This window comes from Vulpes lagopus, chromosome 3 (genome assembly GCF_018345385.1).
Source record: "Vulpes lagopus strain Blue_001 chromosome 3, ASM1834538v1, whole genome shotgun sequence".
Lineage (NCBI taxonomy): Eukaryota > Metazoa > Chordata > Mammalia > Carnivora > Canidae > Vulpes > Vulpes lagopus.
The window spans coordinates 74,279,935-74,424,113 of record NC_054826.1 but is presented as its reverse complement, the minus strand read 5'-3'; the positions used below and the strand labels follow the sequence as shown (position 1 = coordinate 74,424,113).

At 37.3% G+C, this 144,179-nt stretch overlaps 1 protein-coding gene across 2 annotated transcripts; it reads right to left on the bottom strand.

The window, feature by feature from the left end:
- Positions 1-55,415: 55,415 nt before the first annotated feature.
- RTKN2 (rhotekin 2) lies at positions 55,416-142,309 on the bottom strand. Of its 2 annotated transcripts, XR_005986966.1 has the most exons (13): positions 141,615-142,309; positions 134,722-134,918; positions 121,207-121,265; positions 115,423-115,476; positions 113,983-114,100; positions 111,394-111,576; positions 101,682-101,776; positions 90,258-90,364; positions 89,219-89,350; positions 71,046-71,211; positions 67,047-67,154; positions 63,589-65,762; positions 55,416-55,552 (listed from the first exon to the last, which is right to left on the bottom strand). XR_005986966.1 is itself a non-coding variant. In XM_041750265.1 (12 exons), the coding sequence occupies exons 1-12, from the start codon at positions 141,672-141,674 to the stop codon at positions 65,227-65,229; spliced, it is 1,815 nt and encodes a 604-aa protein (XP_041606199.1). In that variant the 5' UTR covers positions 141,675-142,309; the 3' UTR covers positions 62,732-65,226. The 2 variants fall into 2 exon arrangements, 1 of the variants encoding a protein (XP_041606199.1); XM_041750265.1 differs by lacking the exon at positions 55,416-55,552 and having other exon boundaries at positions 62,732-65,762.
- Between the last annotated feature and the right edge of the window lie 1,870 nt (positions 142,310-144,179).

The window sequence follows — 144,179 nt, the reverse complement described above, 5'->3', positions numbered from 1 at the left end:
TAAGGTAGGCACATACCTCAAACAATATACAACAATACACAGATTAATTTCACAGAAGGAAACATGTTCTCATGTTGTTTTATAATCCAGGAGTGGGGAAAGTCATTCAAACTGTGATTCAAAATTCAGAAACTATAAAAGATGATTTCCTGTCTATGTAAAAATTAAATTTCTATACACAAAATATAAATTCAAAATGCAAACTTTATGTTGGTAATAAATATTGGATTCATAAAAAATCAGGAAGAAAATGGGCAAATGACAGTAAAATGTACAGATCTTAAGTGTACAGTTCAGTGAACATTGATAAATGTGTGCAGCCATGTGAGCATGACCAAAAACAAAATATAGTACATCTCTATTTTGGCAGAGAGTTTTCTCATGACACTTCCCAGTCAACTGACCTACTCTGACCCAGTAGCAATCACTATTCTGATTCCTACCATCAGATTGGTTTTATTTGTTTTTAGCACTCTTAAGATTTGAGAACACAAAGATATTTACCATCACGCCACTGCTTTCATTTAACATAATACTATAGGTCCTTTGCACCGTGGTATGATAGGGAAAGGAAATGAAAGGTATAAACTTCAGAAAGAGAAATAAAATTGAAATTTTCGTAACAATATGATTGCTTATCCAGAAAATCCAAGAATATTTACAGATAAATTATTATAATGAATGAAGGGGCCCAGCACATTTGACAGATATAACATTAAAACACCCAAGTTCATAATATTTTTATCTACCAGCAACAATGGAAATGACACTTGAAGAAAATTCTCCTTTAGAGTAGCAATAAAAGCAAATGTTAACTAAGAATAAATCTAACAAAACAACTTGGAAAGCAATTTGGCAAAATCTAGTCAAGTTGTAGATGTGCTTACTCTAAATTCAGTAAGAACACTTCTGGATGGATCCGGAAAACCCTCACTCTTGTACTAAAAGGAGTAAGGAGGGGGATATTGTTGCAGCACGAAGGAACCCAGAGAAGCAAAACAACATAAAGATCCAGCAACAAAGAGTGGATAAGTGAGCATATGGATTAGTATACAGTGGTGACAACGAATATTTTGAATGTCTATGTACCCATGTAAAGAAGTACATGGTACTTGATGCTGAGTGGAAAGAAACTGCAAAAAACTTCACACAGTATGATAAGAATTAAAAACATAAACTAATAGGGTAATACTGCTTGTAACTATAGTTCATAAATATATAAAGACATAAGCAGCAAAGCATCAACATCAGGTTATTTATAGGAGGGAGGAAGCAGAATCTGATGGAGGAGGAAGAGGCCGTTTGCAGCCTATAAAATGTACTTCTTTTGAAATCCGGGGCAAAATGACAAAAGGTTAATATTCACTGAATTTGAGTGGAAACAAAGTAGTGATGTATTAGGACATATTTTGTGTATTTGAAATTATTCCTACTTTACGAAGTAAACTAACTGACACATAACACGGCAGGCAGAGTAAAGACACGTGGATTTGCGGGTTTGCGGCCTCCAAGCCTCAGTAACTCATCTGTAAACGGGGGAGTGGAGAGGTGGGGGTTGAGGGGGGTGGTGTCAACAGCCCCTGCCTGGCCTCCTGTCAGTGCCGCTGTCACGGGCTGAAAACCTTTCCTAAGCCGCAAGGTCCTGTGTGGCTAGCGTCCTCGTGGCTGCTGCTGAGTGGCGCTGTGACACTGGCGACGCTGTCGCCGCTCCTGCGAGATTACCAAGTCCTTCCCGGGCATCAGCCCCTTGCTACAAGCCTCAGATGTTTTTAGCCAACGTGCCCTGGGAACAACCTGGAGACACAAGTAGATGCAGGCACAGAAAGGCTAAGGGCACGCCACAGGGCTCCTGGGGAAGCGGGTGGAAGATGCAAGCTTTGGTCCAGGCCCATCTCATTCCAGCCTCAGCTGGGATCACTGGCTGGCTACCTCTCAGCCCAGGCCTGTCAGTGTTCACACAAACATACCTCCCAACACACTCGTGTGTGATGGAGACTCCTGCCTACTTCTTCTCTTCCTACCCCCTCAACTGACCTTCTGGGCAAGGTGGGATTTTTTTTCCCCGGTTGCCTAACATAGAGGGTGAGGCCGGGCATCTCCTCAGCAGGGCTCGGATCCCCCATAAAGGCACATCATTCTATCCCTCAGCTCTGCCCTGCAGGGATCCTCAGCCCGGGGCCTCAACTGCATGCACCCCTGGCCTCAGATCCAGGTGGGGCTGGCCCTCAGTTACTCCACTGGTGCCCGTGGACTGAACAAGAGCACCCTTCTGCTTTTCTTCTGAAGCAACACTTTGCAGATTTCAAGAACAGAATGGGAATGATTTCCAGCTTAGGCTTCTACTCCCTGTGTGGGTGGGACACTGCTGTGTGTGGAATAGCAGGCAGGCCTACCCAGGGAGGGAGGATCAGAATAGGGTAGGTGTGGGTGTCCAAGCTCTCTCCTGAGAAACTGAGACTGCAAAGTAATGGGACCAGTTTGCACGACCCAGGAGGATTCATTTACAATTTCTCCTCCTCCACTGTGTGTGTGTAACCAGGTACTATGTTTAAGTGCTCTCACATATGTAATTTTCTCATAACAATCTTTCAGGGATATGTGATTACACCTTCTTTACAGCGGTGGACACTAAAGCTCAGAGAGGTTAAACAACTTGCCAAAGGTCATCTAGAGCATTTCTGACAAGGCTATAGTTCAAGCCCAGACCTTCTGGTTCTAAGAGCATGTCTTAGACCATCATCTCTTCTATCATAGAGGCTCTAAGAGGGCAGATGTTTTGCTGTATAGTAGAAAAACATCCTCCTAGAGGCTGTGAGCATTCTCCCTCACTTTTAACATAATGTCTGATTCCCAAAAGATGGATGCTCCACCCATGTGCTTAAACCAAGTCATATTCAGGAAGTAAGTCAAGCTTCCAAGAATTTGGGAAGTTCTAGAAGGGAACCGAGGATCAATGGTCTTCACCAGGTTGAGCATCTTCTTAAGCAAGTAGCTTAGATCTGGGGATTCAATGTCGGTGGATGAAAAATGGACTTTTTTGCACGCTCTGATTTAAAGAACTTGGGAGGCTAATGCCTGTTGCTCATTTGTTGCAGTGCAAACAAGGCACTGAGTTCTTCATACACATAATTTCATTTTTTCATCGAAATTCCTTCTAGGGCAGCCCCAGTGGCTCAGTGGTTTAGCACCACTTGTAGCCTGGGGTGTGATCCTGGAGACCCGGGATCGAGTCCCACGTTGGGCTCCCTGCATGGAGCCTGCTTCTCCCTCTGCCTGTGTCTCTTTCTCTCTCTCTCTCTCTCTCTTTCTCTCTCTCTCTCTCTCCCTTTCTATGAATAAATAAATAAAATCTTTAAAAAAAAAAAAAGAAATTCCTTCTAGATGAGAAAACCAGGACTCAGAAAGAGTAAGTGACTGGCCCCTAACTACCCAACTAGAGTGAGCACTGTGATCGTGAACACAGGACGAATGGCTCATGTCGGAGGGCCCAGCCTCTTGCCCTGAGCGGACCCAGCAGGAATTCACCTCTCAAGATTTGCACCTTTGCCATCAGGCTCTCGATGGGGGTGAACGTGAGGCTCACATCTGGGCACTTGGGCTCTCCATCTGTGCCTGGCCTTTCAGTGACTGCCGTCTTCCAGCTTCTCCAGGTCTATCAGCCAAACTTGGAGAAGCACATCTCTGGGAGGTTCATTTATGTGTTTATTGTGTATTCTTGCTCTACCGCCACACACACAGCCTGTGGCATGTTTGTAGCAGGCCGTTTCCTCTGCCGGCCCGTGGTCCAGCCAGACATCACCAACCCTTCACCACAGCCTGCACTTCTGTGTCCTGCTCACACGGATGACGTGAAGGAGCCCACAGAAAAGCCACAGAAAAGCATGAATGATAAAGCTCCTCCACTCACCTCCAACTAAGATCCATAGAATAACTTTACTGGGAAGCTAAATCATTCTTAATCCTTTAAGTTCAAGATGGAGAGTTTAAATCTCTCGCAGCTCACAAAGGCAAGGAAAAACCATGGCCATCTCCGGGGTCCTAATTTATTCCATTAAAAAAGCAACATGATTTTTATCATGAAAATGGCATAGATATGTTCTGTAATTGAAGGCCAAATTCCTTGGAGTTTTAAGAATAAAACCAAAAACATCAAAAATAGCAAATTTGGGGCACCTGGGTGGCTCAGCAATTGAGCATCTGCCTTTGGCTCAAGTCTTGATCCCGGGGCCCTAAGATCGAGTCCCACATCAGGCTCCCCATGGAGTGTCTGCTTCTCCCTCTGCCTCTGTCTCTGCCCCTCTCTGTGTGTCTCTCATGATTAAATCAATAAAATCTTAAAAAAAAAACAAATTTGCAGCAGGCTGCTTTAGGCTGCGATCTGGCAAATGCTCATTGGGTGGCTCCCATGTGCCGGGCATAGTGAAGAATTCCCAATCATAGCTCTGAGGAAGGCAGCACGTCTCTGTTTTTTCTAGAGCTTGACATTTAGCAAGGAAAACAGATATGGAAGCACTGCTCCTACATGTGTTGAGTATTACGAGAGATAACAAAGAGCTGTGAGAGCACAGAGCAAGGGGAATGGTGACTGCAACGAGGATTCAGGGAAGGCTTCTTGGAGGAAGTGACTTTTAAGCAGAGATCTGGAAAGTGATGAATAGAGAAATAAGGCACATGAAATCTCACAGACAAGAGAGCATGGGGTGTTCTAGGAACTGAGAAAGAGCAGAGGGGTGGGTGGTTGAGTGGGAGTGCAAGGCTTTTGGGGTACTTGAACAGGGAAGTACAAAGGCACTGACTTCATGCACCCCAACCCTAGCACATCCTCCCATAGAATAGGGACATCAAATATTAGTCACATAAGTGATTTGACAAATATTACCCCGATGGGGATAATTTACATTCTAAGAGAGAATGCCATGCACAGGAAAACCTGAGAAAACCACTGGAAAACAACATGAAACAATGAGAGAATTCAGAGATGAGTTGCAAAGTAGATATATAAAACCAATAGCGTTTCCTAAACCATACTTGTTAGAAATTGTGGTAAAAGAAAAGGTCTCATTTAAAATAGCAACCATAAAGTGACATGAATGTAACATATAATTTGCAAGGCTTTTATTTTAAAACACTTTAGCCATCTATCAACAGACCCAAAGATGGCTTAAGACATCAAAAGACAAAGTATTTGTCTCTGATGGGAAGATACCAATTCTTCCTACATTCATTTATAAATATAATGAAATCTCAATTAAAAGAACAATTTAACTTGAAAAAATGATATTAAAATTTTTTTATGAAACAAATGTTTAAGATTAATCAGAAAACTTCTTAAAAATAAAACACAACAAGAACCAGCCCAGGCTGATGCCAAAATCATTTTAAAGTTGTAATAATGAAAACAGTGCATTATGAGACAAAAATAGATCAATGAATAAGAATGAAGTGTCCATAAATGAAACCAAATTCATATGGAAACTTGATGTTTGAAATGGTAACACTTCAAAATAGTGAGGAGAAGGTGATTAGTCAATAAATGGTATTGGAGGAACAGACTAATTGGAAAGAAAAATAAAGCTGGTCTCTGCCTCATTTATTACATTAATATCAATTCCAGATGGATCAAAGATCCAAATGTAAAAAAGAAACTATAAAAATTCTGGAAGAATAAATGACTGAATTCATACACCAGGAATTAGAAAGTCCTTGCTAAGTAGGGCTCAAAACCCAGAGCCATAAAGGAAAAAAGACTGATAAGTTTGACAGTATGCACACTGGAATTTGGGGGATAAAAATACACCACAAATGGAGAGAAAAGACAAATCACAAGTTGGGAAAATATGTAACTCATGTGACAGGAAAAGGGCTCATTTCTTTCATTTTTAAAAAGCTTATGCAAATAAAATAGAGAAATGACAAACAACAGTCATTAGCAGTTACCAAAAAGTGAAATCAAAAGTCATCATCAGTCAATATGAAAATACACCCAACATTACTCATAAGACATGCAAATGAAAGAGCAACAAGAGACTTTTTGGAACTCAGACTGTGAGAGAGTAAAGTGAGGAGGCACATTCTGAGAAGACTGGAGAGGCCAGCTCCAGTAGAGGCTGGGCCGCCGCGTGGGGGGTTGTGGCTGTGGTGGGTTGCTGGAAGGAAACTTGGCAAGATCGATCTGGTTTTAAAGGTACTCCCATTGACCATATCTGGGTCCTCCCCACATTCCCATGTTCAGTCCTCCCCGCCTCATGTGATGGTATTAGGAGGTGGGGACTTTGGCGGCGATGAGGTCATGAGCATGGAGCCCTGTGAATGAGATCAGTGCCCTTATAGAAGAGACCCCAGAAATTTCCTTCAGCCCTCCCGCCAGAGGATACAGAGCAAAGATAGTCTTCTTTGAGCCAGGAAGGGGTTCTCACCAGAGGCTGAATCTGTTGGCACCTTAACTTTGGACTTCCCAGCTTCCAGAACTGTAAGAAATAAATTTCCATAACTTATAAGCATACGGATATGTGTTGTTTAATTCAGCAACTATCCTGCTAGGAGTTTGCCTATATAAACAAACCTAGAGATGTTGGTCAAGAAATATGTATATGAAATATATTCCTATTACTTAACTACCTCTTGGGGAGAGAAAGACTTGCCAAATGGTTATGAAAATAGAACAAAGTGAAAGAAAAAAGTATGTGCAGGTGTATTCACTGAGATATTGTTTGTAACAACTGATTGAAAAGCTAAAGTATGGGACCCCCATGTGATGGGTTCTCATGCAGCCATGAAGATGAAATGGTTTTGTGCACAGATACAGAAAAAAGACAGTTATAGGACCATGGGTGCAGCATCATTCTTCTTATGTTATCCCATAACATAAGTCCTGGGATAGAGTCCAGCATCAGGCTCCTCACAGGGAGCCTGCTTCTCCCTCTGCCTGTGTCTCTGCCTCTCTTGCGCTCTCTCTGTGTCTCTCATGAATAAAGAAATAAAATATTTTTTTAAAAAAAAGAATGTCATCCTTATTTGTGCAAGCATGTCCTTTCTACAGATGACAAAACCTGATACAGCGTCTACTCATGCCTTGGCTTTCCCTCCACTGGGTTGGGCAGACCAAGACAGCTCACACCCATTCTACCTTCCTCTGGGTCCTGCATGCCTCAGTGGCCCAAATAGGCAGCTGGCTTCACCTGGATTCCAGGCCCTCAGGACTGTGTCCCATGACCTTGGCTGGGTCTTCTCCCCAGCATCACACATTTCTGAGGCTCTTCTTCTCCTGTGCCCTTCCAATCAGTCTCTGCTGAGACCAGTTTTGTGTGGGGAATCACGGGGGGTACAGGAGATGGTAAAACTTAGCCTCTTCACTGAAAGAACTGCCAGATGCTTCTGAAGAATGTCAGAAAACAACTAAGCAGCAAAAGCAGGTATTTAAAGAGGGACTTTCAGCCAGGATTTTGAGATGGAGCAGATGTGTTGTTTGACCCCATCTCCAGCTAATCTTCTCTTCGTCCGTACTGCAAGGATCAGCCCCATGACGTGGTTCTGGCAAAGAGATATAAACAGAAATTTTGGAATGAAAAAAAAAGAAAAGACTTGTGAAAAAGGCAGACCCAGTCAACATATTCTTTTGGCCTTTTCCCCTCTTCCCCTTTTTCTTTCTTTGGGGATGTGGCCACGAGGCTGGAGGTGAAGTAGCCATCTTACAAAAAGAGAATGGAGTCTCCACTGGCATTGTTGGACCACTGCACTAGACCTGATTCCTGGCCTCCTTAATCTGTTCTTTGGGAAAAATAAACTTTCCATTTGTTGAGGCTGCTCCTAATTGAGTATTCTGTTATTTGCAGTTAAATCCAATATTCACTGATATACCTGGCAGTAAGAGGAAGTCGGTCTGATACAGTGGAATGTGAATTGGTCTCGGGACTGAAGGATTTGGCTTCAAATTCTAGTATTGTGGTTTAGTTGGATAAATTATTCCTTAGGTTTTCTGGGCCTCTGTCTCAATACTATAACATGGGGCTAATACAGCTACTCAGACAGAAATTTGAAGTCTCCACAGAAAGGGGGGAAAAGCCACTGCATACAAGAGATCCCAGCTCAGTAAATAGCTGAGAAAACTTTTGTTGGGAATTTGGAAAGATATGTAGGAGGTGAGGCTTACCCAGAATACAGGTAGAGCAAAATCAGGTGGAATGTAATCCAGAAGTAGATCAAGGAAAGCCTCAACTTTGGACTCAGCGGTGGTGAGCGCTGGTGGCTCAGCGGTTTAGCACCACCTTCAACCCAGGGCCTGATCCTGGGGACCTGGGATCGAGTCCCACGCCAGGCTCCCTGCATGGAGCCTGCTTCTCCCTCTGCTTGTGTTTCCGCCTCTTTCTTTCTCTTTCTATGTCTCTCATGAATAAATAAATAAAATCTAAAAAAAAAAATGTGAACAGAAAGGTGCAGTGGGCCAATCCTCTTGCCCCTTGAAATGGACCTGGAATCTAGTATCCCATCAAAATCTTTGGGCAAATGGAATTGATGGGACCCAGGAAAGCACTTCCTTCCTTTCTCTCTCTCCTTCAAGGTCAAAACTACTTCAAAACCACGTAGAGAAGACATGATTTGTTCTGATACACAATGAAAAGATGATGGGGCTAGTTTGTCAATCTTCTAATCTATTAAACCCACGTAGAATATTTCTGCCTTCTTCTGTTTCCTTCCAGTGGGGCAAAGCACTACGGTGTGGTCACTGTGTTTCAGAGTCAGGAGGCATCTGTCCCACCCTGCGTGCATCCTTGGATCTTCTAACCATTCTGAGCTATAGTGTCCTCATCTATAGAACAGGGATGTGGGACAAGGGGGAAAGATAGGGGAGGAGTCGTTTGGAGAAGCTCTTGGGTTCATTCTCCTATTTATGGTTTCTTGTGGTCCCTGGGGCATCTGAGGGTTCATTCCATCACTCATTGATTCCATAAATACCTGTTGAGCATCTTCTCTGTACAGGGCATGGGCATTAACCACTAGAAATATCATGGTGGATGAAATACACAACATCCTTTATTCTGATGAAGGGGCAGACAATAAATGAAGAAATTTATCCCTTCAGAAAGGGATAAGAGCTGTGAACAAAATATCACTTGGAATGGACCAGAGCATACTGGGGGTGATGAGGCTAGTTGAAGAGGTGGGTCTGGAAAAGCCTCTCTGAAGTATGAGCCTGTGCTTAGCCCCAGTGAGGAGCTGGCCACACACTGGCTCTGTGACTGGGAATGCACACTTGGCCTCACTGTGAGCATGTTTCCAAGATGGTATGCCTCGAGTCTGTGAGCGCATCCTAACAGGCCCAGACTGTAGTCTTCATGGCCCTTCATCCATCAAGGTGAGTGTAGGCCAGCCTAGTGTTATCCAAAGGAGAGGCTAGGGAGGCCAATGGCTGTGCAAGCCAATTCGGGAAGGCAGAAAATTCTGCACTTCCATTTTATCTATTATTTATCAGATCGTTTTTATTTTTTTTTTCAGGAGGGATATTCTTTGTAATGAATATGGTATATACTGTGATAATAATAGCAAACAATTAATAGTGTTTAGACATTGTTAGTGCAAGATATAAAATGTATTTGGACATTGTTCAAGGTGTTCACATGCTAACTCATGGAATCTTCACAACGACTCCATAAGAAACATGCTGATATTATCTCTATTGTACAGATGAACAAACAGAGGCTCAGTGAGTTAAGTGACTTTTCCAGCTCAGGACTGTCAGAGCAGGACTTGGAGCCAAGCAGGCTGGTACCACGGTCAGTTCTCTTAACCATTTCACTGCGCATAAAATATGTGTAAAATTTGTGTATTTGTTTCTAAGCATATTTATTTATGGTTTTACTGTTCAAGTTTTGAAATTTTTAGAAATCTTCTGTCGGAAGATTAGACACCAGGGGCACCTGGATAGTTCAATCAGTTCAGCATCTGCCTTCGGCTCAGGTTATGATCTCAGAGTCTTGGGATCAAGCCCTGTGTTGCGCTCCCTGCTCAGTAGGGATTCTGCTTCTCTCTCTCCTTCTGCTCCCCCCCCCCCACCATTCTCTCTCTCTCTCTCCCTCTTTCTCTTAAATAAATAAATAAATTCTTAAGGAAAAAAAAAAAGAAGTTTAGACACCATAACATTGGCTGTGAAATCAAGGAGAACTGGGCCTAAATCTCTGTTAATGAAAAATATTATTCATGACACTTGTTAAAGATGGTAAAGCAGACTTTATTCAAGAGGGCTACTACACTAGGGCTTAGCAATAGAGGAGACATCAGGCTCAACAACAAAGACAAGCGAAGATTTATAGCCAACAAGAAGAGTGGGGGAGAATTACTAAGAGGGAACACGAGGTAAGGAGAATTCTGGCTGAACCAACTGTGATGGGATTTTTGCTGAAATAGGCCAGAGTGGGGGATCAAAATTTTGTGGGTTTTTTGGTTTTGTTTTGCTTTGCTTTTCCATTTAATTATTGTTCCATCATGATAAGTGTACTCCTTAGTACCCATCCACTATTTCCCCCATTCCTGCTCACCTCCCCTCTAGTAAGCATCAATGTGTTCTCTATAGTTAGGGGTCTGTTTCTTGGTTTGTCTTTCTCCTTCTCTTTTTTTCCTTTGCTCCTTTGTTTCTCTTTTCTTAAAATTTATTTGAGAGAGAGAGAGAGGGAGAGTGCATGCAAGCAGAGGCAAAGAGAGAGGGAGAGAGAGAACCTTTAGCAGACTCCCCACTGAGTGTGGAGCCCAATGCAGTACTCAGTCCCACAACCCTGAGATCATAACCTGAGCTGAAATCAAGAGCGGGACACTTAACCAACTGAGAAACCCAGGTGCCCTGTTTTGTTTCTTAAATTCCACGTATGAGTGAGATCATGTGCTATTTGTCTTTTTCTGACTGACTTCCTTTGCTTAGCATTATACTGTCTAGCTCCATCTGTGTTGTTGCAAATGGCAAGACTCCATTCTTTTTCATGGCTGAGTAATATTCCATTACATATATATACCACCTCTTCTTACCTGTTCATCTATTGATGGACATTTGGGCTGCTTCCATAGTTTGCTATCGTAAATAATGTTGCAATAACCACAAGGGCACAGGTATCTCTTTGAACTCGTGTTTTTGTATTTTTGATCAGATGGCAAGGGTGGAGGCATTTACTAAGCTGATCCAGCAGGATTTTGCTAAAACTGGACTAAATGGGACAAGGACAGAGCCCAAGAATGAAGCCTCGTCAGAAAGAGGCCCCAGAGGAGCCCAAGTCACATTGGTTAAAGCACATCTGGTAAAAGGAAAAGTTTGGTAAAAGCCTCTCCAGCAGTAAGGGAAAACCCTCAAGCACAAAGAGGCAGATGTTGGTAGTTGGAAAGACCCGAGGAGATACAGACAGGCTTTGTATCTATTAATCAGAACTCACTACAGACACTGATGGGTCATGGGTTCTGAAATAAAAGGACCCGAATTAAAGGTTCAGCTTTATCACTTGGGATGAGCCCCTCTACTTTCCAAACCTCATTTCCTCATATGCAAAATGTGGGAGGGAGACAATAAAAACACACATCTCACAGGATTGTTGTGAGGATAAAATAAAATGATATATATGAATGTTTCTTGCTATAGGCAACATGGTTAATAGGCTCTTCAGTTTTATTTCATTTAAAAATATGTGGATGACAATAATACACTGAATAAAGATAACACTTGTGAAGTTGGAATGGAGTCATGTTCATCTTTGTTCACTTAGCTCTTGAACAATGATCAGCAATGTTCAGAATGAACCCAGGCGGGGGCCTGCTGGATTTTCTTTAAATACTCAGTTTTGTTCATCTACCTTTGAACATAGAAATTATTATGGCAGAAACTACTAACTGCTTACCAATATTTGATGCCTCTTCTACCTGGGCTCACAGATTAGGTTACCAAGCCTCCTTGCCCTAGGGAGAGGCCATGTGACTGAGTACCAGTCAATGTCATAAAATGTGTTCCATTGTTAGTCTTGGTCCATAAGACCTGCCACAGGTCCCCCAGTTTTGTGTTCTTTCCCCCTTCTGGTTGAAATGGAGAAACTTGCCAAGGTGCCTTTGGAAGCCACACGTGAAAGACAGCACAACCTCTATTCAAATGGGTCTCTGGATATCCCACCAATATAATCTCCCTTCCATTACTGTTACATGAGCAAAAATGCTTGGTACTTCTATTAAATTCAAACCACTATAGATTTTTGGATTTAGTTGTTGTAGTGGCTACCACAATCTTAACAATTAAACCCATAATATATTAAAAAGATTTCCACCAAGTACGTTTTGGCTTAAATCTGGATTAATAAATTTTCATTAAGTATAGCTGGCTTTTTTCAAATATTCTGATTAACTGTGGCTGTGTTGGAGGGAGCTATGACCACACAGGGCAGTGTGGAATGTAATCAGTGTGCTGTGAAGTTAACTCCCAACTGATGGCCTTTCCAAAGCAGTCTTCCACCTGGAAAAGTCATCCTATCCTAGGCTAGCCCCAGGAAGAGAGCAGAGAATCATGTGCCCATCATAGCAAACATTCTCTGAGATTCTTCATCTTCAGGTATCTCTTAGATAAGGGCAGGTAAGGGGTATTAGATACATTTTTCATGAAAGACCATTTGAAGGTAAGACAAGCAATTTCTTCTTCCTTCCGGATCTAATGAAAGATCTACTATGGAAAGCAGCTGAGACTCTGAACTTTTTATGTTTTGCTTTAGTTTTTTTTTTAAAGACAATATCACCTCTTTTCCAGTTATTTATTGCTGAATAACAAACTACCCCCGAATTAATGTCATTAACAGCCATTTTATTCTGCTCACAAACTCTTTGGAATTCGGACAGGGCAGTGGAAACAGCTGTTTCTGTTCCAAGATGTTTGGGACCTCAGGTATGAAAGACTGCATGTCTGGGAGTTGGAATTTTCTCCAGGTGGAGGCTTCTTCATTCATATGCATGGTGCTTAGGCTGAGATGAATCAGTAGTGGGGCTCAGCTGAAGCTGTTGACTGGAGAGCCTGCACATGGCCTCTTTATGTGAGGACTTTGTCCTTCTCACAACATGGTAGTCTCAGGGTAGTTGGATTTGATAACTGGCAGGTTGGGGATTTACAAGTGAGTATTCCAGAGACCCAGGATGACGGTGGAAGTCTTTTTATGAACCCACATTGGAAGTCACATAGGGTCATTTCCACTATACTCGTTAGCCAAAGTGATCCAAAGCCCACCCACATTCAAGGAGAAAGGGCATAGATACCACCTCTTGATATGATATGGTTAAAGAATTTGCATCTATGTTTTAAACATGTCACCATCTCTAATCCTACCACCCAAATATAACTGCCACTAATATTTCAGTTTCCTTGTTACTAGTTTTTAAAAATCCCCAACTGTTTAAAATAAAATTGGGAGAGAAGTATTAATACTGTTAAAATATTCTTACTATCCAAAGTAATCTAAAGATTCTATGCAATCCTTATCAAAACTCTAGTGGCATTTTTCACAGAAATAGAACAAACAATACTAAAATTTGCATGGAATCACAAAAGACCCCAAACAGCCAAAGCAATCTTGGGAAGGAATAGAGCTTCCTTACACTCTCTGATTTCAAACCATACTACAAAGCTATTAGTAAAAAAGGAGTATGGTATTTGGCATAAAAACAGACACATAGATCAGTGAAACAGAATAGAAAGCCCAGAAATAAACCTACTCACATATGGTCAGTTAATTTTTGACAAAGAAGTGGGATGCCTGGGTGGCTCAGTGGTTGAGTGTCTGCCTTTGACTCAGGGTGTGATTCCAGGGCCTGGGATCGAGTCCCATATCAGGCTCCTGCAGAGAACCTGCTTCTCCCTCTGCCTATGTCTCTGCCTCTCTCTCTCTCTCTCTCTCTCTCTCTCTCTCTCTCTGTATCTCTCATGAATAAATAAATAAAATTTAAGAAATTTTTTGACATAGGAGTTAAAGGGAAAAGACAATATCTTCAATAAATGGTTTCTGAGAAACTGGACAGGCATATGAAAAAGAATGAAACTCAACCACAATTTTACACCATACAAAATTAACTCAAAGTGGGTTAAAGATTTAAATGTAAGACCTGAAACCATCAGACTCCTAGAAGAAAACATAGGTAGGTGGTAAACTCTTTGGCATCTGTCTTGATGATGGTTTGGGGGGGTTATTTTTTTACTTAAATTCCACAAGTCAACATATAGTACCTCATTACTATCAGATGTAGTGTTCAACAATTTACCAGTGGCATATAACACTCAGTGCTCATCACATCACATGCCCTCCTTAAGGCTCATCACCCAGTTACCCCATCGCCCCACTCACTTCCCCTCCAGTAACCCTTAGTTTGTTTCCCAGAATTAAGAGTCTCTTATGGTTTGTATCCCTCTATTATTTCTTTCTATTCAGTTTTCCCTTCCTTCCCCTATGATCCTCTGCACTATTTGTTATATTCCACATACGAGCAAAATCATATAATTTTCTTTCTCCAATTGACTAATTTCACTCAGCCTAATACCCTCCAGTTCCATCCAGTCGATGTAAATGGTAAGTATTCATCCATTCTGATGGCTAAGTAACATTCCATTTTATATGTGTATATATATGTGTATATATATATATATATATCCATTGTGTATATATAGTGTGTATATATATGTGTGTGTATATACATATATATGTATATGTGTGTGTGTATATATATACACACACACACATATATATACACACACACACACACACACATCTATATCCATTTGATTATTGGTTTTTTAATTTGAATCCAAAAGCAAAAATACACAAGTGGGACTATATCAAACTGAAAAGCTTCTGTACAGCAAAGGAAATCATCAACAAAATAAAAAGGCAAACTATAGCCTACTGAAAGGGAGAAAATGCTTGTGATACATACATCCAATAACAGGTTAATATCCAAAATATATAAAGAAATCATATAACTCAATAGCAAAAAACAATCCAGTTAAAAAATGGACAAAAGATCTGAAAAGACATTTTTTCCAAAGAAGGTATACAGATGGCCAACAGACATCTAGGTATACTGATGGCCATCAGACTTCATCTGATGAAGTCCCACACAGGGTTCAATCCCCAAACCCCGAGATCATGACCTGAGCCAAAACCAAGAGTCGGATGCTTAATGAACTGAGCCACCCAGGTGCCCCTCATTTTGACCTTTATTCATGTAATATCCTTAGTGTTTCTCCATGTCATGAAAAATTCTTTGAAAATCTTTTTTTTAAAGACCTTTTTTTAAAAAATAATGTTTTGTAGCAAGGGTGTTTCTTAGTTTACTTAATGCTTCATTCGTCGTTTGCCATTTAACTTTATAACTAGCATGAACAGCTCTAGTTAGACCTTTAATACATCTAATTTTTCTTCTTTGTTAAAATTGAGGTATAATTTACAATACACTTAACAAAACATAAGTGTACAGATTGATGAATTTTTACATGTCTGTGCACTTGAAATACAATGCAAATTAAGATATAAGAACATTTCTGTCACCCGAAATTTCCCTTGAAGTCCTTTGCCAGTTGTCTCTCCACTCCTGGAGGTAATCACTATTCTGACTTTTACTGTCATGGATTAGTTTTGCTTGTTGTTGAGTTTCAGACAAGAAATCAAAGGGTATATACTAATGTGTATCTTACTTCTTGCATCCACATAATTTTTTAATATTCATCCATGTTGTTGCATGTATCCATAGTTGTCGTTTTCTTACTGCTAAGATGTTTCATTGTGTGAATATACCACACGGGATATATTCATTCTCCTGTCGATGGAGAGGAGATGGTGATTTCTCGCTTTGGTCTATGATGGGTAAAAGTGCTACATTCTTGTATATGACTGTTTGTGGATAAATTTACCCAGTTTTTTTAGGTATATATCTAAGAGCAGAATTTCTAGGTCATAGAGCAGGTGTATATTTAGTAATTACTACTGAGTTGTTTTATAAAATGTTTAAATTAGTTTATATTCCCATAAGCAATGTATACAAGTTACAGTTGCTCCATATCCTCAACAACACCGGGTATTTCCAGTTTGTACAATTTTAGTCATTCTAATGGGTACATTCTACTATTTTACTGTGGTTTTAGTTTTCATTTCCCTGATGAATAATACTGCTCAGTACTTTATCATATACTAATTAGTCATTTAGATATCCTCTTCTGTGAATTGCTTCTTAAAGTCTTTTGCGAAGTTTTAATTGTGAATTTTTGGTCTTTCAAATATTTGTTTGCAGGAGGTTTTAGTATATTCTGGATTCAAATCCTTACTTATGATGAAGTCCTTTGTAAACAGAAGTTCTTAATTAAATCAATTCCAACCTATTAACTTTTTTATAATTAGTGCTTTTGGTCCAGTTTAAAAATCTTTATCTATCCTAAGATCATTAACATGAACACACATAACACATACTTTTTGTTCTAGAAAATTTCAACTTTAGGTCTATATCTACCTTGCGTTAATTTTTACACATGGGGTGAATAATGATTGTCCTTTTTCTTTTTGTACAGAGAGGGGTTTCAGAAACATTTATTGAAAAAGCTGACTATTCTCCACTGAATTACTGAATTGAAAAAGGATGTTTTCCGTAAATCATACGACTGTATACAGAGTAGATCTATTTATGGCCTCTCTACTCTGTTCTAACAATTCATTTGTCTATGCTTATGCCACTATCACATTATCTTAATTACTGTAACTCATAGTGATATTCCAGGAAGTGAAGGGAATTAGAGATTTGAGTTCAGTCATGTGACCAATGACTGGATCTTTCATGCCTACATAATAAAACACTGATAAAAACTGGATACTGAGGCTTGAGTGAGTCCCAGTTGGTCATTATACATTGATGTGTTAGGTGGGTGATGTATCCTAAGGACAAAGAACCTTCATGTCTGGGACCCTCCCAGACCTCACCTCATCCTATGTGCCTTTTCATTTGACTGGTCCTGATTTGTATTATTCACAATAAAACTGTAATAAAAAAAAAAAAAAGTAAAGCACATAGCTGAGTGTTGTGTCATTCTGACAAGTTATCTAACCTAGGGGGTAAATGGAAACCCTCAAATGTGCCAGTCGTTTAGAAGTGTACTTAGTCTGGGAACCCTGTGCCTTACAGCTAGAGTCTAAATGAGGGGAGTTTTGCAGAGAACTGAGGCCTTCATCTGTAAGGTCTGCACTAACTCTGGGTAGTCAACAGCCCAGCTGCATAGCAGGCACAAGCACAGTAAGGATTGTTGTATCTTTTTAGAGAATTGGCCCCCTTCCCATTGTGCAATTCCCCTCTTATCCTTGGTAACTTTCCTTATTCTGAAATTGACTTTGCCTGAAATATAGCTACTACAGGTTTCTTTTGATTCATGTTAGCATACTCTATATTTATCTGTTGCTTAACTTTTCATCGATCTGTGTGTGTGGGTTACCTGCTGACAACATTTTGTTGGGTCTTGTTTTCCTTGGCTGTTGTTAAATCCTCTATGAGAATCTCTTTTAATTGCTGTATGTAGATCACTAACATTTATACTGATTATCCGAATGGATTAATATCTACTGTATTTGTAACTCTTTTCTATTCACTGCCCTCCTCTTTATTTATTTATCTTCCACTCTTTTTTCACTTTCTCTGGTTTTAATTGAACATTTTATATGATTCCATTTTCTCTCCTATCTTGACGTATCAATTATACTTCTTTATAACTATTTCTTTATAGTGGTTTCCCTAGTTAGCAATATACATTTTCAGGGAAAACAAGCCCACTTTCAAATAACACCATATTGCTTCGCTTCGTGGGTAGTGTAAGTACCTAGAAAACAGTACATCCCCAATTCTGTTCTCCTGTATCTTTTAATATCATGGCCATTTATTTCAGCTATCCATAAGATATAAATATCCAAAACACTGTTGCTATGGTTTTGAAGACACTGGTATCTGTTAGATCAATTAAGAAGAAAAAAACAGGAGCACCTGGGTGGGTCAGTTGGTTAAATATCTGCCTTCAGCTCGGATCATAATTCCAATGTTCAAGCCCTACATTGGGGTCCTTGCTTCTTGGGAAACCTGCTTCTCCCTCTCTCTCTGCCTGTCACTCTCCCTGATTGTGCTCTCTTGCTCTCTGTCAAATAAATAAATAAAATATTTTTTAAAAAAGAATTAAATAAGTAGGGGCACCCAGGTGCCAGTCAGTTGAGTATCTGACTCTTGGTTTCAGCTCAGGTCATGATCTCAGGGTTCTGAGACTGAGCCCCAAGTCAGGTTCCATGCTCAGTGTGGAGTCTGCTCAAGATTCTCTCTCCCTTCCCCTCTCCCACTTTGCTCTCTTTCTCTAAAATAAATAAATAAATAACATCTTGAAAAAGAAGAAGAAGAAAAAATATTTTATTTTACCTTCATTTTTTCCTTTTCTCATGCTCTTCTTTTCTTTATGTGGGTCTGATTTTCTGACACATATTATTTTCCATCCCTCTGAAGAACTTTTAACATTTCCTGCAAGGCAACAAATTTCCTTAATTTTTGTCTGAAAAAGTCTTTATTTGTTCTTCACCTTTAAAGAAGAGTTTCACTGGTGGGTAATTATCATTTCTAGGTTGGTGGGGTTTTTTTGTTGTTGTTTTATTTTTCAACAGTTAAAATATTTCACTCCAATCTCTTCTTACTTGTATCGTATCTGAAGAGTAGTCTGATGTAATTCTTATCATTATTCCTCTGTTGATAAGTTGCTTTTCCTTCTCTGGCTTCTTTCAAGATTTTCTCTCAATCTTTGACTTTCTTCAGTTTAAATGTGATATAATTGGTGTAGCTTTTTCTGGCATTTTTCCTGCTTGGTGTTCTCTGAGCTTTCTGTATCTGTAGTTTGGTGTCTGTCATTAATTTGGAAACTTCTCAGCTAGTATTACTATTCAAAAAGTTCTTCTGTCCTTTTCTCCCTTTTTTTCCCCTTCTAATATTCCCATTATATGCATGTTATACCTTTTGTAAAAGCTCCATAGTTTTTATATTTGGTTCCTTTTTTTTTCTCCTTACATTTCAGTTTTTGAAGTTTTTTATTAACATATCTTCAAATCCCCTGATTCTTTCCTTAGCTGTATCTCATCTGCTCATAAGCCCACCAAAGGCATTCTTCCTTTATTTTGGAGTTTTTGATCCCCAGCATTTCCTTTTCCTTCTTAGAGCTTTGATATCTCTGTTTATATTGCCCATATGTTTTTGCATGTTGCCCACTTTCCCACTAAAGCCCTTAACATATTAATCATAATGATTTTAATTCCAAAATCTCTGGTGTGTCTGAGTCTGATTCTGGCACTTATTTTATTTCTTCTGACTATGAGGGGTGTTTTTCTTTTGCCTTTTAGCTCACCTTGTCATTTCTTGTTGAAAACCAGACATGATGTACTGGGTAAGAAGAGCTCAATTAGATTGGCCTTTTTGTGTGAAGTTCTATGTTTATCTGACTGGGAGTGAGGTGGTGTTATTGTTCGCTGGAGCTGTGGTGTCAGGAAATAAAATGCCTTCTAGTTTCCTTGTTTTTCTCTCCCTTGTTGTTTGGGTTTTCCTAGACACTTTAAAAGGGGTCTGAGGCCAGCAGTTTTGCAGCTGCAATCCTCTGTTACAGTACTAGAGCTGTATTGATGTGGTAATAAGGTGGAGGGGGAGGGGAATTTTCTGTCGTCCTATAATTAGACTTTAGGTTTTTAGTGAGCCTGAGTTGGGTATTTTCCCTTTCCCCAGGGTGGTTAGGCTTCAGTAAAACCACAGTAGAGGAGACACTGTATGTTAGTTTTCTCTTGAAGGCAGGTCTTATGGAGGGGAGAGTGAACTCTGGCTGTAGTTCAGAATGGCTATTTTGCCCTTCCCCCTGCTGGAAGCATGAGGGCACTTTTCTTCCATCTTCACATTGAGAACCTTGGGAGAACGCAGGGAGACAAAACTCACAAATGTAGGGAGTCCTCCCTAAAGTTGGACCCTCTCAGAGTTTTAGACTTTCATGCTTCTCCACACTGAATCCTCAGCAACTTGCTAGTTATAGTTTAGAATATTCCTATCAATACTGGCTGCAGTAAAGTGTTTCTGCTCCATGTAAGCTGTGCTTCTCTGCAACCACCTGTCTGTCTAATTTCTGAGGCAGCAGTTTCCCCTGTGACCACAAGTCTTTGTTAGATCTAAGAAGAGATGCTGATTTTCAGTGGATTCAGCTTTTTTTCTTGTGAAGACACAAGTGAAAATTCCAAGCACTTTACTTGTTGGACTAGAAACCTAAGTTCACCAGGTCTGTTTTTGAAAACTAAATTAACATATTGAGCCACCAAATGTCCATAGTGGCAGAAAGTAGTACGTCTTTATGTTGGAAACTCCTGGCTGTATTGTCCAAGAATACGAGCATTTAGTTTATTTAGTTAGTTGGGAGCTTTCTGATATTTCACAGAGAGGAACTGTAAAATCAACCAGTCCACTAACAAATGTCCCTTTTTATCCCATCTCACTGCAATGACTATGTTAGACTGCCACCGTTGAAAAGATGTGGCTCTCCCAGCCCAATGATGCCCACTGCTCCCGTAATGTTACCTGCAGCAGAGACTATAGTAGATGTTTGAGGGTGACCTTTGCATCTCAATGTTATGCATGTATATGTATGCTCTACTTTTGGACTCCCGAAGTTATAATGTCCTCCCTCACACATTCAGTGAATGTCCCCTAGTGAACCTATGATGCCAGGGTAGATCATTTAATAGGGGCATTTACAAACCTATACTACCTTGTCTTCAAGGTGAATTTCTTCCAGCTTGAGCTTTCCTATAAGTAGGCCTCATTCAGATCCAATAAACTGAGACCCCATCTCAGTGTATCAGATCTTCAAAAGGGAAGAGTTCAGGTCTAGGTCCATTTGATTCACCTACTCACTCTCCAGAGACTGGTTCCATGCTCCAAGATGTAGAGAGAGAGATAGAGTGTGGGCACCTGAGGATCTTCAGAGGACAACCCTGAGGGTAGGAGTGTGTGGCTTGCCTTTGCTTGAAGCTAGAAGTGTCTGGAAATTTCTATCTAACATCATCCCCCAACTGCCATTCACTAGAGTCCTACTGTGTGCTCCACCAGGAGCAGACAGGAGCCTTAGGCTGGAGGTGAAATGAAATGGAAAAGTTTTCTCTGAGGGATCATGGTGAAGCTACTTCATATTCTTACTTCGTTTCCTTCCTTTCCTTGTCCTTCTTCCTCCAACCTTACTCATTTCCTTTGGAAACACTTCCCTAATAACCACTTCCTCAGGGCTCTCAGCTCAGAGTCTGCCCCTGGAGAACTCAACTTAGGACACCATCCAAAGAGCTAAAGAGCTCAAGATGGTGAGTGCCTTCTGACTCACATTTTCACAGCCAAAAGGGCTCTTCCCTCAACTGACCCCAAGAAGATCTACCTCTTCCAAGTGAAGTGGCTGACACCATTTAAGTGGCGGCTGCTCATACAAATAAAGGAACTTTTCTATTCCTGCCCAACCAAATTCTTTGCCATTGGTTGTTTCCAATCTTTTTACTTTATATTTTTCTTGTGACTATCCCTTGGAGGCCTGTCTAAATATCAGGGTCCATAGTAGCCAAATAATTCCTCTGATTGATCACTGTATTCAAACAAGTTTGCTTGAATATTTACTCTGCAATCAGTGTAGACTTTCTGACTCCTCCTTTTCCAGGCTTTTTCTTTCCCTGTGACTTCATTTAGGCAGAGGCCACCCACATCTCTCTTCACTTGCCCAGTCAAAACCTATTCATGAGAAATGATTAGTGGCTGGGATGCCCAGGCTATTATTATTATCTTCGTAAGGGATGGGGAGGGGAGACTCAGAGTACTTAAAGTACACTCTTTCCTTGCACTCTAAACAGCTTTGGGTGTTATTCAAGATATTTCAGGGGTCAGACAATAAGTGGAGAAGAAACTTGGAAGGTGGGGCCCATGAAGGCCTACATGATGTGGTAGACAGGCATCGGGTTCAGGAGAAGACAGACTTCGTTCAAATTCTGGCTCTGCGCTTGCCAGCTGTGTGACCTTAAGAAAGTCACTTAACCTCCTTTTAGCTCCATTTCCCTGGATCGAAAATGAGGATAATAATACCAGTCCCGAGAGCTGTTATAAAGCATAGATCAAACTTGTACAATGGCTGGTACAACGTAAACACTGGGGGAATACTGATCCCTCCACTCCCTCTGTGATGCAAATTTCAGCAAATGATGTTGGGTTTATTTGAGTCATTGTTCTGCTTCCCTGGTTCAGAAACTGACCCCCAGTTAATTCTCCAAATTAATGTTCGAGAACATCAAAATTAGAAGGTACTTTTCCATCGCCTTGTTCAACCCATCCATTTCGCAGAGGATGAAACTGAGACCTGCAGGCTCTGGGAGCCTTATTTAAAAGCCTACTATTTCTTCTCTGTTGCTCTTTGCCCTACACCTTGTTAATTATCACCTTTTTGAAGTCTGGTTTACAAATCCCAGCTAATGTTTAGTTGTTTGCATCTCCAGTATTATTTTGTGAGGTGTTGCCACATGGGGTTATTTTAGGTCTTTGGCAGTGGTCTTCCAAAAGGGCAATGCAGCAGATTGCTCACAGCTCTGGTGTCAGGCTGGTACATGGCCACTACCAGGGGCCTAGATACTACACTCCCAAAAGAGGGCTGTTCTCTCTGGACACAGCTGTCCCCTGGTGGAAAGGCATTCTTCCCTGGCTTCCAGAGGGGAAAGTCTTCAGAGGGTGGAACAGTTCAGTCGGGCTCCTGGCCTTTCATAGGTGGCTTTGCCAAGACAGCTGTGCTCTAGAGGCAGGAGGGGGCAACCCTTCCTCTGTCCCAACCCCAGGGTCTGTGGGAGATCCAGGGCTTCAGAGGATTATCTTTAGGGCCAGAGGCCTCAAGCAGCCCCCAGAACTGTATCGCCAGCCAGTTTGCCCTTTCCCACAGAGAAGCCCACACAGTGCCTTCATGAGCAGGAAGTTAGGAAGGCAGCCTAATCAGAACACAGTCAGGAGGGCCCAGCAGCTTCCAGAAGTGCTATCCTTATAGTGCAGGATGCAGTAAGTTCTACCAGAGGGACCAGGGCAGCCATGACTGAAACATCCTTGGAGCTTGGTCAGACCACAGAACCTCCCAATACCACTTTCATTCCCTGCCCCTGCTTCTGGGACAACTTCTGGAGATTCCAAATTCTGCATGTTGTTAGATGGGTAAGCAGACACATCTGAAGCTGGCTGTGTGGGGGTCATGGGGGATGGTGGGTGGCGGGCAGAGAACAAGTCTGTGCAGGCTCCCAAGATGATACTGATGAACTGCCCCCACCCCCCGGGGTTGCCAGATTTAACAAATAAAAAACACAGGGCACCCAGTGAAATGTGACTTTCAGACAAACGCAAGGAACGCCTTGTAGCATTCCTATGTACTATGTGATGCTGGGTTCGTACTTATACTAGAAAGACGCATTTGTCTGAAATTCAAATCTAACTGGGCATCATGTGTTTGGCAACTCTCCCACCCTTTCCACCCTCAAACAGCAAAGTGACATTTTCAAATACCATTTTTAAAAAGCATACATTCACTGTTAAAAGTGTAGAGAAATATGAAAAATAAAATTAAAACCAGTCATCATTTTACCACCCAGATTTGTTAACCAATGCTAACATGTTAATATTTTGGTCTATTCCATATGTACATCTGTATGTGTGGTTTATTGTCAGGCATGTATTTGTAAAATTGGGATTATACCAAACATCCAAGTATTCGGTTTTTATTATGCTTTTCCCCTATAACATTACATGTATGTGTGTGTGTGTGTGTGTGTGTGTGTGTGTGTGTGTGCGGACATATAAAACACTTTATTTGAAATATCATTACATATATATTTGCTACTCTGTATTTTCCTGTCATTAAATAATGTCCATTAGCAGGTCTTTTAATGGCTGAAAAATGCTCATGCTAATTCCCAGCATACAGGAGAGTGAGAGGAACAGAGCTTCTCAGACCCCCCTCTGCTTGCAGACAGCAGTTAGCCATCAGATGTTGATATGGAAGATCCTGAACCATGCCAGCCCCATAGGAGGGATTCCAGAAAGGCTTAATGATCAAGCGAATAAATAAATAAATGAAGCCCTTTAGGCCCTGGGAGCACCCTAGTCCAAACACTATACCCACATTGCCAGATACAGGTTCCCTCTGACCAGACAAGGAGGTCCTCAGGACTTCAGTCAGTGATTGACAAGTCAGAGCTCAGCATTGTGGCCTCTGGCGTTGAGCCTTGGCAAAGTCCTGATTCTTCTTTAAAAATTTTAAAGTTGGTAGCCATTTAGTGGTCCCACTGCAGGTACTGCGGGTACAGACATGAACGGGATAGAGAATAACATTCATGTGAAATTGGATTAGTGTGTGTGGTAGTGGTAGGGAGACAGACAATAAAAGGGTGGTAAATAGATAAACATAATAATTTCATAGAGTGATGAATGAGAATGAAAACCATTATAGCCACACAGCGTACTGCTCATGCTAACACAATTAAACTCTTTGGCACTCAGCATTAACATGACTGCAATACTCTGGAAAATTCCAGCCCCAAAAGATGAAGTTGCAAACAATGTGACTATTTGTATTAGGAACTTGCTGAAAACCCATTTATCTGAGCAGCAGACTCTTCACTTGTCCTCATCACGGTAGTCATCCCCTTCTCTGAACAACCCAGCTGGGAAGGATATTCTTCAAGGTCCCCTCCAAGGCCCACACCTCGCTGTGGTAATCAGTCCTAGACTATTATATCACACACTTTGCACAGCTCCAATCAGGGCTCCACATTGAAAGATCCATCTTAAACTAGACCCTCCAAATCCTATCAATATTCCACCCTTGACCTCTCCCTTCTAAAGAGCTTCTATGATTCCATCAAAGTGATAGTATCTCTTACTGCACTAAGCAATAAACTTGGCTTTGTGCAATCAGCAGGCTATTTCAGTAGTCTGTGTAGGAACCAGCCGTCAACGTGAATGGTCCGAAGGAAAAGAAAGCAGGGCCATTCAGTCCATAGTGATGGAGGTGAGGCTGGCAGTGGTGGTACTTTCACAGGGAGAAAAGCCTCTCAAAATGGTTAACATTTGAGTCGAGGCTTGAAAGAAGGAAAGGATCTGGCCTTGTCATGTCCTGGGGGTAAACCTAAGCACCAGGAATAGTAAAAGGGGGAAAGTTGACAGCAGAGCAAAGGAGATGAAAAGGTGGGGGTTGGGGGGAGATAGATGGATGCCAGATGAGGAAGCTTATTACAGGCCAATGTAAGGAATTTGGAATTTATGCTAAATGTGATTTTAAAAACTGGAGGATTTAGGCAGGAAAGCTACTTTCCTGCATCCATCCGTCTGGTCAATGAACATGACCTGAGATCCTGCTCTTGCCTGGCATTCTTGGGTAGGAGTGGTGCTAGAGAGTTAACATTCTAGAGGAAAGACAGATACAAATAGTCAGCATTCAGAAAAACAATCCCCACACATTGGAGGAAGTATGAGAAGGAAACAATGACCCATAAGTCACAGAACCAGAGACGGTGGCCCGTCCTTGGCATTGCTTCTGGCTCCCACATCCCCAGGGTCCCACAAGTGTGGCCTGCCTGGTGGTGGCTTCCAGCCCCCAGGGTACATGGAAACCAAGCCTTGGGCTCCCCAGGGGCAGCAGGGTGGGTTACTTTTATCTATGCGCCTAAGGAACAAGCATCATACCTGGCACCTAGTAGGTGCTCAATAAATGTCGGAATTGATAGTCTGCTTCTTAGGGATTTCAGAAACTGCTTTGAAATTCACACAGAACTACATATATTATTAAAATATGAAAAAATAAAAATAATTTATTTTAATAATAAATCAGAGAAAGAAAATGCGAAGGTAAGAGAAAGAAGATAAAATTAGGGTTAAAGTGAATGGTTAAAACCCCTAATGAGTAGTTTTGGATAGAACTACTAGCAGCCAGTGACAAGAGTGCAAAGTTCAGCAGCTAGATTCACAGAAACACAATTAAGAACAATAACAAGAAGCCAGGGACTTAGGAAGGGCCCAGCTCTTTCTAGCACTGAGTCAAAGAAATTTTTTTTATAGTCTTCATAAAGAGATTTTCTGTGAGATAGTATATAACAACGCCCTTAAGACAACACAGTTGTGATTTTCAAATAGCTGTTTCTTGAAGCACCCCCGGGGAGCATTATCTGGGCATCATCTGAACAAAATCCCACCAAGGAGACCGGGCCAGGGAGGAATTCTGATCTGCCATTTGTTGGTGACGACAGTGTAGAACAGTAGAGGGACTGGGGGAGGCTGGGGAGCCATGGAAGGTCAAGCTGGCTGGGACGCCGTCACGCTGGAGTCTGGTGGAGCCCGGCACGTGCAAACACCCTGCATACTTTTGGAAGGAACTAACTCAGAAGGTGGGGAACACTGTCCCTTCACACCCTTTGTGGAGCAAGCTTCTGCCCCCCTAGAACAAAATGAGGGGGAGGGAAACCTCCAGAGATGAGGGATTTGTAATGAGGGGAGAATCTTCATGAAGTGCGATAGTAAACACCTCATATTTCAACTCTGTGAAGAAAGCATCTCCTGGCAAACAAGCTCACAAAAATGTGCGCAGTTTGTGGTGGGGTCGTCCAGGGCCTGCTGGCGGCTCCACTGGGGTCCCCCATTTCCTGGGCCGTAAAAACATGCTCCTGACTGATGGCTGACATATGAGGTGACAGCCTAGGAAATGGTTTCCTCTGGCTGCGTTTGTGTGCCCCAATTTACAGTTCTCCTGGTAGTAGCAAGGGTGGATGTCTCCACTGCTGTCACCTGAAGTATAGAATCCCAATTGCTTCTTCTTGGGGGAGAACACTTGGTTTGGAAAAGGAAAAAAGCCATGGGGAAATAAAAACAGAAACTGTCTGTTTAAAAGAGACTTAACTGTCTCTTTTAAATGTTGTCATTTTTGAAAGATTATAAATACAGCTTAAATTCATTGGATTTTCCACCCAGACCTGGACGTGCCGACATAACCAGTGCTATGTTCTGATGATATCAAGCACTTGAGGAGAGAGAGCTTTTATCTTTTTTCAAGTGTATATTGTCTTGCTGGATCCTGACATGGCTTGTAGATGGGAAAATGGAGGCTCGGTGCAGGTTAAGTGACTTCTCCAAGGCCACACAAGGCGGATTCTAAATCCTGTCTCTGACCTCCTGGGTGAGGGCTCTTTCCGTGAGATGATGTTACTAGGGCCCATGGCTCTGTGCTTGACTCTAGTAGTAGGAGCCCAATAAACATTCATTTCCCCAACTCTTACTGCTCTCTTCTCTACTTTTCTTTTAAAGAGATGCTCTTAGATTGAGGGCTAAGAGTGCAGCTCCTTCCATACTCTTACCTACGATTTCCACTTGGCCCATGGATCTGCTTTTCTGTGAGTCCCAAGTGGAAGTGTCAAAACACATGAGCCTCATGAAATGCCTCAGAAGCCAAAGAAGGCTGTAGAAGGTTGTTGAGCCCCAAATCTACAAAGTTGGCATGAGAATCCCCTCCAAGCCTTCTGACCCAGCCCTGTCTCTGTCTCTCTTTTTCATACAGCAGGACAAGGATTTTGTGAAATGCTTATATCTGAACTATCAATGCCACGGGCTGCACATTCTGGGGAGGAACACGAGGCAAGAAGGACACCCATAAATTCTTAGACAATAAGGTCAAGAAAATAAATTATTTGGGTGACAATAAGGGGCTGGTGGAATTTATCAGCATGATTACTGTGCTGGATTTGTACTGTGTTCAGCTTAGATTGGAAAGTCAGCAACCATGCACTGTTTGATATACTCTGTGATCAGGCTCCTTCCATTAGGCATATAATTTAATAATTGTTTCAGGCTTAGGAATACATTCTAACTTCATATTATGTATGTATTTGTTTTAAGTGATATTGTAGTGCAGGGAAGGAGGGGCCAGAGGGTGAGGCTAGGGCAAAGACACAGTGCCAACAAATGCAGACCCTAAAGAGATTATCCTCTAGGCAAACATCTCTTAAAGGTCTACCTGTTGAATAAACAGACCTAGCTCAGGGAGGGTTTCCTGGTGATACAAAGGACCATAGAAGAAATAAATTTATAGCGATTTTTTAGTAGCAGAAGGAGGACACAGATACCTGCAGTAGACTCAGGGTGAATAGGAAATTGATCAGTGCTCCAAGCACAGGAAAGGAGACTAAGGTCCTTTCAAAAGATCTCAGCATCAAGGGTTGGAACAAAGATTTCGTCTTCTAGGAAACAGAACACTTTAGTAACCAGATTGGGCCATTCCTTGACATTTGTCTATTTGCAGACTCTGATCCCCAAGTCAACTTCTAGCCAGCAAATTCTCCAAATATGATTACCTCCAGTATATGAGCTCATTTCTCTGCACTTACTCCCAAATGGTCGACATCGATTTGCGACATTAATGAAGTAAGTACCCAACTATCTCGTTCATGAGCTATTACCTCGGTATTGATTGTAGACTTAATTGACAATTACTTGAATGGGCTGGGCTATACTGAGCTTTTATTAATTTTCCATGGTGATGCTCATTACTAAACTTCATTGCAATCATGTAACAACGTACACTCCCCACTGTGGCTACTGAACTGGAAAGTTCCACTGGCCATTTCCCAAACCTCTTTATCCTGGAAAATAAAGAATTGGGTATTGTTAAATTTGATATCAGGATTCTAGACCTCGATTCTGTGGGAAGAGAATTGGCTGTGAAAATAAATAGAATTTGCTACATTATTTTTCCTTCGCTGTTGTTTCAGAGAACATGTGGTACCCACAGACTTTATTCTACCCCGCACTGCCTAGAGAAACAGTGAACTCCATGCTGCTGTAAAATTATATCCGTTCTTTCTCCCCCCCTTTTTTTTTTTTTTGTTGTTTTATTAGGGGTGGGGTAGAGGCAGAGAGGTGGAAGAGATTTTGTGGTTTTAGGAAGGAAGGGTATGGGTTTCTAGGAGTGGTAAATTGCAAACGGGTATATTGATGAGGGAAATTAATGGTAGACAAGGGTTATTTAATAAGGTTTATTTATTCAGGCCCATCTCTGTGTCCTCTCTATCCCGCATCCTGGCTGGTATGGGAGAAGGAAGCAGAACACTGTCACCAAGGAAAATTTATGCTCTGGTCTTAGAGAAAACTTAACAGAGATGAGTTTACTTTGAGTATAATCATCTTTGCTTTGTGTGAAAGGCTATGTAGTATAATGGAAAATGCTCTTCACTAGGAATCAAAATTCTTGTGGCTTAATGCCTCTGAACCTCATTATAAAATGAGAGGTTTGGCCTGTATAACCCCTGAGATGCTTTCTGTGCTCTTAAATGCCACAATTTTGGTCTTGAGACATTGAGTTGCATGAAGATAGAATAATGGAAAGAGCACTGCGCTGCAAGGCCAGAGTATTGCTTTGGGTTGTCGTTTCCCCAGCCAGCTGTGTGATCTCAGAGAAGTCACTTCACCTTCCTGGGTCCACCTTCCTCTGCTATACCATGAGGTGCTACTGAGCCTGGTAGCCTGTACGATCCCTTCGTTTCAGATTCTTCAGTTCAACAAAGTAAGCAACAGCTCCTGCTGTGATTACTTCTACACGCGGACTTGGTGAGACTATAGTACCCAGTTAGTTAGTTGTGTTGCTGTGAAGATTGTTTTGTTCATGTGCTTGACATCCACACTCAGGTGACTTGAAGTAAAGCAGATTATGCTCGATCATACGTGCAGGCCTTGTCCAGTCCACTGGAAGTTCTTAAGAGCAAAAACGGAGGTGTCCCAGAGAAGAAAAAGTTCTGCCTCAGGACTGCAGCTTGAACTCCTGCCTGAGTTTCCATCTTTCCAGACTGTCCTGTGGATTTCAGACTTGCCAGCCCCTACAGTCAGATGAGCCAATTTCTTAAAATAAATCTCTTAATATACACACACATAAATACACATTTATCTTATCGGTTCTGTTTCTCTGGGGAACCCTGGCTGATGCAGCACTCCAGGTGAGAAGATAAATTTGAGGCTATCAGAGGAAGATGCACTGATCTTTCTTCTATTTGCTGTGGTAGGAGGAAAGAAATATAGAGCATGGGTTACCTCAGGGGCTTAGATTCAGCCTACAAACATTTTTCCGTGGGCCTACATGGTTTATTTCTTTTGAATTAGTTAACAACATTTAAACATAAGGAGATATCACTTAAAGTGTGACTTTCTCTTTAAATAATTGGAGATCAAGCAATCTGGGGCCTGTATTCCTGCATGGGAGCAGTCAGCTTGTACTAAATCCTCAAAGTGGGTTACTTGTCACCCTGGGGGATACACAAAGGTTTTCCAAGAAGTATCAATTTCCAGACACCCAACTTCCATATGTTCTCATTTCTAAGGCTGATCTGTTCGGCAACCTGCTTGCCTTCTGAGCCCTCACATGTGTCCTTTCTCTCTCTCAGGTCCCCTTTAAGATCACCTTTCTCCCACCTCACAAATTGCAGTAGACACGGAAATGTAAATGGCAAAGAACTTGCTACAAAGAACTTGCTGCCCATGGTGGATTGAAAGGTGACCCTCAACAGATATGTCCATCTGGAACCTCAGAAAACATGGGATAAAGGTTTTTGTAGATATAATTAAGGTGGGGATCTTGAGAGAAGATCTTCCTGGGTTACAGGAGATAGTCAATCCAATGGCAAATGTCCTTATAAGGAAGCTGAAAGCAGAAAACAGCCATGGAGACACAGAGGGGGAGGCCATGTCAAGACAGGAGCAGAGAGCAGAGTGATGCGTATAAGCCAAGGGGCGCCAGGAGCTAGCAGGATCAGCAAGACAGACATGGGACAAATTCTACCCCAGAACCTCCCAAAGGCCCCAACCTCTCCAACACCTTGATTTCGGACTTCTGGACGAAATAAATTTCTGTTACTTTAAGCCACCAAGTTTGCAGTATTTTGGTTATGGTGGGCCTAGAAAACCAGTATACTCTGTGCGGAGCTCTTTCAGGGTTGGCTTCAGCTGCAGGAGGCCACCCTGACTGAAGTCACACCCTTCCCTGGACAGCCCCCTATCTGGCAATGGAGCATGTGGGGTACCTGTCTCCAAGACAGCTCTAACGGGTAGTGTTCATTTCAGAGCTGCCTGCTGAGAAGCCTTCACCAGTTTCCTCTCATCCAGGCTTGCTCCCACTTCCTTCTGTGCACTTGTGATCCCAAGAAAACACCTCGCTTCCCACACTCTGTCTCAGCAACTGCTTCCAGAGAACTCAACCTGCTATGCAAAAGAAATGCACACCTTTGACCCATCTCAGGTCTTACTACCGTGCATTGCTACAGGGTATTACAACCCTCTGGGGAACAACTGACAATTTGCAGTATTGATGTTGATGTTGCCATAACAAAAAAAAAAAAAAAAAAAGATTCTATTCCCATTTACTTACTTAATAAACCATTTTTCTCAGCATTTATATTTATGAACTTCAAACACAGGAACAGATTTGGTGCAGAACCCTACCTCATTCTAGATAATATTCATGCATGCATACATGAACTAACTGGAAGAAATAAAATCCCATCTATCTCGTGTAGGTATGCAGTTTAAGTAAAATTTTATGATTAATAATTATTCACAAAACTTACAAGTATATTTAGGTTATTTAAATAAATTTTTCCAGAAGAAAAATATTTTAAGACCTATGGCCTTATGGTCACAGGAAATTAACTTTTAATTTGTATTTTTATTTATGTTGCAGAAAAGTATGGAAGTGTGATGAATAAAACACTTTAAATCAAACATTATAGGTGAATAAAATTTTGTGGGGAAAGAGTAATTAAAATATGAGTTCAGGGAGAAAAAGGAAGTAAAATTTCTCTTCGTCAAATAAGAACTTGTTTGTGTATTCTTTTTATGGTTGATGGTGTTTATCAAATTGCTATGGGGTCTAAATTCTATTAGAGTGATGTAAATGACTTTAAAGTGTTACCATTTACAGTACACTACTGCTTTTTAAGAAATAGCGATTAAGCATATGATTAAAATTTTAGATGTTGGGCAGCCCGGGTGGTGGCTCAGCGGTTTAGCGCCGCCTTCAGCCCAGGACCTGATCCTGGAGTCCTGGGATCAAGTTCCACGTCGGGCTCCCTGCATGGAGCCTGCTTCTCCCTCTGCCTGTGTCTCTCATGAATAAATAAATAAAATCTTTAAAAAAATTTTTAGATGTTAACCTCATAATCTGGTAAGGGGTATATGGTTTTCCAAAAATCTGGGAAATGTTCATTACTACCACTGATTTGCTCTGCCTGCTGGCACCTGTGGCATTTTGGTCAATGATTCCTGCCTTAGCAAAACAGCAGAGCAACTCTATGCTAAAGCCTGTGTTAATCCCCAAGTGAAGTTTTTGGGAGCATTATTCACTCTGCCACCCCCACCCCCACCCCTTGCTGAATCTCTGATGAACCAAAGACATATCTGCCTTTGGGAGATATGTCTCCCAAAGAGGAAGGTGCTGAATGAAATACAGAGGACGGTTAGCTTTTTTTAATTCTTGCAAAAACTCTTTAAAGGCAGGGGCCACAGAGGAGAATGCTCTGATGGGCAACAGAGACTGATTTGCAAATTCCCCCAAAGAAATTTAAGACAAGCAGCTCTTTCCACACTCTGTTCCCATACCCCTCACATCTGAGCTTTCTTTCTTTCCCTTCTCTACATTAGATTCCATTCCAGGCAGAGGAGAATGAGACATATGAGGAAAATGTATTCACTTTGCACCATTGCCATTCTTTCCAAAATAATAACTACGACTATAATAAAGACTGCCATTTATTGAGTGCTTACTATGTGTCAGGCAGAAAAATGAATTATCTTAATAGCTGACATCAGATTCACTGCAGGAAGGGAATTGTCTTTTGAAAATCTCTTCATCAGTACTCTTAGGAACCAATTATAAAAGCCATCCAGAGGATGCATAGGCAAGCAAGAAAATTTGGGGAAGAAGTTATGACAAATAATAATAGCCAACACATTTATAAATGCTAACTATATGCAAGATAGTGCTCAAAATATTTTATATGTAGAAATTCATGAAATCTAAGGCACCTGGGTGGCTCAGCCAGTTAAGTACCCCACTCTTGATTTTGGCTCTGGTCATGATCTCAGGGTCCTAAGATTGAGACCTGGGGCTCTGTGCTGCATGGAGCCTGCTTAAAATTCTCTCTGTCCTCCCCTCCCTACACCCCTCCCCTCCACCACTTGTGCATGTGTGCACATGCGTGCTCTCTCTTTTAAAAAGGGGGGGGGGAGGAAAATTCATGAAATCCTCATAATCATCCTGTTATTATCCTCATTTCCGAAATGGGGAAACTGAGGCCAGAGATTAAGCAACTTGTCTCAGTACTAGTAAACAATAAAGTGTCAACTGGCTCCAGGGTTTGTGCTCTTATCTATATGCTGTATCTATGCTCTTAACCACTGTACTATGCTCTATCAGAACTTTTTTTTTTTTTTTACAAAACAATAGCAATTAAGCCAAAATAGGACCATCTCATCATAGAATAAGGAAATAGAATAAAGATAAGAAACAGACCCACATGTAGAAAATTAACATGTGATAATCAGGCATATCAAATCAATAGCAAAAATAAAAATGAATTTCTAATTCACACCTAAATCAAATTATATTTCAGATGGATCAAATGTATAGAAAAGTGAATCTACTTAAAAAACTTAAGTTCTAGGAGAAAATATTGGAATATTTATATAATGTTGGCATTTCCTTATAGGCATATGAAGCACAGTATCTATTTTTAAAAAGATTTGTACCCTTAGCTAAATATACGGTAAAAACTTCTATATGGAAAACAATACACTGTAAGTTGGAAGAAAAACAATACTCTGAGAAAATATTGCAAATATATGATAAACAAAGAGACAAACCAAAATATATAAAGAGCTTTTATAAATCAACAAGGAAAAAAAAAACCCAAACTGCACATAAGGATGAGAAAAGAAAAAAATACAAACACGAATTCACAGAAAAATAAATGCAAATATCCAGTAAGCCTATAAATAGATGCACAATCATATAAAAAAAACCAGAGATGTACTAAAGTTTTAAAAAGAGATATCATTTTAAAGAAAAAATTAGCAAATATTAAAATGTTTGAAAATACAGCAGATGGAAAACTCTAAGATCCTATCGGCATATTGACAGTAGTGTAAATGGCAAGCCTTTTGGAGAGAATATTGGCAGTAGCTATTTCAACAGAAAATGCATATTCCCTTTGTTCTAGTAATTATAGAGGATAATTATCAGGTCTCCAATGTTCAAAAATATAGAATGAATCCACATTTCCCTCCTGGGTCAAATTTCTGCAACTCAGCCTGGTTTGTGAGGCCCTCCATAATCTGCCTATCCTGTACACCAACCTGTCACCCCAAGCGTGACAGATACCAAATCATGTCACCTCCCCTATGCTGCTTCTTCTCGAAAGATCCTCCTTTTTTGCTCCCATTTCTCCCAATCTGTCTCAAGGCCAAGCTTGAAGCTCCATCTCCTTCATTAAGTCAGATCCTTAGCACAGACTCTGATATGTTTTCATTACAGTGAGGTTGGAATTTTCTGGAACACAAGAAACACTTTGGGCTTCTCATGTAAAGGCAATATAGTTTACAGGGTTTTAAGATAAGACAGACCTGGGTTCGACCTTGATCTGCCATTTTCTGCCCATGTTTCAAGTTATTTCACTTGTGTGTACCAGCCCATAATACATGCTAAATCGTTATTCTAATGATTACAGTTGCTTACCTTCTCTCTGCAGCATACTTGCTCCACCCCATCAATGCCAAACTAGAATCAAACCCATGGAAAGTAGTCAGAAAGCTCTTCTTGAAAGTTGATTAGCTAATTGTCGTGTGTTCCATCAAATACATTCTAAGTGATATTTTGTGTGTGTGCATGTGTGTATGTGCTTTCATTCATTCATTCATTCATTCACTCATTCAATTATCTAAGAAGAACTCCTCTTAGTTTGCTTTTAAGTGAGCTAGTAATTAGTCTCAGTTTAGAGCTAGCCAAGACTCAATCTTGACCTGGTTGCTAGGAAACTCTGTCTTTGGAGCAGAAGTTAAGAATCAATTTCCCCATGCTTTAAAGAACTTGTATTTAAGTAAATGACTTTCTCAGAAATATTGATTCATTCCAAAAGCATTTAAATAATATAGAAAACAAGATTTTTATGTGAAAGCTGCATCTTGACAGCAAAGTAGACATGAGCTTAAGAAAAACATATTTATACATATAATCTACATCTTGTTCAGAGAGAAAATAGACTTTAATGTAGTAATAGGACTATTTATGTGATGAACTCTCATGGGCTGTTGCATAAATAATGATTCCTGAACTATATTAATGTTTCCATGTGAAAAGTGCCTTTGCAAACTTTCATAAAATTTTAGTTTTGTGATTACATCAAAGGCTGAATTTATATTAACAAATGAAGTCTTGTGAAGACACGAAAACATTTTCTAATGGAAATATCATAATTAGAAGCACATTTTCTCAATAGATGTGTTTTGAAGATGCTTGTGCCTCCTCATGGCCTCAATGTCTTGCAAAGGATTCTCTTGGTCAGCAACTGGCTTCTCAAGCAATTCTCGGACCTCAGCAAGCCCTGCTCTAGGGAGGGATGCCAGCCAGCCTGTGAAATATTTCTGCAAGAACTTTTGGCTGCCTTAACTGCCTAAAGCAAATGTTTGTTTGCTGCAGTACGTGAATCAAATGCTTTTGTGTGAAAACACTTACTAGAGAAACAAATGTTTGTTTTGGTAATCGACATTTGGACTGTTGGAACATTACCACTTAAGATATTGGTTTGAGAAATATACATTTAATTTGGAAAGCACCAGTTAGGATCAGGCATGTGACACAAATCTAGGCTGTAAGGAAATGAGGTTGAAATTGGACCCCAATATTTCACTTCCTCTTGTCAGATCTGACTAGGAAAATGGTGCCTTGTTTGACATGTTGCTGTATAATGTTACTGAGCAACAGCATAAAAGAAAAAAGTGATTTACTTCCTTCTAGAAGTGTATGACTTATAAATTATCAAAGATAGCAGCAAGAGTGTATTTATCTAGTATTAATATTTAAATGCCATCTTCCTATTGAATGTACCACATGCTCCATATTAATCTTTTAGATTAGACTTAGTACAAATTGATGTTTCCTAAATTGAAGATTTCTCCTTACAGTTCACTTTTGATTATCCATGCTAACTGGCAGGAGGAAAGGTACAGATACTCCAAAACAGCAGGTGATACAGAAATCAGCTTTGGCTTCAGAGAGCATTAAATTTTTTAGTAGCAGAAAGAAACTAATTACATTTTAAGGGAGAGAGATGTTCAGAAGGGAGTTTGATGGCAAGAGGATGATTTTTATTTTAAACACATTTGGTCACAAAAAATCCATAAATAGAAAGTCAAACGATAGGATACTGAGCTCTAGTTTAAGTACTAGAGCAAAACAATTTTTAATTAAATATTTTATTTCCTGTATATTTTAAAGCATATTTTTAGTTCTGACAAATGCCAGGATTATATGTAAATGTATTTGATTTTTTCCCCACTATGTTTGAGTTCTTCTCTTTTGTGAAAGTAAACTGCAGGACCTAGGTTCATCTGAAAATTTATGAGCTGAAACCTATAATCAAATCACTATGTACTTAATAATAAAATAAAATTATAGCCCACATTCTTTGCTGCTGGCCTTAGTCCTATTTGGTCTTTAGCTGAAAAATAAAATCATACTTTTAAGTAGAAAAGGAAGCCAGAATAGCCAAATAGAAGGATTACTCACTAGAACATCGAGAAACATGACTTTGTATCCTGAATCTACCCATTGCCGTTCCCATTTGTAAATTTCATTCTACTGTTGAGAAAGATAAGTGATATAATTCATGTATATTTGAAGTACTTTGAGCTCCCTAGAACTTAATAATTCAAAGTATTACAGTAAATTCCCATTTATTCTGAATCCAAACTATCAGAAAGCTGAAATAATGAGAATTTTTTTGTGCAATTTATAAAATGGTAATGTCCCTGGAGCATTAAAAGATTCTAAATTCTTCTGAACAGTCACAGAAAGATTAAATTTTTGTTCAGCATAATTTTGTGGTAAGATGTTTGATAGAGCTCTAATTCTTTGAAGATAGTAATTAATCCATGTGTAGCCTATGGTAATTCTTCTTAACTTCAATATAGAAATAGTATCTTTGCATTTCCAGGAAACATTGGCTTTGTATTTCTAGCCTAATCATGCTCTAAAATGTAGAGCACATCATAAACTTAACAAAGTTTGATAACGGATCACAGATGTCCTACTTTATTAACTATAAATGATTCATGTGATTTCAAGTAAGAGACACCCACCCACTCAAGCTAGCTAAAGGAAAAGATATTCTTTATTACTCTGATAGTGGGCTTTTCCATGGAACCCACAAACAACCCCTTGGTTCACTGTGCTCAAACCAAGTATTGGAAGTCTGTGGGAAACCCTGGGAATTTATTTTTTCCTCTCTGCCTCTCAACTCTACTCTCTTTGTTTATCTGTTTCATTCTCTTCTTAGTCTGCAAACCAATACTTGCTCTGTTACTTCCACTAGATGGAAAGTTGGGTCCAATATGGTAACAGAGATTATGTAGTATGGGACCAGGCATTGGAGAGACATCAGCACTTTTTAGGCCCCACTTGAATTGTAAGAGAATAAGATAGGTATTCACTCAGTGCTCCACTTCCCTTTCTGTCCCCTAGTACACTGATGGGGAAGGAGCATAGCCTAGGCAAATAATAAAACCCCATGGACAGAGGAAGGGGCAATTATCAGAGACGCAGGCTCAGTGTAAGCTGGGAGGTATCACTACCAATCTTATCTGAATAATTTTAAGTATCAAGAAACTGTCACATTCATGGTGACAGATACAAGTTTTCTAAAATTCTAATTTTCACTTGAAAGCTTAAATTTTAGCATTGGCAAAAATTACTGTCAATTGCATGACTGTGGTGACAGGCTGACTTCATTCATTTTTTGAGAAAATGTCTGCCAAATAACCAAGTCTAAATAACCATAATTTGTCTGTCAGTTATTCTTTTAAGTAAAAATGTTCCATTTAAGAGAAAGAGAGAGACAGAGAGAGAGAGAGGCTAGTGGGGCTTACAACTCAAGCAGTCATACTCTTGAAGGTAACCATCATGCTTAGGGACACAGTGCTTTATACATACTTATTTCATCAGATAGAATATTAAAAAATACATGTAATCAAGGGTCAATATTTAATAAACGTAATAATTTTTAACTGCTCTATCAAGGGCATTAAACAAAACTGTCTTCTTTTTCCCTCTACATGGCAGTTAAAAATATCATGACTACTAGCTGGTGTTCTTGACAAGATGCCAGTTTTATCCATTATTTCTTCTTTACCATCAGTGCAAACGTCAATATAGTGAAGAAGGCAATTTATCTTTTTAGTGTTATTGTAAAAATTGTTTTGCTTTCTCATATTGCTGAAAAGGTCTCAGATATACCCCATTACCTCCAATAGCCAGGGATCTGTGGATCACACTTAACCAGTGTTATACACCAATCTGCTAAATATACATTCATATTAGCTGAAATCATTGAGCAAGGAACTCTTATTCTTTTGGCATAGTATTTTCTTGGGACAAGAAAATGTACATCCATATTACATGGGACAATACCACATTTAAAAATTATAAACAAATTATAACTTTTTAGTATTTAGTTTTCAGGAGAACTTAAAAGACTGATAAAGTTGGTAAAGAACCCCAGAAGTGATGGAATTCAACCTAACATCCAGTGGAAGAATATTTAAAACATTTAATACGATGATTTTGGTTTGATGGGTTATTTTCCAGGAACTGAGAAGGTCATGCATGGAGCCACGTGACATGACAATTTCCCAAATCATATAAAATTAAAAATTCAAGGCAGTACTGTAAGTCCTAGTCACAGCAATCAGACAAGAAAAAGGAATAAAAGGCATTAAAATTGGTAAGGAAGAAATCAAACTTTCACTATTTGCAGATGACATGATATTTCGTATAGAAAACCCCAAAGACTTCACCAAAATACTACTAGAACTAACAAATGAATTAAGTTTGCATGATACAAAATCAATGTATAGAAATCCATTGCACTTCCATACACTAATAATGAAACAGTAGAGAGATTTAAAAACCTTCCCATTTACAATTGTACCAAAAACAATAAAATAATTAAGAATAAATTTGACCAAAGAAGTGAAAGATATGTACTCTGAAAACTATAAAACATTGATGAAAGAAATTGAAGACGACAAAAACAAATGGGAAAAGTACTCCATGTTCATAGGGTGGATGAATAAATGTTGTAAAAATGTCTATAAAGTGTCTATACTACCCAAAGCAATCTATAGATTTTTTTTAAAGATAAAGTGTCTACATAGATCAATGGAACGGAATAGAGAACCCAGAAGTGGACCCTGAACTTTATGGTCAACTAATATTCGATAAAGGAGGAAAGACTATCCATTGGAAGAAAGACAGTCTCTTCAATAAATGGTGGGAAAATTGGACATCCACATGCAGAAGAATGAAACTAGACCACTCTCTTGCACCATACACAAAGATAAACTCAAAATGGATGAAAGATCTAAATGTGAGACAAGATTCCATCAAAATCCTAGAGGAGAACACAGGCAACACCCTTTTTGAACTTGGCCACAGTAACTTCTTGCAAGACACATCCACGAAGGCAAAAGAAACAAAAGCAAAAATGAACTATTGGGACTTCATCAAGATAAGAAGCTTTTGCACAGCAAAGGATACAGTCAACAAAACTAAAAGACAACCTACAGAATGGGAGAAGATATTTGCAAATGACGTATCAGATAAAGGGCTAGTTTCCAAGATCTATAAAGAACTTCTTAAACTCGACACCAAACAAACAAACAATCCAATCATGAAATGGGCAAAAGACATGAAGAGAAATCTCACAGAGGAAGACATGGACATGGCCAACATGCACATGAGAAAATGCTCTGCATCACTTGCCATCAAGGAAATACAAATCAAAACCACAATGAGATACCACCTCACACCAGTGAGAATGGGGAAAATTAACAAGGCAGGAAACCACAAATGTTGGAGAGGATGCGGAGAAAAGGGAACCCTCTTACACTGTTGGTGGGAATGTGAACTGGTGCAGCCACTCTGGAAAACTGTGTGGAGGTTCCTCAAAGAGTTAAAAATAGACCTGCCCTACGACCCACCAATTGCACTGTTGGGGATTTACCCCAAAGATACAGATGCAATGAAACGCCGGGACACCTGCACCCCAATGTTTATAGAAGCCATGTCCACAATAGCCAAACTGTGGAAGGAGCCTCGCTGTCCATCGAAAGATGAATGGATAAAGAAGCTGTGGTCTGTGTATACAATGGAATATTGCTCAGCCATTAGAAACGACAAATACCCACCATTTGCTCCAACGTGGATGGAACTGGAGGGTATTATGCTGAGTGAAGTAAGTCAGTCGGAGAAGGACAAACATTATATGTTCTCATTCATTTGAGGAATATAAATAATAGTGAAAGGGAATATAAGGGAAGGGAGAAGAAATGTGTGGGAAATATCAGAAAGGGAGACAGAACATAAAGACTCCTAACTCTGGGAAACGAACTAGGGGTGGTGGAAGGAGGAGGGCTGGGGGTGGGGGTGAATGGGTGACGGGCACTGAGGGGGGCACTTGACGGGATGAGCACTGGGTGTTATTCTGTATATGGTAAATTGAACACCAATAAAAAATAAATTTATTAAAAAAAGAAAGATAAAGTGTCTATACTACCCAAAGCAATCTATAGATTTTTTTTAAAGATTCTATTTATTTATTTATTTGAGAGAGAGAGAGAGAGAGAGAGAGCGAGCACATGCAAGCCGAGGGGAGGAACAGAGGGAGAGAAAAAGGCAGAGAATCTAGCAGACTCTATGTGCATATGAAGCTTGATGCAGGCCTTGATCTAATGACCCTGAGGTCATGACCAGAGCTGAAATCAAGAGTCGGACATTTAATGCACTAAGCCACAAGATGCCCTGTGATCTACAGATTTAATGCAATCCCTATCAAAATACCAACAGCATTTTTCAAAGAACTGGAACAAACGATCCTAAAATCTTATGGAACCACCAAACAAACAAACAAACAAACAAACAAAAACACAAATAGCCAAAGCAATTGAAAAAGAAAAATAAAGCTGGAGGTATCACAATTCTAGATTTCAAGTTATACTACAAAGCTGTAGTAACCAAAGCAGTATGGTACTGGCACAAAATAGACACACAGATCAAGGGAACAGAATAGAAAGCCCAGAAATAAACCCATGAGTATATATATGGTCAATTAATCTTTGACAAAGAAGCAAGAATATGCAATGGGAAAAGACAGTCTCTTCAACAAATAGTGCTGGGAAAACTGGATAGCTGGATGCAAAAAAATGAAACTGGACCATTCTCTTACATCATACACAAAAATAAACCCAAAATGGATTAAGGATCTAAGTGTAACACCTAGAACAGAACACAGGCAATAATTTCTCTAACATCAGCCATACAAACATTTTTCTAGCTATGTCTCCTGAGGCAAAGGAAACAAAGCAAAAATAAACTATTGGGACTACATCAAAATCAAAAGCTTCTGCACAGGGAAGCAAACAATCAGCAAAACTAAAAGATAATCTACTGAATGTGAGAAGATATTTGCAAAAATGACATATATGATAAAAGTAGTATCTAAAATATATAAAGAACTTCTGCAATTTACTACCCCCCAAAAACAAATAATTCAATTTATTTTTTTAATATTTTATTGATTTATTCATGAGAGACACACACAGAGGAAGCAGAGACACAGGCAGAGAGAGAAGCAAGCTCCATGCAGGGAGCCTGATGTCGGACTCAATCCCGGGACTCCAGGATCATGCCCTAGGTCGAAGGGAAGCATTCAACCACTGAGCCACCCAGGCATCCCCAAATAATTCAATTTAAAAAGGGGAGGAAACATGAACAGACATTTCACCAAAGAAGACATCAAGATGGCCAAGAGGTACAGGAAAAGATACTCAGGATCACTCATCATCAGGGAAATGCAAATCAAAACCACAATGAGCCATAACTTCACACCTGTCAGAATGGCTAAAATAAAAAACACAAAGAATAAATGTTGGTGAGGATATAGATAAAAAGGAACCCTTGTGCAGTGGGTGAACTCAGTGCAAACTATATGGAAGTTCCTCAAAAAATTAAAAATAGATCTACCATGTAATTCAGTAATCCCATATTGGGCATTTACTCAAAGTATACAAAGACATCAATTCAAAAGAATATATTTACCCCTACCTTTATTGCAGCATTATTTACAATAGCTAAATTATGGAAGGAGCCCAAGTGTCCATCATTAGATGAATGAGTAAAAAAAGATGTGGCATATATACAATGGAATGTAACTCAGCCATAAAAAAGAATGAAATCTTGCCATTTGCAACAACATGAATGGATCTAGAGAGTATAATGCTAAGCAAAATCAGTCAGTGAGGAGAAAGACAAGTACCATATAATTTTACTTATATGTGGAATTCAAGAAACAAAATAAATGAACAAAAGAGACAACCCAAAAATCAGACTTTTAACTATAAAGAACAAACAGATGGTTACCAAAGGGGAGGTGGAGGGGAGATGGTGAAACAGGTAAAGGGGATTAAGGGTACATTTATCTTGATGAGCACTGAGTAATATACAGAATTGTTTAACCAGTATATCATACACCAGAAACAAATATAATACTGTATGTTAACTATACTGGAATTAAAATAAAAATAGAAATAGTAAAAATAATTGTACAAATAATAAAATTCATTATAACAATTTAATTATAAAAAATATTTTAAAAATTCAAGGAGAAGCACGTAGGTGGCTCAGTCAGTTAAGCATCTGCCTTTGGCTTGGATCATAATTTCAGGGTCCTGGGACTGAGCCCCACATCTGGCTGCCTGCTCAGCAGGGAGTCTGCTTCTCCCTCTCTCTGCTGCTCCCCCCCACACCCTGCTTGTGCTTTCTCTCTCTCTCAAATAAATAAATAAATAAATAAATAAATAAATCTTTAAAAAATTCATGAGATTCATGAAAGACACAGAGAGAGAGAGGCAGAGACTCATGATTTAATGAGAGTTAAAATTAAATCTCATGATTTAATGCTTAAGCTACCATAAACAGGCTTGTTAGTTAAAATAATAACAATAAAAACAACACAAAATACAATTTAAAACAAAGCATTTACCATATTGATTTGAGATAACTAGTTTAAATTTACTAAGATTCAGAGATCTAGGGCTAGGGAAAGAGTGGTAACCTTAAGTTCAGGTAACCCTGAACTTCCTGGGACTGTTTTTAGTTTTGTTGCATTACATGAGTAAATGTATTTAAAGTGCTCAAGAATATGTAGCACATAGTAGATATTCAAAATGTTATTTCTGTAAAAGTTTTAAGAGATAGGCATTATATAGCAGAGAAATACCATTGCTTATCTAAAAGGATGGTCTTGGGCAGCCCGGGTGGCTCAGCGGTTTAGCGCCACCTTCAGTCCAGGGCCTGATCCTGGGGACCCGGGATTGAGTCCCAGGTCGGGCTCCCTGCATGGAGCCTGCTTCTCCCTCTGCCTGTGTCTCTGCCTCTCTCTCTGTGTCTCTCATGAATAAATAAAATCTTTAAAAGCAATAAAAATAAAAAATAAAAGGATGTTCTTTACTATGCAGCCTAGAAGAACCTCTAAAACGAGTTACAGCTCATAAGTCAAAAAAGAATAACAAAATGTAAAAATAATTGTTATTATAATACTCAGTTAATCTAAAATGGGCAAAAAATAAGGAAGGAAGGGGGAACAGTGAACTGATGGAACAAATAGAAAACAAACAGCAAGATGTCAGACTTAAACTTGATCATATCAATAACCACATTAAACACAAATTATCTAAATAGGGAGTCTAGTTAAAAAGCAGAGATTGTCAGACTGGATTAAAAAGCAAGACCTGAACTATATAATGTCTACAAGAAGCACATTTTAAATATAAGGAACAAATGGAGTTAAATGTACAAAGATGTTAAAGGCTAAAATGCTAACATTAAAAAAAAAAAAAAAAAAAAGCCAGAGCGGCTACATTAACATCAAATAAAGTAGATTTCAGAGCAAAATAGTGACAGGGAGAAAGAAGGTCTTTTCACAAAGATAAAAGAATCAGTTTATCAGAAGGATATGAAAATATTAAGCTTTTACGAATCTATTACAGAATTTCAAAATATATGAGTAAATATTGATAAAACTACAAGGACAAATAAATAAACCCACAACTACAGTTAGAGATTTCAATATCCATCTCTCACTAATTGATTAAACTGGTAAATAAAAGGAAGTAGATAACAGGTAGATAGACTTGAACAACACAATCAAGCAACTGGACTTAACTGACATGTATAGAACACTCTACCCAATGACAGAAGAACAGATGTTCTTCACAAGTGTACACATGTGAAACACTAATCAAGAGTGACAACATTCTGGGCCACAAATCAAATCTGAATACATTTACAAGTATTCAAACTATACAAAGTATGTTTCTTGACACAGTGGTATTAATTAGAAATCAATGCCAGAAAGATCTGTAAAAATCTCCAAATGTTTAGAGGTTAGATAACACTTTTCTAAATAACTTATGATCAGTGAAGGAATAAAACAGGAAATTTAAAAGTATTTTGAACTGAATGAAGTGAAAACACAGCATGTCAAAATTTGTAAGATGCTGAAAGGCAGGCTTAGAGGGGAATCCATGCACTACATGCCTATAATACAAAAGAAGAGCAGTCTCAAATTTTAATGAACTCAGTTCCCACCTAAGGAAACTAGAAAAGGAAGGGCATATGAAACTAAAGTAAGCAGAGGGAAAATAATAGAAAATTAAATGGAAATGAATGGTCTTGAAAACAAAACTCAACAAAGAAAACTAATAAAATAAAAGCTGTTTTTGAGATCATAAACTCAATAAATCTCTAGTCAGATTGATCAGGACAAAATAAGAGAAGAAACAAATAATCAACCTCAGGAATAAGTGAAGTGATACCACTAGAATCTGCAGATATTAAAAATAATAAAAGAATATTATAAACAACGTTATATCAACATTAACAACTTAGATTACATGAATAAATTTTTTGAAGGACGTAAATTATGAAACTCTCTCAAGAAGAAATGGATAAACTGAGTAGCCCTGTATCTATTAAAGGAATTAAATCTTTCAAAGGAAAAACAATCCAGGCCCAGATAGTTTTATTAGTAAATTTTATGAAACATGTAAGGAAGAAATAACACAAATTTTATACAAGTTCTTCCAGAAAACTGAAGAGAATGTTATACTTCCCAACTCATTGTTTGAGGCCTCAAATTAATCTAGAGATTAAATGGAATCTCAATCAAAATGCCAGCAGGGATTTTGTAGAAACTAGCAAGCTGATTCTAAAATTCATATGGAAATGCAAAGGATTTCAAATAATCAAAACAACTTGGAAAAAGAATAAAGCTGTAGGACGAACAATCTGATTTCAAGACTTACTACAATGCTGGAGTAATCAAGACAGTGTGTCATCAGTATAAAGACAGAACAATAGATCAATGGAACAAAATAGAGAGTGTCCAAGTCAAAATGACCTATGAATGCATGGGCAACTGATTCTCTACAAATGTGCAAAGGCAGATCAGTGGAGAGAGATTAGTCATTTCAATAAATGGTGCTGGAATAACTGAATATGCATATAGAAATAATGAACTTTGACTGATATGTCACACCACATACAAAATAAGCTGTAAATGGATCAGAGACCAAATGTGAAACCTAAAAGCTACTCAACTTTTAGAAGAAAACATTTGAGAAAACCTTACTGATCTTGGGTTAGGCAGACTTTATAGATATACCAAAAATATGAATAATGAAATAAAAAGCTGATAAATCAACTGCATCAACATTAAAATCACTGGTCAGAGAATGAGGAGACAAAGCACAGACTGGGAGAAAATAGTTGCAAACCAAATATCCAGAGTATATGAAGAACTTTCAGAACATAATAAGAAAACAATTCAGTTTTTTTTTTTTTTAACAATTCAGTTTTTTTTTTTTTTAACAATTCAGTTTTTTAAAGGAGCAAAAGACTTGAATAGATACATCACCAAAGAAGATGTACTGATGGCAAATGAGCACATGAAAAGAAGTTCAACATCTTTAATCATTAGGAAGATGGAAATTGAAACCTCAGTAAGATACTACTACCTACTCATTAAAATGATTAAAACTGAAAGTGCCATGCCATTTTACATGTACATTGGAATTGAACAATTAGGCAAAATGATGGTGGAGGTAGGAGCCAGGTTTCTCACTATTTGAGTAGGAAGTTAATACAATCAAGGGGAAGTGGCTACACTGATCTCTGTAGTAATGGTTTCGAGCTGGATACGTAAGTTAAACTCATGTTTAACTTACTATAAATACATGATTACAGGTAGAAATATTTATAGATATGGATACATTCATGTGTTCCCATTTTCTTGCTCTGTCAGCGGAGAGATCTAGAAGCAAGAATACTCAGTAACAATGAGTAAACGAAACCAGGGTTCTTTGAAGAAATGCCTGATTCTAAGACTAGGGCAGGAAATACACAGATGAGCCTGAAGAATTTTGTGGTATCAGAAAGTAAGAAAGCACTCAAACAAAAGCACAGTCATTGAGGGTATGGCAAAGAAACACAGGAGCCAAGTGAAAGAGCTCACATGGCTGAGGTAGAGTTTCTCAAGTCTCACCACGGTGAAGTTACTCTCTTTTTTTCCACCTCCCCATACTGTTCTCTCTGGAAAAAAGTCACTCTGTAGCCTCAGCCTAAGGAGTGGAGGGTTATGTTCCATCTCCTGGAGAAGAAAGTATCTACATAAATTATGTGTGTGTGTTTGTGTGTATAATTATATGAGTATGTATATGTATACACAGTATATAGAATATATATAGTATATATAAAAATATATATCACATAAACGTATATTGGAGTTCTGTTATTTATTCAATCATTTATTTACAGCAGTATAGATTCATGAATATTTATTTTATACTTTGTGTTATAATCTAATACTACTTTATTTTGTTGCTCCCATGGTTCCAGCTTTGGCTATTGGGGCACTTCTGTACTTTCTGGTACAGCAAAGTGTTCCAGACTTATCTTGTGCTGTCACTATCCCAGCAATAGTGTCAGCCATTTCTATGAGGAACTCCAGTTTCTTTTAGTGGAGAAGAGTATTTAGAACCAAGATCTGGGCACTAGGTATACTCAATGATACTGGTATGTCGTCATATCCAGGCCTTCGCAGTGGATAGAGCTATGATATAGATATACATATGTAATAAAAAGGAGTCATAAGACTTCCAATTCCAATCCAACAATACAGGGTATTTTTTACTCTTCTCAGACTTGTAACCCAACAGTAGAAACCTGGATCCCATTATTCTCAGTAAATGTATCATTTGCTCAAGCCTAGAATGCAGAGAAGATAGTTTCAAAATTGCTGGCCTGATACTGCAATGGAGTATAAGAATGTAGCACTTAAGGCTAATGAGTTTGGTATCTATGACAGAGGCCATAGAGGAAGGAAGTTAAGAGTTTCAATTTATCATGTCCGAAGTGTTGACTTTGGACAAGTTATGCCACCTATTCAAGCCTCAATTTCCTCATGTATTAAGTGAGAATAATGATGATACCTACCTCACTGGCTTGTTGCAAGGATTAAATGGGCCACGGCTATAATAACATTCAGTAAATAGAAGCTAAATGTTGTTTAAGACACATTCCGGAAACCCTCTTTAATATATTGTGTAGAGGGGATACAAGGAAAAAAAATAAGGGGAATCTTAAGAGCTCACTTGTGCCTAGACATTATTTGCTAGACCAACTACCGAGGGAACTGCTAGCAGAGGGATAAAACGGAGACTTGTTTTACCTTGCACAAGTTTCTGTGCTGTTTAAAATTCTTAAATGTGTCTGTGTTACTGTTATATTTATGAAAACAAACTTCATATTAAAAGTTTATCTGGTTTATTAAAAGATTGATAGCTCAAATAAAAATTTTGAAGAGAGTATCTATAAACCTGCTTTTCTTCAGATGCAATGCCGAGCTTCCTCTGTGCCCTGGCCCGCCTGGGTAGTTGGCCCTGCAGGCAGCACAGCAGCCACTAATTTCTCTTCTCACTGCCATAGTTAAGATTCCATATCCTATTCTTTCATAGCATTAGAAAGAAACACAGATGCACTAGTCATTTCTCTTATGTTGTCTCTCCCTTTCATTTATTTATTTGTTCACTCAACAGGTGTCTACTGAGTACCTACCTTGTTCCAAGCACTATCTATAGGCAGTGAGGATACAGCAAACAACAAAACCAATAACAATCCTCGTCCTCACAGAACTTAACATTCTAGTATGAGAATGTTTTGTATATCTACTGCTGCTTAATAAACTATCCCAAAACATGGCATCTTCAAACACAACTTCTTTCCTGAGCCAGGAATGCTTAGTCAAGCCTTGCTTGATAGCTCTGCTCCATATAGTGTTGGCTGGGTCATTCACTTGAGTCCATTCAGCTGACGGCTGTGATAAGCTAGGCTTTCAAAGTCAAGAAGGCTTTAGTTACATGTCTGGAGCCTTGGTACTTACCCAGATGTGGACTCTCATCATTTGGCTAGCTTGAAATTCCTTCGGGCTTGGTGGCCTCAGGGTAGTTGACCTTCCTACTTGTTTATTGGCTTCCAAGAGAATGTAGAAGCCCAGACCTGACTGAGGGGAAACAGACTCCATTTCCTGATGGGGGAGTGGCAATGTCATCTCAGAAAAGAGCATGTGGGATGGCAGCTAATGTAGTAGTCATCTTTGGAAGCAATCTACGTCCGAGAGATAGATAACGACGATAAATCAGTAAAAATGAATTGTAGGAGAGAACTAGAGCAGGGAAGGGTGTAGTAGGAGTTGCAATCAGGACTTACTGAGAAAGTTACATTCACATTAAAACTTGAAGGAAATAGACAAAACTGGAGGAAGAACATTCCAGGCAGAGGAAACAGCAAGTGCAAAGGCCCCAAGGCAGGAATATGCTTTGCATATTCAAAACAGCAAAAAGGTCAGTATGTCTGAAGTAGAGAGGGTGAGGGGTCTCAAGAGTGGTAGGAGATAAAATTAGAGAGGTAAGGGGTCAGCAGATCATTTAGAGTCTAATAGGTCATTGTAAGAAGTTTGGCTTTTACTCTGAATTTTTATTTTATTTTATTTATTCATGAGAGACACAAAGAGAGGCAGAGACATAGGCAGAGGGAGAAGCAGGCTCCATGCAGGGAGCCCGATGTGGGTGGGACTTGATCCCTCCACTTCAGGATCATGCCCTGGGCCAAAGGCAGATGCTCAACCCCTGAGCCACACAGGCATCTTTTTTACTCTAAATTAAATGGAGAGCCTTTGGGTGGTTTCTGAGTAGGGAAGAAGCATGCAGTGTATCTTAAATTGTCTTTTGACAGGATCCCTCTGTCTGCAGGACTGATCATAGATAACAGGAAGCTAAGCAGAAGTAGGGAGATCAGTTAGAAGACAACTGTAATAATTCAGACAAGAGATGATGATGGCTTGAACGAGGGTGGAAGCAATGGAGAGGTGATAAAAGCTTGGATTGTGGACATATTTTAAACATACATCCAACAAGATTTACTGATGAATTGGACATGGAGTAGGGAGGAACTAGAGAAGCCAAGGATGATCTCAAAGAGTTTTGACTCACACAACTGGGAGCATGGAGTTGGTACTCTCCAGGTGAACTGAGAAGATCAGGGTTGGGAGAGAAGAGTAGAAGGTCATGTTAAGTTTGGAATGGTTATAAAACTTCCAAGTGTAGCTATTTAATAGGAAGCGAAACATGTAATTGTGTGTATATGTGTGCGTACACATATACATACACACGCTTTTGGCTACATAGGAAATTTTTGGAAATACATACTAAAAGCCATTAACAGTGGTTATCTCTGAGTGATGGGAATCTCAAAAATGGCATTGGGATATAAAAGGAGAGACTACTACACGTCTTTTGTTTTTAAATTTAATACCCTTTTGTGCCATGTATTACATATATGTATGTATGTACTACTATGTGTATTACTTTTATAACTAGAAAATTACATAAAATTTGTGTGGTTGGTTTATGAATCAAGTCATCACAAATACATCTTATCAGAAAAGCCCATTTTGGACCAGGGTCTTGGCAATGTCCTTTCAAGCTCTGACAGATTTCTATGACTGGGAATTAACTGCTAATTCTTACGTTCACTTCCTCCTAAGGGCTCTGTGAAATTTGGAGTGTGTAAACAGCCTCTCTAACTCACTTGCCTCGTCTTGAAAACAGCACCAAGAGCTCTCAGCACTTACCTACCTCACAGGAAATTTGAGGTTGGATGAGATAAGGTGTTCAAATACTTTGAGTTACCACAAAGACAGGTGCTCATGTAGGCAGGATATCATGAGTCCTGGAATATTAAGACATAGTAAAAAGAAGCTGTTTCTGCCTTTTGATCATACAGGCATTTTGATACTCTTGAACTATTACTCTTCATTCAGGCTGCCATAAAATGAGTGTTTCTCCCCAAACAGTATTCATTTTAGCATTTTTGTTCATGCCTTCTGTCAAACATGATTTCCATAGCCTTTGATTCTTATCAAGATCTATTTGACTTTATTCTTCAAAGGATTTAATTCAAAGTTCACTCTATCAGTGGGTGGATTAGTTGAGTAACTGAAATATCCGTGTTGAATGCCATAAGAGTTTGTTAAATTATTTCTCTTCACAGGAGATACACTTAACCAAAGTCATGTACTAATGAACAATGAAGTGACGGTCTAAATAGTAGACATCATTAAAAGAAGTTACTGGTACACGGTGAATGAAAAATAATAAACAGTGACAGCTCTAACAAACGTTCATTCGATGTCTCTTAAGTATTCTTCTAAGGCTATTATCATGTGTCAGGTACTGTATTAGGTGCTGTGAATACAAGAAGAAAGCACATGTCTTTTCCCTCATGAAGCTTATATTCTTCCAGAGAAATGCCACATTCTGTTTTTTAAGTTTGGCATCCGTGTTTTAATGAAGTATTTGAGATGCGGTGTGAAGAGGAATTGGGAGGTTGCTGGCTGTATCTATTCCTGGAAATTATGCAGTTGATTACTATTATTTTGAAAAAATCACCTTTAGTCCCACAAAGGTAAGAAGAAACCCAGAAAATCACCACCAAGCAGAATCACAAAGTACAGTCAGTGGAAAAAGTTGCAAGTCTCATGAAAGATGAGCCGTCTTTATATGTAAGATCTTTCTTAGAACTAGAACTTATAAGAAGTCAAGCTGAATGTTCCAAAAACAATGTTAAGATAAAAAAAAAAAAAACAAGCAAAACCTATGTCAAATACAGGCTAGATATTCACAGACATTATGGACTGTTGGGAGTGGCTTCTGCCTCTGGAGCGTGGTTAAAGTAGATCGCCTTTGAGATTCCTTCCTAGCCTGAAGGAACCTAAGTGAGTACAATTGTGAAGTTATATTTTCTCTAAAGAAAGATTTCTCAACAACCAAATACACCCAAGATGCTAACATTCTATTTATATTTTTATAATTATTTAACAGTGATCTCAAACCAGAGATGGAGCTAAAGAAAACTAATAGGCCTTGTTAATTACTGAGGTGAGTTAAATAAAAGTATAGCTTTTACCAGATATTCTTTTGCCTTGAGTTCATTAGAAATCTTACCATTCATGAGCCAAATGTCTGTCAAATTTAATTGGTAAACCACTAATGGTCAACGGTCAGTCTGGGGTCTCCCCCCACCACCAGCATCCCCAACTCCCTGGATATCTTGCTAACGTCTTTCCCTTTGCTTGTGCCTCCCTGCTTTAATTAATTTTCCACCCACGGTTCTGATTTCAGTGCCAACTTCAGATGACTCTTGCTTCATCTTGTAATTTAGCTTGCCATTCCTTGCTTCTACAATTATTCTTAAAAAAGACCTCCATAGCAAAAATAAAAACTCACATTTTTGATTGGCAGCCTCTCTAAATTGACTGGCACTTAGGTGCATGTCATAAGCTAATAATTTAATAATTTAATTGCAACAGTTCATCTGGCTCTGATTCAAAAAATGATCCTGGCAAAGCCACTGGTGGTGAGACATCAAAGGAGGAGTTCCTTTAGGAACAGCCCAGGTTAACTGAACATCAGAATTCATGTTAATGCAGTTACACATAACCACTGGCTCCTTACCTTGCAGCCAGCCCAAGCTGGGTTGTCTTGTAAGTAGTATATCAGATGTTTTCTTGTGCTTTGAACAACATCAGGCATTGGAACAATAATAATAGCCTTAGCAGCTAACATTTATCGGACACATACTATTTCCTTGGAACTTTGCAGATAGCTTTATATGTAGTTCCTCACTGAATCCTTGCAATGACCCTCTGAAGAAGGTCTCGTTATTACTCTTTGACGAGGTCTGGAGTTTAGCAGACTTCTGCTGACAGGCCTAAGGCAGCCCTTGGAAATGTGCTTTTCACCAGGGCACTGGCAGAGACTGAGATGGGACTCACTGTGGGAGGGAACTGGGCCATCACACCTTCGTTTCTCTTCTCCTCCCCTGCCTCCCCTTCCAGGCGAGCTCATTCTCACCTCTTCTTGACACATAAGTGTGTATTTTGTCCTTGTTTTGTGTTTCACTTCAGGAAATAGTCTATAATTCAACTAAAGCTTCTACTTGATGCATTTACATACTGTGAAGTTCCGAAGAGAGTTCCCCTCTATCTATGTAAAGTTTTGCTAAAGAGGATGAGCTAAGTTAGAGATTTACTGGAAACAGGATTGACGGACGAAGGAACATCCTCTTGATTTGAAGGAGGCAAATATGGAGACTTCGTGACCAGAGAGGAAGATAGTACAGTGAACCTGTTGGCATTCTTGTGTTTCCTACCTGGAATGGGAGTTGGTGTGATAGGGAATGTGGCTATGAGTCCCATGAGAAAAGGACATATGCAGTTTAAGGAGAGATGTTTTCTCCTTAATTCCTGGTTCCTGAAATATGTTCAGGGCTCATAAGTGAGGACTTAAGCCCTTGGGAGACACTTGGGGGCCCTCTTCTCTGCACCTTTTAGAATTCAAAAACAGTAGTACAATACAACCCATTAAACCTAAAGCTTACATGTGTACTGGAATTAACATAGTTTCTTTTTATCTCTTCTTGAAAAATCTGGTTGATCTCTCTCTCTCTTTCTCTCTCTCTCTCTCTCTGTCGTGTGTGTGTGTGTGTGTGTGTGTGTATGCGTGTGCGTGTGTGTTGTTGGATTGAGATTTGCTTAGTTTTGTCTACTGAGTAATCCAGTACTAAGCAGTCCAAATGCAAGTTTCTAAAAGGCTCCAACTAATTGTGAAAAGGAAAAAGAGGAATTAGTCTAAAGCTCATCAGCTTCTAAATGGAATGTCTAGCAGCACCTCACTAAGACTTGAGGAATGCTTTAAACTAACGGTTTTCAAACTGCTGTGGGAAACTCCAAGGTCCTACAGAGCAGCTTCTGGGATAGGTAGGAAGCAGGATGGGGAGGCCATGAGCTCCTTACTCCTTTTTCACTCCAGAGTAGTTGCACTGTGATCTGTTTTATTATTAAAAGGCCCCCATAAGATTTTGTTTGAAAAGGGGGGGGTCCTACTGCTTAAACAAAATCATAGTATGTAGACTTGTCATTTTCATGCTATTACTGATCAGAAAAGTACTTGTGGGTTTTTCTGACACTGGAACTAAACCCCACGAATCAATCCTACTAATCTATAAATCCACGAGAGAGACAGAGACTAGCCCCTCATCTTCCCATGCCCAGGCAGCTGGCAGAGCCCTACATATGATGGGGACTAGTAAAGTGTTGGCATGTTGTGTTTTTCTAATTACATTTATAGTACAAGTTATCCACCACTTTCCAGGAAGTTCATGGTAGAAAATTAAACAGAATATTTTCACTGGTGTTGATAAGGCTTGTGGTCCCTTAGTCTAACACTTTCTGGGCTCTCCACTCTAAGCATTTTATTTTAGTAATTGACTTGGGTTGAAATCAATCTAAAGTGGAATCATACCTCCGAATTTTTACTGGGTTTCATTTCTTGGGATGCTTTGCTCAATGATATAGCAAAGATGTGGAAGTATACTGGGCACACTATTCTAATTTCCTGAAAAAACTCTGAATGACTCATTTGAGGATGATGTCAGGTTTGTTCTCATAATTGACTATTTAAAAAACACTTTTGGTATCACAAATTATGAAAAAAAAAAGTACAGTTGAATTTCCCACAGAGGGGAGTAGGAATCATGAACTCCATTCAAAGCACTTGGTGTGGATACAGATAAATGAGGTTTGCCTTGGGCCCCAGAATGTTTGCTCCCTGCAATCTGTTCACCACTCTGGGTCACTCTTCACAACCCTTCAGGCTTCTCCTTCCCTCTTGCCTACTGAAAAGAGATTTTGATAAACTCAGTCATGCTCAGATGTCACAGGTGGAAGCAATTTAATGTGTCACCTTCTCCTTGCAAAGAGGCTGGTGGGTAAGAACAATCAAGTCGGTGGTGTTACATTAGTGACCTGGATACATGTGAGAAGTTTTTTCTCATTCTTTCTCTCTCTCTTTTTTAAATCAAGCCAGGGGAGGCTTTATATTGACAAAGCATGACTCAAAACTAGCCCCTGCCATCCATGGACTTCGCATGTAATAGTGACATGTACAGGTTACTGTTTTTCTTCTTCTAGAGACATGGCAAGCGTGCTCCCCAATACCAACTATAGCCACTCCTGCCCTTACTGCTCTAACAGAGAGTAAGTCACATGTGATCTGGATGTACTAAGTCCACATTGTAGATTTCTTCAGAAACCAAATGAAAGGCAAACACTTCAGTTTGACATTCAAGGCAGTTCATCTAACTCCATTGCCTCATCCACATTATTTTTAATCCCCATTCGTGTGCACCATTCCAAGCCCTCGGCATACCCTATATTTTTAAGGCCATTTATTGCTACGGAAACAAATTACCCCCCCAAAGTGACTGTTTAAAACAGTAAGCATTTACTGTCTTACTCCCAGTTTTTGTGGGTCAGGAATTTAGGAAGTGCTTAGCTGGATGGTTCTGGCTTGGATTTTCTCAGGAGGCTGATAGGTCACACCTGGGATCTGGTCCTGAGGTGGCTCACTCAAAAGGCGGTCCTTGTTGCTGGGAGGAGGTCTCAGTTCTTCTTCATTTCTCTTCCAGGGCTGTTTGAGGCTAGCTGCTGGCTTCCTGCAAAGTAAGCGATCCAGGAGAGAGTGCTTAGGTACAAGCTGTCCTTATAATGACCTAGCGTCATGAGCTGCACAGCATCACTTCGCCCATAGTCTGTTAGTTAGGAATGAATCACTAAGTCCATATTCAAAGGGAGGGGAATGAGGCTTCACCTTTCTAGAGAAGTGTCAACTTGTAGATGTATTCTAAACCACCACACTACTCCTGTTCCACAGTTTGTTCTGTTCCCTTAGTTCAGAATGCCCTTCCCTGTATGTGCATGGCCCAAAACTACATGTCTTTATAGTTAACAGCATCCCTGGTCTCTTCTCAACAGATCTGAGTGGCACCCCAAGCCCCCAGGCATGGTGATAAAAACTGTCTCAAGATATTGTCAAATGTTCCATGGTGAAAACCATGGTTCCATGGTTTTCCACACTTGGTTTAGAACCATAGTTCTAGATGTGAAAAGTTGTGATTTATTTTTTGTAACCCCAATGTTAGACAGTATTAATGTATTAATAGGTTGATATAGTTACTACTTTAAAAGACTATTCTAACAATCTAGAATGTGACTTTATTCTTTCAACTTTATGTTGCTAAGGACCCGGACTCGGCCTGTCCAACCCTTCCTGGACAAACTGGTTCCAGTAGCCTTTCAATAAATTCCTCCACCTTTTTTTTTTTTTTCAAGGTCTAGCTCAAATACCAACTTCTTCCAGTTCCTATTTCCTTAGAAGGAATTTATCTTTTCTTCCCCTTCATATTTCTATTACGCTTTCCAGAGCTTAATAGTAGATTCAGGCTTACATATACCCAAAGCAGGTGCCTCCTGAATGCCTCCGGAGGCCAAGCATTGTGCCCAGAATAGTATATGCTGGATCTTATTGTGAAGGAAATGGATTTTTATCTGGGGCTTTAAAACAAAGGGATATACCAAGGGGCCACATCACTAGGGAAAAAGTTTGGAAGCTAGTCTGGCAAAACCTGCCCTTAATGTTTTTTTGTTTGTTTGTTTGTTTTGTTTTGTTTTTCTCTTTCACATTAGAGGGTGGGAGTACAATGAGGAAGTTGAACACTCACTGTGGATCATGAATGATGACGTTCGAATCCTGTCTCACTCACCATGAGACCATAGGCAAGTTACTCACTTGTTCTGTGCCTTAAATCGCTCATTTATAAAATGGACATTCTTATGATACTGCCCTGAGGGGTTAAAACAAGGCCGTCCACTGTGGAGCTGCGCTAGCTGAATTAGGAGAACCAGAGGCTCACTCTTTTGGCATCACTCTCTTGGTTGCTACCTCAAAGGGTATCAACTCAGGGGCCTAGGGCTCTCCACATTAGTATAAGACAAATACCAACAGCCTTTTCAGTGGCTTTACTTATAAGAAAGTTGAACAGTTGAGTAAACAGCTTGTCCAGGCAACATGGTTAGTTAGTGGTAAATCAAAGACTAGAATCCAATTCTCCCAACTCATAAACTGAATACTTTCTCCACTAACTGCCTACTCTATTGCTGATGTCAACTATTCCTACTTCAGTTTGTCTTATATTCTTGAACTGCCATTCAATGTCCTGCATGTGGTTCAACATATCCTACCCTTCCCCCACTGCCAATTATATTCCATGCCAATCTGTACCATGTTCTATGGATTCTTACCCTAAAAAATAGGCTCACTGCTTTATCTAATCCATTACTTTCCACAAGTTTCATGACTACACTCCCCCTTAAATTTGAACGCTATAAAATTAAACTCCTCTGAGAGTCTACTGGATAAACTGATTTCTATTTTACTTATTTCTCCTAGATTTGAAAAATCTCCCTATTATGATTTGCTCTTTGTCTGAAAATACCTACAGCGTATAATTTTGCATTGCTTAACTCTTTATAGTAATAAAATACTATACACTAGTATTAATAAAATAAAATACAGTAGGCATTTTGCACTTGTTGGAAAATTATTTTGTAAAGGTTCTCATACCCCTTTCTGATTTCTCACACTTAAAATTAGATGTTTGTGTTATACTGAATACTCTTTTATATTGCCTATTGTTGTTTTATGTATGATCTTTTCAACTAATTTCTCAAGTACCCTGGTGGTAGATAGGGATTGTTTTAAGTGTCTGTGTACAGATATATTAACGTTAGATACATAGAATGCAAATTCAAGCAGTAATTCACCTCAATATTCTCTAATATGATTGATCCTACAAACTCTTGTGTGAACTTCTCAAGAATAAGCATCGTTTTAATTTTGCAAACCTCAACGGTGCCTAAGATAGGGTTCTAATATAGGGGCAATAAGTATATGGACACATTTTTAGATATCTCTTAAGGTCCAATATTTTCACATGAAGTATGCATGTGGAGAATATATGTATGCATGTGGATATATTAGCTGTATCTCATTCCTTTCTTTATATATTTGTTACGATGTTGTATGTCACACTATAGAAGCAAAGTAAGAATTTATATCCCAGGCCCTGGGTTTTGTTTGTTATATGCATTATCTTATTTAATAATCACGGCTATCCTGTGAAGCAAATACTATTTTTACCTTGAAGATTAGAAAAACCCCAAACTCCCAAACTTTGATGATATTAAAAAAAAAGTCCCAAATCACCCAGTTAGGTCATGCAGTGCTAGAAGTTAATCCAGATCTAATTCCAGAATCCACACTCCTAACTACGATGTAGTGTGACCTTGGGCATGTCTTCTACATTTGCTTAGTGGGCTACTGAGTGAATCCATGTGCACTATACGTATTTATCCAATACTATTCCTCCATTAGCATTTCACTATGACAGGACTAAAAGGTCAATAATATTTTCCCTGTCCCTGAAAAGTCTAATTTGTGATAGCAGAATTCTAAAACGGTACCACAAGATGTCCTGCCCTAAGAATATATCATGCCCATGATAATGATTACATTATATGCAAAAGAGATAAGTAATTATCATGCATACATATATTCTCCACATGCATACTTCATGTTAGTAATTAAGGTTACTAATTAGTGGACCTTGGACTAATCAAAAGGGAAATTATCCTGGTGGGTTACATCTACTCACACAACTCCTTAAAAAGCAGTTTTCCTCAGCTGGTAGTGGTTGGAAAAGTCAGACAGATTTGAATCAGATAGATTCAACTCATCCATGGGGAGGACTTAATTCACCAGACTTAACGAAGTGTTGCTGGCATTGAAGATTGAGGTGACCACATGCAAAAACTGGAGAGTGATCTCCAGTTGCTGAGAGTGACCCCTGGTCAATCCACAAGTAGTAGGAACTGAATTCTGCCAATATCCGAATGAATAACAGGTAAGCCTTGAAGCAGATTTCCCCCCCAGAGGCTCCAAATTAGAGAGCCCAGGCTGGTGGACACCTTCATGTTGGTCTTGTGGGATCTCAAGCAGATAACCCACTGGAGCCCATCCAGAATTCTGATCTAAAGAAATGTGAGATAGTGAATGTTGTTTTAAGTCGGCAAGTTTATCATGATTTGTAATGCAGGGAACAAATTCACAAAACTCATATGTAAGGGAACACAAAACTATGAACAAGGGCTTAGGCTGTATAGGTGTAAGTAAAGCACAAAGAAAGGAGAGGTTAAAGAGGGTATGAATTCTTGAGGAATTTAAAGGTGTTACCATTCTGAAGAATGAATAAAATTTGCTGGCTGCGTGCTGAGAGAAGATTGCATGAAGAAGAGAGGGAGGAAGGATATTCTAGGCAGAATAGCATAAGAAAATGTCAAGCAAGCAAAAACTTGTTGAGGCAACGTCCAAATGCTTGAGAGAAACAAGAGGAATGTGCCTAGCAGGGCAGGGCAGGTTAGAAGCTTTCTGTCAGCTGTGAAGAGGTTTGGACTTTTACTCTGCCCAGCATTGGCAGCACTTAAAAATATCCTTTAAGACTAATGGAAAATATCTGGATTGAAGACTTGATGGAGTATATGTATGTATTTGTAATTTTATATTATGTATATATAAACACGTTATAATATTTGAGGCAAGTGAATGGATAACTCTTAACTTTTTTTCTCCTCTTTAATATAAAACTAAAATTGCCGTAACTAAGTAAATTAAGATATGTTTATTAAGATGGCTAAATTCAACAAAAATTTATCTACTCACAAAAACAGAAAAGTTTTTGAGTAAACAAACATAAAAATACAACACTCAGAAGAGTGCCCATTTTCAACAAAACCATCTATTTAAAAAACATTTTTTTGAGTATAGTTGACACACAATGTTAATTAGTTTCAGGTGTGTAAGAGCGATTCGACAAGTCTATGGGTTGCGCTATGCTCACAAGTATAGCCACTCTCTGTCCCCATACATTACTATGACAATATCACTGACTATATTCCCAGTGTTGGGCCTTTTATTCCCATGCCTTATTCATTCCATAACTTGAAGCCCATATCTCTCATTCCCCTTACCCATTTTGTCCATCCCCCCAAGCCCTGTCCCCACTGGCAACCATCAGTCTGTCTTCTGTATTTATAGGTCTGATTTTGCCTTTTGTTTAAAACATTATATTTTAATATCTCGAAACATATTTGTGACATGGCAATTATGTATATACAAGATCTTTTCAATCTCTCTGTTGTAGTCACATTAAGAGATTACCATATCTCTGAAAGCAAACTGCTGTGATTTAAAACACAATTTTCAGTGAGATTTGGAATGATTTTGCCTAGTTTTCTAATTATCAAACTTGCCAAGATTGGTATTTTTCCTATATTCAGATAAACAAAAATATTTATGTAATAAATCTCAGAGAAAGGGAAGCTTTTTTTAAAAAAAGAAATGTTAAATATTTATGGTCATGTTTCAGATTCAGGAATAAAATGTTGAAATAATATAATTGAGCCAGGATTGTTCATTTCTCTCCCCCCTCCCCTGAGGAGCTCCATGGGAATAAATTAAGCACTGAGGGAGGTACATTAGAATAGGGAGTCTCCTTGTGGCTAACAGTAACTGAGTATCCTAGGTCCCTAATTTATTATCAGAATAACTAAAGCTCTGGGCAAATTCTACATCAATAACCTAAAACTAAGGTTATTTTAGTGGATGTTTAAGAATATACTGTAAGAAGGTTTATACATAAACATTTTAATGATTGTTAGTTATAGCAAGGTTATTGAATATTAGTCTTAAAGTAATTAGCACCAGTTTTGGGTATGTCTTTCTCTGGTTAAGCTGATTTCACATTTGACTTTTATTAATCAAGCACAGAAAGAAGGTTGTACCTAAAGAAAAAGCTAGCGACTTCATGAATCAGTTCCTTTGCTGTAAAGAAATTTTAATCACATGAGCTTGACTTCCTTACCAATTTTTGATACTTTGAAAAATATAAATCCATAATAGAATACTTTTTTTTTCCAGAGAGAACACAAGCAGAGTTGGGGGAGGGACAGAGGGGGAAGGAGCCCCGCACAGAGCCCAACTTCGGGGGTGGGGGCTCTATCTCAGAACCTTGCAATCATAACCTGAGCCAAAATCAAGAGTTGGATGCTTAGCTGACTGAGCCACCCAGGTACCCCATGAATATGTTTTAATCCAGATGCTTGATTAAAAAATACAAATTTACAAAATTAAAATTTAATTAAATTTAAAAATTTAATTAAAAAATAAAAATTAGGGGATCCCTGGGTGGCTCAGTGGTTTAGCGCCTGTCTTTGGCCTAGGGCATGATCCTAGAATCCCGGGATCAAGTCCCACATCAGGTTCCCTGCACGGAGCCTGCCTCTCCCTCTGCCTGTGTCTCTACCTCCCTCTCTCTCTCTGTGTCTCTCATGAATAAATAAATAAATAAAATCTTTTTAAAAAAAAAGGCAGGGGGAGGGTAGCCCGGTGGCTCAGTGGTTTAGTGCTGCCTTCAGCCCAGGGCCTGACCAGGGCCTGATCCTGGAAACCCGGGATCAAGTCGCATGTCGGGCCCCCTGTGTGGGGCCTGTTTCTTCCTCTGCCTGTGTCTCTGCCTCTCTCTTTCTGTGTGTCTCTCATGAATAAATAAACAAAATCTTAAAAAAAAATAAAAAAATAAAAATTATAAAAAATGCCAATTATACAAGCATATCTTAAAAAATATCCCCTAGTGTATTTGCAAGTGAAATCTTGACTTAAAATTTCAAAGGTAGCAAACACCTTTTCTAGTGTTAACTAAAAATATGTGATCCAAAAGAAACTATTTTTTTCATGAACTATTATTTGCAGTGTAGTAGTTACATTAAACATGTAAACATTTAAAAATAGTGATGCCTTTGAAATGTCAGGGTGCAAAGAAAACTCCATCTACTTTATAGTTTAAGACTAACAGAACACTGTATAAATGGTCATCAGTTAAAATTTAATTCCTGTTCAATAATTCACTTTTTAAAAAGACAAGGGCTTTGGTAAATTCTGACCACAGGGACAGATATTTTTCCTGCCAAAGCACTCCTCTTCTTGTTCGCAGTACGGCATTCCATCTGTAGCTAGTACAGTCGTTCCTTATTCATGGTAACACAGGTGATTACATTCAAATGGCATTTAACGTAAATTGTGCCAAACTGCCCTATAATTTCATTTTGGACTGAATTAATTAACTTCTCAGTAGGTGTCTGAGGCACTGAACACAAGCCTAAGGAAATACTTGACTGCTTAACCTACCTTATATGAATCGTCTCTAACGCAAGGCAGCTCCCATTTTTAATAAACGGTACCAGAAAAATTTACTTGATAGGGTCTTAAAGGGTAAAGATAAGGCATTTATAATAAATGAAATTAGTTTTCCACATACATGCACACCCACTTATAAGAAGTCAGAGGGCAAGGCAGATTTAACCAAACTCACCAAGAGTTGGCATGCCTGATATTTTGAAAGACTGTTTACCTTAGGAAGCACCTAACAAAATGCCTTTTTTGTCCTTGGCAAGATGTTTAAATAAAAAGCTCACCACTTTGTTGCAAGTAAAAATAATACTATCTTAAATGCTGTTGTAATTTACGTCCCAGAGCTTGAAATGTAAATGCAATTTTCTGAGACATTATCTTCAGATCATCAGAATTATCATAATATAAAATATCTATTCTTTCTGTTTCTCTAATTATAATATTATTATCAAGATCTGACAGCTAACTCTTTGTTTTCAAGTTTATAGTCTTCATATATCAAGAAACAAATTAAAAGGACAAACAAGGAATGTGAAAAGGCAGCTCATAAAAAGCTGAAACGTCTTTTATTACATGACATATTTTTATCTGTCATAAACTTCCGGTTTAGGAAATGAGAAACCAAATACTTCTTTTGACGAACTCCTTGACAAAGTGTTTAAGTATTTTTAGATTTTTTTAACTGTGGAAGGAAGGAAGGAAGGAAGGGAGTAAGAAGGAGAGAAGGAAGGGAGGGAGCCCTGTAAGAAGGAGAGAAGGAAGGGAGGGAGCCCTGACTCTATATTATAACTCTTGGGGGAAGTGAACTAACATTTAATGAACACTACGTTAAAGGAAGTGAAGCTGAAGCCTTCAGCCTGATGCCAAAGGCTCTGTAGCATATAGTAAGATGGGTTCCAGAAACAGCCTGAATAACTATGGGGGGAGGTGGTCCTTGGTTCAGGCTTCGGATAAATATTTCTAGGAAGAAGGGCCTCAGCCTTGTTTCAAAGTGTCCCACTGAGGGCACAACTGCTAGGGAGTTTCTCTATGAATACATTCTCTTTCCAGTACACCTTAAATCTTTCTCGATATAATATGCATGAGGAAATGACAAGAATATAATTTGGAAGTTTTAACACTGGTTGTTATAAGGAAGGCTTCGACTAAAAAAAAAAAAAATGCTTAGATGCCAGTTTCAGAAACGATTTTGCCTGCAGCATCTTCCAGCTCAATAATTTAGTGGCATTGACAGTCACAAATGCTGTCAAAAACAGCAATGAGGTTTTAAAAAATAAACAAAAATTCAACAATAATATCCTGCAGATTTTTAATATGTCATTTACTGAATTAGCAACCACGACAGAATTGATGAGAGTCTCCTCGTTAGAAAAAACAAATTAATCCTACCTTTGCAGGTTTTCATACATGTGATTGTCTCTACGATCCTCTAAGGCAAGCACATGGGGCTTCCTTCTCATCAAAGACTATGTCTATCCTGGTGTCGCTGGTCACAAGAGACCTTTTGAATCATTACTCCCTCGAGTCACAATTCTTACTGGGAGTACCCGGCAAACACAAAAGTAACCTGGCAGTTACATCACTCTATATAAATGAAGAAAGACTGCTATCTAAAAATAATGAAAGGCTCCATTTAAATTAATGTTACTTTTTGTCAAGTGTTCATTTTACTTTGTAATAATGTAGTTCTGATACAAATAGAGTTCTCATGAGCTTTAAAAATATCTCTGGAGATTATACTCTGGGCAGTAATTTAATTCTTGTATTTTTATTTCTTGCAATGACATTTAGGGTTCAGTGTGATTTCAGATTTTTTTGTGCCATTGCTGACACCTTATGGATACTGTCTTATTTGGAAATTCTGATTTGATTTTTAAAACTACTCAGTTCTTGTTTACAAGAAGCATTATTATTTTTAAAATGCAGTTTTTGTTCCTTTAAGGTATTCATTGTCTTGTTATTTATTCCTCACTTGATTTCATAATCCTGTTTGGGTCACTATGATTAGTTGCTATGGAAATTACCTCCTATGGAAATGATTCCGATGTCATTGTTATAAGAATATGACTTTTAATGAATAATATCAATAGCAGACATCAACCCTTCCTAGAAAAAGGAAATTTAATTAAAATGTTTTAAAAGGATTAATTCTGAAAGTTATTATCATAGCCAACTTTTCAGATATTTTTGAATCAGCCATCTGCTTTTTAAATAAGTATTAAATGAATTTTAAGGTGTTAATCAGCTACTCACTTCCCCAAATTCCAATGTCACAATGGAAATTAGCTCCATGCATAGAAAAGTGGAAATAAAGAACATTTCATTTACCTTTTTTCTAAACTAATAAATGCTATGCTTCACTTATGAGAGTTAATGTCAACAGGATTTCAGGGCTCATCAAGGAAACAACTTTGAATAGCACATTATAAATTCCCTTTAAAGATGAAGAATTTAATATTCCAAAATTTATCCCAGGAATGTGAAAGGTCAGTGAGTTAACTAGTGAGTTAAACAATAGATGAGAGCCAGTGAACCATTAGATGAGAATTCCAGAATGCTAAGGAGAAATTTTCTTGGGTGGATTCTATAATTTGTGGTTTGAATAAAACTTTTGAAACATTCCATTAGTATTAAAATTTTCACAATGAGAATATGGCTCATATTTAACCCATTTTAAATTACTAGACAGTCTCTCCCCAAAGAAATTTTAATGCCTTCTTCTGCCTAGTGCTTGCTCACTGCTGGCACTAATTTAGGAATAAATTAACCCTTCCAACAATTAGGATATTGTCTAGAAACTGCCTCTTATACTCTACTAGGGAAATCACTTATATTCTGAAGATCAGAAGTAAAAGAGAAACCTACCTCTTCATTGTAAAGCATTTTTATACCTAACAGCTTATTAATTATTGATGTAAATCGCTACCATATTTACCAACATGATTACATACTGCTGTATCTCCAGTGTTTCTGAATGAAGCCTAACAGCTACAGATTTTGTTAAATGCTTTGTACATTAAGGGTCTCCTACACTTGCGCCTGCAGCCATGATCTGGGGTCCAGCATGCCTTTGACAGATTTCTGCCTTGGAGCTGGCACTGGCTTGGCTTCAAAACTGGTTTTACTGTCCATGCGTTCACCATCACTTAAATTATTTTTCCTGGCAGGAAGAAGTTTTCGAGGAGCAGCCATTGGTTTCTGCAAGTGATGCATCAGGGTTGATAATTTGGAATCCAAAGGCGAGGTCCAAGATACACTTGTTTTTTCCCAGTTGTCCTTAACGAATTGGTCTGTGTTGCTTTGTGTCTTTAAGCTGAACGGAGCTTGATCAGAAGGAGGAAGGGGAGCACGTCTTTTTTTCCCTTTCCCATCATGTAACTGCTTGCTTGTAAGAGATAATACCTTTTTCTGGATAACCATTTGATGATTACCATCAAAGAGGCTGGCCCAAAGAGGTGGTGAGGATTCTTCATGCTGACCAACAAGAAGCTGTCCATTTGTCTCTTCAAGGTTTTTTTGTATTGAATCAGTTAAACTTTCAAGTTTTATAGGTGAATCAATGCCTGTAATAATTTCCAGAAAAAGTACATGGGGGAAAAATTCAAAAGCGGTGCACACTTTGAGTTATTGTTTTCTAAGCTAGTATCTGTAACGGTCATCAAAAGCACATTGGGTAAGCAAGTGGTTTTGGTTTAAAAATAACTCTACCAACAGAACCAAAAAATAAGGAGATCATTCTCTCTCTCTCTCTCTCTCTCTCACACTCTCACACACACACACACACACACACACACACACACACACACACACATAAATATATTCCTAAATAAGTGAGTAAAAACCAGTTTTCAAAGGAGTGGGGTTACACTAGGATTTTTTTCAATCTATAGATTAAATATTTATTAAATAACTTTCCTTGGATTTGAATTCTATTCTGACTTCTAGGTAAGAGTGAATTCTTTTTTTTTTTTTTTATAAAAGCCTGATATGTAAACTTAGGCAAGCATAACTGAATTAGCATCTTTTCCTGTAGACTAACAAAGTCTGTTAATAGGGAAATAATCCAAAACCAGAAACCCAAGGAAACAGTGAAGCCCTGATACCAATTTGGTGATAAGGATGCTGGATGAATTTTTCCTTGGGAAAAATAAGAGAACAGAGATAAATGTCTACTAAATGAATCACTGGTATTAAATGAATCACTGGTTGTATCATTTTTAATCTAACATTTTAAAGTATGTGTACAGTATATATTGGTGACAAAATAGACTAGAATTTAGTGTTGACCTGTGTTTGTTCACAGCACTGTTCACTCAGGCAATCCCACAGAGAAATAAATACCCTTCAAAGTGCGGGAAAATGGAATATTAATGAGTCTAGAAATTTAAAATTTTCTAAAGTATTAAACCTAACCAATTTTTTGACCTGAGATGAAAGCTTCCATTTATTAATATTCATTTATTATCATTACTTTAAGACAAATTTAATAAAATACAGAAAAAATTACAAAACATGATTATATTTTAGAATCTGTTAAGTTCACGTTTTCAGAATTTTCATCAGCTACTCAGCTAATATTTATTTTCAGTGTACCCTTATTCATTTTGAAGCCTTAACATTTTTGTTTGATCTTAAGCATTCAAACTATGAAAAATGTGTATTCATTAAATTTGTATTAATTCATCTATTAAACATGAGTTCCTTAGTCTATAATCATAGTCTTTTTTCATTCATTTTGACTGTGCCCTGAAAATTTTAGCATTTTAATGTCAATAGAATAAGCTGCTTGAGTATGGACAATGTTGTTTTTGTTACCCTGCAGCTTAGAAAAGACAAACCCCACTTACTCATATCATGGTAGACTGAGGTCGCCTCTTTTGTCAAGAACAAAGGTGGTTTCCGTGGTGACATAATCTCAATTTTCATAAGTTCTTCACAACAATGCTTCCATTGGCCTAAGAAAGACAGAAAAAGGCAGCCTAGTTTAAAACATAAATGTGAAGACGTATATTTCATTTTCAATAGATATCAACATGTTTTTGCTGTGAAAAATAAGAGTGAATTTATAAAGCATTGCCTTAAAGAAGACACAAAAACCCAGTACTACCCATAATGTTAAAGTCCAAGTCTAAGCACAAAAGTAATCTATTTGAAAAATAAAGTTCCGTGCACAGACATAAGAAGCTAAGATCTCTAAGCTATTAAATACTGCACTATTTCACTAAATGGTTGGTAACTGAAATTTCTATTCATGGCAAAAATTTGTACAAGTTCTCCTCTTTTAAATATTAAATAAAAAAATATTAAACAAAAAATCCAATATTTAAGACAATTGAAAGGTAAAAATCAACTGAAATAAAATATAGTAATCTAGTAGGAAACTGTACTTCTCAAAAATGGTGTTACCTTTGAAAATTCTAGTCGAGAAATAAGAATTGCTTATTTAACAATCATTTCTTCAAATGATTATGCTTTTCATAAATCATGCAACTCTAGAAAAATGCTATATTTTCATTCAAGTAAAAGGTATATAAGAGCCTGCTATAATAAAGACACATCAGTCAAAATTCTAGGAAGGAATTTATTTTAGGAAGGATACTTTAAATAAAGCCATTAGTCACTAGGAATAAAAAAAATACTCAAGTTGTTTCAATTTTTAAGTTAAATTTAAAAGTGTGGTCAACATTAATTTTTCTTTTAATTATGTTTTACTATTTTCATCTTAAAACGCTCAGACTTACTTCTTCTGAGGGCATATGAACAATTTAACCTTTCCACATTTATTGTGTACCTGCATGTTGGACAACAATTACGTGTCTCTATATTCATGTTATAAAAGTAGGTTATTGAGGTTCACAATTCTCATACTCTAACTTACATCTGTAGAAAACTAAATGTAATACACATGTGCCTTTTTGGAATGATTTATGATCTATATTCCTCTTCCTTTTATTATATTCTCAGTTTCCATACTCAATATCCAATTTAGTTATTTTCCATAGCTTAAAAATAAAAGACATTTCATGTTCAGTCAAATTATCTATTCATTTTTGTTGTTTTAAATCTAATACACAGCCATGGTTACATGGTAATATGCATAAATTTTAAATCCATCACCTTAAATAGCTAAGAAACATAAAAAACCTTTTAGTATGTTTTATTACAATGTTAAGTATAGAATATGGTAAAAATTTCAAAATAGCCCACATAGCATCTCATAAAGGGAATGAAATCTTGAGTTTGAGGCTTCAAAGGTTGCTCTGCAGAATTTAAATCTAGTAGGATCTGAGATCTGATAACTTATTCCTCCCCTCCACTTCCTTTTTTAGATAAATATATAAAAGCCAGCTTTTCCTTCTTGGGGGCAGAAAAAAATAAGGTCTTATCTAATAGAAAAATAATGAAATACTTTGAACTAGCAAACATTTCTCTGTCAAATCTTAGGCAAATTATAAAATGTAGTATTTTCTCTACATTGATAGATGAAAGCTTTTCATTGTTAAACTGGTAGCAGAATACTAATCACGTTGAAGACCCGACTATAAAGTCATATTATCCCATGTGTTACTGAAGTCAGAGGTACAAGGGCGGTATATTCGCTGGTCAATTTTATAATGGAAAGGTTTATTTTATCTGAATAAATTAGTATGTGCTGTTATACCTGATACCAACATAAAAATAAAGGCCCAGTATGAAATATTAAATGGCTATGTTGTGCTCACATAAAATCTATATATTGAAGATGCTTACCACAATAATATTTGCTATAATGTTCCCAGTCAAAATGATCTGTTATGTTAAGCTGTTTATGTAACTCAATAATATATTATTAAATACTCAAAAAAATCTTTGGCCCACCATGCCTAGCCCCGTTTGATCATCCAAAACAATGTCACTCCCATTTTATATGTTGGTCAGCTCTCAAATACTAAAAATTAGCTATTACATCCCCCTTGCCTCCACCCTCCACTCCTCAGGTTGTTTCTCTGCAGGCTAAACAGACTTAGTGTCATTAATGTTTTCTCGTGGTAATTTTCTCACTCTCCTGATTTTCTACTCTTAAGCAGAGACAACTAATTGAAATTTGCTTTAAATATTAAATTAGTCTTATTCTACCTTGACTATCTATCTATCCTCTACTTGGTTCTACATATCAGATTTCACCTAAGATCACAATAAGCTTACCACTTACAAGTCAATCTTTAGGATAGTATAAACATTTCCACCTTTGCTTCATATCTTCATACACAATGAATTCTAAAGTATAAATTTAGTAGAGTTTATACTTTAAAAAAATTACATAGATAGCAGATTTATCAACAAATCATTAAATACTAAAGAAATAGCTAGATCTGAGAACCTAGTTGTCATCACTTTCTTATTTTGACAGTAAAATTGGATATTTGTATCCTTCCAACTCCATTTTAGCATGATAAATTATTTTACATAATCTAGAGAATAAAAACATGAGATCATCTAGCAGTAATTGATATCCAGACCATAATATTCTGCATTTTTACCTCCTTTCACCCCTTGTTCCTGTTTTTATACACATAAAAAGTTTAAAATAGCAGAATCACTTCTAAAAATAATATAGTCTTTGTAAGACAGACTCTAAAGCAAAGCATTTAGGAAAGCAGTTAAAATTTCAGATGTGATCAGCAAACGAAAGGAAGTTGTTGTCTTTTAAGTTACACATCTAAGATCAGCTGAAATTTTAAAAAAAATGCAGTGCATGCTGATAAGCATGGAACAAATATTTAAACATCTATTCAGTGCCTAGGGATAGTACTTAAGGAAAACAAGTCCTAAAGGATTCCATAAGGCTATAGAGGGAGTCCTCTGGTTTCCTGCAGTAAACCAGCAATCTTTTCAGGCCTCAATTTTCTCAACTTTAGAGCAGAGAGAAATAATTTCTGCCTTTCTGGACTGTTGGGAGAAATAAATGAAGCCATATGGTATGTGGAAGGTAATCAATACATTTAGTTCTCTTCTTTCCCCCACTCCAACCATCACTATAATAATTGACCAGGGCATGGATCACTGTAAGCTTATAAAAATTAATCTGAGGATAGCAGGCAGTAACTCTTTTATAAAGTTCCCCAAAACAGATCTTAAGAAGTCCTAAAATTTCTGTAGGATTATTTCTAGGAGTTTCAAAAATAACTTTCTATTGTTTAGAAATGGCTACCTTTCATAATTCCATAAAAAAACATTCTAAAGACATAAAATACTGGTTGAATGTAACAAAAGGCTTAATTTGACTAGAAACAAGCCATTACCAATAGCCTACATTTTCAATTTTAACTTCAATATTTTGTTGATAAAATTCCCTCTTAAATTGAGAATATTTTATTATTATCACATTGTTTTTATGATCATGGGCTGTATTATTAAAACTGAAAAACCATATGTATGGTTTAAAAAAAAAATCTATGGACGATGTCCATGATATTATAATGAATCTGGAGTTAACAGAGGGTTACATGAGTTTCCTCAACATTTCAATATTTTAGGATCATCTCTAAACTACAGATACTGCCTTAACCAATTAAAACCCAATATTTTGAAAAATGTGGTCTAATTGTTTTAGGGACCAGAGAAACTTAAAAGTAACAGGGAGGGATAGGAGGAATTCAAAAGTATAATAAACTACATTAAGTCAGGTACTGGGGAAAGGTTGAGAGAAAGGCATCAATGTATTTATTGATGATTGTATCATTTTATCCAAGAGCATAAAAAATTCTTGAGAGAAACCATAAGATTATAATTTTAATATTTAGATTGCTTTGTGCATCTTTTCATGCACATGAATATTTTACTAGTAAATCCAAACATCAACTTACTAAGATCAAAGAAATGCTGCCAGAAGGCTTCCATCCATTTCTGAAGATCTTCTCTGTTGTCCACTGCAAAAATATGAGTTACAGACTGTCCGGCAACAGGGTTGATGACAGAGAAATTATGAATTTTTTTCTTGGCATCCTTATCCATTGCCCGAATTCTGGTTTCCTTAAAAATTAAGACAAAATTGGTTTTTTACAAGAGAATATTTTTGTAATCATCAAGTGAATGTTGTACTGCTTAGCTACCATACTTATACCAGATGCAATTATACATCTTATTGCTGATCATTTAAAATACGTAATTTTGAGTACTTTGAATATTCAGACTCAATAATAAATGCTTTGTATGAAAATACTGAGTAATGTTTCAAAGTATGCTACATAGAGAACTTACATTAAATTATGTGAGATTAAACATAACCTATTTTGATCTGTTTAAGTAGGAGTTTGCTGTCTTTTATATACATCTTAAAATTTGCAATAAAACAAGTACAGCGTGTCATAACTGTAATGTGAATTATGTTAACTACATTTCCAACAGTAATAAAATAAAAGAATCAGTAAAGTATGTTTGTTATTCTAATATTCAGGCATTATATACAGTGTTATCACTAAAAGCAGTAAAACCATAACTTAGTGTTTACTGCAGCAGAGTAGTTAGGTTTTCCCCATTAACATTTATTTCATATGTAACATTCATTTACAAAGCTCATAGCTAAAGATCCATGAAGTACTATAACCTTCCTGATGGTAACAATTATTTTTTCAAATGCTGAATGCAAGAATCTACAACAAAGGCAATGGTTTTTTATTCATGTTGGTAGCCTAAACTTTTTCTGAGTGGTACTAGGTAAACATTGTGGTGCTTATTGTGTCTACCTGTAGAAAAGTCTGTTCCCAAGCCATACAGGCACCACCACAACGCATGACAAGCTAACAACTGCATGTAGTTTCCGAGGAGTTTTGGGAAAAGAAGTCTGGAATACAACTATCTATGTATGCAATAATAGGTATTTGGTCCCTTGGATTATGACTGATTATCTAAAGCAGTGCTTTCCATTAGAAATATGTGAGCCACATATGTAACTTAAGAGTTTCTAGTAACCATATTAGAAGGTAAAATAAAAATGGTGAAAATCATTATGTATTAATTATTACATTTTAAGATGTTTTTATATAACCCAACACATCCAAAATATTAGTTTAACATGCAAGCAAAAAAGTTTTTTAAGCTATCTCACCTTCTTTTTCACACTAAGTTTCTAAAATCCAGTATCTATTTTATACTTTTAGCACATTTCCACTTGGACTAGCCACGTTTTAAGTGCCTAAGCCACTGGTGGCGAGTGGCTACTATACAGGCAGAATAGTTCTCGAGGAATGTGTACATCTACTAGAGTATGTAGAAGAATATTCAGCTGGCAGTTACAAAAGCTGATTAGGAGTGAGAAGAAATTCCTCACTTCTTTCAGTATTGAGTGGATAGTCACAGCCCAAAACCAACATACACCTATGATGACGTCTCTGTGGACATTATAGAATAGCAAAGAGTTACAAAGAAATGCTATACATTCCCTGAAGAATGGCAGGTATCATAGGCAGATGAACACCATATACGCTAGCTCCCCCTCATCCTCGATTTGTTGCTTTCTGCAGTTTCAGCTGCCCCAGGCTACTGTCGTCCAAAAGCAGATGATCCTCCTGACATATGGTCAGGTCAGAAGTAGCCAAAGGCTCCATCACAGTGCTGACATCATTCGCCTCACTTCCTCTCGTCACACAGGTATTTTATCATCTCACATCATCACAAGAAGGGTGAGTACAGTACAATAAGGTATTTTGAGAGATAGAAAGACCATATTCACATAACCTTAATTACAATATGTTGCTATATTTTATTATTAGTTATTATTGTTATTAATCTTTTACTGTGCCTAATTTAGAAATTAAACTTTATCAGAGGTATGCATGTATAGGAAAAAACAGTATAAACAGGGTTCAGTACTATCCACAGTATAAAGCATCCAGTGGGGGCCTTGGAACACATCCCCTGCAGATAGGAAGGGACTACTTACTATATACTATAGAAGTTCTTTGCTGAAAGAAGGAATTCTTATTCAAAAATCACAGGGGGAAGAAATATATGCTGCATGAAGTAGCAACATAACTTTAAAAGTTTGGAGCATCACAAAGCATAAGGATTTGGTAATCATCTTAGAGACAGTCTATCCTATCATTTTTAAAATGTAGGTATGTGTGTGTCTTCAGAGGGTTATAATGGACTTATGGGCAACACTGTAATTTAAAAGAGCAGGGTCTTTTTTATATTCCTATGCCATGGCAATAAACTTTGTGAATTAACTCTTTCAAGTAATTATTTATACAATATAAAAACAAAATGGTGCCCTAAATGGCATCCTTAGAGGCTGAAAATGCATATAATCCATCTCATTAAATAGAAAGCTTATTATCACTGGCAGAGAATGACTTAAGCTCTAGGAAGAATCTTTAATATGCTCTCAATAAGATTTATTGAAGGCTGACTCAGTGGGGGAGGAGGGCAAAAGAACCCTCTATTACTGTTAGTATTTAAAAAAAAACAATGAAATATTAAGTATTCTTGTTGAAATTTTGCTTTCCTGCATCCAAATCTATATTAATACAAATTTCTGACTACCTTTTGTATATAGGATTAAAATGGATTCGATTTTTAAATAAGGAAAGTGTGATTTTTACAGATGAATATGTACATTTTTAACAACACCAAGATATCATTTCAAATGAAAATAGCTAATGTAGAAAATCTGATGAACTGGATCATTTATATCCTTCTAAGAGAATATAATGCAATAATATAAAAATACTATACATTATACACTCCATTAACTCTGAGAACCATAAATACCACTAAATTTTTAAAACATGAGAAGCTTTTAAAAGGTGCAAATGAAACACAACGTAGATCATTTGAATTAACTTCTCTATATTTCATCGCCCCAAATAATTTAACTAATGGGAATTTTTTCAACCAAAAAAACTGCATGTCAAAGAAAAAGTCATTAAACAAATAATGTTTCTGTTAATGCCAGAAAGTCTATACAAGTTGTCTTTCGTTGTAGACAAAGTATCAGTAAGAGTACTTAAAACTGCACTTCTCAAAGGAGGAGCGAATTAGAAAACACAGGTGCACTTTAGGACTGTTACCATTGTGTGCTCACATAATACACATAGATGAGGGAAGTACCTCCTCTTCACAGGGTACGAAAGCAAGAAGCTTGGGTGTTTTTGCTCTCACTATTTCTGCCACTAACATACTAAGTGTTTGCAATATATATGCAGAATAAATGAACGAGATAAGAGAACTAAGATAATGACAGTTATAGGTTCACAGACTGATCCCAGAGAAGATCCTAGTCCTATTCTTTATAGATGATGACATCGATGGTTTGAAATCAGTTTTCTATCCAAAGTCAGAGTTTCCTGACTAAACCATTTATTGATTTGGTAGGTTTTACAGTCAACTGCTACTGCTTTGTGGACATATTTGAGACTATTCATTGTGAAATTTTAATCCTTGGCTGGATCTACCTTGTGAATCAGCACATACTGAACTGCAAACTTCCACTGCATGAGATGGTGGGTACTGAGAAGGCCATGTAAAGTCAATAAAAATATAATCTGAGAAAATTTTGTAACAAAATACAGTTAACTCTGAAATTAAAGAAAAGTTTCATTTGTTTCATTATTTTGTCGTTCATTATTTTGAATTAAAACTGTACTTCAACCTCTCCATTTCTGTGATAATGGATGATTAGTAAATCAGGACTAGATTTATGAACTATTTCCTGCCTTACTTTTTGACTATATGATCTTTTAAAAAGTCTACTATATACCCAGATTATGTTTTCTAAATATTCTTTCCTGCTAAAAGGAATCAGAGCTCTTTACAGAGATGGCCAATTCTCAGCCTTGGCCAGGAAATGTACAGGATAATCCCAGAACATGTTCTACCAGAAATGAAAGATCACTAGGGTTGTATCAAAAGGACTGAAGAGGCTTCCAGTAGGCAAAGATGGGATCATCTGAACGTAAGAATATCAATGGTAAAGGATTGATCCATTAAAGAATGTCCATAAACTCATAATGATATTTAAAAATGAACTCATTTTTCACTTTCAAAGGATACTAAGGGAACCACCTCATAACTTTGGTAACTAGTTAGTCTTTATTGTCTTTCCTATAAGAATTGTACTTCAGGGGCACCTGAGTGGCTCAGTCAGTTGAGCATCTGCCTTTGGCTCAAGTTGTGATCCTGGGCGTCCTGGGATTGAGCCCCATTTCAGGTTCCTTGCTCTGTGGGGAGCCTGCCTCTCCCTCTGCCACCCTCTCTCTCTCTCTCTCATGGATAAATAAAATCTTAAAAAAAAAAAAAAAAGAATTGTACTTCAACCAAATAGCTGATAAAGTAGAAGTTTCTCAGCTAATAAATGAAGAATATTGAAATATCACTGGTTTGCAACATCTAATGAAATAAAGGATCTAAGCAATGCTCGTCTATGGATGTTAATATGAGTAGAAGACCCAGACATATTAATTGCCTCCCAATCAATAGAGGGCGTCTGGGTGGTTCAGTTGGTTAAGCATAAGATTCTTGGTTTTGGCTCAGGTCATGATCTTGTGATCGTGAGATAGAGCCCCATGTCAGACTCTACACTCAGGGCAGAGTCTGCATCATATTCTCTCCCTCCCCCCACTAATGCCCTCTCTTGCTCTCTCTAAAAGAAAACAAAAAAACAAAACTTTAAATGCCTCCTAATAAAAGTATACAATATTTCCTAAGACATGTAGTTAACAACTAACCAACGAACCTAAATCTGTGCCAAAAATAGAAGAATAAAAGACAATTCAAAGATGCAAGAAACAAAATCCAGACTATGGAAAACTCTGTGGGATAGATAACCCAATTTCTTCAATGAATTGTGTGTGAGAGTGAGCGAGAGAGCAAGAGAGAGAGAGAGAGAGAGAGAGAGCAAGCACACGAGAGTGCCAGAGTACTCCAACAGATTTAGAGATTTAAGAGACCAAATCAATTAACTGCAATTATTTCAAAATACTGATTCAAAACCTGTTTTAAAAATTACAAGACTGGGAAATTTGAACACTGAATTTTTGATGATATATTGACTATACGTTATGACTATAAATTTTTCTAAAGTATGATAATTGTTAATATTTACAAATAAAATCATATAGTCTACAGGATTTGCTTCAGAATAATTCTATTGTGGGGGCAATGTTTGAGGGCAGAGATAAGTTTATTTCTACCCTTCCCTTTATAGATTATCTTTAAACTTTTCCCCTCTAAAAGTGAAAATAAAATACGAGTACAAAAAACTAAGTGCCTGCTTTCCTACCTTTAACACAGAGATAGTATTTCACTCACAGCTTCCTCACAAACATATCATAAGAATAAAGGAGTTCTTTGAAAAGTGTTTGGTCTAAAATCTTGTTAATTAGGAATGAAAACAAAATGTTGTTGGCTAAAAACAAATCTTAGACCTTATATACACTCTAATGACAAATAAAGTATACTTTCACAATCATATGGCAAGGAGTATTTGAATACGTAAACCATAACCATAAATTAAACCAAGCATTATGAAGAATTAGTGTGATATAATTATTTTCAATTTATGTCAATTAAATCAGATGTAAACTCCTAAAGGAACAGGCTTGTTTAAATAATTATTTTTGCTACATTTAATAAAGGACAATATAAATCATTGATAGGATTGAGACATTAAAGGACTAATCAGAAAAAGAAAATCTCATGTGCTTCATAATAATATTGCTTGCTAGGGTTCACAACAAACATAATGGTTCAAAGCAATTTCAAGACAATTTAACAAAGTTCTATCACACCAAGTAGTGATATTGATTTAATACAAATTTTATTATTCATTAAATTGAAGTGATGTATACTATTTAAATCAAGAAAAGACTTTTGATCGCAAAGACTCACACCACTTTTCCATTCCTCTCCCCACCCCACTGGCAATGGATAAAACCTTTGCTAATAAAATGTTTTTTACAATGTATAGAGGATTCAGTGGTGCTGTTAAGTACCTCTGATTGGGAATGTCTTGCTCAGCAACATTAATAGGGAAGTTTTTTGAAGTTGAAGCAATCACTTTGAAGTAAACCATCCTTTCAAATTTGGATTGAAAAGAGGAGGGGAATAGCTTAGCCTTTTCTTTCCTTAATATAACTATTTCCACAGATGGCTCCCTATGAAAATTAATAAACTGACTTAGCTTTAAAGGAAATGCTATCTAGGAGAACAAAAATTATAGTTAGAGAATAGATCCTGTGATCAAAATAACAGACCTATTATTTATATACCTCAGCAAATGCAAAATTTATGTTTCTATATAATTTTTAAAGTGGCATTAAACAAAATTATCTTCTAAATCATGAGAGAAGACAACAAAAAGAAAAGAACTCTGATTTGTATTTAATATGTAACTTTATTATGCATTAAAAGATCTTAGAGACCTAGCATTGAAAGTATACTAAAAACCGAAACAAAAGCTCTATTTTTAAAATTTTTATTTGGTGCTTATCTGCCCTACATATCAGAAAATAACGAGCTGGCAATTATTAAAGATCTTGTTTACTTAAGAATATACTAATAGCATGTATCCCTTGGAAATTTCCATAATAAGCCAAATAATTAAAGCACCTAACTTATATTTAAAAATCAAGTTATTTAAAACACTGAATAAATAAAAATCTAAGAGTTTATCATTAATACCAGGGGAACACAACAGACACAACACTCATTTACTTCCTCTGGAGGGAGTAATACTGCTCCAATACATACTGCCAATATCAATACAAGACCAGTAAGTAATACCAACTTCTCACTCTGAAAACTGGTAATTAAAACACTAATGTTTCTATCTTTTCAGGAGGCACTGGGATTCACTCATTCCTACTTGATAAGAAAAAGTCCTTCTTTACAAAGGAATGCCAGCTAATACAAGTAGAATGAAGGACATTATGAGAACCACATATGCAATCTCCAGTGTAATAAGCAATTCAGACAAGGGCAATCAGGTCACTAAAACCATTATGTGAAAGACTACTGGACAACAAGGATATTCACACAGTGTCAAACTATCACCTCATTGACTACTTGCTAACAGTAAAGAAGAAAACTTACCTTTATGTTGGAGGGAGCTAGTGGTCACCATCTTAACCAAGTCATTAAACATGTCATGTTGCCAATAATGAGACAACCTGACATCATGTGCTTCTAAACGGAATGCCCTATAAAGGTATCTGTCATTATGCATGAAACATTCTCATAAATAATGTTTAGAATGAATCCAATCAAGCCTCTAGACCTAATTTAAAGTTTAGAAGAATGCATAATCCTTGAACATTCCTAGATTGAAAGCAAAAGCTAAAAGGACATTTTAGGGAAAATGGGGAAATGGGAATATGGACTGGACTATTAAATGATATGAGAGAATTATTTTGTTCATTTGGTTAGACATGATAATGGTATTGTAATTTCATTTACTCATACACATTAACACACACACACTTTTGTTTTAGATGCTCCTATTTTTTTTTTTTTTTTTTTTGTAGCTAACAAATATTTTATTTCAGTTTTCAGTTATATTTTTATCTTTTTATTTTTTTTTTTTATTTTTTTTTTTTTAATTAACTTTTATTGGTGTTTAATTTACCAACATACAGAAAAACACCCAGTGCTCATCCCGTCAAGTGTCCACCTCAGTGCCCGTCACCCATTCCCCTCCAACACCCGCCCTCCTCCCCTTCCACCACCCCTAGTTCGTTTCCCCGAGTTAGGAGTCTTTATGTTCTGTCTCCCTTCCTGATATTTCCCAACATTTCTTTTCCCTTCCTTTATATTCCCTTTCACTATTATTCATATTCCCCAAATGAATGAGAACATACACTGTTTGTCCTTCTCCGATTGACTTATTTGACTCAGCATAATACCCTCCAGTTCCATCCACGTTGAAGCAAATGGTGGGTATTTGTCGTTTCTAATTGCTGAGTAATATTCCATTGTATACATAAACCACATCTTCTTTATCCATTCATCTTTCGATGGACACCGAGGCTCCTTCCACAGTTTGGCTATTGTGGCCATTGCTGATAGAAACATCGGGGTGCAGGTGTCCCGACGTTTCATTGCATCTGAATCTTTGGGGTAAATCCCCAACAGTGCAATTGCTGGGTCGTAGGGCAGGTCTATTTTTAACTCTTTGAGGAACCTCCACACAGTTTTCCAGAGTGGCTGCACCAGTTCACATTCCCACCAACAGTGTAAGAGGGTTCCCTTTTCTCCGCATCCTCTCCAACATTTGTTGTTTCCTGCCTTGTTAATTTTCCCCATTCTCACTGGTGTGAGGTGGTATCTCATTGTGGTTTTGATTTGTATTTCCCTGATGGCAAGTGATGCAGAGCATTTTCTCATGTGCATGTTGGCCATGTCCATGTCTTCCTCTGTGAGATTTCTCTTCATGTCTTTTGCCCATTTCATGATTGGATTGTTTGTTTCTTTGGTGTTGAGTTTAATAAGTTCTTTATAGATTTTGGAAACTAGCCCTTTATCTGATATGTCATTTGCAAATATCTTCTCCCATTCTGTAGGTTGTCTTTTAGTTTTGTTGACTGTATCCTTTGCTGTGCAAAAGCTTCTTATCTTGATGAAGTCCCAATAGTTCATTTTTGCTTTTGTTTCTTTTGCCTTCATGGATGTATCTTGCAAGAAGTTACTGTGGCCAAGTTCAAAAAGGGTGTTGCCTGTGTTCTCCTCTAGGATTTTGATGGAATCTTGTCTCACATTTAGATCTCTCATCCATTTTGAGTTTATCTTTGTGTATGGTGAAAGAGAGTGGTCCAGTTTCATTCTTCTGCATGTGGATGTCCAATTTTCCCAGCACCATTTATTGAAGAGACTGTCTTTCTTCCAATGGATAGTCTTTCCTCCTTTATCGAATATTAGATGGCCGTACATTTCAGGGTCCACTTCTGGGTTCTCTATTCTGTTCCATTGATCTATGTGTCTGTTTTTGTGCCAGTACCACACTGTCTTGATGACCACAGCTTTGTAATACAACCTGAAATCTGGCATTGTGATGCCCCCAGCTAAGGTTTTCTTTTTTAATATTCCCCTGGCTATTCGGGGTCTTTTCTGATTCCACACAAATCTTAAAATAATTTGTTCTAACTCTCTGAAGAAAGTCCATGGTATTTTGATAGGGATTGCATTAAACGTATAAATTGCCCTGGGTAACATTGACATTTTTACAATATTAATTCTGCCAATCCATGAGCATGGAATATTTTTCCATCTCTTTGTGTCTTCCTCAATTTCTTTCAGAAGTGTTCTATAGTTTTTAGGGTATAGATCTTTTACCTCTTTGGTTAGGTTTATTCCTAGGTATCTTATGCTTTTGGGTGCAATTGTAAATGGGATTGACTCCTTAATTTCTCTTTCTTCAGTCTCATTGTTAGTGTATAGAAATGCCATTGATTTCTGGGCATTGATTTTGTATCCTGCCACGCTACCAAATTGCTGTATGAGTTCTAGCAATCTGGGGGTGGAGGCTTTTGGGTTTTCTATGTAGAGTATCATGTCATCGGCGAAGAGGGAGAGTTTGACTTCTTCTTTGCCAATTTGAATGCCTTTAATGTCTTTTTGTTGTCTGATTGCTGAGGCGAGGACTTCCAGAACTATGTTGAACAGCAGTGGTGAGAGTGGACATCCCTGTCTTGTTCCTGATCTTAGGGGAAAGGCTCCCAGTGCTTCCCCATTGAGAATGATATTTGCTGTGGGCTTTTCGTAGATGGCTTTTAAGATGTCGAGGAAACTTCCCTCTATCCCAACACTCTGAAGGGTTTTGATCAGGAATGGATGCTGTATTTTGTCAAATGCTTTCTCTGCATCTAATGAGAGTATCATATGGTTCTTGGTTTTTCTCTTGCTGATATGATGAATCACATTGATGGTTTTACGAGTGTTGAACCAGCCTTGTGTCCCAGGGATAAATCCTACTTGGTCATGGTGAATAATTTTCTTAATGTGTTGTTGGATCCTATTGGCTAGTATCTTGTTGAGAATTTTTGCATCCATGTTCATCAGGGATATTGGTCTGTAATTCTCCTTTTTGGTGGGGTCTTTGTCTGGTTTCGGAATTAAGGTGATGCTGGCCTCATAGAACGAATTTGGAAGTACTCCATCTCTTTCTATCTTTCCAAACAGCTTTAGTAGAATAGGTATGATTTCTTCTTTAAACGTTTGATAGAATTCCCCTGGGAAGCCATCTGGCCCTGGACTCTTGTGTCTTGGGAGGTTTTTGATGACTGCTTCAATTTCCTCCCTGGTTATTGGCCTGTTCAGGTTTTCTATTTCTTCCTGCTCCAGTTTTGGTAGTTTGTGGCTTTCCAGGAATGCGTCCATTTCTTCTAGATTTCCTAATTTATTGGCGTACAGCTGTTCATAATATGTTTTTAAAATCGTTTGTATTTCCTTGGTGTTGGTAGTGATGTCCCCTTTCTCATTCATGATTTTATTAATTTGAGTCTTCTCTCTCTTCTTTTTAATAAGGTTGGCTAATGGTTTATCTATCTTATTAATTCTTTCAAAGAACCAACTCCTGGTTCTGTTGATCTGTTCCACAGTTCTTTTGGTCTCGATATCATTGAGTTCTGCTCGAATTTTAATTAACTCTCTTCTTCTGCTGGGGGTGGGGTCTATTTGTTGCTTTTTCTCTAGTTCCTTTATGTGTAAGGTGAGCTTTTGAATTTGAGATCTTTCCAGTTTTTGAATGTATGCTTGTATTGCGATGTATTTCCCCCTCAGGACTGCTTTTGCTGCATCCCAAAGATTTTGAACGGTTGTATCTTCATTTTCATTAGTTTCCATGAATCTTTTTAATTCTTCCTTAATTTCCTGGTTGACCTTTTCATCTTTTAGCAGGATGGTCCTTAACCTCCACGTGTTTGTGGTCCTTCCATATTTCTTGTTGTGATTAAGTTCTAATTTCAAGGCATTATGGTCTGAGAATATACAGGGGACTATCCCGATCTTTTGGTATCGGTTCAGACCCGATTTGTGACCCAGTATGTGGTCTATTCTGGAGAAAGTTCCATGTGCACTTGAGAAGAATGTGTATTCAGTTGAGTTTGGATGTAAAGTTCTGTAGATATCTGTGAAATCCATCTGGTCCAGTGTATCATTTAAAGCTCTCGTTTCTTTGGAGATGTTGTGCTTAGAAGACCTATCCAGGGTAGAAAGAGCTAGATTGAAGTCACCAAGTATAAGTGTATTATTATCAAGATATTTCTTGAGTTTGGTTATTAATTGGTTTAAATATTTGGCAGCTCCCACATTCGGGGCATATATATTGAGGATTGTTAAGTCCTCTTGTTGGATAGATCCTTTGAGTATGAGATAGTGTCCCTCTTCATCTCTCACTATAGTCTTCGGGGTAAATTTTAATTTATCTGATATAAGGATGGCAACCCCTGCTTTCTTTTGAGGACCATTTGAATGGTAAATGGTTCTCCAACCTTTTATTTTCAGGTTGTAGGTGTCCTTCTGTCTAAAATGAGTCTCTTGTAGACAGCAAATAGATGGGTCCTGCTTTTTTATCCAGTCTGAAACCCTGCGCCTTTTGATGGGGTCATTAAGCCCGTTCACATTCAGAGTTACTATTGATAGATATGAGTTTAGTGTCATCATATCTATTCAGTCCTTGTTTTTGTGAATTGTTCCACTGAACTTCTTCTTAAAGGGGAATTTTAAGAGTCCCCCTTAAAATTTCTTGCAGAGCTGGTTTGGAGGTTACATATTCTTTCAGTTCCTGCCTGTCTTGGAAGCTCTTTATCTCTCCTTCCATTTTGAATGAAAGCCTTGCGGGGTAAAGTATTCTTGGTTGCATGTTCTTTTCATTTAGGACCCTGAATATATCCTGCCAGCCCTTTCTGGCCTGCCAGGTCTCTGTGGAGAGGTCTGCTGTTACCCTAATATTCCTCCCCATAAAAGTCAGGGACTTTTTTTCTCTTGCTGCTTTAAGGATCTTCTCCTTATCTTTGGAATTTGCAAGCTTCACTATTAAATGTCGAGGTGTTGAACGGTTTTTGTTGATTTTAGGGGGGGATCTCTCTATTTCCTGGATCTGAATGCCTGTTTCCCTTCCCAGATTCGGAAAGTTTTCAGCTAGGATTTGTTCAAATACATATTCTGGCCCTCTGTCCCTTTCCACGCCCTCAGGAACCCCAATTAAACGTAGGTTTTTCTTCCTCAGGCTATCATTTATTTCCCTTAATCTATCCTCATGGTCTTTTAATTGCCTGTCTCTTTTTTCCTCAGTTTCCCTCTTTGCCATCAACTTGTCTTCTATGTCACTCACTCGTTCTTCCACCTCGTCAAGCCTCGTCGTTAGGACTTCTAGCTTGGATTGCATCTCATTTAATTGATTTTTAATTTCTGCCTGATTAGATCTAAATTCTGCAGTCATGAAGTCTCTTGAGTCCTTTATGGTTTTTTCTAGAGCCACCAGTAGCTGTAAAATAGTGCTTCTGAATTGGCTTTCTGACATTGAATTGTAATCCATATTTTGTAACTCTGTGGGAGAGTGGGCTGTTTCTGATTCTTTTTTTTGAGGGGTTTTCCTTCTAGTCATTTTGCTTAGTGCAGAGTGGCCAAAAACAAGTTGTATTGGGAAAAGGAGAAAAAGAGAGAGAAGGAAAGAAAAGAGAAAAAGAAAAAAGAGAAAGAAGAAAAAAATAGGGGAAAAAGAGAAGAAAAAGAATGAAAAAGAAAGAAAGGAGAAAAAAGAAAAAAGGGGGGGTGGGGGAAGCAATCAGAAATCAAGAAGAAAGAGAGAAAAAAAAAAGCACAAAACAAAACAAAACAAAACAAAACAAAAACAAAAACAAAAAAACAAAAAACAAAAAAAATCACGGGGGAGTATCTTCCGATTCTGTGTAGTTTAAGTCCCTTGATTTCCCTTGGAACTGGTCCCTGTCGCTGGTCTTCTGGGGGAGGGGCCTGCTGTGCTGATTCTCAGGTGTTAGCACTTGGGGGAGCTGCTCTGCCCCTGCCTGGTGCAGGGCTCGGTGGGGGGGGGGGGGTTGTTCACCCCGTGAGGCCCCGGGAGGAAGCCACAGTGGCGGGGGCAGCTCTGGGACCCTGGATTCAGCCCCCGCAGTAGCTCCGGGGCTCTCCGTCTGCAGGGCCTGGGGGCTCCGGGGCGGGGCCGCTGACCTGCTCAGTTCCAGGCAGGAGCGTCCTTGCTGTCCTGGGCCCTCCCGGCCTCTGCCTGTCCCGGGGGAGGCCGGATCCTGGGCTGTGTCCCGGCGCCCTGTGCTCCGGGGCCTGCGCTGTTGGATTCGCGCTCCCGGCGGTGCAGCCCCCTCCGCGGAGCCGCCGCCCGAGCCCCTCCGAGCTGTTCCCGGAGCCGCGCAGCCCCCTCCGCGCGGAGCTTCTTCCTCTGCCCGAGCCGCCGCCGCCGAGCTGTTCCCGGAGCCGCGCAGCCCCCTCCGCGGAGCCGCCGCCCGAGCCCCTCCGAGCTGTTCCCGGAGCCGCGCCGCCCCCTCCGCGGAGCTTCTTCCTCCGCCCGAGCCGCCGCCGCTGAGCTGTTCCCGGAGCCGCGCAGCCCCCTCCGCGGAGCCGCCGCCCGAGCCCCTCCGAGCTGCTCCGGGTCCCGCCGAGCGCTGCAGCCCTTAGGGAGCTCGGCGCACTCTCCGGGGCGCAGTTCCTCTGTTACTGTCCCAGGGAGCCCGAGGGCGTCCCCGCCTTTCTGGGGATCCTGCTCCAATTCCCGGGGAGCCCCTTTCCGCGGGGAAGGTCGGTGCAGCTCCTGCTCCTCCGGGACGGGGCTCTCCTGTCCTGGGGACACTCACCCCGGCCTCAGCCCGGCTCCTCGGGGCCCCTCCCCCCTGGAGGCCTTTTGTTCCTTTATTTCTTTTTCCCCGTCTTCCTACCTTGATAGAAGCGCGAACTCTTCTCACTGTGGCGTTCCAGCTGGTCTCTCTTTAAATCTCAGGCCGAATTCGTAGGTTTTCAGGATGATTGGATGGTTTTCTAGGTAATTTGCTGAGGACAGGTGACCTGGAGACCCTGCTCCTCCGCCATCTTGCCCCTCCCCCTAGATGCTCCTATTTTTTAAGAGTTGCATGTTGAAGTATTCGGGGATAAAGTGCCAATGTTAGAGATATATGTTCAAACAGGTCAGCAAAATATACAGATAAGAGACTTTACAGACTCACAACTATAGGATAAATAAGGTCTGGAGATGACTACAGTTGATAACACTGCTGTATAATTGAAATTTGTTCTTACAGAAAAGCTTAAAAAAACCCTATAATCCAATAATGACTGTAGTAGTGATTACACAACCTTATTTGTCAAAATTATCAAATTGAACACTTACAGTTGGTGAACTATATTTTATGTAAGTTATACCATCACAAAGCAAATTAAAAACTAAATACAAAGAGCTTTAACTCCCCCCACGAAGAATAGAGATAAAGCCAACTGGACAGCAACAGTTAACTGCTAAATGCAGGTGGCGTGCAAATGTCACTTCTCCATAAATATGAATCGTTGTCTGAGTTGAGAGAAAATAGGTAAAAATTACTTTAATAGAAGATATTAGGACACAGGAGCCAGGCTTTCAGAAATAACAAATAGACTTCTTGACTGATGTAGTCCTATTTAAATAAAGAAACCAGGCTGTTTACTGCTAAAGGGAAGTTTTCATGTGAATGAAGGGTTCAAGGGAAATCCAAGGGAGAAGTAGGAACTGCCAATAGGAAAGCTGCTACAGAGAGGCGGCAGGGATTAGCACTGCAGAAAATGAAGACAGTGACATCACAACACTTTGTTATCAGCTCAGTCATTGAGATTGGCACCTAAATTACATTAATCTTCTCAACCTAACCCTTACATCTGGCTTAATCTTAAAATTCTCTTTTGTACTTGAGACAAAAGTCAGGCACACTGACAGTTTATGTCATCAGTCCTCAGGGTCAAACAGAGCCCACACTATCCCCAAGTCGAAGGTTGAGTCTCTACGTATCACTAGATTCATCATTTTCCTGTGAATCTGTAATGGTCAACTGTGAAACCACCAGTGGGATTTCTAAGTATGGTGATTTCAGTCACTGTAATAATGGAGCTGATTGACTACAGAATCCCATCAGTCACCAAGCCACCAGCTTTTATCACCACAAGGAAAAGTGAGTCAATTGGAAAAAAGATCAATTCAGCAGGGCCATGTAAACACTAACCACTTTTCTGGAATTACACCCTTGTCACCAGACAAGAAATACAGATACCCTGGTTACAGTAACAGAGGGGTTCCACTATAACTGCCCTCTTACATTAAATGGTAAAGATGCAACACATGTCTAAGCCACTGCCTGGAGGTAGAAAGTGTGGCTTCAGGCTCAGAACCCTATTTCAGAGCTACTTCTTTGGAAACTTATTCAGAGTGGGTATGGAGATAGGAAAAAGTCTAATTTTGTCTTCCAAATCTAGTCTAGCAGTATGTCTGTGAGGAAATAGAAAAACAGAGAGCCATATAATTTTACTTACTAGCTAGACAAGTTCTATCTGATCTGTGAGTCTGTTTCTTCACTTATAAAACAGAAATAACATACCTATAAAACAGGGCTGACTTACTCGCTCTGTCTGCCATAAAGGACTTGATACGGTAAAAATGAATACCTTGAAAACTGTTTTCAAATAAAACAAGTAAATTTTAAAATAACATTTGTCTAGATTATATTTTAATTTCTTTTATGACTATTCATATTCCATTGTACAACACATAAGAGAAAAATTGGTAGAATTCCATTTTTACTACCTAAGTACCTAGTGAAAATTAGGTTACACAAAATCCTCTATGCAGAACTCTTGTCAAAAACATTTACCTGAATCTAGTGAAACAATCAGTCAAAAACAGAAGTGGGGACTGGCATGGATTTTTCCAAAATGTCAATATAATAAAAGATAAAAAAAAAAGAAAAAGTAGTGAGTGATGGGTCCAATTTAGGTAAAAAGAAAACAATCAAAGGACATGGTGACTAGTTGCAATTTGTGATCCCTGATGGGGATCTTGGATCAAACAAAATATAAAAATCAGGGAGAACATTTTAGGGACAATTGGGATGATTTCCTCTCTATATTAGATATTATTTTATCAGCAATAGATTTCTTTTTTTTTTTTTTTTTTTTTAGCAATAGATTTCTTGAATGTGATAATATTATGGTTAAGAAGGAAATGTCCTATTTTTTAGGAGAAACATGATGAAATATTTTAGGGAAGAAATGTTATACTGTTTGCCACTTACTTTCAAATGGTTCTGAAAAAATTCTCAAACTATGCAAAGAGAAAGCAAATATAAGAAAATATTAACAAGAGCTAAAGAATCCAGGTGAAGAGTATACAGGTATTCATTACTCTATTCTTTCCATTTTTCTGCCCATCTAAATTTTCAAAAGGCTAGGATGGGGAAAAGTGGACACTGCATAAACAAAGCATTGCAAGTAATGAAAAAAATATATCAATTTTCCAATAATAAACAACATACTTTCATAAATCTAATTATCTAAACCCAAATAAATTCACCATGTTATATAATATTGAGGTTTATTGTTTAAGAGCAACACTAATTTTTCTAATACACAAAATGGATAAATTAAGTGGACTTAATTTAGAAGGTCTCATTGAAGGATTTCCTTTAAGAAAAAGCAGTATAATTTCTAAAAGCAGGATAGAAACAGACCAAATGTTATTGGAAAAGATCAGAGAAATTAACTTAAGTCCTTATAGATAAGCAAACCAGCATCCACCTGTTTTCCAGGACATACAACTTTTTTTCAAAAGATAAAGTTAAGGGATCCCTGGGTGGTGCAGCGGTTTGGCGCCTGCCTTTGGCCCAAGGCGCGATCCTGGAGACCCGGGATCGAATCCCACGTCGGGCTCCCGGTACATGGAGCCTGCTTCTCCCTCTGCCTGTGTCTCTGCCTCTCTCTCTCTCTCTCTCTCTCTCTCTCTCTCTGTGACTATCATAAATAAATAAAAAATTTTAAAAAAAGATAAAATTAAGTAGAACATGTACAGTTAACAGATGTGATGGCTCATACTTTACCACAGACTTCAATTCAACCACTCCAAAAGCAAGCAAAGTAAAACAACTAGAAACAATTAAGTACATTCTATGGACAGGAAATATGATATTCTGCTCTAGAAATGCCATGAGAGTACTCTAGAGTAGGAATGCCAAAAAAAGGGGGGAATCCTCTAATAAACACTAGGCTTGGATAACATACAAAGATAAATTTAAGATTATAAGTGCATGAGTATGTATGCATGTGTGTGGGTGTATGTGTGTGTACATGTGCATGTGTGTGTATGTGTGCTTGGTGGAGGCTGATCAGGCTTTCCTATTCTGACTCAAGATTGGACAACTGTCCAACAGTCCCATAAGAAATCAGGGAGTATTCTTGGGATTGTCTTTTTATGGGTTCATTTGAATATTAACTACAAAAAGCATCACTGTAACATGAGCTAGCAATTTATGTTTATATAATATCTCAGTTAAATACATTTACGAAAAATTTAAATATGTTAAATGTGGAGTTACATTCTCTGCTTTCAAACCTATTTACTGGTATAAATTTCCAATTACTATGGAAATATACCATATTTCCTTTACCAGATAAATTCTGTAATGGAAGAAAAAAGCAGATTAATTTATCATTATGAACTTATTTTTTAAACTTTTAATTTTTATTTAAGATTTTATTTATTTGAGAGAGAGAAAGAGAGATAGCAAGAGAGAGAGAGCAAAGCAGGGAGGAGAGGGAGAAGCAGACTCTTCTGAGACTGAGCTGAGCAGGGAGCCCATTGTGGGCCCCAATCCCAGGACGCTGGGATCATGACCTGAGTTGAAGGCAGATGCTTAATGGACTGAGTCACCCAAGTGCCCCTGAGCTAACCTATTTTCCACAGTCTTTCCTTTCTGTCCATAAGATGGTAACAATGTGAAATGTATAGAAAAGAACAAACTTTATAAAATGTTGTATCTGTACTTCAGAAGAGCATTTTGTTTACCTTGTTAATGGACACTACCAAAGCTGGTTCCACTTTAGCTTCAATTTCTTCTGGAGTGTAAAAACAATAGAGCTTACCCCCTCTTAAAACACAATACAACCTTCTCCAACTAATCAGGCTTTCTGCCATTTGCTGAAAAAAAATTCAAGAAAGCATCAACCTTAATCATTATTTATCAACTTTAAATTCAACAAAACACTTCAATTATCAAAGTTATATTAGTTTAAAAAATTTTTAAGCATGATAGAGTTACCCATTAATTTAATGTGCAATAAGTCAATAGTTCAAAATCAGAGTAAGTTATATCACAGAAGAAAGGTTTGGAATTCTCAAAAGCATTAAGCAAAATGGAGGTAACGATTACCATATAACTTTTACACACATAAAATCATAAATCAATGCAGTTTTAGAAAAGCTAGTCTATTCAAAATTAGTGCTTAAAATTCCACAGCAATCCGTCTAATGACTCAAAAAAATTATAAAAATAACTCAATACTCAAAATATAATTTTCCTTTACTGTTCTCAGAACACTGGAAAATGCTGACTACCTTGTAAGAATGCAAATTTTCCTTCCTCTCCTCTTAATGGAATCTTTTTAAAAAAGTTATTGATTCATTGAAGCCCATAATTAATTATTTACTGAATATAAATAACTATGGTTATAAATAAATCAGGAGTAGGTGGCACAGAGGCAGCTTTGGAAGCCCAAAGGCTTAGACTGTGCCAAAAGCCGTCTGCCAGAAAGGCCCTTCTATGAAAGGAGGGGAACAGTCCTCATCTGCTTCCACAGGAGTCCTCTGCAGCTCATTATCCTGTCACTACTATTATGCAGCAGAGGCACCTGGAGAGGTAGCTCTTTAGCCATCAAGACCCCTCCCCTTTCGGCCTTCTCACCCCCATTCTATGTTTAACATTGAGAAAACTGTCATTTAAAAGAAGATTTTTAAAAATACTTCTTATTATCAGAAAGCTAAACAATGCCAGTATATCAAGATCTAGATTGCAGCTATAATTGTAGGATATTTAAAGTCCTCCAACCTGCTGATTAAGAAATCCTGCAAATGCATCCTCAGCCATACAAGCTGGCTGGGCGACTAGTCGGCAGCACATGTTGCCATATAAGGGAAGCCAAAATGAAGACTCCTCTATTTAAACAAGATAGAAAAAAAATCAAGTTACAAACATGTTTATTTAAGGTCATTATACATTTTTATGTTTTTTTTTCTTTTGCATTTTTTTTTTGCTTTATGTAAGAATATATGTAAAGGTTTATCCTACTCAAATACCAGCACCATAGTTAATGACATCAAATATGAGAAAGTAGACCAGGATAAGATGACATTAAACTGATAGTTTATGAAATGCTCTCACCTAGAATAGACACGGAACTTCTAGTCTCTTGATCTCTTATTTGATCTTAAATTATTTAATCAATGGAGGTAGTTCAGGGCATATAAGTAAACTCATCTAATTTAAAAAATATCTACAAATGGTTCTTGAATGTCAAATTCTACTTTTTGCTCTGATTTTCAATATTATAGCTAGCAAAGTGATTCTCTGAAATATTTCAAAACACAAGTTTATGAAAGTATTTTCATGAAAATACTTGGTAAAGTATTTTCCTAAGCCTTTTGGCTCTTCTTCACCTTCCATTACTGAACACTGGGTAGAGCCCACCAACATGGGCTTCTGTTGCAGGGCTTATGGGAGGAGCTGTGGTGTGCCAGAGCAAGGTGCCACAGCCAGTAGGATGAGGAGAGCGAGGAGGACAGCTGCCAGACACCAGGTGTCAGAGCCTGAATGGGCTGAGGAAGATGGAAGACGTGGAGCTGAACCCAGGGGGGAATTTCTCCTCAGAGGGTGGCATGGTGCAGGGAGTCGAGGTCCAAGCAGAGTGAGGAGAGTGTCTACATGGTGTGGCTACCCATTGTAAGTTATCAGAACCCAAAGAGTAAGGACAGTATATACATTTGGCAGGTGACTCTGCCATGGAAGTCAGAGTCCAAGAGCAGTGAGACATAACCCATATATTCAGTGTCCCAGAACAGTGTATCAGAGCCCAGTTAAAAGGGCATCTGAGAACAGGCACTAGGCATGGGGTGTCAGAGCACAGCAGGCTGAGGAGAGTGTCCACATGGGGTAAGGGAAAGGGCAGCCAGGCATAGGAACTTAAAGCCTGAGGAGAGCAGGCCTATGTGGGCTGTGTGAGCCTCAGCAAGGTAAGGAGCATCCACATGGGGCAAGAGACAGCCTAGAAATAGGAGTCAGAGATCCATCAGAGAGAAGAGAGCATCCATATGGGGAGAATGGTTGCTTTTAGGAAGACAGATCAAAGAATATGTGTTAAAAGTAATAGAAGACAGCTTTCTCTCTGTCAGATAAAAGGAGTTACAAATGTGTAGAATGAAATCTGCACTGTTGGGATTGGAACTGGGTGCACCGGTGTGGACTCATGGTTTCCAGCCTATAGAGATTAAGAAATACAAGACAACACATGTGCCTATGTGCAGCTGTGTCCACTGAGAGGGCTCAGGGAAAACAACACCCTGATTATATCCCAATAACAGCAGTGAGTGTACCTAGAGCCCAGATCATATTTTCTAAATATTATTACCATTAAAAATAACCAGCATTCCTTGGAGAAATGACTGGCTCCAAGGCTGGGGCAAGCAAAGTACCTGATAAGTCTGAAATATCTTGTTATGACATAAAGCAAGGAACTACTTGATGAATGATGAGAACATTGTCAAAAAGACAACAGAACCCATCTTGAATGTTTTCACATAGGCCAAACAGGGAACATAACAACCTTAAAATAAGCAATATTAACAGATTTTGAAGCACTGAATAAATTAGGAAAACATGAGTCCATATTGATATAAATAAATCAATGAATAAGTTGAAAGACCAATAAGAAATAAACTTACATAGTTTCAAGACACTACCCTTCTCCACACAAAATATGTATTAATTACAAAGGGGAAACAAAGGAACAAGTTTATAGTAGAGAAAGTAGGCAGACACCACAGTAATCAAATGATCAAAGTGAAAATCACTAGTAATGTGATGAACCAAAATTATATGCCACTTGATAGAATGCAAGGAGAACTCTCTGCCAAAGATGCACATCTTTAATCTTATCACAAGAAAACATCAGACAAACCCAAATGAGGGATCTTCTGCAAAATAATTGACCATGATGTTTAAAAATGTCAAGGCTGGCACACTTGGGTGGCTCAGTGGTGGAGCCATTTGACTCAGGCCATGATCCCGGGGTCGTGGGATGGAGTCCTGTGTTAGGCTTCCCAAGGGGAGACTGCTTCTCCCTCTGCCTATGCTCTGCCTCTCTCTCTGCGTCTCCCATGAACGAATAAATAAATCTTAATAAATAAATAAATAAATAAATAAATAAATAAATAAAATAAAAATGTCAAGGTTATAAATGCCAAAAAAGGACAGAAAAACTGGTCCCATTTGAAAGAAACTGAAAGTGTGATAATTAAATGCAATGCATGATTCTACACTGGATCCTTTTGTCATGAAAGACATTATTGGGACAATGAACAATATTATTTTAATAGCCTGATGATTAAATAGTAGTAATGTATTAATTCCTGAGTTGGATAGCAGTAGTGATGTAGCCAATGTTCTGTTAGTAGGAAATACATATTAATATATTTGGAGGTAATGGAGAATCATGTAAACAACTTGTTCTCATGTATTCTGGGGGAAAAAGATCTTGACATTTAACTTATAACTTTTCTGTAAGTTTTCAATTGTTTAAAAAAAGTTCTTTCAAAAAACATTAAGATATTTCTTTAATGTAGTGGGTAGGTAAGAATAGAGCCTTCAGGGATCCCTGGGTGGCACAGTGGTTTGGCGCCTGCCTTTGGCCCAGGGCGCGATCCTGGAGACCTGGGATCGAATCCCATGTCAGGCTCCCGGTGCATGGAGCCTGCTTCTCCCTCTACCTGTGTCTCTGCCTCTCTCTCTCTCTCTGTGTGTGTGACTATCATAAATAACTAAAAAAAAAAAAAAAAAAAAAAATAGAGCCTTCACATCTGCATGGAAGGAAAGTATTGCATAATTTCATGTATTAGAGTATAAATAAAAGCAACATACGGCCCTTTGCCCACACTAAACCAAACAAAAATGATTTTCAAAGTTTTTACTGCATCCCTGTTGGTAGTGCCTATAAAATGGCTAACCACTGCCTGTTACTATTATTGAACAAAAAGTCTTAATAACTCTGGAAAATAAAACATTTTTAGGTAAAAATACAATTATATAATATATAGATGCCATGCCAAGGTTTGGTACATCAGTTATATGAAAAAGACCAGGCAAAATGAAGTATACAAAGTAAAACAAAAAAAGTTTTTAACAACCTGCTTGCTCATCATTCTACTATAGAATAGAGCAAAACAAATTGTCTGGAACTATTCAAATCTTTTCTATTAGTATCTTGGAAAAGCTGCTATCTTTCAGAAATAACGAATTTGACCTGGGAGAAATAAATGCATAAATACAATACAGGTGATGATTCTAAAACATATGCATAAATAAATATATGAGAATCTCCTTTCCTAAAATAGGCAGGAAATGAAATAAAAATTCTATAAAAGCAGGCATCTGAGTAATACATCTGAAATCAACTTTATGATTTACAAATTTAAAGTTTGAAAGCAAATTTCTTTATACAGCAATCCCAGATTTATGAATGGCTTATGTTCTAAATATCTGTAAGCTAGTTATTTTTAAGTTAGGATACACTTTCTTAAAAAAATAGAATCATAAATGATGATTAGTTTTTCAGACAACTTCATGAAGTTTATCCAATCAATAATGTATTTGGAATCTAAATACCACATGTAACAATGCGCATCTCTGGTAAAGTAAGTTTAGATTTCATAGCATGCAAAGTAAAGTAATTTCTTCCTGATTGTAATTCTTTGAAAAGGTTATTGGATTTAGAACTCCTTTTTCTATAGACCTCTTGTCATATTCTACAGTCATCTGTCCTTTCTGACCTAGGTCTCTTTACAGCTCAGGACTCCTGTGGACTGAAGCGTAGGGTCACGGTTGCTTCTCTTGACTTCCTACAAGAAATATGGGATCCAGGCTAGTCATTTCACCTGAGTATCAAGTCTTTGCCTTCTTAGGTAGGAGGGTTGTGAAAATCAAGTAAGATAATGTGTAAATGGCATCTATCATTGTGTCTGTCACATAGTAGCTGCTTCTCATAATTTCCTATTCAGGGCAGTCTCACTCTCAAAACCACACCCTTTACATTTTCAGAGCTGTCTCTGTCCTTGTGCAACATATCTAATCAAAATACTTAATTCTGCTTTTCTAACGAAGGGCGGCATTAGGACAAGATGAAATTAAGCAGGAAGTGAAAAAGCAATTTGACTTCTCACTACTTAAAGATTTTATCTAATTCATTTGTAGTTTCAAATGGGGAACAAAATGGTGTTTAAAAATGACAGCAACAACAAAAACAAAACATAGGCGAGGGAAAGAATCCAGATAACATCTCAGTTCCGTGTGAGTCAATCTCCACAACGTGGTTTCATTGTTTTATAAAAAGCATAAAAATTTCTTGGTGATAAAGATATCGTTTTAGCCTTTCCTTTCAATTATCAAGAATAATAAAATTGAGTTATAAATTTTATAGACACTGACATAACTTTATTTAGATAAACCTGCTGTATTAACACAGATTTATAGTAATGAATAAACTAATGTATAAAATTTTCTTTAAATTATAATATTTTGTTTTCAAAATATGAATGATTCCCAAAGTTTTAATTTACATAATTTATACTCCTAGGAATATACGTATTACATAAAGAGGCACATAGGTTACATATCTTACATTTTTTTCTGTGGAGTCTACAAGTTCCAATGTCAACAGTTTTGTCAACTTTAAGCACAAGTCTTTTCACAGTCTTTAATGTTAGTTTGTATTGTGTTTCTCTAAAACAGAGCCATAACACACAATTCCCATGCTGATCTGCCCATGAGCATTTTATTAAGTAAGAATCTAGGAATATCTTACAGAACACTTAAGACAACTGAGGAATCACTGCTAAAATTAATGCTTCATTTATGAATTATGTTCCTTTCCACAACTTTTCAGATGATTTGGTTGAAAGAATGGAGCCTTTCATCATCAATTCCATTATTCACACATCAATAGTATTTTGAGTCTTTAGGTGCTTTAGCAGTCCTCATCCCTGACCAGAAAGCATAGCAGAAAGAGCACAGCCTGTCCTGGATTATTTAAAGTCTGACTCACCCACTTGCTAGCTACATGATCTAGCATGTTATGTTCTCTAGGCTGCAATTCACCCATCTGTAAAATGTAAATGACAATACAATGAGGAACTTGTGAAGGTCACAGAGCGGGCCAGTGGTAGAACTAGAATATGAGTCCAAGGCGGAGAGCTCTACAGTCCACACTATTAATCACTTAATTGTAATGCTTCTTTATAGATACATCTCACAGATTCTAGGAATGAACACTGCTGAAAATGTTTTTTTATTCATTTACATTTTATTGTGGTAAGAACACCTAACAGGAGGCCTATCCTCTTAATAAGTGCACAATACAGTACTGTTAACAATAGGCAATGCATTATATAGCAGGTCTCCAGAACTTATCCACCTTACATACCTGAAATTTTATATCTGTTAACTAGCAACTCCTTCTTTCCCCTAGTAACTGACATTCTATTCTTTGTCTCTATGAATTTGACTACTTTAGATACCTCATATCAGTGGAATCCTGCAGTATTTGTCCTGTGACTGGCTACTGTAGTTAGCATGTCTTTAAGGTGCATTCATGTTGCCACATACTGCAGAATTTTTTTAAAGACTAAACAATATTTCACAGAACAGTGTCTGACACATATTTTTTTGTGTGTTCCAGTAAAATTTATTTACAAAAATAGGCTGCAGGATAGATTGGGTCAAAGGATTGTAATTTGCCAACCACTGTCTTTGTCCTTGATGACACTTAGTAAATGACCTGGCTGCCTGAGGGAACTATGGTCCATTCTGCTCCTCTGTGATATGGAAACCTCTAAGTCTGGTGCTTTGCTGAGTTGTACATGGGTGCAGAACAGGACACTATGTATGGGAATTTCTGACCAAGTAGTGGATGCAGAGGCCAGAATGTGAGGGCCATAACTGGAATACATAGAGCCTCCTTCTTTATAAGAAACATCAATAGATTTATTCCAGATCAGGCCCAACCCTCCTACCCCATACACACATGGTCTCTGGGTGGGCACTATCCTTACTGGACCCTTAGAAGCCTTATGCTGTGACCTGACCACCAGCTCCTCCCTGGTGATGGCCCAATTGTAGCTCTTCGGCAAGTCGGACATATGATGGCAATGTTGATAATTCTAGAGAACTGACACATATGAAATGACCATAAACTCCATCTGCTAGATTTTCTCATAAAATTGATAATGCTAATACAATTACAGACTTTAAGTGTTGGTGATGCAGGGCTAAATTGTTCAGACCAATCTTCCCACTGAAAACTACTGAAAATGCTGAATAAAATAGATTTAAAAATTCTTCCCAGAACAACAAAGAGGTAATAAGACCATAAGAAATTACCACAACAAATCTGATACATGAGACCCAGTGAGTTAAGTGAGCATAGAAGTTGTGTTTGTGCTGAGAGCATTTGCCCATTTCAGCAAGTCTGAATTTATGATTTAATGATCCTACAAGATGAGGAAGCAGAACAGAAATCAAAGTCTAGGGTCTGAACAATAAAAGTAGTTTAATGGGAGATCCTCCTCATGCTAGGCTGATACCCGGAGGAACTGCCAATAGGGTAGTGGTGAAACAGAAATAATCCAAGCCCAGGATTCTCACTGCCTAGAGATGCGGGATAGGAGGAATCCAGAGAGACTCAGACATGATCTTTGAAAATGGGCCTAAACTAATAGTCCCCCTAGATGCCTGCCAGAAACAAACAGAAACATTAGGCATCAATTTATTCCTGTATGTAAACTTTCAATTACAATGACAAACATGTGAAGATAAGCAGACATGCAAGGAATTGAGATATTATGAGAACCACCAGAAAAAAAAACAAAAGAAATAGACCCAGAAAGACACTGTATATCTGGATTATTAGTCACAGACTATAAAACAGCCATGCATGCTTTTTTACTAAAAATCTAAAAGATAAAATGCAGGAAATACAAAGTTCCAGAGTAAATCTGAAAAAAGTCAAGCAGAACTTCTAGAGCCAAGAACTACAAGAACAGAAATGAAGAACTCTTGGTGTAAGGTTTAACAGCAGATCATACAGAGCTACAGAAAGAATAAAGGAGACAGAAGATAGTTCACAAAACAATCCAGAAAAGCACCAGACAGACAAAAAGATGAAAATATATCATAAAGGGAACAGACACAGAGGATAAAGCCAGAAGGACCGACGCAGGTTTAACAGGAATGCTAGGAGAAAAGCAAGAGAATAGAGTAGAGGCCCTCTAAGTATAAAAGTGAGATTTTTGTCTAGAACTAATGAAAGACACCAATGAGTAATTTAAAGAAATTAAAAGAGTTCCAAAAGCAGCATAAATGAAATAAAATTCTACACTATGTCATAATGAAACTTCAGAAAACTGAAGACAAGGGGAAAATAAAGTTACCTTCACAGAACTGACACACTGACAAATGATTTTCTTCTTTTTTTTAAGATTTAAAAAAAATTTTTTTTTTATTATTTATTTATGATAGTCACAGAGAGAGAGAGAGAGAGAGAGAGAGAGAGAGGCAGAGACACAGGCAGAGGGAGAAGCAGGCTCCGTGCACTGGGAGCCCGACGTGGGATTCGATCCCGGGTCTCCAGGATCGCGCCCTGAGCCAAAGGCAGGCGCCAAACCGCTGCGCCACCCAGGGATCCCTTTTTTTTTAAGATTTTATTTATTTATTCATGAGAGACACAGAGAGAGAGACAGAGACACAGGCTCCTTGCAGGGAACCTGATGTGGGACTCAATCCCAGCACTCAGGGATCACGCCCTGAGCCCAACTGCTGAGCCACCCAGGTGTCCCAACAAATAATTTTCAATAGCTAGTAAAAGAAGCCAGAAGATAGTGAAATTATATCTTTAATATTAAAAAAATTGAAATTGTCAAAATCCTTTAGCCTATAAAAGATATCTTTCAAGAATGAAACAAAAGAGTCATCTTTAGGCAAACAAAAGAACAAAGAAATATGATACCAGTGAAACACACTAAAAGAAATTCCAAATATATATATATACTTCAAGTATAAGGAAAATGATCCCAGATGTAAGGTATAAGATACAAGCAGTACACAGAAACTTACAGGTAAATCTAAATAAATACAAAATGTATAAAACATCTTGTGAAATTTAAAAATCGAATAGAATTATAATATATAACAATAGCACATAGGTCAGAGAAATGGAGTTTAACTGTTCTAAAGTCTTTGCAAAGGCAGGAAACAACAAATGTTGGAGAGGATGCGGAGAAAAGGGAACCCTCTTACACTGTTGGTGGGAATGTGAACTGGTGCAGCCACTCTGGAAAACTGTGTGGAGGTTCCTCAAAGAGTTAAAAATAGACCTGCCCTACGACCCAGCAATTGCACTGTTGGGGATTTACCCCAAAGATTCAGATGCAATGAAACGTCGGGACACCTGCACCCCGATGTTTCTATCAGCAATGGCCACAATAGCCAAACTGTGGAAGGAGCCTCGGTGTCCATCGAAAGATGAATGGATAAAGAAGATGTGGTTTATGTATACAATGGAATATTACTCAGCAATTAGAAACGACAAATACCCACCATTTGCTTCAACGTGGATGGAACTGGAGGGTATTATGCTGAGTGAAATAAGTCAATCGGAGAAGGACAAACAGTGTATGTTCTCATTCATTTGGGGAATATGAATAATAGTGAAAGGGAATATAAAGGAAGGGAAAAGAAATGTTGGGAAATATCAGGAAGGGAGACAGAACATAAAGACTCCTAACTCGGGGAAACGAACTAGGGGTGGTAGAAGGGGAGGAGGGCGGGTGTTGGAGGGGAATGGGTGACGGGCACTGAGGTGGACACTTGATGGGATGAGCACTGGGTGTTTTTCTGTATGTTGGTAAATTAAACACCAATAATAATGATTACTTCTATGTGCTAAAAAAATAAAAATAAAAAAAAAATAAAGTCTTTGCATTGTCTAAGAATAAGGTAAAACTGTCTTTTAATTTTAGACTTTAATAAGTATGATTAATGACATTTCTAGAGGTAATTTCTGCAAGAGGAGAAAAGAATTATAACTTTACTTAGAACAAGGAAAAAGTGAAACGATAAAACTATCAATCCTTAAAAAGAACAAAAAAAAACCCACCATGAAATGGATAAGACCAATAGCAAACACAGAATATGATGGTAAATTTAAACCCAATTATTTAATATCATATAATATGTTTTATAATCTATTTGGTATTAAATGTAAAATGGCCAAAATTGTGCCATTAAAAAAACCACAAAGATTGTCAAACTGGAAAAAAATTAAAATCCAGGGGCTCCTGGATTAAGTGTCCAACTCTTAATCTCCGCTCAGGTCTTGATTTCAGAATTGTGAGTTCAAGCCCCACATTGGGCTCCAGCATGGTGCCCCCTTAAAGAAAAAAAAGACTTTGTGTAGCAAATAGCAAAGGCTCAAATAATAAAAAGCAAAAATAGTCATAACTAGGAGAACTAGAAAAATCTACAATCACAGCAGATTTGATCACATCTCTCATAGCAATATAGAGTATATAGACTATAATAATTATTTCTAACAAATAATTAGAATATATAGACAGGCACTGAATAAAACCACTGGCAAACCTACTGCTAGTATGATAATAAAAAGAGAATGTACAAAAAGGCAGTATCAGGTGGAAAGGAGGGATATCACTACAGATACTGGGGTAATTCAACAAAGCTATCATGAAGAAGTTAATGTTTATTAACTTCAAATTTTATTTATTTTTATTTTTTGAGAGAGAGAGAGAGAGAGAGAGTGTGTGTGTGTGTGTGTGTGTGCAAGTGGTGGTGGTGGAAGGAGGAGCATAGGGAGAGAATCTTAAGCAGGTTCCACACTCAACATGGAACCCAACACAGGGCTCAGTCAATCTCATGACCTGAGATTATGACCTGAGCCAAAATCAAGAGTTGGATGCTTAACCAACTGAGCCACCCAGGTGCCCCAATGAACCTCAAATTTTAGATAAAACAGACACATAAGTATAAAAATATAACCTACTAAAACTGACTCAAGAAACAGTAAACCTAAAGACCCTATAACTATTAAAAATAATTGAATAAAAGATAAATAATAGTGATATAATCATACAATGAAATACTATAAGCAATAGAATCTATACACACTGAATAAACAAAAACCAAGTCACTAAGGAGACAATGAGATTTTATCCATATGAAGTTCAAATCACAGAAAACTAAATTATATTATTTAGAGAAGCACACACAAGTGGTATAACCAAAAAACGCAAGGAAGTGAATACCATAAAAATTGGTACACATTTACACCTAGATTATTTAAGAAGTAACATTGGCAGTGTTCTTTCTTGACGTGGAGGTATTATAATTATTTGTTGCACTGTACATTTACATGTTAAGAACTTTTCTGTATTTTTAATGTAATGTTTAATGCAAAACTTAAAAAATATTGTTGTAAAGTCATCTATTTCATCAGTAAAGATAGCCATTCATCTTCACAACAATAAGTAAGGTAGTATATAATTTTATATATTCTGCTTCAAAAAATGGACAAGAATAAACAACCCAAATTATATTTATGAACTACTCTGCCATCACCACTCTATTTTTCCTCATAGGTAAAATAATCTGGGAGAATGGAGAATGCTCATATTAAATTTTACAAACCTTTCTAATCACTAAGCTCCCTTCTTCACCTTGCTATATTATTTTTTGGGATAAACTACAACTACCAATATCATCCAGAGAGAAAGAGGTTCACATGAATTTAGCCCTACCACCTTTACCCTCTGTTTCTACCACCAGGAGGGTTGGCTTCTCAGTTTCGACTTTAAAACTAAGATAGGTCTTTGACTGCCAACTAGAGGGTTGGTAAAGTAATCAATTTCAAGTCAAAGACAAAGACTCAGCATACACAAAACCTTTCTGTCCTTACTAAGCTAGCCTCACAAACAAGTCTCTGGCAAATGGCATGGAGAAAAGAAAACAATTTTTTTTTCTCTTTTGGGGAAAAGGGATGGACATATTAAGAAAAAGATACCCACAGATTCATGGATGTCTCTATGTTATTTAAGCCAACATTTGATTCAGAGAAGCATATTAAAACTAGAAATAATTACTGTCACCACGTTATCTATTGACATATGTAATAAGTAAAATATAAACTGTACTCACCATTTCCATTAATAGACAGATTATGGGTCTTAAAGCTATCCTCAGCACTCTCCAAGGTCAAAGTAGCATGAGCTAGCAAATTATATTTTGCACCGCTAATAATAGGGAGAAATAAGACATACTTTAAGTGTATTTTCTACTACATAAAATAATTTAATGTTCAACAATAGAAAATAAACCTGATAAAAAAACAGGCTAAGATCTTGAATAGACATTTCTTCAAAGAAGATATACAAACGACCAATAAAAACAAGAAATATATTCAAGACCAATAAAAACATTTCTCCAAAGAAGATATACAAATGACCAATAAAACATGAGATATGTTCAAACAATCAGTGAGGCAGCTGGGTGGCTCAGTTGGTTGAGCATCCAACACTTAGTTTGGGCTCATATCATTATCTTGGGGTTGTTAGATTGAGCCCCGCATCTGGCTCTGTGCTCAGCAAGGAGTCTGCTTGAGATTCTCTGGATCTCCTTCTGCCTCTTCCCCCTTAGGCACTCCCCTCTCTTTCTAAAATAAACAAATATTTAAAAATTAAAATTAAAAAAATACAATGAGATACCATTTCACATTCACTGGGATGGCTTTTATTTAAAAAGGCAGGGGGGACACCTGGGTGGCTCAGTGGTTGAGCATCTGCCTTTGGCTCACATCCTGATCCTAGGGTTCTGGGATCAATTTCCATATCAGGCTCCTGCTTCTGGAAGCCTGCTTCTCCCTATGTCTCTGCTTCTCTCGGTGTATCTCTCATTAATAATAAATACAATCTTAAAAAAAAACAGAATAGTAAGTGTTGGCTAGGATGTGGACAAACTAGAACTTTTGTACATTGCTAATGAGAAAGTAAAATGCTGTAGCTACTATGGAAAATGGTATGATGGCTGGTTCCTCAAAAAGTTAGAAATAGAATTAGAAATAGAATTAGAATTCTAGAAATAGAAATAGAATTACCACATGATTCAGCAATTCCACTTCTGGGTACATATACAAAAGAATTTAAAACAGGAACTCAAATGGATATGTGTACACCTGTATAAATCGAAGCATTACTCACAATAGCCAAACAATAGAAGGTCAACTGTCCATTCAAAGGATGAAAGGATAAACAAAATGTGGCACATACATTACAATGGAATATTATTCAGCCTTAAAAGGAAGGAAATTCTGACACAGGCTACAAAATGGATTAACACTAAAGACATTACACTAAGTGATAAGCCAATCATGAAAAGACAAATACTGCTTGATTCCACATGTAAAGACTCTAGAGTGGTCTAATTCATAGAAACAAAAAGTAGAGTTAGAATATGCCAGTGGTTGGATGGAGGGGGAACAGGGTGTTATTTTTTATTGGGTATAGAACTTCAGTTTGGAAAGAGAAAATTAAGTTCTGGGGATGGATGGTGAAGATGGTTGTACAACATTTGTGAATGTACTTAATGCCACTGAACTACATACTTAAAAATGGTTAAAATTGTAAATTTTATATATATTTAACCACAAAAAAGTGAAAAACACATTTAATGTTATAGATGACAGATTATAAACATAAATGAATTATCAACTTAGTGCATTTATCTTTTTATGCTATTTTATCTGAAGAAAATCTCCACGTTATTTGGTTTATCTCACAAATGTTTCTTTGAAAGATCTCCATTTACTCAAAAATATTAACTGAACATCTAACATATTTTAAGTCCTATGCCGATGGGCATTAATGGTAAATAAGACTCAGTATTATGTTCTGATGCAAGGGGGAGGGAAAACAAAGTTAAGCAGAGGGATGAATAAAATAATGGCATTTGTAAGTTATAATGCAACCTCTACTATGAAACAAAGGGGATAAGAAAACTGAAGACTTGTTAAGCATGAGAAAGAAGAAAAGGGCTAAGGAGTACTGGTGACGATCTCATAAAAGGATGGAACCAAGCAAAGAAAACATTCCAAGCTGAGAGGGCTGAAAGAAGAGCAATGTGGCTGAAGCATAGGGAGCCAAGTGGGAAATATCACCGTAGGACAGAAGGTCAGAGATAAAGACAGGGATTAGAGCCCTCAGACTCTGCTGGGAGCCTTGGAGGAAGAGTGGATTTGATTCAAAGTGTACAGGAAATCATTAGAGAAGGTTAATAAAAAATTAGTGATACAATCTGATTCATATTTACTTCCTGGGAGTAAGAATGAATCTTCTTCTGGTTTACCAACTTCAAAGATTTGGAGTTTTTATACATCATATTGGAAAATGGAGGACTTCATTACTAATTCCACTTTTTTCATTACAGTCCCCTTTATGCTACTTGTGTTAAAATAGCACTCTTGCCAAAGCATCTAAAAATTCTGATGCTAAATTTCATATCCTGGTACTTTGTGGTGATAAAACATGAATTCTCATTCAAAAATAATTCTATTTTCTGTGCTAGTAATCTTAATTTTAGTTCAAGACTTTTTCTTGGTTTTATCATTTTTTTTCCAAAATAGTAAAAACCTTAGCATTCAAAACATCAGGAATCATATTAAAATGAGACAGACAGTAATGTAGACAAACTTTGAAGAAGAATAGAGAAGTCTGATGGGAATCTTTATTAATTGTGCCAGGTGATATGTTTCATAAACCTCCTTTGTCTCTTACTAAGTCTTTAATAGAATCTCTACTATAAAGAAAAGTATGTATACATGTAGTAGGTGTGCAATGCATACCCTACAGAACATTATTCCCTTAGAGAACACCTGTTGGTTTGTTTTCTTCTCCAGCTTTATTGAGAAATAACTGAAATACTTTACTGCGTAAGTGCAGCATGATGGGCTGATTTATCTTAGGTTTTAATATACAACCACCATAGACTAGTGATATCTCTCAATACCTAATGTCTTTGTCGGTATTTATATAGGAAAATTTATGTTTCTGTCTCTAAAATGCAGCAAAAATTTTTTAACAAAATGATGCATGACTACGATCTCAAACTAAATTCCAAATGCAACTGGCATAATGTCAGACTCATATGCAGACTTCTGGAAAAGTTCACTAAGCACCAACAAATTTCCACTGTTGCAAGAGCTAAAGGCACCAGCCTTGTACTCAATGTGTAAGAGAAAAGGAATTATCAGTTCAAAATTATAAAAAGTATTTGATTTGGAATGAAGTATGATTAACTTTCTTCTCTTCTAGATTCTATTTGATTATTTTTGTAATCAAATAATAAATGTGGTGAAGTGGTAGTACAATGGCAATCTCCCATAAAAATCAGAGACATGCAAAGCATTATACCACATATGTACAGTTTAAGGCATTTTGACAAACAATATCTTTTTAAAGATTCACAATAACTATTTGAGGTAGGCAGGGCAAATAATTTGGTCCATATTTTCAGATGAAGAAACTGAAGTTCAGAGAACACAATTGACCTGCCTTTGGCTAGGCAAGTGGTGTATTGGAAGGAGAACCCCACTATACTATACTTACTACCTTTATATTTCATTAAGAAATAGTTTAAAATTATGGTACTTTTTCTGTTAAAAGACAAGTGACTGTATTTTACCACTGCAAGAATTTTGAGTTCAGAGAACATGACTTATTATTAACTTGGAAACCAATGTGCCATATGATTTAACTGCTGAATAATCATTTCTAAGATCATTAAATGAATAAAGAAATGACACCCAATGGCTGAGTATGTCTTTAGTTATGTTTGAACTCTGAATCATCTTTCACACAATCAAAACAGTAACTTCATTGTTCCTTAAACATAAATAACTCATTTATTCCAGACAGGGTTAACATATTTGTTCTATAGCTCCAATCTAATTTAAAATGTAGTATAGTATCTTTTTTAAAAAAATTAATATACCTTTTTGTCAAATAAATAATCACTCTGAATTTTACCAGTTTTCTTGAAATGATTGTTTAAAATGATGTATATTTACACAGTGCCAAATAGTGTACTAAATAGTTCTCAAGAAGCATAAAATAGTGAACTCAGTTATTAGAGACACTGGGAAAATCTGGCTAAAGGAATTTCAGTAAGTGAAATTCCACAAATAAAATGAATAAATGAATCACATCAGGGAGCATGCTAAAAATTACCAAAAATGTTCACTGTCTTCTTTTGGATCAAACAATACTTTATGATGATATTTCAAGTTACTTCATTTTTAAACCATGACTAATTACAATGCCAATGCTTCCAAAACCAACAATGATCTCACTTTTAAAACATTCCTGTCAGGATAACATTTTCTTACTAAAACATTACACTCATTCCTTTTGGCCAACCCTAATATTGAGTTCCCAACAGTTTAAATCAGCTACATTTTTAAATATCAAATAGACCAATTGTTATAACTTTGGGGTGGGGGGGGAAGATTGGTCCAAAAATGCTATGAAAAAAAAATAAAAATGACTACTTTTAATGGTAGTTAATGTTTTTTTGTCAGAAAGAACAGCTATATTTGGTCACATGCCATATTATTAGGGAAGATATATATGTCCCAAATTTGACCTTTAATTCCCATTTTGGTTGAAAATTAAAAGCTGTACTGGAAATCTTCTCATTGAACAAGATCACCATTGAAACAAACCTGATCTCCTTATGCATTTTGATCATTAGTGCTATCCTCAAACTCCTATCATGGTGCTGAAGCTGTCAGTTAAGGAATTATTAAGAGTCATCCTGGGCTATGAGTTTAACCTAGTATATGCTGGATTCACACCTGAAGCTCAGTAGAATTCAGGTATTAGCAGAACGAATCAGTGAAATGTAAAACATTTTACTCTTCCTTTGATCAACTTTAATTGGTATAAATAAGCAAATGGCATACAAGTTGCATGGGCAATGTTCATAATGAAAATTAATGTTTGGATTCAGGTATAAACCAAGTAGAATAACAAATCTAAATAAGAGAATGAACACTTCAAGATAAATATGCCATTTGTTACTTAAAAGAACTTAATACTGAGGCACCTGAGTGGCTCAGTCAGTAAAGCGTCTGCCTTTATTTAGCTCAGATCATCATCTCAGTGTCCTGGGATGGAGCCCCAATTAGGCTCCCTACTCAGAGGATAGTCTGCTTCTCCCTTTGGGCCTCTCCCCCAACCCCCACTCATGCTCTCTCTCTCTTGCTGTCAAATAAACAAATAAAATCTTTTAAAAATGACAAGAACTTGGAAAAAGGACAAAAAAAAAATGACAAGAACTTAATACAAATACTGCTACGCTAAAATATTCCTCCAGGCTTCAAAGAGGAACATGGGTTAAATGCAAGTTCTAATATCACTCAGATTATCTTCTTTGAAATTATAAGCAATGGTTTTATATTTTAAAATATCCGTCTATATTTTATAATCCTATCTTGTTTTTAAATTGCAGTACTTAAGCATGAGTTTGAAAAAAAGTTAAGGAAAAGCACTAGTCTCAGAAAAGTAAAAATAGTAACAATAATGGCAAGAACTTAATGATTAAATACTGCTTTTATTTTTTCCAATTATTAATTTTTTAGGAACCTCCATACTGTTTTCCATACTGGTTGCACCAATTTACATTCCCACCAACAGTGCATGAGGGTTCCGCCTTTCTCCACATGCTCACCAACATTTATTTCTTATCCTTTTTTTGATAACAGTCATTCTAACAGTTATGAAGTGGTAGCTCACTGTGGTGTTGATTTGCATTTCCCTGATGATTTTTGATGCTGACTATGATTCTTTTCATGTTTCTGTTGGCCATTAGTATGTCTTCTTTGGAACAATGTCTATTCAGATCCTCTGCCTATATTTTAATTGGATTCTTTTTTGCTATTAAGTTCTAAGAGTTCTTAATGTATATGAATATTAACCCCTTAACAAATAGACGATTTGAAAATATCTTGTCTCATTCAGTAGGCTGCCTGTTAGGCTGCCTGTTCATTTTGTTGATAATTTCCTTCACTGTGCAGAAGCTTTCTAGCTTCATGTAACAATTCTACTACTGGGCATTTATTTGAAGAAAATGAAAACACTATTTCAAAAAGACAGTGTATGCATCCCTATGTTCCCTATAGCATTATTTATAATAACCAAGATATGGAAACAACCTAAGAATCCACTAATTGATGAATAAAGAAGATGTGATATGTTTATGTAGTAGATGACTACTCAGTCATAATAAAAAAGAATGAAATCTTGCTTTTTGCAAAAATATGAATGGACCATGAGGATATCAAGTGAAATATGTCAGACAGAAAAAGACAATACCATATGATTTCACTTATATGTGGAATTAAAAAACAAAATAAGCAAAACAGAACTAATAAATATAGAAAACAGATTGGTGCCTGTCAGAGGGGAGGTGTGTTGGGGGGGGGGGTAGGCGAAATAGGCAAAGGGAGTCAAGAGGTACATCCAATCATAAAATAAATAAATTATGAGTATGTAATTTACAGCGTGATGACTATAGTCAATCATATTGAATTAAATACCTGAAAGCTGCTAAGAGAGTAAATCTTAAAAGATCTCATCATAAGAAAAAAATCTTTAACTTTGTACAGTGAGCTAGTTACTAGGCACCATAACTAGACTTATTGTAGCAATCCTTTCTCAGTGTATACGAAACTGAATAGTTACGTTGCACAACTGAAGCTAATATGTTACTTGTTAATTTATATCTGAATTTTTAAAATGCTTACTACACACCAAGTTTAGGATTTATCTTTTTTGGTTTTTTTAAATTTTTATTTATTCATGAGAAACAGAGAGGCGGGGGGCAAAGACATAGGCAGAGAGAGAAGCAGGCTCCATGCAGGGAGCCAGCCCCATGTGGGACCCGATCCCGGAACTCCAGGATCACACCTTGGGCTAAAGACAGATGCTCAACTGCTGAGCCACTGAGGCATCCCCGATTTATCTTTTTTGAATCTCATAATGAGCCTATGGAGTTAGATATTACATTATTATTATTCCCATTTTACAGAAGGAAAAGAGAAGACACAAGAGTAAATTACTCTGCCCTAGGTCACACAAATAATACATGACAGGATAAAAATTAAGTACTCACTGCAAAATAATGATATTTTAAAATGAGGTCTGAGGCTCACTCCTTTTTTAATAAGCTTTAAGGTGTATGAAACCCTAGAAATGTCTGTAAGCAGGCTCCTAATAAATGATTGTGTCTAAGCATCTTTACCTTTCATATGAGAAAACTGAGACCCAGGGAATAATGTCACTTGCCCAGAACATTAATGGTCCTGTCATTGTTTTGAATAAAGCAAAATAAATTTTGCTGCTTAAAAAAGTTTTAGAACTACTAAACTCTGTAGTAAATTCTTGACGTCTCTTAATCTAGAAAAAGAAGGCCTTAATTCTAAAGGAAGAAAATGAATGGGTCCCTTATCTACTTTTTAATGATATTTATATGAGGAAAGACTTAACATCTTTTGTTTTTTGTTTTTTTTTTTTAAATTTTTATTCATTTATGATAGTCACAGAGAGAGAGAGAGAGGCAGAGACACAGGCAGAGGGAGAAGCAGGCTCCATGCACCGGGAGCCCGACGTGGGATTCGATCCCGGGTCTCCAGGATCGCGCCCTGGGCCAAAGGCAGGCGCCAAACCGCTGCGCCACCCAGGGATCCCGACTTAACATCTTTTGTAACTATTTTTCAGTGGAAAATGGGGGGAAAAAACCCATCCATTGGATTGTGACATGGATTTATGACTCATAAACTGCATTTTTTTTTAAAATAAAAAGGGTCTGAAAACTATATTATAAATAGCTAGGGCTAAGTATTGCTTCATGAAATCTCTCTGCTTATGCTGCTGCAAACTCAGTCATGATGTAAAATGTGTTTCTTAGCATAGGCCTCAATCAAAAGAGACTGAACTATAATGCTAGAATCCCAAGATATTTCCCATACGTAATGTATCTGACATGAAGAGTTATTTAATTATGTTCTGATGATTGACATTTCCAGGGTGTATATACCTGAAATATTTTGCTTTCTGTAATTCTAGTCAAGTTATTGACATGCTGAAGAGCCAACTCTACCAAGACATGCAAAGAAATTCTAAGAATGTGGACTGATCAACAGTTTTCCCAAGAAACATAAACATAAAACTATTTGTGAAGTAACAAACGCAATGTTTAAAGAAAATATCTGAAAGAAACCAGGGCTCCTCGAAGAAATGGTGATTCCAAGTCTGGGCAGAAAAATAAAAGATGAATGTGGAACAGCTGGTGTCAGAAAGTAAAGAAGCTTTCAGAGATTAGGTTGTGTCAAAAGCTACAGGAGTCAGTTGAAAGGGTTACCCCTGATCAAAGATGGGACAACTTGGCTTCAAAGAGAATAATAACTATAACAGATTGAAACACAAACATATACAAAAATTCAAGAGTTCAAATAAGAGAAAACACTGATTACCTCCATGGTTGCTAGGATATCAACTCATTATTCTAAAACTGGGTAAGTAAAAGAAGCTAGCATTTTTTTCTCCCTTTCCTCCATCAATTTTTCCCAATTATATCCACAGTTCATGAAGGAAAAGTCTTTTCTGAGAAAATTCAAAGTTTAAAAACATATGCATGACAAACTTAGAAAGTCACCAAATTATAATCCCTAACGAAATAATTATCAACAATGGCTGCTAAAACCATTAGATGAAACATTGATAAAGAACTTTATAATGGATGAATTAGGCTGGCAACACCTGAACCCACTGCACAATTTTAATAAAACTGTAAGTGGGACAAGGCCTCCTAATGGAGACAGTAGGACGTACCTAAAATTATTTTTAAGATTGATTGATTGATTGATTGATTGATTGATTTATGAGAGAGAGAGAGAGAGAGAGAGAGAGGCAGAGACATAGGCAGAGGGAGAAGCAGGCTCCATGCTGGGAGCCCGACGTGGGACTCGATCCCAGGACTCCAGGATCGCACCCTGAGCCAAAGGCAGGCACTTAAACCGCTGAGCCACCCAGGGATCCCCAGTACCTAAAATTAATATGAAGTATTATTACCTAAAAAAGAACCTGAATCAAATCAGTCCTCCTAATCTAACTACCAGTTGTAGGAAACACAGGAGATAGAAAAAGATGTTTAAAAAGAAAGACAAAGATGGCATTAGCTAAATCTAAAATATGGGAAATTCTGCAATATCTGATTTCTTCAATAAACAGGACAAAAAAAAAGTAGAAGGGAAATCATTAAAGACTAAGAAACTTAAAAAGACTCACTTAAGCACACTGTAGACCTTATTTGGATCCTGATTTGCACAAACAAATTACAAGAGGACATTTTCATAATGGGGACAATTTGAATATGGACTGGATATCAGATGATATTACGGATTTATTTTTTATTTTGTTAGACATGATAATGGTAAAGAAGTTTTGTTATAAAGATATAAAATATTTTTAAAAATCTGTAAGAATAACACATGACATATATAGAAATCCAGTTAGTAGACTGACAGGCAGTAAGTAGTTTGACAGTCCCTTTTTAAGAAAAATATTTCAGCTTTGTGGTAGATACTGGAATTCCAAATCACTAAAATACACTGTCCCTCAACTTCCTACTTTCAAAGGAAGGTATTACGGAGACCTCAACTGGATAAATGTGTTTTGTTTCTGCTTCAGGATGCTTTTTCCATTTAAAATGTAAACTTAAACTCCACATACAATACTTTAAAATGTCACAGATATATAGTAATCCTATGTCACTATAAATGCTGTATTAAAAAACTTACGAAATGGACGAACATGTTTCATGATCTTCTTGAAGCATCAAATTTATTTTCTTCCCTGTTGCTTTACTTATAGATGTCTTCAATTTCTTAGCTAGTTTTTTGGGTGTGTTGGTTATGGAAGAGTCTTCTATACAGCAGCTATATACTTCCACCTTTACCTGAAAGTCTGGCCCTGCTTCATTACTAAAATCAAGAGCATTCACAACATTAGAAATTTAACTCAGTAGAAAATAAAATTGGAACATCCTTTGGTGTTTTCATAACATTTAAAATCACAATTTGAAATGTTCATGTTAATATATGTTAATGAGTCAGAATCTCCCCCTGTTTAGTATCTAAAGGACCAGAGAGAGTCCTAGCAACTTCCAGAGCTACCAGCTTCTAAAGTAGGGCCATGTTAACACAAAGCAACCAATATATGCAGGCACAGTCCTAAAGAAAAAGAATAATGCCCTCTGGTCATCTTGTTGCCAGTGCTATTTCCTGTTGTCCTGTCTTCAGTTACACCTCTTTTTAAGGTAGTTATATAATATGTGTGATTTCCTGAAATAACTATTCCTCCAAAAGGGAAAGACTTAAAAATCAAAAAAGGAAAGAAAACATAAAAGGGTTCTTCTGTTGCAAACTTCAGTGTTCATTTCTTTTTCAATAAAGAGTCACAGTCCAACCACTACCACGTCCTCCCCACCCCACCCTACCTTTGTTCCCAATAACTCTAAAATAATGCTGCACTGTTTGGTTATCTAGGGGAAAACAAACATACAAGCAAGAAACAATACAAAGAGCTATACTGCAAGGCAGGAACTTCTTGAGGGAGAGTGCTGCTTTGGTGGTCTCTAATTCTTAACCTTGCATAAAAGGTATTCAATACACTATTATACCCATATGCAAAAATTCTGCACTTTTAGCAAATGCTAAGCTTGGCTTTGCCCTTTTTTAGACACAATGAACTACCTTTACCATAAAAGATTGTGGTGGTGTTACTAACAATAAAAGTTACTTAAAACCACAAGAGAGGTCCATCAGCAGTAGATGTTGCCTTAGATGGAAGATCCGTCAGTCTCAGAGATTTTAAATGGCCAATCTATACTTTGGATACATCCAAGAAATAACTCCCAGATATTTTTATAGTTTACTTGGCAACCTTTAAACATACAGTATTCTTGGTAATGACTAACAAATGTCAATATTTAGAGAAAAACCAGAGATTCATAAATATTGAATACTTATTAAAAACAATTGTAACAAAAGCACATTTTTAAACAACATTTAGAACATTTGTCAGCAGTTATTTTTGGAACAATTTAAAATATTTACAGAATTTTTCAAAAATTATAAATCATGTGTTGTCTTCCCAAGTAACTTGCATTGTTCGTTCAATGAAAAAAAATTTATGATTTTGTCTTTGTGGTAAAAACAAACGATAGCAAAGTGATGTAAAGAAAAGAGCCCATTAATAAGGATGATTTTGGTAGAAAAAAATGCACTAGCAAAAGTTGATTATGGAGATAAATGTAGTTGGATAAGCAAGAAAAATTATTCTTTACCGTCTCAACTATGTAAGTATTTGGTAATATATTCTGAGGATCCTAAATAAATTCCTTTGGTCCGATAGTTTGTAAGAAGGCCTATACAACTGCTAATAACTCAGAGCAATGCATTTTATTTTTCCATGCTACACAGTTATTTATGGGACACTGGACAGAAGCCACAAAACATGGTTTGCAATAGTTTTTCTAATGTTATGTGAGTGGCAAAATTACTCTCAAAACTCAACTGTTTAGCTCCATAGCTGAAAATGGAAAAAAACATGTACGTTCAATTTTATTTTAATAGTTAAGTAGCTATTAATATTTAGGTATGAAGACAGTGTTTTTGAAACCCTGAAAGAAATACAAGTCACACACTGATTTAGGCCAATAGAACCTTTGAAAGAGGCCAGGAAAAACTTATGTTAGTTAAAAATGATTTCTATGGCTACCTGAGGAGTTCCTTCTGGTTCTGCATTATGACCACAATAAAATGAGCCTGTAAAAGAGCAGGGGCAATAAAAACAGCCCTAAGGATCACCCAATTTTTTATTGTTTTGGAGTACATGAAAGAAGTACACCATAAGAAAAAGAACATCTCGAAATTTTACCAAAGTGCTTTCCCTATGGTACATTATTTCAGGACTATCTTATAAACAAAGTTGTTATAACTATTTTAGTATTTCTGTAACTAAATACCCTATATGAGATGTAAGAACCTATTTTATGCCCAGATCCACTCCATATAAAATAATGTTATGAGATTCCATTGTATTCATAGCTTGGTTAATAATAAACTTCAAATGTTTACAAAAATTTCTCATATCCAAGGAGTCAAATATTTACTACCAATATTACATGATTTCCACTTTATTTTACATTGAAAAATTTCAAATGCAAAAATGGGCTTCTTTTGAATAAAGTAATTTTCAGAATCAATTTAAACATTTAAAGATCTTAATGTTCAAAACTAATCCAAAACCCTCAATAATTTTGTCTTCCTTTAAATTATTTTCTGAAGACTTTTTTTTTAATTCTCTGAAGACTTAAACATACTTACAATATAGTTACATTTTCAAAACATATATCTGTGATTGTTTTATCCACAATCATCATGTCAGTATCAAAAACTTCGGCTCCCATTTTGAATAAACAGAAAATGGCATAGTGCTGTGATCCTAGGGGAAAAACAATGATCCATGAGATGAATCATGCCTACATTATGTTAAAATCTACTTGAAAATGACAAATTAGTTCAAATATTTGTTAATAGGCTCTTGTTTTCATACATGTTACACTGTAATCCTTAACTTTTTATAGGGACTGTTCTGTCAGTATATGTCCACATCCTTCCCAACCAGAACAAAGCAATTAAACCAAGGAGTATCAAAAAATAAAGTTGAAGATATTGGCCTCTCAGTAGCCTAAAGTAAGCCTCACATTCATACATTTTATTCCTAGAAAACTCTCTAAGCTTTCATTAGTATCCATTTTATTATTGTGTATATACTATTACCTCTCTCATTTTGGTTTCCAAACCTATTTAAGAAGAAGTTTTCTATTATAAGAGGTTAGGAGCAGACACGTTAACAACAGCAAAACATTTTCCACCAAACTGACAGCAGGGGAGGAAACCACAAAAACAATAAAAAGTAGATATGCGAACACAAAAAACATAACTGCTGAGCCTTTTAATTTGGTGATGTTTTTTAAAAGTATTGGGTGAGTAAAGGGCTAAAACCTCATTATTGAGAAAATGTAGCTCTTCAGAAAAACTTATTCTCTATAGTAATCAGAAAGATATGCTTAATCCCCACATGTATTCCTTTGTAAAGTAAATTATATTTCCTAATTGAATAACAAATATACTAACCTGATTTTGGATTCCTCATATAAAACTAATTATGCTCAATATGATTCAATTTTTAAAAGTACGAGGAACAAAGCTATCACAATAGACAAGAAAGATAAAGGATTATCATATCTTTTCCGCTTTGCCTCTAACAGCTAGAAATCATTTAAGGTTAATTTCTATGACCTAAGCATTACATGGATTTGTGAAGACTATATAAAGCCATAAAATGCTAAAGGGGAAAAAACTCAGATTGGGTAAAAATCTTTCCCTCTTATACCCTGCTAAATAATCTGAAGTAACAAAACAAAGCAAAAAAGATCTCCCGGATTCTGGTCAAAAAGAAATGCTGCCTTCAACATTTTCTTTTGTTGCACACTTCCCTTCCCCACAACCTGTTACTTTCCTTGTATAGGTTCCAATCAACAACTAAAAGTACATTAGATAGGCATTATCTTAATTAATATCAAGTAATTACAACATATTTGTACTAAAACTGGAGAAAACACAGTTCAGCAAGATATTGTTTATTCTGCCAAATGACATCAATTTATTTCAATGTGGAAGCAGCTTTTTCCCCCCAATAATCACAAATTTACTATATACTTTAAAGAAAACATTTCAAATATAAATTAAAATTGTACGTACGTTCCTTATTGCTGAAGTGATCAGAGTCTTTCCACATTAGTGGTATTCGAATATCTATGAAGAAAGGGAAAAAGAAATGACAGGTAATAATCTTGATAAGTTTCATTTCCTAGAGTGAAATGAACCTCTGAATTCCATAATGGATTCTGACTATTAAAGCCAATATAAAATTTATCATTTAAGTATTCTAACCCAGGCAATATTTTATCAAAAATTGCCTAGACTAGGAATATAAAATCTGTTAAGTTATTTAAATAATTTACCAAAAACTCTATCAACTATTATTCAACAAATTATTAAGTAAGGTCTGTAATTAGCTTATGCCACAACATTTTCATTTTGTGATTTATGTTTTTGAAATAGATGAAATTGTTGAATTTCTATTTGGGGTAAGCAGTAGCAACTAATGTAAATACATTTCAAAATCAGAAAATAATAGGTGGAAAGGACGTCAGGACTTCCACTCTGCAAACTTTAAAGATGAAGAAAAGTGACTTGTCTAAGATCATTGTTCATGACAAACAGATACAAACTCTTTCCATTAAGAAGATTTAACTGGTCTAGGAAAGAATTTTCAGATCTTTATATATTCATGTTACAAACTACAGCATTTCCCTTAAGAAATAAAACTGAAAAGAGTAATACATTCCTTCTTTGAGACCAAGAAAAGGGTATATGTTTTAAAGGAGATAGAAATGTATTTTCTCTCATTCATATATTCTTCAAACTTTAAAATAATTGTTTTAATGATCTATTCTAGATGTTAATCTAGATCTTTGACACAGTCAAAATTTTCCCTTCATTATTCCCTTTAAATACGAGATTAACAATTTTCCTCTGATATTCTAATGGTATCTATATATTTTCTTTTTTTAAAGATTTTATTTATTTATTCATGAGAGACACAGAGAGAGAGAGAGAGGCAGAGAGAGACATAGGCAGAGGGAGAAGCAGGCTCCATGCAAGGAGCCTGATGCAGAACTCGATCCCTGGACCCCGGTATCATGCCCTGAGTCCAAGGCAGCTGCTCAACTGCTGAGCCACCCAGACATTCCAGTATCTATACATTTTCAAAGAGAATCAAAGTTCTACCAAGTAGATTAAGATGTATGAATTACAGCATAACACAATACAGTAGAAAGTTCAATGATAAAGTGAAATTAGTTTTACTCTTTTTAAAATTTTTTTGAAATCAGTTTTAATTACTCAGAATATAAATACTTTAAACCTTTATGGAAAAATTTTAAAGATATTTCCCTATTACACTTATGGTATTTAAATGCATATTTTCATACCAGTTAATTATGTCACTTTAAAATAATTACAAATCTTTATGAATATAAGCTTCTTGGCTACACTTATGTTTTGCTTCACTTTAAGTCCCATGATATTGTCTAGATTTTCATTTGTTTAGAATCCTTTTAAAAGTTCATAGTGCCTATTTCTAATTTCCTTTCTAGAAAACCTTTATAATACTCCCTTGTCCCTACCCTACCCAACCAGTTAGGTATGTATGAGTGTCCTTCCACGGCTGCCTGAGCCATTTTGATTAAAAATATTACTTATTAGGCTCTCTCCATATGCCAAGCTAAACACTTTATATACATCCAACCATAATTTTTAAAACATATTTACTAATTTAATAGCCAGCTGACAAGATTTGTTTAGATTTGCATTTTCCTAAGTAACAAGAAAAATGTTAAAACATGTATTGCCATTTCAGTGAATATTTGTATCCATGATCCACTTTTCTTTTAACATACTGTTTATGCTCTGTACTTTTAAAAGTTAATTATTTAATCTTATTTAATCTATGTGAGAATTTTGGGTATATGAGGTAAAAAAAAATATATTCTTCTTATAAAAATAATTGTTCCAGCTCCATTTATACATCTAATAGGCCTTCCCTTACTCATTGATTTAATGATTCAATGGATCTTTATCATATGTGACCTTCTGAGTAAATATCTGTGCTTTGGGTATATGCTTTACAGATCTAATTGAATAATTTATCAGTTTTTGTCTATCCTAATACTAATACCATACTATTATAACTACTGAATCTTTATAATATACTGTACCATTTGCTAGAAATATATCCTTCCAAAGCATGTTATTCTAAATTGCTAATTTCTTTATGCAAATTTTATTTTATTTTTTTTTAATTAAGTTTTATTGGTGTTCAATTTACCAACATACAGAAAAACACCCAGTGCTCATCCCGTCAAGTGTCCGCCTCAGTGCCCGTCACCCATTCCCCTCCAACACCCGCCCTCCTCCCCTTCCACCACCCCTAGTTCGTTTCCCAGAGTTAGGAGTCTTTATGTTCTGTCTCCCTTCCTGATATTTCCCAACATTTCTTTTCCCTTCCTTTATATTCCCTTTCACTATTATTTATATTCTTTATGCAAATTTTAGAAATATACTGTCCAAATTCCCCCTCCAAAATGTTTTATTAGAATTCTATTATCCAAATTAATTTGTGAACTGGTAACTTTATAATATTCTGTCAATAGATACAGTACCACGATAGTTATGTTTACATTTTTATTAAGGTTATTCTTGGGATATTTAATGTTTGTTTTTTGCTGTTTTTATTGTAAAAGAGAATTTTTGCCATATTTTCTAACTAGATATTGGTTTTGAGAGCAGCTTACCACTTTTTGTATATTTATCTTGAATCAAGCCACTTCTACTGAATTCTTTATTAGTTCAAATAGTGTTTCAATAAATTTCCTTAGATTTTCTAGGTCTGTAATCTATTATTTTTAAAATAGTATTCAGTTTCTCTATTACTTTTCAGTAGTTTCATCTCTCATTCTTGCTATTTTAGCTACAATTTTTAAAATTGTGTCAGTTATATTGATATAATAGATATTTTTACTTTGTTCTTGATTTTACTGGATTGCTTTTATTGTTTTATTAATTATGACTTGGCTGATACCCTGTCAAAGAGCCTACTTCTTGCTTGACCACAGTTGCTGATTCATCTCATTTCACAACTGTTCTTGTTCACAGCTGTTCTTGCCCTATTAGGGTAGTATTAACTATTTACACTGGCTTGGGAGGAACATGAACCCTGACTTCCTCTGCTATACACCAATAGTCCATGGGGTCAGTCTTGCCTTTTCCCATGCCTGCCTATATCAAATTCTCAAGAGAAGGGACACATTTCTTATCTATTTCCAAGCTGGTCAGGTACTGTTCAGATGACAAAGGATGTATAACCTACCAACTATGATTTTTAATTCAGCTTCAAATAGTAGAAATTCCTTTCAAATTCTTGCAAATGGTTGACTCGGCTTTAGCTTACAGTGCTCTTACTTTTGCCTCTTTTTAGGTCTTCATTGACCTTTATATAATAAACTGAAAGAGACATACATAATACAATGTCTAACTTGATGCTATCAACTCCTAAAAGTCTCTATCATTTTCAGAAGTAAAAATTGAGGCATTTTATGAATTGATTAGCCTTTAAAAACTGAATTAGTAGTCACTGAATAAGCTAAGTCAATTGCCACAGTACAATTATTTGATGTTTAGTAAGAATGATCAGATATGCCTGAATTATCTGTTTATTTTTAAAAGGATCTGGCCATGAGTGGTGAAGCTAGAAATGGAAAACCCTGGTATCACCTGTTAATCAATGTAATCTCAAAACATTATGAACCTTTGTTGCAAATACTCATATTGATCAATACAAAAGTCATCCTAATGTCAAAAGAAAATGGACTTATAAAAGTGAATTAGTTTTTATTTTTCTTTGTTTTTATTGTTTACAAATACACAGAAAAGATATAATTAAGTCAAAGCAAAGATGAAAAGAAATTACATATGTATCCCATTTTCTGAGACTTCCAGTTCCTTAAGTTAATTTAAAATTATCTTTTGGAAAGAAGGAACACATGCAGAAATAAGTTTAATTTCTACACTTGAATATTTGTGGTAAGGAAAATAGATTTTTTTTCTCTTATTTTAAATGCTTTTACTTAAGCACTCTTCTAAATGTGCAGTAAATATTAATATCATGAGTTGCTGTAGCTAATAAACTATTATAAAATGTCAATAGATGTTAACTCTATCATGTCATTTTAGTCTTCACAGCAATTTAACATATTTCACTTGTATACTTAGTGGCACTAAGTCAGAAACAAGAAATGGAGGATTATGTTTAAGTATTTTTAGAAAAATCTCCCTTAAAGATCTTAAATATTTTATTTATTCACGTTAAAATGTATTGAACATAGTGCACAACTACTATGTAAAAGTACTGTGTTTGGCATCAAAAGCATAAAAGAGGTATAAAACATGTTATTTTCCAGTCTTATAACTGGAAAGATGAAAATATGAATATAAATAACTATAAAAAAAGCAATAGATTTTATATAGTTCAGTTACTTTTCTGAAGAATTTTTTGCTGAGGGCAATTCCTATGATTTAGGACAATTACATATTATAAAATTCAAATCTATCCTTCCCGCATGAGAATTTTGTTTATCCATAAAGACATTTCTAAAAACCGTTCCTTGGGTGAGAGAGCCTGAAATGCAGCAGCATGTTCCCTGGAGCTAAGAGAACAAGGCTTCTGGCCAATGAAACAAGCTAGTTATTACTTAAGGGCTGATGGAGGTCTGTTGCTCCCAAAATGTACTGATGAGATAATATTTGTAAAAGGTACATTACCTAACTAGTGTACACGAGTTAGCCTTGCGTTCATTTCACTCTGTGGCATCTCCAAGCCACCGTCTAGTTTCCTTAAGTTTGGAGAAACTGAGACAACACAGCATAAGTGCCATCTAGTGGTAAAGGGTCGTCTATCTAGCATTAGGAATTCAAAGAAAGAAAACATCATTTCCAGCTGGAATGATAACAGGGAAGGCTTTATAGATGAGCAAACAGATCCTGAAGATAATATAGTTATTTCAAGAGCTAATTGGGCGTCAGAAGCAGGCAGTGTATTGACAGAACTGGGAGAGAAATGTCTGACTAACACAGACCGTTTACACGCAGGAGTTGAAGACATGGCTAGAAAAACAGTTGGGTCAGTATGGAAAACTCTTGGGGGGGATAGTTTGTTTTTTATCCTATGGAAAACAAGAAGCAGTCATCTATCCAATCAATACCCCTGAGCAACTACTATGTGTAAGCACTGTTCTGGCTTCAGGATATACTGTGATGAACAAAACAAACAGAGTTCCAACCCTCATGGAACCTCTAGCCTGGACAAACATTAGAAATATTATTGAAACCTCTGAGCAGAAAAGGAATGGAAGGTTAAAGATTTGAGTTTGCAGCCTAGCTAAACCACTTAATGGAAGTCATTTAACCTCTAAGTCTAGAAAAAGAACTATCCTACCTATTTCACAAAACTGCACTCAAGAGAAAACTGCATAATACATGTAATGTACACGAAACAGTTTTCCCAAACTGTAAAATCTTACATAAACATACAGCAAATGATGAAAACAGTGTTTTAGAACAAATACATGCAAAATAAAATGGAGGGAAAAAACGGATGCAGGAAATTAAAACCCCACCAATTCTGGGGATCTCTGGGTGGCTCAGTGGCTTAGCACCTGCCTTCGGCCCAGGGTGTGACCCTGGAATCCTGGAATCGAGTTCCCCATCAGGCTCCCTGCATGGAGCCTGCTTCTCCCTCTGCCTCTGTGTGTGTGTTTCTCATGAATAAATAAATAAAAATCTTAAAAAAAAACCTCCAACAACTCCAAGTAGGTACTTTAAAGAATTTATTCAGTAATATAAAACAATCCATCTATAGCATACCTGATATGGCAATCTTTCCTTTACATGCTGTTCGTTCTTTACTTTCAAAATTCATATCACTGTCAAAAGGAAAAAAAAACTAATGAAAACATGATCTTTTCTAAAGCAATATTTTAACAATCTTTCACAAATGCCTAAATATTAAAAACAGACACATATTCATGCATAATGACTTCCAGATAATATAAACTACTTCACTCAAACTTCACAATGTTTAGTCAACAGCTAGTTGCCTTTAAGAGAAATATATAGAGGAACTCTTTCATTTTTCATATAAGCTTTCCATCCCTGATGATTATATACTGGCTTACTGTACAATGAAAGCCTTCTGTGAACACTTATTTATAAGCAAGATGTACAAGATTTGTTCAGGTCCCAGGAAGTGTAATACCTTGGATTGCCGTTTCATAAATCACATTTCTAGCTTACCAGATTATAGCTGCCTGAAAAAGCTAAAGAGCTTCCCAACTATGAACTTGCTGCTCAGGAGTACTTTAACCTTATAAAAATCTAACAAATATCAAACATTTGTTATGTCCTATATATTTATATGCAGAAATATCATATAACATTTCTTTTTGAAATTCAAAAAAAACTATATACTAAAACAATAACAGGCGCTAAAGGAAGGGGTGGCTCTGCAGGAAAAATAAAATATGGAGAGCAAAACATTATCATGAAAATAGAAAAAGTCTCAAAAAAAATTCTTAGTATATAAGACACTTCCAGATCTAACTTTAGAATATATTACCATAAAAACAATTCAAAATAATTATCTCCTGTTTAAGTCGAATCAATCCCACCCTTGAATACTTTTCCAATATCTTATTTCCTAATAATCCCACATTTAGAAATTAGTATTGCATTTCTGGAGCAATATTTCCCAGATTATTCTGCTTTGCACTTTTTTGCGGGGAGGGGGTCTCCACTTAATTTGGTTACCTAATTAACTACTGGCTAATTAGATACTTCAAATATATGATAAGATAAAAACTTTCCATTTGGATACTGTTTGATTCTAAGAGAGTGTTTGGAGAAAGATTGGTGGAATTTTGAAGTGTGACTAATTTTCAGAAGAGTATGACACCATCTCATTGCATTTCAGTAGGCATGTTAGAAAGATTATATAGTTATGCTTTATCATACATTAAAATTTAAAGATAAAATATCAGTCTACTTCTCTCATTCTCTTACTGGATTAAGCACATAAGCATTTTAAGTGAAATATACACCAAATGAGCTGAAATAATACATTGATGTACTTAAGCAGATAAATTTACATAGGAGATGTATATAGTATTTATACAACTACATGTGAGGTATAACTAAAGTAATGTAGTAGACTTAAAGCCATAAATTTCTCAGGATCCTATCTAATTACTCTCTGGTCATACTAGTATTTAAGTTAAAAACAAGGAATTCACTAAGTACAAAATAAAAGTACTCATTATTTTAAAATGTTGCACTGAATCATAAATTTTAAGAGTCATGTTCAATATTTTATACGCAAGTTTAGTTTGTCATGTTGCAGAACATTAGCTTGATTATTCATCACAGAGTGAAAAGTTCAATTGAATAGCCTACTATAAGGCACACTAGAAATCAAACACAAATCTCAATTTCCCCAAAATGGTATAAGAAATACAATATATATACAGCCGGCTGGCATTTATAAGTTAGTATTTCTAAAAACACCTTCTATATGAGCAATGCATATTACAAACTCTTAAAGTACTTATTTCAATGAAGAAATACAAGAAAGCTCTAATATAGTGAGTAATTTGAGCATTATGGAATAGGTCATAGATTATGCTAAAGTTGAGATCCATTAGGTATTACTATTTGGATTAAACATGAGGTCTTAGCAGGTAAGAGAAACTCTGAAATATAAGAGCCACCAAAAGCAAACTTGCTGAATATTCACCAAAAAATTAAAAAAAAATCCCACCAAACTATTCACAAGGCAGAGTACAGCTTTCTTCTCTATAATTATAATTTACTTGCATAGGCATTTCTAGGGCCAGCCAACAGTTATTATATATAAATATTATCAAACTATAATATAAATCCATTTAATCATATAATCTTACAGAATAATTAAATCTCTTTTTAAAAAAATGAGAGACACACTGAAGTAATTCAGCCTCATTTTGCTGATGCCTGTATTATTTTCAATTCAAATAATTCTTCAAACTGTTATTTAGGGTGCTAAAATGTGATGTTTTTCTAATTAATCCAAATTGACAAAAAAATTGTTAAACATTCTCTGTTTAATAATGTGCTACTGTAGCTAATAGTTTGCTACAGTTAAATAAATACTTGTTTGAAAATCTGCAATGTTAATGCCAATTCTAAACGCTACAATTAGAGAGCCAGTCTAAGGAAAAAGCAAATAACCACAAAATTATCCAAACAAGCACAGCTAAATAGTAGTATACCTTATTCTTATAAACCCAGTTTAGAGCATTATTTTGGTGAGACTTGTAAATGCTAATTTAAAGGACGGAGATAAAAGTACTGAAGACAAACTTTTAATTTTGCTTTAATTTCTCCTTGTAGGTAAATAAAATGACCAACAGAGGGTGCCCATCAACCACTTTGTTGCTCAAAAATCCGTATTAAAATTGAGTAAGTACAGATTATCCTATTTTATATTACTCAATATGGGAATTTAAAATATCACTTATTTGCCAAAATTAACAAGGTATAATGAGAAATTGCACAATGATGAAAGTATTTTATATTTTCTTAATGAAGTACTAAAAGAATTCTAACTAGGATTCCATTATTTGGAAGCAGGTTATAAAATCCTTCACTTCTTATGCAAATAAGTGAAAACTAAAACATTCAGCAGTGCTTAATGTGGAATTTTAAACATCTTAAATTATGTGGTATAAAATTAATAACTCCATAAGTATCTTAAATTGGGAAGACATTTCTATTTCAAACCTTGACATAATAAACTCTTTCAACAGGCACCAAACAATATAAAGTCTAAAAAATAAAATCAATTCTTTAATATACCATATTTTGTTGTAGAAATACCAGGAGTATGCAATTTTTACTTGCCATCTGTACTTTTTCTTTTTTCAGTTTATTAGTATATAAGCAATAAATCAGGCAACTGCAATATGAGAAACTAGTTAGTGTGGCATTATTAAAGTCACAATTATGTTGAATGATATACATACTTAGGTGCTACAAATGACTTTGACTAATAATGTTTTTACAAAATCAAAGTATTTCAGAAGTTAAGACAAGAGGTATATTGGCAGGTTGCCATAGGAGAGACTATTATTACTAGAATGAATGTAAGCTCTAGAAGCATAGGGATTTTTGTTGTTGTTGTTCACTGCTGAATCACCAGTACGTGGTATATAGCTCAGCACCTTAAAGACACTCAATAAATGTTAGTGAATAATGAATGAAATGAAATTATGTGCCCATTTTGATGGAGCATGGAGTATTTAGTAGATTCAGACTAAATCTTAGGTTTGACTCTTACCAATGTTAACTAGTTCTGCTGAAGAGTTACTTTTAACTTCTTAGCCTAAGCATCATCATCTGTAAAATAGAAGAAATATCTACCTAGCTTATAGGTACTGAATGAAATAATATTTTAAACGTATTCTGTGTCATTCTTAGAAACATATGTAATCCTTATATTTGTGTTCTTATATTTTTGGCCTCAGTATTTAACTTGGAGCTTATGTAGAAGAGAGACTAAAACATTTGTTAAAGTGATCAGAGTATGACTTCCTAGTTCTTGTAAGATAATGGTCACTAAATCTGAATTTCTTCAGGTATCTTACAAAAGCTTTCAGATCAACAAGAAAAGCAAATAAAATCACCTATCGTCCACACTTACAGCATAACTAGAAAACAGAGACTAAAACAAACTTCAATTTACATGTAAGTGGGAAAATTGGCAACTAAGACCATCAAGGCCAGCTCCTGGAAGTCAGGTGCCCATTGCAAAACACAATATCAACTTGTGATCTCTCTCCTAGAAGAAAAGACAATGGACACAAGACCTGATGGATACCATAGCACTGGTTCCTAGGAAGTTGAAAGGAAGGCAGTCTAAAAAGAATTCTGGTTCAGAAGCTGTTAGTCTTATGAAAAGAGACACACAATGAAAGAGGTATCCTTTGAAGGTCTGCTCATGAAACAAAGAAGAAGAGGAGGAAGGGTAAGGAAGAGGAAGCAACTGAAGTTAAAAGCCTCAAGAAATAAAATAGTATCAAAAAATCGGGAAACCAACTAACCAACATCCCAAAGACATCATTTATTAAAGAAACTGCTCTTTATAGTTCCAATAGAAGACAAAATTAGACAAAAACAAACAAACAAGCAAGAAAGCCCCTCTACCTACCCATCATCACTTGGCCCAGGAAAACTCTACATCCTGTATATTTGAACCAGGGACCAAAAAAAAAAAAAAAAAAAAGGGACCCAAACATCCATAGAAATCTACTATAAAATGAAAGCAGGAGTCAAAATGCTTCAGCTAATAAAAATACTCCATCAACCACTCTACAAAAAAAAAAAAAAATATATATATATATATATAAAGTAACAAACATGATACTCTAAAATGAACTAAGTGCAGTTAAATAAGCTATTACAAATATGAAAGAAGTGAGGAATCTGAAATCTAAAGCTGCAGACTAGTAAAGAACAAATGAAAGGCAAATATGAAAAAAAATGAGAGGTAAAGACAGGAAAGAAATTAGAAAAAGGAAAATAAAATAATTTCTGAAATGAAGAGTAAAATACAAAGTGTCCAAGGATGAAGACATAAAACTGAAAGTACATTAAGGGGCATAGTGGATGAGAATGAGAAGAGCCAAAAAGACAAAAATGAGATAAAGATTTTTTTAAAACATCAAAGAGAAAGTGATAGACATAGAAGACAGGCAAAGAAGATCCAACTTAAACGTAATTGGAGTCCTTAAATACTAAAAACAAAATAATGAGACACTAAAAACTTTATTCTAGAGGCTTTAACTCCAGGAAAAGTGTCTGAAAATAGAAGAATTGAATCTACATATTACAAGAGTTTTAAGTGAGCCAAAGTGCTCAGCCCTTCAACATACTCCAATAAAATTATCAGACTTTTAGTGAAAACTATTTTCAGCCTCTAGACAAGAAGACCAAGTCACTTACAAAAGAAAGAATATTCGACATTAGAATTTTTGTGCTTTTAAGTACGAACACTAAAGAAAGCATTCTAAACATTAAAGAATGTGAAGAAAGCTATACTCACATTGAGAAATCTACTAGATCATAACCTTTATCCAAACAAGAGATGATTTTGGAAAAGTACAAAAAGGTAGTGATTATACATATTTAATAGATAAAAGACTAAAACAAAAGAGAGACACAAGACCAAGATTAGCATGTAAATATTATCTTCTCAACCAAAGGAGAACACAGCCTGGAAAAGAATAACAACCAAAATAAAATAGAAAGCTAGAGAAGGAAAATATGGGAAAATAAGTTCACTGATCTTCCCAGAAATGATAAGTGAAGACAAAATAATATCATTAAAAGTAGAAAAAAACAAAATAGTAAAAGCCTAATAAGTAAGGGGAAAAAAGAAGCTAAAGTCATTATAAAGTTACCAGTGTATAGTTTTTTGTTTTTTTGTTTTTTTGTTTTTTAATATAAAGTTCTAGGGCAACCCTGGTAGCTCAGCAGTTTAGCACCGCTTGCAGCCCGGGGTGTGATCCTGGAGACCCGGGATCGAGTCCCGCGTCGGGCTCCCTGCGTGGAGCCTGCTTCTCCCTCTGCCTGTCTCCCTCTCTCTGTGTGTCTCTATGAATACATAAATAAAAAATCTTTAATAGATAAATAAATAAATATAAAGTTCTAGTAACTACTGTAACCAATAAAACTCTTAAATTAAAAAAAAATTAAAAAGAATAGATCAAATACTAAAACATAAATCACAATTATAATACACATAAATCAACATAACATAAAAGAAAGTGACAAAGCCAAAACCAAATATATCTGTAATATAAATGTAAATAGGCTTAATCCCCCCTAGGATTTTCAGATATGATCATAATGTAAAACCCAACTCTGGGATGAACACAGGAAACTTACCTCCAACAAAGTGATTCATAAAGACTAAAATAAAGAGATGGGCAAAGAAAAAGCAAACAAATGCAAACACTAAGAAATGCCCAGCATTAGGATTTTGTTAACAGGCAATCCCAGAATCTAAAAGCACTATGAGACAATAGCAACAAAAGGACACTTTATAACACTAAAGGATGCAATTAGCAACATGTATGTAACCAGTGCTTAAGACATCAAGTATTTCATAAAACAGAAAGTACCACATATACAACGGGTGACCGAAAAATCTTAGTAACAAAAATCTCAACCTATCTTTCAGTCCAAGACAGTTTAACTGGTCAAAAAATAAGCAAGGCTATAGAAGACTTGAAAAACAGTAACATATGTTTTTGAACATATATATTAAACTTTTTATCAAGGTAAAAAGAAATATAACTTTAAAAGCCCCTGGAAGTTATGAAAACTGACTATTTAAGTCAGAAAGAAAATTACAAAATATTCCTTAAAGTTGAAAAAAATAATCTGATCAGACAAAAAATGAATTCCTCTTTTGGTAATGACTGAGTACCCCATATTAGAAAAACTCTCCCTCTCCATCTTCTGTTTCCACAGAAAACAACATAAAATCTGGAAAAACTACTTTAAAAACAACTACCTGAAAGGACAAGCAAGCAACCAAAAGCAAGAAGAAATTAGAGAAGAGTCAACACTACAAGGGAGTGGCACCAGGGTATAGTCATACAAGGGAATACTCCTTATCAATAAAAAGGAGCAAATCACTAGTTACATAATGAATCTCAAAAGTATTATGTTGAAGGCAAAAGCAGGGTATATCCTAGACAGTTCCATCTATTTTAGTTCTGGAACAGGCAAAACCAATGGTGGTGAAAAAAAAAAAAAAATCAGTTCACAATGCTTACCACATAAGAGTGGAGAGGTGCTACTAATTGAGAGTTGGAGAAAAAGAAACAGGACATATCCAAGAAGATAATTTATTCCAAGGGTTAAAAAAAGGCAAATTCAAATTGAAACAATAGATGACTCTGTTTAGGAGACTGATAACATAACCATTCAGAAAGAAAAAGATCATTTTAAGTAACTTTTAATCATGGTCTCCTGTCTATCCACAGGATGTATAGGATGTTTGCATGATATAGACACACACTCACACAAAAAGAACTTTCTTTGAATTGCATCATAAAAAGTAAGATGAATTGACAGATGAATGGAAGGATGAATTTAGAATGAAGCAAATATAGTTAAAATATTAATTGGAGAATCTAGGTGGGTATAGGAGTCTTCTTTGTACAATCCAATCCTATCAAACTTTTCGTAGGTAAGAAAATTTTCATAATTTCTGAATGTCAGAAAAGACCTGCAAAGAAATCCTGAAGTTGCCTAGGTGGGTGGGTTTACTGTCAATAATCATATTAATACTAAAATTATGAAACTATATAATCATATTATTAAACAAATAAGGAAACAAATTACTGTTATTAGGAATTAAGATTTTCAGAACAAGAAAAAAGCTAAAAATTCAAGAAAACAAAAACCTACAAATATCAATATAAACTCATAATTTTTTTTAAAAGTCTCTCCCATAGCTATGTCTACTATAAAGGTCTAAAAACAGTGATTCCTAGTAGCAATGAGCACACTCAGTGCCCAGATCTTGATTTCAAAATACCATTCACCATTAAAGGGAACCAGGACTCATTAGACAAATGGCTGATTCTAGGTGTGAGGCTCAGAAAATACAAGACAAGCCTGGGTCATCTTTTTGTGTTAGAAATTAAGGAAGTTCTTTTTTCAAAAGGTTTTTTTTTTTTTTTTTTGGTATTTTTATTTATTTGAGGGAAAGAGTGAGAGAGAGAGAGAGAGAGTGCATGGGGGGGTGGGGGAGCCAGAAGCAAAGGGAGAAGCAGACTCCCCGCTGAGCAGTGAGCCCAAGGATGAGGACAAGGAGCTGGATCCTGGGACCCCGAGATTGTGACCTGAGTTGAAGGCAAGCGCTTCACCGGGCTGAGCCACCCAGGTGCCCAAGGAAGTTCTTAAGGACTAACAGAGGTAAGTTAAAAGAATAAAGAAGTCAGTCTGAAGGAATTTCCAACAAATTTTAGACAATTTATCGATCAAAAAGATTAATGGCTATAAATGATAATATACTGAGTAAATAACAATCCATGACTCTATGGAGAGAGAAAGGAGAGGAATACCTTTCCTTACAGAAGCTAAAAAGTGTAGAAAAAATAATAGTGTTAGATAATCACTATTTGCAAACCCCATTACAATAATATAGGCAAGGATCATAAACGGATATAATCACTAAGTGAAAGCTACTTAGATAACAGAGTACTCTCCTAGTCCCATAATGTTCCAAAGATAACTTAGAACTGCAAGGAAAAAAACATTCTATCACAAAGAAGAAATCAAGCAACTGTCATCCAAACCAAGGGATCTAACTGCAGTGTACAGTGATAGAGCCAGTTATTATCCCATCACATTCACATTGGCAGCATCGATCTTACCCAACTTCCCCTAAAGAAATTCTTGCCAAAAACATATTTAACCTGAGTCTTATAAATAAGCTTTTAGACCCAAATTCCAGGTGCAGCAAAAACAGAAAACAGGAGAAAAGTTTTCAATGATACCATAAAGAGATAATGAAATAAATAGAAAATGCCGGATTTTTAAAAAAGATTTTATTTATTTATCCATGAGACACAGTCATAGGCAGAGGGAGAAGCAGGCTCCTCGCAGGGAGCCGGATGTGGGGCTCGATCCCGCCCCAGGATCATGCCCTGAGCCAAAGGCAGACGCTCAACCACTGAGCCACCCACACGTCCCAAAAATGCAGGATATTTTTAAAGGATATTTTTTGTAAAGTATAGACTCTGTTAATGGCAATAAGTCTTTATAAAAAAGTAAAATGATTAAAAGAAAACAGTCAAAATCAACCATGTACTACATGAACCTTGATTGAGTTCTGGTTTGGGAAAAACAACTATAAAAGATTTTAACAGCTAGTTTAAAGTAATTCAGACTGAATATTAGATGATTACATTGGAATTACTGTTAATATTTTACATATGATAATCATATTTTGGCTCTGTAACAGGATGTTTTTAGAACCATTGAGATGTACATGCTATGTTGTCTGCAACTTATTTTCAAATGAATCAATATAAAAAAATGAATGTGTGCATATGCATATGTGTACAAATACAAAGACGGGGGGGGGTAGATGAATATATATGGTAAACTATTAACTGGTCCATCTAGGTAAAGAATAAACTATTCTTACAATTTTTATCATACTATTCTTACTATTTTTTACATATGAATTTCATAATTAAAAGTTGACTAATAAAAAGTTATAAACAAAGTTCCCTATAAACAAAGTAGGGAACAATAATTGACAATCTGTAACATGACAAGCATAGAGGCCAACAAAAGTCAGAACCTAAGAATAGGCATGAAGGTGACAAAAAGCATGCTAGGAAGTTTAAAAAGAATTTAAATTTCTACCTCTCTCAGTTTATATTGTGACATTTGCAAACACCTTACCACAATTATCTGGCACTTCAAAGGCTGTCAGTTAACACCTATTGACTTCCTACATGAGTGAGGAGTACTCAGGCTTTTAGGTCATCAGGGTTCATGTCCTAGCCACATAGTCACTGTGTGTTCTTTGAAACAATTATCTAATATTGCAAAGTCCCATTTGCCAAGTCTTTAATAAAGAGGTTTCTACCTCTCTCAGTTTATAATGGAATATTTGTGCACACCTTAGCATATCTGGGACCCGGAAATCTGTCAGTTAAGAACTCTTAACCTGCCAGCTAGCATTCTAAACTTTCCTGAATCTTGCTTCCCCCTTGTTTTTCAACTCTGGCTTCACCTTGAACTTCAACCAAATACATCTCTTCACTTCTCTTAAATAATTCATGGTCATCTTTCATCCTGAGCTTTTATTTTGCTATTTTTCTTTCTTGGAGTGAACTTTCCTCCTACTCACCCAACCAACCTTATCCATCCTTCGTAATCTAGAAGATTCAGATCCAATTCTTTCATCAGATCTTTTCAAGTCTACCATTTCGTTCTGACTTGATTCTTCTTTGACAAAGCCTAGATGTATTGTCTGTTTTGATTTTTTGACATTTTATAATAAAATTTTAGAGAAGGTAGACTAGAGGTAGCCAGTAGACTCATTGTTTTTTTTTTTTTTAAGATTTTATTTATTTATTCATGAGAGACACAGAGAGAAAGAGAGGCAGAGACACAGGCAGAGGGAGAAGCAGGCTCCATGCAGGGACTCATCCGGGTCTCCAGGATCACACCCCAGGCTGCAGGCGGCACTAAACCGCTGCACCACCGGGGCTGCCGGCCAGTAGACTCATTAAAATGCTATTTTAACTCTGGTAACAATATAAAAACAAAGCATTTTTCTACCTTAAAGACTATCAAACAAAGCTAAGGAACAGGCTACTGAGTCTCTAAAGGTAAAATATTTGACTGTTAATATACAAATATTTTCATATTTTGACAAATTCTGTTCTTTGAATTTGTATACACCCACACAGTACTTAATAATCGTTCTACAAGTACTATTCAGTAAATATTTGATTTACTAATGAAATGGCATAATTTACATAACTTTCTTCTGGACACTGAAAACTACTGTAAGACTCTCCTTAATATTAGATCATTTTCATGTAATAAGAAGTATTATAATTTCCAGTTATATTTGATCAGTGATACCAGGTTATATATGCACATAACAAAATGGAATTGTAGACAAAAGAATTCGTAGAGGTTATTCAGATTCCTTTAAATAAATAATTTTATAATTAGGGGAGACAATTTTTATATGAATTATGAACAAATAGGTGTGTATAGCAGCAAAGCTATTTTCATCTAATGAAGATAATCCCTACAGAAACTGAAAATCACACACATTTCCAGTTGAGAGTCCCAGATATTTTTTCCTATCTTTTTTTATATAAACCCAATAAGGATTAAGCTTATTTGACATTTTAATAAATAGGTAACTTTAGAACTAAGTCATACTACCAAATTAAGAAAATGGTCAATTCATAATTCACTATAAATATGTAAAGAACATAAGTATGGAAAACAGATATGAATTCCTAGAGTACTGCATGTAACCATGAGAGGTGATATAATAGCAAGTGTTGAGTGCCACACCATACTTAAACCAGTGCTTCTCAAACTCTTCCATTCAAACAGTCCTCTTTTAAAAAAATGTCCTTAAAAAGGACTAGGGGAGGGCAGCCCCGGTGGCCCAGCGGTTTAGCGCTGCCTTCAGATGCCCGGGGTGTGATCCTGGAGACCCGGATCGAGTCCCACATCGGGTTCCCTGCATGGAGAGCCTGCTTCTCCCTTTGCCTGTGTCTCTGCCTCTCTCTCTCTCTCTCTCTGTGTCTGTCGTGAATAAATAAATAAAATCTAAAAAAAAAAAAAAAAAAAGGACTAGGGGAGAACATATATCCCTGTGAATAGAATTACCCAAATCATACCTTAGTTCCAAATTTCTCATGTTTTATCCTAAAAATTCATAGTTTTAAAAAGATCTGCCAGGGCACCTGGGTGGCTCAGTGGTGGAGTGTCTGCCTTTGGCTCAGGTCGTGATCCCGGGGTCCTGGGATCAAGTCCCACATCAGGTTCCCTGCAGGGAGTCTGCTTCTCCCTCTATGTCTCTGCCTCTCTCATAAATAAAATCTTAAAAAAAAAAAAAAAAAAAGACCTGCCATATTTATCCTATGGCTTTGTATATCTCCTGACACATAGTCATGTACTTTCACTGATATATGCAAACCAGTTTGAGAGACACTGACTCAAACCACGGTGTGTCCATCTGAAAAAATATTTTCCTAAATTGTGACACAAGAGTAACTTCATTTTATAATGTCAGGGATAAATAATAATGAAAATAATTTGACATTTGTTGAATAATAATGATATAAAATGTATCAGATTAGGTTTTAAATATAATCTTAATTTTCAAAATGTAAATATTATCTTGCCAGCCATACTGAAGGAACTCTGGCACAGAAAATATAGCTATCCGAAAGGAGTACTGCAAATAAACAGTAGTTACTTTGTACACAAGTCTTTATCACAATCTCATCAACATTTTATTTTTACAAAAATCTTTTCGTAACCTGTGTTTTTATCTTATGTTTCAAGAATTTAGTGGGGGTAACAGCAAAATGGCCACTATCATATAAAGAGAAATTCTTCGCTAGTGCTAGAGCTTTAAACTGATCAACAACTGGTGTTGTAAGAACATTTATATTAGAAAAGAAACTAACATCTAGTCACTGAGCTGTGTCAGTTTTTAGGTTCCAGTTAAGACCTGGTATTGTAAAAAGGACAGGATATAAATTTCATATACAAATCCTAGACCTGATACCAAATGGCAGCACAGAGTAATAATCAAAAGAGCAAGGACTAAAAGGTACTTAGCAAATCCTAAGTAACCTCTCCGTAGCTTCTGTCCCTAGCCAGTGACATGTCCTTGAGTAAGTTTGCTTGCCTCTCTAGGACTTATGTTCACCATATGAAAGGAGTGTGCATTTCAATTTCTATACCTAAGTTCCAATTACTCTCAGCTAGCACATCTTTATTAGCATTTTTTAAGCAATTTATTTTTTAAAAAATTCACATTTCTATATACTCAGCTATCAGTCTTGGACCTTTAAAAAAAAGATTTATCATTTTATTATATATTTATTTATTTATTCATGAGACACACACACACACAGAGAGTCAGAGACATAGGCAGATGGAGAAGCAGGCTCCATGAAGGAAGCCCGATGTGGGACTCCATCCCAGGATCCCAGGATCACACCCTTGGCCAAAGGCAGATGCTCAACCAAACCACTGAGCCATCCCAGCATCCCTATTTATCATTTCAGAGAGAGAGAGAGAGAGAGAGAGAGAGGGAGCATGCAGAAGCATGGGGGGATAGGGGCAGACAGAAAGGGAGAGAATCTCAAGCAGACTCCTCAGAGCGTTGAGCCCAGGCGGAGGCAGTGCTTATTCTCACAACAATGAGATCTTGATCTGAGCTGAAGACCTCTTTGAGTCAGAGGCTTAACCAACGAAGCCACCCAGAGGCCCCAGTCTTGGTCCTTTTCAAAATATTCCCTCAGTTCTTGCTTCTTAACCATTTCATTTTACCATCTAGATTACAACAAAATGGCCTAGTGAAAACTGCTGCTTTAACATATACTCTGAGTTCTACTGCCAAAATGTTATAATATCAGAGACTACTTTAGTGCATTTATTTTTTTAAAAGCTTTGGTGATTTGATAGGTCACATTAAAGTCAAATTATATTGTGTTCTTAATTCAAATACTTGAGTACATTAAAAGCCATAGGAAAAACTATGCTACTAACCATCTTCCAATTTGATTTGCAATCTGTTCTTCTAATTTCTGTAACTCCAATGTGTAAGCCATTATTCGAGCATTGCATACCATGAGATTCTTAACCGCATGCAAGATCTGGTCTTTCTGAGTGCTCAGAGAAAGGAGTTTCCATATTCCTTCCCGCATTCGAATTTCTAAATCTATTTTTTCTTGAATACTGCAGTCCTTTAAAAAAGAGAGAGAGAGAAAGCATTTTTAAAAGATAGCAAAAATACAAAATTATAACATTTCTTTTTACCCCAATAGATGGAAAATGTACTAGCCATCATTTTAATATTATAACATATTGAGAAAGTAACAAAGTTTTGAGGTATGAGAGCACAAAAGACACAGCTATTTGAAAATGCTCTTTGCAAAACCTGAATTTCTGGTTTTACTGGAAGTCTTTACAATCTAGTGAAGAAACAGAACAGAAATAAGTGTGAGAAACATTACATATTCTTAGCATAACTTCATGAGTTTGAATAATGTCCCCCAAATATTCCTGTCCTCCCAGAACCACAGAATGTGATCTTATTCAGATACAGGGTTTTGCAGAGGTAACTAGTTAAGATGAGGGGGTACTGGAGTCATGAGGATACTGTTGTCCTTCTGGAAAAGCCATGTGAAGAAACAGAGAGAACTCCATGCAAAGACTGAAGCAGAGACGGGAGTCATGGGTCTACAAGCTAAGGACCACCAAGCAACCATGGGAAGCTGGAAAAAGCAAGAAGAATTCTTCCCACACTCTTTAGCAGGAATATGGATCTGTAGGTACCCTGATTTCATACTTCTGGACCCCAAAATGAGGAGATAACAAATTTCTACTGTCTAAAGCCACCCAGTTTTGTTAACTTGTTTTAGGACAACCTAAGGAATATAGTAACTAATGTAAACAACAACACAGCACATGTACGTATTATATAAGTTGTATTGTGGAATGGCAAGATGTGTTTGATGACACTGAATTAACCAAGGAAAAATTTTCTACAGAAGAAGCTGGGAAAGGGACTAAGGTTTAGCAGACATGGTAAGCAATGTAAATAAAATCTCAGAAGGGTGAAAGCACTGTGCCTAGAAAATGTCAGAAGCTTTAGCTACTGGATGGAATGGATATTTAGAATGTACTTTTGGATATGTTTACTTTAGTTTTAAGAGTCACCATGAGGGACGCCTAGGTGGCTCAGCAGTTTGGGCACCTGCCTTCAGTTCAGGTCGTGATCCAGGGATCCGGGATCAAGTCCACAGTGGGCTCCCTGTGAGAAGCCTGCTTCTCCCTCTGCCTATGTCTCTGCCTCTCTGTCTGTTTCTCTCATGAATAAATAAATAAATCTTTTAAAAAAAAAAAGTCATCATGAAATTACTAAATCATTTTAGTTCTGAAAGTCTTGCAATGCCCTGGTTCTACACACGTTACACATATAACATTAAAATTCTATAAACTGAAATGTACTTATTCTGAGTTAATTCACAGTAGCTTTTTAAAAAACAATAAATCATTGGATACTCTTTACTATACTATAAACATAATAATGCTCCAGAATGTCTATTACTAAAAGTGAAGTGACCATCCTGGCTTCTGTGGCAAAAAACCTTTTAACTGGATCAAAATCTGTATCAAAAAATGTAAATGGAATCTAACAGCAAAAGTGCCAGACATTGGGGATCCCTGGGTGGTTCAGTGGTTTAGCACCTGCCTTCAGCCCAGGGCAAGATCTTGGAGTCCCGGGATCGAGTCCCACGTCAGGCTCCCTGCATGGAGCCTGCTTCTCCCTCTGCCTGTGTCTCTGCCTCTCTCTCTGTCTCTCATGAAAAAATAAATAAAATCTTAAAAAAAAAAAAAGTGCCAGACATTAAAAAGACAATCTTTTCAAGAAGAAAACCTAAAAGTCAGAAGAGCAAGTCTATGAAAATTGCCCTAGAAGAGAAGCTGCAGTAGATGATTTAACTTGACTATCCAAATCAATCAAACGTACTATTCACATGCAGAAAAAAAGATCTGGTTAATTACCTTGTGTAATTACATCATGTAATTACCACATAAAAACCATCTTTAGTAGTATAACTCAAAACTGGTATACTATATAAATGTAGTCGTTTGCAGATTTTCCTTCTTTAAACATGGCTGAACTTCAACAATTCCATTTCATCTTTTTATGACTTTGCCAGTCCCAAAATAAATTCTTCTTTAATGTAATTAATAATTAATTATAAGAATTATCTATGTGGCCCATATGTCTATAGAAATGAACTCTGGCAGGCTGGTTAGTATTAGAGAGTGCACACAGGGAGCAACTTGAAGTCAGGATGAATAGCTTTACCCCACAACTCAAATATAAACAAATACCATCTGGTGCCATTAAATTCAATTTTGCTTTTTAAATGTTACTGTGAGGCAGCCAGATGAACCAGCACAGCGATTCTTAAAGCTGGCTGCACATTAGAATCACCTCTGGTAGGGGAAGGGGCTTATAAAACTACCTAAACTGAAGACTCACCACAAAACAATCAGACTTTCTGGAGGTGGAGCCTGAGTTTTTTGGTGTTTTTTTTTTTTTCCTTAAGTTCCTCTGGTGATTCAATGTATAGCCAGTGTAGAGATCCACTCCTGTAGTACTTGAAATTCCATCACACTCTGGAGAGTTGCAACAATCTTAAGGAACCAGTAGGTGGCCACAAATACATTAAAGAATCAGTTTGGGCTTCCTGGGTTTCCATCTTATAAATGAAGATTGTCTTCTCATCACTCACTGATAAAAACTTTAAAATTATAGAGGCTTGGGAAATAGTGCAGAAATGAAATGCAAAGTTAGGGCTTGTTTATTAAGTCACCTTATCTGTGAGATTAAATATTCATTAAGGAAATGAGATCTATCTAATAGATATTAATATTAGAATTCTATCCTTTAGAACAGAGATCAGTAAACTATAGCCCAGTCAATGTCTGTCTTTTGTAAATAAACTTGTACTGTGGTACAGTCACGCCCACTTGTATGATCTAAGGCTACTTTCAAACTACAATTGCAGAGGTAATTTCAACTAAGACCATGTGGTCCACAAAGCTGAAAATATTTACTCTCTGTTCTTTTACAGATATAGTTTGCTGAGCCCTAACCCAGCCAAATTTACATACATATTTAACTATAACCTCATCTCCCCTATTCTACAGTGAGCAGATGTGGATCTAGGAGGGCTGAGATGAGGAAGATGAACTGTTAAGTGTATGGATGCTTTCGAATGTACCGGGGTTTTAAAAAAAAAAAAAAAAAAAAAGAGCCATGATGTTAGCCAGTTTTGTATTCTCCATGCAACTTCTTTTAGTACACATTTGTACTTCACACACAGAGAAAACCTCTCTGGTCAAGTGATGACTCCAGCCAAAAAGTCTATATGGAATCAAAGAACTTAATTTTGGTGCTCCTGGGGTAAGAGTTGATGTGCTAATCCACAATGAGAACAATGATCATCTAATGAGGGCACAAACTGAGCATTTAAGGATGATGTTTACTAACCTCCGAGTGGAACAGTAGGGAGCTAAAATCTTTACTGCTCCTGCCTCAACCATAATGGCGGAGTCAAGACCGAGTAGGACTCAAGACAAAAGCATATATCCATCCCTTGTAGAAGTGTCTAAAAGCAAGTCTCCAGAAAAAGCAAAGAAAAATCCTCTTCTTGCCATTTCTTCAATTTTCTAAAGAGCTTCCTTATAAGTCAAACAGAGGCTTGTGGCACGGTCCTTATCATGTAAGTATCTAAAGTCAGGCTGATAAAAATTAACAGACAGGATAAGGCTAAAAATGAAATAGGGAAAGAACTTAAAAGTGCAAATCTAGATTATACTAGGTTTGAAGACCTAGAATGGAACAAAGGAAGTGCGAAGAAAATGGCCTTAGTTTTGAAATTAAGTGCCAACTTAAAAAAAAAAAAGGTTGCACTGCCACTAAGACAACTGTAGTAATCCATATAGAAGCTATCACCCACCTAATGGATATAGGTAAACCATGTTAGCTAAGAGACCATGATGAAAAAGACTGCAAGAGTATATATAGCATACATCCTTGTAAAAGAAATGGTGTGTTATTTTAAGAATTGGTTATGTACAGAAGAAGTCTAGAAATCATTAATAGTGGTCATTCTGGGGAATGGCATTAGAGAAATAATTCTTAAATTCATGTTTCTGTATATATTACTGAAATGAGATAATGAGACAAGGAAACTGAAGGACTCCATAAAAATCTTTTTGCTCCTTTTCCTGCTTCCATTCTTGCTAGGACCTGTACCCACACCCCACTTTACACATGCCTTATAGTGCAAATAATGCACATCCTCCCTGTACGGGAAGGAACTCATGATTTCTCTAGAACAGATAACATCTAAGGAAGAACCAGATGAAAATGTCTGGAGGAATCTACCGTATGTGTGTTCCAGACTACCAGTGCTAGACATCTGGACGCGAAGACACCCACCCCCACCCCCCACTCCCAGCAAAGACACTTTGGGTACTAATCTTTGTTCTAATCATTTTCTGGATGCCTGAGAAGACACATACACCAGATCATCATCCTCAATAAAACTTCCAGGCCCCAAACTAAGACACATGCTCCTTTTCTTTCCAAGTCTCCTGGACATTCATCTGTATTTGCTCTCTGTATCTTCAATAAACTATTTCACCTCCTGTGGGTCATGTAGGGTTTCCATCCTGTAGGAAGCCAAGAACCCTCTTGGCTGGTCCTACAAGACCCCTCTGGGTCCTTGGATTTGGCCTGCTGCCCAAACATCTCAGGTGAATGGGACAAAAGATAGTAAGAAAATAGTTTTCTCTCAAGCACATTCTGAGTGTCAGGTACTATGCTAAGTATTTTAAAGAGGTTCTCAATTCCCAGCAACTTTCTGGAATAAGCATTTTACCCATTTCACAACTGTGGAATCCAAGGATTTAGAAATAACAGGTAATGTATTCAAGGTTTTGTACAACAAGCAGAGTTGGATTTGACCTTAATCTGACTCCAAGCATAGAATACTCTATGCTGTGTGTACTCACAGATGACTCCGAAGGTTTAAGTAGAGGTTTTTTACTAGTGTTCCAACTACCTCAAGAATCTTTGGTCCTGGGATCCCTGGGTGGCGCAGCGGTTTGGCGCCTGCCTTTGGCCCAGGGCGCGATCCTGGAGACCCGGGATCGAATCCCACATCAGGCTCCCGGTGCATGGAGCCTGCTTCTCCTTCCGCTTGTGTCTCTGCCTCTCTCTCTCTCTCTCTCTCTCTGTGACTATCATAAATAAATAAAAATTTAAAAAAAAAAAAAAAAAAGAATCTTTGGTCCTATCCCTATTAGATGGCAGGTTCATTAAGATCAAAAGAAAAACAGCAAACACTAGGTTGAAACCTATTACTATTTTGTAATTTTTATCCAAGATCCAAACAGAAGGAACTCCACAACTCAACTATTTTCTTGATGCCTCAAAATCATTAAATATTACACTTTCTCACATGTAAATAATCCAGCCCTTGTGTATATTTAAATATTTATTTTCATTCCATGTAGCTAAGCTTCTTTCATGACCTTATCCTCTTCTCTCTTTTGTATAATTCCTAAATATTACTGCTACAAGCAGCTATATAAATTTACTTGAACGACTATACAAACACCTGTGTAACACACACGAGAACCTCAACAAATTGCCAATTCACTAGAAATCAAGATTTTGTTAACAATCGAGACAGCCAAAGTACAAAAGGGACAGGACAGAAAAGAAGTATCTTGGGCAGCCCGGGGGGGGGGGTGGGGGGTGGGGGGGGGGGCTCAGCGGTTTGGTGCCTGCCTTCGGTCCAGGGCAAGATCCTGGAGTTCCAGGATCGAGTCCTGCATCAGGCTCCCTGCATGGAGCCTGCGTCTCCCTCTGCCTGTGTCTCTGCCTCTCTCTCTCTCTGTGTCTCTCATGAAAAAATAAATAAAATCTTTTTTTAAAAAAAAAAAAGTATCTTACATCAGAATGTCTGAAATTTTTGAAAATGCCGGCATTTCAAAAACAGCATTACTAATAAAGGAGTTAGACTTCTCTGCATAACGACTCAATGTCTTGCTTTATTTTTCTCAGTATCATTGAAGATTTCCTAACAATTTTGTATCTACTTGAGGTCTCAAAAAAAAAAAAAAAAAAAGATAATAGGTTTCTAAGCAAAGGTAATAGGCTGGAGCATATAAACTTGCTAATAGCCTACCAATTTTGACCTACAAAACTGGCATTTTCACAGGGTTTAATCTTTCTCAGAATTAGGTAACAGAAGGTGGAGGTTAAAATAGAAGTGAAGATCCAGCTTGATGACAGCAGTTTTCTGTTAAGACTCTAAAGTTATGGTTAAGGGGCAAATATAACATTTTAAGAACTGGTTTCCCTAAGGGGGAAAAAATGTTGGTCTCCGTGAAGTAAAAGGGTTTCTAACACACGCTTTCCATGGCTTATCCAACTCAAGACGCGTCCATCAGAGCAACTTTTCCTGAGGTTCCCGGGCGGCGGGCCGCTCCTCCGACCCCGCCCTCTCGGCTCCAGGGCTCGCGTCCCGTCGAGCAAAGTGTCTTCCCCCGGCCTCGGGCGCGCTGCTCGGGGAGGCCGGAGCCTCTGTGCCCCCGCCCCCCGCATCGCCTCGGGGTTGGGGGGTCCGAGCCCCGGAGGGCGGCGGGAGCTGCGGGCAGGTGCGCCGGGCCGCGCCGGCGGGCTCCACCGCTCTCCCTTCGGGCCTCCTCCGGGAGAGGTCGGGGCCGAGGGGGCTGAGGAGACCCGGGCCCCGCGGAGCCTCGCAAGGGCGGCCTCGCGGTCCTTCCCTGTTTCCGGCCGCGGCTGAAGGCGAGACACGGGGCCTCGACCACCAGGCCAGACTCACCTGCTGGGCGGGAAGGCCCGCCAGGCGCAGCTCGGGGCCCGTCCCGCTCGGCCCCTCCATGTCCAGCGCCGCCGCCGGGGCCGCCGCCACTCCGCCGAAGGTGAGATTTGAAAAGCCCGCCGCTCGCCGGGCCGCGGAGGCCGCCAACCGCCGTCCGGGCCGTACCAAGTCGGGCCGCGGGGGGAGGGCCGCGGGGGCTTCCAGCCGCAGGGCGCACGCGCGGGGGTGGGAGCGGGGAGCGGCGGCGGAGCGGGGAGCGGGGAGCGGGGAGCGGCGGCCGGCTTAAGGCCGCGGCTGGGGTGTGGGCGGGCCCGCGACCCGAGTGGGCAGGGCGGCGCGGGGAGCGCCCGAGCCCGCGGGGTCTGTGCTGGTGGCGTGCGAGGCGCGTCCCCGGCGCGGAGCGCGTTCTCCCCGCGTCGCGGTGCAGGCGCCGCGCGGCCCCAGGCGGGCTGCCCCCCGCGGGCTCTCGGGCGGCGCGCGGACCCACGTGGCAGCAGGTGCCTGCGGCCCGGTCCCGGCGCGCACGGCCCGGTCGGCCGGGGTCACTCGGCCAGGGCCTGTCCGGCAGGTGAGATGCCGTTGGCGTTTCACAGGTGTGAGTTGCTCTGTGATTGCAGATCCCCCGCCACACACGCCCAAGTGGTCTGTTCTTCTGGCGAAGACTTCTCTCTTGAAAGTGGTCTACTCTTGCCTTGCAAAACACTGCCTCGTTACTCCTTCCCCACCGAGCCGCCTTGGACCATCATCCAAGGTGATGGCAGAGTGAAGTAGTCTTTTCCCAGAGCCCCATTTTTGGCTGTCCCTAAAAACCGAAACAAAGACTCCTTAAAGGGTTTTATTATTAATCATAATGGGAAGGTATGGAATCTTTAAAAACTAAAGTGCTGAAGATTTCAGCCCCTTTGTAAGGTTCTTACAATCCCGTGTCCAGGCCTATCCTGACTTATCCTTGAAAAGACAACAGGACTCCTCTCTGTCTCTTTTTTTAAAGATTATATTTATTTATTAATGAGAGACACAGAGAGAGAGAGAGGCAGAGACACAGGCAGAGGGAGAAGCAGGCTCCACGCAGGGAACCCAACATGGGACTCGATCCCGGGTCTCCAGGATCATGCCCTGGGCTGAAGGCGGCGTTAAACCGCTGAGCCACCTGGGCTGCCCAGGACTCTTCTCTTGACTTCTGACATTCTTTTCTCCACAGTGCAAAATGAACCAAATCATCTCTCTCCCACCATCACCTCATAGAAGGCTTTAGGCACTTTTCCTTCCATAATTGGGTGTGTGTGTGTGTGTGTGTATATATATATATATATATATATATATATATATATATATTATATATATATATATTTATATAATTATTATTATTTTTGCCTGAGACATTCCTTGCTTAGGTTTGTTGTCCCAGTGTCCCACCAGTCTTGCACCTGTCCAAAGTGAGTATTAAATTGTATGGTCACATTATCCACAAGGCTCTTTTTTAGGCAGTTGGCTTGGAGATTTACTTCTGAAAATATGAAGAGTGCCCATCCTCTCAAATAGGTAATTTGCTTCTTTGAGGCCCTCTGGAATAGATGATACTAGAAGCTGCCCAGCTAGGAATGACCGTTCCCTTACATTAGGAATGTATGGGTCATTAGAAATGACCCATATCCTTACACACAACTATAAAATACATACAGCTCAAAATTACCAACACAATGAGTTCACCTCATTCTCTCCAAACATAGATCTGAATTCCAAAGTCATTAGGTACCCTTCCCCCAATGCACACCTCTCTCTTATGCTCACCACTTTGTGGTATAATTATCCCTACTCAAAGTGAGCTGCATGAGCCTTATAGAGTCCCTGACTCATAAAAGAAATACACACAGGGAGCACATCATCAGACATATATTATTTTTCATATAACACACACAGCTCTCAGACTCAAAGCAAAATACTTATAGAAGTCATCACTTCATGGAAACAGAGGCAAGCCAACCAGTTTTAAATTGGACACGGTTGTAGGAATGTTTGATGAGTAAATACTAACTGGAGATGCATTTATTTATAATACTTGAAGAAAGAGATCTAGAAAAACCATATTTAGTAATTATCTGTGGAATTGACAGTTGCTATTAAAGACTTTTCTCTTTGGAGAAGATATGATGTAGTCCTATCTCTTTATTATTCATCAAGGGTTGTGTCCAGGAAGTGCTTAAGATAGAACTATTATATGGTGATTAAAATACCTCAGAGCAGAAATGTTGTTTCCTTATTTATCCCCAGGTCCTTCTGGTAGTTACATCAAACATAGGTTTCTCTGGTGTATGTGGTGTACATAAAAAGAAATGGAAACTACCAAAAGGTTAAAGATTTCACATGAGTAGTTTGGTTAGCTTAAGAATGAATGAATGGATGAATGAATGAACTTAACCACTCCCAGAAAGTAAGAAGGATAAACTTTTACTGTTTCAGCTCTTTGAAAAATAGCATTTGGGCATCTCTCATTTGAGAGCTGCTAACACCTTCCTTGGGCTCCCACAGTCAATGGATGCCCACCCAATAGTCCAGGTGTAAAAG

Coding starts and splice junctions, on each gene's coding strand:
- RTKN2 (XM_041750265.1), bottom strand. CDS start 141,674: ATGGAGGGGCCGAGCGGGACGGGCCCCGAGCTGCGCCTGGCGGGCCTT. Junction 115,477..121,206: donor AGGAAAGATTGCCATATCAG/GTATGCTATAGA, acceptor CTTTCTTCATAG/ATATTCGAATACCACTAATG. Junction 89,351..90,257: donor CAGGATTTCTTAATCAGCAG/GTTGGAGGACTT, acceptor ATTTTTTTTCAG/CAAATGGCAGAAAGCCTGAT.